At 51.4% G+C, this 139240-nt stretch overlaps 1 protein-coding gene across 1 annotated transcript; it reads left to right on the top strand.

Annotated features, from left to right (window-relative positions):
- The first annotated feature begins 75215 nt into the window (after nucleotides 1-75215).
- Nucleotides 75216-137141, top strand: STUM (stum, mechanosensory transduction mediator homolog). Its single transcript, XM_055323503.1, has 3 exons — nucleotides 75216-75513; nucleotides 125652-125831; nucleotides 130473-137141. The coding sequence occupies exons 1-3, from the start codon at nucleotides 75309-75311 to the stop codon at nucleotides 130505-130507; spliced, it is 420 nt and encodes a 139-aa protein (XP_055179478.1). The 5' UTR covers nucleotides 75216-75308; the 3' UTR covers nucleotides 130508-137141.
- The last annotated feature ends 2099 nt before the right edge of the window (nucleotides 137142-139240 follow it).

Here is a 139240-nt window from a genome sequence, read left to right as displayed (position 1 = left end):
TGGCTGTTCCATTTATTTTTCTCCCATGCTGCCCAACAGGAGCACAGTTAACTTATCCCCATGGAGGGCTAGTGTTCTGGAAAGAGGCGTTCCTTTCTGAGATAAGGCCATGGACAGGGGTGTCAGGAAGCATCAATGAGTGAGCTCTGAGGATTCAGACTCAGGAAGCAAGTCCACCCAAGACAGGCTTGGTCTGCCTGGATCGTACCACCAGTGGGGCAAGGATGGCAAGACCCATTTTAGAACCAGGGACTATGCCCTGGGGACACAACCAAAGGCCCTTCTCTCAAAGCTGCCCAGAACCTAGCATAAACTCATGCACTCTCCCATCTAACCTGAGAACCCTTGAGGACAGAGGCAGTATCTAGCTCTATATCTAGCACAAAAAGAACTCAATAAATGTAAACAAAATGGCAATTTCCCCATTTAGAGCCAACCTCAGGGCAGAATAAAATCACAATAGCCATTGCCTAATACAGTTGAACTTGCTCATCACCTCTGACCCATACTGCTATTGCTAGGCATGCTTAGGGAAATGCCAGCTCGTTGGCGTCAGGAAGACCTTGATGTTACAAAAATATTTACTGCAGGAATGTTCACAACAGCCCCAAATGCAAACAGCCCAAATACCCACAAATGGTAGAATGAATGTATTGTGGTATGCTCACTCAAGTGGAATACTATACAGCAATGTAAATGAATGAATTACAGCCCACACATTAATATATATAAATTGCAAAACACAGTGCTCAGTGAAAAAATTTAAGTCAGAGGATCATTAATTTAGATTAGCTCCATTTATATAAAATTCACAATGAGAGAAATCTAAACAATCTATTGTTTAATTTTTTGGAAAGATTTATTTATTTTAGAGAGTGCGAGTGGGGCAGAGAGAAGGAGAAAGAGAAAATCCTCTCGCTCAGCATGGAGCCCGATGTGGAGCTCAATCCCATGACCCTGAGATCATGACCTGAGCCAAAGGCAGATGCTCAACCAACTGAGCCCCCCAGGCACCCCTAAACAATCTATTGTTTTGGTTTTCTCACATATAATATTACATTAAAGAAAAGCAAGGAAATGATTTACACACATTTTCATAGTAATTATTTCAAGTGAGATGGAAAGAAATACATCTCAGGAGATTTGAAGTCATTGGTATTACTCTATTTCTTAAGTCAGATGATGAGCACATGCCTATTATTATTCCTTTAAAGGTTGTACATAATACGCACATTCACATATTTCATGATGAGAAATTCCAGATAACATACCACCACCAAACAACTTAGGTGGAAGCTCTCCCTAGCACTTGACGTGTCTATCCTCAGAGGAGGGAAACCCGTGGCCCTCGAACAATCTGACTACACAGAATGGATTTGTCCATGGGGGGTTGAAACAGCATCCATTTCAGCACCTGGCTGCTGAATGCTGTCACTCTGATTGAAGGGATCTGTCTGTAGGGTAGGCAAGGACATGGAAGGAAGGATCCTTGGTCCAGGGGGAACTATGTGTCTCCCCATAGGAGCACTTCTTTTGGAGTATCCTTAAAGGGAGAATAAATCAACAATCCCCCAACCCCATCACAGGGGCCAAGGGGCTGTGCTCACCAGGCACTGGGAGTCCGTGAGCAGACAGGCTCCCTGGGGTTCATCATTCACAGGTCCTTGTTAAAAGCCAGGACAACTGTTGCCTCTGCAAGATCACAGAGCTGAGCCTATAACAACTCAGGCACTTCATTTTCTCAGAAAGCAAGGGGGAAGAAAGTTTTATTTATTTTTTTAGTTTCTTTATTTGAGAGAGAGAGAACTTACGAGCAGGGGGAGAGGTAGAGGGAGAAGCAGACTCCCCACTGAGCAGGGAGCCCTATGCAGGACTCAATCCTGGGACCCTGAGATCATGACCTGAGTCAAAGGCAGACACTTCACCGACTGAGCCACCCAGGTGCCCCAGGAGGGAAGCTTTTGACCAGGTCCCTTGCTGATTGTCCATACTGTCTTTCCATTACCCGAGGCACAGCAGTTCCAGAACCCCAGGAAGACCTAGGTGTGAGCCTTGGCCCTGCCTCTTGCCTGCTCTGTCTATAAGCAAGGTCCTGACCTCTCTCCTCTTCCATTCCTTACCCGTGGAATAGATAATAGTAGTAGTACCTCTGAGGGGCTTTGGGGAGTAAGATAAGCATGTTAAGCCCTATCCTGCCCCATAGAAGGAGCTTAGTAAATACTTGAACGAATGGCCTCTGGCCAGCACTGGGCATCCTGAGACAAGCCCGTGCTCTGGGCACTCAAATGGGTGGTGTGTGACTGAAGAGGTGACAAGATGGCCTTTCTACAGGGAGGTGGGCTGACTGGTGCCCAGATAGGGGAGGACCAGGTGTCCACACCCCGACAGACTCACCCCAAGGGCCAGTGTCTGTGCCACAGAACAGAAGGTCTCAGGGGCCAAAGCCGTGAAGCCACAGACGGCCCTGTGCTCCAGGGTCATCCGGGCACTGTGCCTCCTCTGTGCTTTGGCTCCATTTGGGGTCTTGGCATGGGCAAGATTCCGGCATTCCCCGCTGACTTCCCACTGGCTGGTGTCAGGGGTGGAGCAGAGGTGTTGACTGTCCCCGGGGAGGAGTCCCCCCCCCCCAGCTCAGCCCTGAAGCATTGCAGCTGGGTGCCAGGCTGTGATTACAGGCCCAGGCCAGGTCAGGCCAGTATGCTCCCTACGACCAAGATTGTCCCAGGCGGTGCTCTTGAATCCTCTGGTGTGCTGACCTCTTCCCTACAGTTCCTGAGGTCATTTTGTGCACAGGAAGAATGACACCCCAATGAGCACTGAAGACGGTTCTGAAGGAGTGACTCCTTTTTGTGGGCCAGGTACAAGCGGAGGGTGATAGGAAAGCACAGACCCTAGTTTGGCCTCCCTGTTGTCTGGGTGTCCCAGGGGCTTCCCAGTACATGGCACTCCCTCTTCTCTACCCCGGGCTTTAGAAACACGGAAAAATAAAACAAGAGGAAGGACAAATATCTCCTTCCTTATAGGTGGGGACCAGCACAGAGGACAGCACTTTGGGCCAGTGGCGCTGCTGACACGGAGCTGCAGGCAAAGGCAGACTTCGGAGGTGTGTCTGGACCCACCCTGTGGGGGTTGATGGGGACCTCAACTCTGAGGGCCAGGTGAGTACGGGAGAGAAAGGTCACGACTTAGAAAGTCTTTCCTGTGGGCAGTGAGGAAGAATCCTTCCTCCTACGGGGCTGGTGGTGGGTTTGGGGGTGCTTGTGGGTTCCTCTGATGTTTTACGATCCAACCCTCCATTTTTTTTATGTAAGTGTCAGGCAAAGCAAGCTCATTCTTTCCTTCTTTTTTTCTTGCAACGTTGCCTCCATGATATAGTGAAACCTTTCCCAAAGCCCAGCATAACAGACTCTGGGGGTGCCCACAATCCCTTGTGTCCAGCACTCACTGCATGCAGCCTCCCACCCTGTTCCAGCAGCAGGGAATCTGCTCCTTGCCAGAGGTCACCCCCTTCCGTACCCATCCCGCAGCCTGTAACAGGGGCTGGTGGTTGATGTATAAACACCCCAGCTCCCTGTCCAGGATTAGGGGGGATCGTTGTGGAGCTCCCGGGATGTCCCATCAGGGTTCAGCTCCAGCCGCCCTTGGAGGTGACAACCTGTTTGGTGATGGTCCTTCCCCATGTCATGGTTTCCCCACTTACCTTCTGCTCCACGAAGGACACTACTTGCCTCCTTTTGTCAGGTCTGCTTTCAAGGAATACAAGCTAAGGCACTCTGGACAGAGGGACTCCTGTCCTTCTCACTCTGTGAGAAGTGGAACAAGCATGGCAGGGTGTTGGGTTGTGTCCTCATCCTGTGTGTGGCTGTCACAGATGGTTCCAAAGAGCTGTCTCTTTGCAGGTGGGTTTGCCTGGACCGTCCAATTTACCTCATGCGATCCTGGTGTCCACCTGGCTTAGCATTTCCCTGGGAGGGAAGTGACCTGGCTTGGAGATCAGTTCTACAGTTGTGGTTGGACGGGAGAGTGGGGTTTAATAGAATCCCAGGAGGTTAGAGGCCACAGGCCTTTGGATTCCTCTCAGAAAAGCTGCTCCTTACAGATGAGACAGCTGAGGCCTGAACACTAGGTGACCTGCTCATGGCCAGGCAGCTGGCAGCAGACCTGGCCCTGGGAAGCCAAGCGATGCTCTACTAGGCACCACCCTAATCCTCCCTTCCCTTCCCCTAGTCCTCCAGAGGGGCGGCTGTTTCAAATCAGGCTATACATCATCTGTGTGCCATTGACTTTACTGTGGGGGCAAGAGCATCCTTGCTTTTAAAATCTGTGTTCTAGAGGAAGCCTCACAGAACTGGGGGTGTTCAGAGCCTGGAGACAAATTGCCTCACTGTCCACTAGATGGTGTCCAACGCTCACACACGTCCCCGGCACACGCAAAGACAGCCCCGTGTCAACAAGGGAAGAACCTACAAGATCTAATCGTTCAGTGGTGTCTAGTTTTGTTTGCTCGAGAAGGGGTTTGGGAACTGGCAGGAGAGGCGGGAAATGTATCTGTGGATGATCCCTCCGGTCGAGGGTTGAAAGACTGAAGGTGGAGACGTTCCAGGGCTGTCCTGGTAGGAGGTGAGGTGGCCTGGACTGGGGCTGTGGGCCCTGGGGATAGAGGACAGTGGACAGATGGAGGAAAGACAGTCCCCCCGCCTCCCTGGGCAGAATGGGTGTGCCAGCGTCTGAGTTCACTAGTCTCCTTTATAAATTGTGAGCCCCAGGGGGCCAGAGGTGCTGGCTTCTCAGGGTTGCTATGTTTCATGCTACAGACTTCTCGGATAATGCTAAATAAAATAGCTAAGATTTATTGAGTGCTTATGTGAGGCTTCTAAGCACTTGACATGTATTAATTTCCTTTATTCCCCATCACACATCATGGGTGCCTGCCCAGATCAAAATCTCTGGGATAGATGGGCCTGAATCGTTGTATGCTGAAAACCTTATGCAGCGCTCCCCCCACCCCGCCCTCTCGGGAGAGGCTGGAGACACCGGGCAGGCTTGTCCTGGGGCTTCTGGCTGGCAGAGCTGCTGTTCTGGGTCCTCCAGTGGCCGTGGACCATGTCTCTCTCTTCCTCTCAGACCTGCTCATCATTTTGTGCCATGTATCACTCATGCTTCCTTTCTTCCTTTTGGGACACCTCCAGCATACCCCCCCCCCCCATTTTCTCTCCCTGCCCGTTGTCCCTCCTGTGAATTATGCACAACATGGGTCTCTCCCACCAGCATGTGGAGCACACACAAATCTGGACAGCAGATGGTGCAAAAGGCCTGGGCCAAAGGATGCCTAAGCATGTGGCCATGGGAAATGTTCCAGCTTTCTACACCTTCCCCAGCAAAAATGAGAACCCTGAGCCAACAATCATCCATCAGGTACCTGCTGTACACCAGGCACTGTGCTAGTGTCATGTCCTCCCAGGAAAGCCCCTGTGGGTAGAACCTGGGTTGATTAAAGAGCTCTAATTCCTGGGGTCCCTCTGTTCTTCCAGGAACAGCTTCAGGCAGGAGCCATGTCTCCACTTTTCCCTGCAGAAACCAGGGCCTAGCACACAGTGGGTGTTACATGTTTGCTTATTGAATGGATAGAAGGTGTCTTTGTGAACAGGGAGGGTTTGGAGGGGATGGTGGGGGTGCGTGGGGGGATCTTATTAGGGAGAGAGGAAGCAAAGGCAAGAGGCCGAATTGCTTCTCTCCCCACTCCCATTACTTTGGTGGGGGGGGCACCTGAGCAGCAGGAACTCCCTCTGTCTCCAGAAACACTGAGTTTTGCAGAGCCACCTCCTCCTTTAGAGCTGGGTGCACTTGCCCAGGCTCTACACCTCACTCCCTGGTTCTCTGGATATTTACACAGCCTTACAGGGGAGGCGTGTGGTAGGCTTGACCCCCTTTGCGCAGGGGTGCCCCCCTCCTCAAGCAGTTATAGCTGAGCCTGTTGCTCTTCTCTGGGTGAACTTGAGAATCACCGGGGAAGCTTCTCAAAAATGTTGATGCTTTATTTAATTGGCCGTGGTGGGGCTTCCGTGAGAAGTCCTGAGCTGGCCCCACAGGGGAGGAGGCCCCCCTTCCCTGCAGCACATCCCAGAGCCCCCTGGGCGCTGAGTTACACCTCCCAGCAGACTGCTGCGCTGCTGTCTCCTGCCAAAAAAATGAAAGTGTTCAATCATTCAGCCAAGAGCCACACAGACAGACTCTCAGCTCCTGGAAAGGAAGACTGCGGGGGTGGGGGTGGTGAGTGAGCACATGGGGTGGGGTGGCAGGGGTGCAGAGAGAGAGGGAGAGCAAGCTTGCTGGGGCCTCTGAGGCAGAGGGTGAGAGCAAGAGTGCGGGGCTCATACCACAAGGACTGAAGCAGACCCCGCCCTCCCTCCCTAGAGTCCCCTCTTGGGAAGGCTGGGACAGCAGACCCGCCTGAGCTGTGGAGGCCATGGCAGGCAGCCCCAGGGGTGGAGAGGCCTTTCAGTGTGGGACGTGTACTCTCAGCCCCCCTAAAAGTGGGGTGTTTGAATGCCACTTCCCATAGTGGCCCTTCTGGGCCGGGGCCAGAACTTTCCTTCCTGAGGACCAAGGATATGGCCTCCCTGTCCTGAGGACACTGACTATCGGGACTTCCATAGGCAGAGGCTCCTGGGGGCTCTCAACACTCTTATTCATGCGCTGCTAAGTGATAGCCCCAACAGTGGCCCTGGCTGTGGACAAGGATGGGGACGTGATGGGGAGGGCTTGGCTCCTCAGCTGGGGGCCCTCCCACCCTGGCCCTGGTTGGGGTTCAACGCTGCTGTGTGGTTTGTGGCAGAGGTGTGGGGTGTGGGGGTCCATGGGGGGCAAAGGGGCAGCAGGAGGGTGGCAGTGCACGTGTACACTTACCCGGACAGCAAGTGAATATTGGGGCCTTTGTGCAGGAATGGCCAGTGGGCTATAGATGCTATCCTTGTGGTTGCTCCCTTTCTGGGCTCCTGGGGTTGGTGCTGCGTCCGTGGGATGGGCTGGCACTGCTGGAAGGACAAACGGCAGTGTCTGCCGCAGAGGGAGCAGGGCTGCAGGACACAGCTTGGGGTGAGGCCCCGCCACTGGGGCTGTGGCCAGCTGAGCCCATCCCTCACCCAGAGACTGTCAGCAATTTTCAATTAGCCGGAGGCTGGGCAGGCAGCTGGGGCTCCAGGCTCCAGACTCCAGCGTGCTAATGAAGGCGCTGTCCCTGCTGGAGACAGTGCTGGACCAGGATGGGAGGCAAATTAGGTTATCTCTGTAGAGGGACAGCCAGGCTTTGGTTTGGGGCTGTTGGCTTACCTCTGGCAGGGCTGGACATTTCTCTGGGCTTGGAGGGTGAACTCTGCCCAATGTCTTCCTCTGGGCTGGAGAGTGGGGGGGGGGGTTGCAGAGAGGAGCCTCAGGGCCCTGGGTCTTCCTTCTTAGAGGGGCCAGCATGAGCTGCGGACAGAGCTGTGGGGTTTTCTGTCATCTTGGGCTTGCAGCAGAGGGATCACTAGGATCTCAGAACTTGGGGGAGGGGTGTCCCAGTGGGTGGCTGTGCCCACAGTCCCTGTGGATGGGAATGGTCAGCCCTCCCCAGTGATGGAGATGGCCCAGGCCCCATGGTCGGTAGCCTGTCTGAAGGCAGAACCCAGCAGGGACTGGGAAAGTGCCATCTCTCCTGTCAGAACAGCGGCAACACGATCCAGGGCAGGTGCTAGGGAGTCAGCGTGGGAGCCCACACTTTCTTTTCTTCCCAGGCAAAGCCCCCAGGGAGTATCAGCTTTCCTGACTGAGTTGCCCTAGTCCATCAGATGCAAATAGGTTTTCATAAAACCCAAGGAGACATCTGCTGAGAAAAATTAATGACCACTACAATGTTTCTCTGGAGAACTCCATGCGCATTCTGGCCTCCTCTCTCCCCTCTGGCTGCACAGAGGGCTTGGGATGTCCGAGGATACCAATCTTGAGGCGCTCCAGGTGAGCCACAAGGCCAGGGCACAGAGCCAACCCTTTGCCTTTTACCTGGATCCTCAGGAAGCTGGAAACAACCAGGGGTGATGATATGCTGGGGACCTGGCAGAGGGGATGGGCAGGGGCCCATCGTGACCTTTGGCACCCGGCTCACTCCTATGATTTCTCTGCTGTGAGCGGGCGGAGGCTCGACTCTCCCAGGCCTGGCTTCCCGACTCCCAGAAAGTGATAGCTCCCTGACAGTGAAAAAGAAGGAGGCCAACCTATGGAACACACCTGTTCCCTCAAGTGTCATTGGCTCTTTACGATGGGTCCTGGTGCCTTGGACATGGGCATGCGGGCAGCACTCGGAAAGCATGTGGGGAGTCGATGCACGAATGGGTAACTCTTTGGGGCCATACTGCATTCTCTGCAGTTTTACAGGTAAGACCTTGGGGTTTAGGGAGGCCAAACAACGTTCTGGAGGTCCAACAGCAATAATGAGATTTGAGTGCCTGTCAGAACTCCATCTTGCCCTCGACCCACAAGTCTGAAATCACAGTCCACGGCCACCTGCCAGGGCCACTTGCCCCGGGAACCAGAGTTGCTGCTGGGATGGTCTTCTGGTGGTCCAAGGGAAAGGGGTTTGGGAGCCCCGCGTGAGATTTACCATGTGGATTTTCAATAGTTTTGCTCTCCATGGACCAGGGAGGGAGAGAGAGCGAAAAAGCTATATTCACTAAATTCTCTAATTCAGAATCAATTAGGATACTTCCAATGGCTTGAAACAAAAACTTCAACTCAAAATGATCTAAACAATATGATTATTTCATGTAAAAGGAAAATCCACAGCTAACCAGGCTCTAGGGCCAGTTGATCCCAGGGCTGTTTGTGTGATGTGTGGATGGGGCCACTGGGCCTGCATTAGATCCTCCTCTGGAGTGGAATGGGTGTCGAGGAGTCAGCGAAGATGTACCCAGTCCTTCGTGCACACAGGCAGCCCTGCTTCAGGACCTCTCTGGAAACATTCTGGAAGACCCAGTCCTTCCTGCACTGCCACAGACCACTGCTTAGAATGGGCAGCTTGATGGGTCCAGCATATCCACCAGGTGAGCCAGGTGGCAGCCTGGGCAGTAGCCTCAGGGTTCGTGGGGCCAACAGTGGGTGCATTGCTGCAGCACCTCCACAATGCTGGGTAGTCGGCTGAGGTGCCAGCAGGAGGTGGCCTGGAGAGGCCTGCCCCCAGAAAGCAGGAGAGGGAGGAAGAGAGTTAGCAGGCACAGGGCAGCCAGGGCTTGTTCCCTAGTACATCTGACATGTCCCCAGGGAACTGAACGGGTTTCTGCAGGGGGCTGGTGTCTGAGCATCACAGATGGGACAGGAGGAGCTAGCAGAGCTGGGCTTTTCTTGGCAAAGTGATCCACTGGCCCCTGACGTTGGGTATGTATGTGATGCTGGGGGGCTGGGTGGGAGAGCACAGCATGCAGCTCTCTCTCTCAGCTCCCGCTCCTCCCCCAGGGAGGACTTATCACAGCCTGGACACACAGCAGGAGAGGGCTTGGCCAAATCCTTCCCTTTGTGCAGGGCTGGTGGGGGTGGTCATGTAAGGTCCTAGGTGGTACCTTGAGACCGGGAGAATTTTCTCCCCTCTCCATATGCTTTCATTTCATTTAAGCAGTTTCTCAGAAGTAGAATTTCTGAGTAATACAAAACATGTATGTTTAACTTGATAAGAAACTAGCCAACTGCTTTCCAGAGTAGTTGTACTGTTTCACACTCCCAAGGAGGAGAATTCAAATAGCTTCCCATACTCATGGACACTTTGTACGGTCTTCAAAATTATAGCCATTCTAGTGCATAGAGTGGTAACTAATCATAGATTCAGTCTGTATTTCCCTGGTGATTAGTACTTCAAGCATCCTTTTGAGTGCACATGGGCCGTTTGTAACCTTTTGTGAACTGTCTTTTCAAAGCCCTGTCCCATTTTTTTTCCTGTCCCATATTGTTATTTAGTTCGTCTTAAGACTGAATTATGAGGGATATCCCTGGGTGGCTCAGCAGTTTAGCGCCTGCCTTCGGCCCAGGGTGTGATCCTGGAGTCCATCGGGCTCCTTGCATGGAGCCTGCTTCTCTCTCTGCCTCTCTCTGTGTGTCTCTCATGAATAAATAAATTACATCTCTAAAAAAAAAAAAAGACTGAATTATGAGAGTTCTTGATATATTTCTCAGGGAGGATATATTTTACATTTTTGGTTATAAATGAGGTGGAGTGGCTCTTTGCCTGTGTAAGCACCAATAATACTTCCTTTTCTGCAAACATCGCAATCTTTTGTTCACTTTTCCACTGAGCTATGATTTTTCATTCTATTGATTTCCAAGAAGTCGTTATACGTTAGGCGGATTAACCCCTTGTCTGAGATAAGAATTGTAATTACTTCCCCTCATTTGTGGTTTGCCTTTGCCTAGCCTACAGTGTTCTTATTTTTATTTATTTGAATTAGCTGGTCTTTTCTTCTATGGCTCTAGGATTTTGACTCCTAGTGAGAAGGGTCTTTCTCACCCCAAGTTTGTAAAGGAAGTTCACCATGTTTTCTTCTCCCATGTCTTAGCCAGGTTACCCAGAGAATAGCAGAGGGCAAAGCTGGACGTTGCTTTATCAGGTGATGTAGCTCCCCTGCAACAGGAGAGGGTGTGAGAGGAAACAAGGCAGGAAGGCACAGGAGAGATAGCTCATTATTGAGGGGTGCTGGGCGGGGGGAACTCAGTCCATTGAGCATCTGACTTGATTTTGGCTCAGGTCATTATCTCAGGGTCATGAGATCGAGCCCCAAGTTGGGCTCTGTGTTTGGCAGGGAGTCTGCTGGAGATTTTCTCTTTCCCTCTCCGTCTGCCCCTCACCCTCCCTCTAAAATTAATAAAAATAAATCTTAAAAAGAAAAGATAGCCTGTTATCCAGCCAACCATGGACCCACAAGAGATAGAGCAGATTACTTCCCAGTGGGGGCTTCCACCATCAGGCTACAGAGAAGCCCCTTAGGGGAGGAGCGAGAGGCCTCATTCACTGGCTCCTTCTTGTCTGTTGTGTCTCATTGGTCTGGGGGCCCAGGGCCCATTACTGCCCTGGACTTCCGCTCTGGGGGCCAGACCTCTCACAGGCCCAGCCCCAGGTGGAGTTTCATCACAATCTGGAAGTGGTGGGGGGTCAGGCCTGTCTGGTTCTGATCTTGTCGCCATGGAGGCCATGCCAGAGCCTGGCCCCTACCTGGGAATCTGGGACTGGCGCATTCACAGCAGCAGCCGGTGTTCTGCAGGAACATATAACGCAGGCCCGGGGAGATGCCTGAACTTTCTGGTTCCTTCTGTTCTCGTCCACCTCCTTTTTTTTTTTTTTTTTTTTAAAGATTTTATATATTTTTTCATGAGAGACAGAGAGAGAGAGAGAGGCAGAGACAGAGGCAAAGGGAGAAGCAAGCTCCCCTACAAGGAGCCCGATTCAGAACTTGATCCCAGAATCTAGGGATCATAACCTGAGCTGAAGGCAGACACTTGACAACTGAGCCACCTCCTTGTATTTAAACACTTACATATTTAGCCTATTTGGATTTTCTCCTGGCCTATGCTGTTGGGTGGTGCGAGGCCTGACTTAGACTTAATATTTTTTCCAGACAACCACTGAGTGTTCCCAACTCCCTTCACTGCATGGTTCATCTTCTCTCCTGTCCATTGGAGAGTCTTTTGTGTCGTATACAAAATCTCTGTATCTGACAGCCCAGTGCAAAATTTCTTTTCCATCCCTCAGTCCGTTCAAGTTGTTTTAAATACTGAAGTTCTAGGGCAGCCCGGATGGCTCAGTGGTTTAGTGCCACCTTCAGCCCAGGGCGTGATCCCGGGGTCCTGGGATTGAGTCCCACATTGGGCTCCCTGCATGGTTCAGAGTCTAATTATTTATAAATAAATAAAATCTTTAATAAATAAATAAATGAATAAATACTGAAGTTCTACTATATGTATTAATATCTAGTATGTTTCCTGTTCAACATCTTCCTAGTCAACCTTTGTTAATACGTTCTCTTTCCTTTATTTAAGCAGGCTCCACACCCACAGTGGAGCCCAACGCTGGGCCTGAACTCATGACCCTGGGATGGAAACCTGAGCTAAGATCAAGTGTGTGACGCTCATTCGACTGAGCCATCCAGGTGCCCCTCGTTTAATGTTTTTAATAAATGGTGCTTTCCATAATTGGCTTACGTGCACTGTTGAGCCAATTTTGTTTTATACTGTCTGTTCTCCAGTTTTATTCTTCATCATACTGTTTTAAAGGTATTTTGGCAAATAGTCACATGTTATGATTTTGTACTTGAAAGAAACTTTGAAACAGTCTTATTTGGGAAGGGTGAGGCAGGCATCCAGGAGACAGATGAGGCTCTGGGTGCCTTGGGGCTGGCTTTGGACAACTTTTTAGTTTTCGTTTTTTTTTTTTTTTTTTTTTTTTTAGATTTGTTTATTTATTTTTTAGTGAGAGAAAGCACGTGTATACACACATATGAGTGGGGTGGGAGGGGCAGAGGGAGAGAGAACCTCATGCAGACTCCCTGCTAAGCATGGAGCAGGATGCCTGGCAGGCTCAACTTCACGACCCTGAGATCAGGACGCGAGCTGAAACCAAGAGTTGGGTGCCTAATCGACTAAGCCACCCATCCTCTGGATGGCTTATTAGAATAATGTAACTCTTTTCTTTTTAATTTAAATATTTTATTTATTTATTCATGAAAGACACAGAGAAAGAGAGAGGCAGAGACACAGGCAGAGGGAGAAGCAGGCTCCATGCAGGGAGCCTGATGTGGGACTCCATCCCAGGACTCCAGGATCATTCCCTGGGCGGAAGGCAGGTGCTAAACTGCTGAGCCACCCAGGCGTCCCATAGAATAATGTAACTCTTGCTTTCCCCTTCCCCTCCCTCCTACTACCCCAGACAGAGCAGCAGACCCCCAGCTCAGGTCTGGAAAGGTCCCCTCACCCTGCAAGCTTTCTGAATCTGTCATCTGCTGAGCTGCTTGTTGGCTAGAGGGACAGTCTGACCCTGAAGGCCACGCTGTCCTGTGGAAAACTCTCACACTCTCCCTAGCATGACTCATTCATTAACTCACCTTTCCTCCTGTTCTTTTCCTCTTGGGTTTGTGTAGCTGGGAGTAGAAGGAGAGAGCACCAGGGTCCAGTGGTCTCAGGCAGACCCGGTTCAGCCACCACTCCCTGACAAAATCAAAGGTCAAGAGTCGAGTGATGGTGTCACAGGAGAGGAATTCATTTCAGTGAGGCCCACACCGTGTGGACAGCAGCCTAGTGTCTCAAAGACAGTCTCCAAAGTTCTGGAAATACTTCTAGGTTTAAATACAGAAAATGTGGGACAAAGGTCGGTGGGTCCATGCAGGTGGGCGGTGGAAGTCGGTCAATCACTGTCTTGGGATCAGTCAGGAGGCTCAGGGCAGTTCCTATTGTTGGAGGGGGCAGTTTCAATTCCCATCAGGGGATGCATTGCCTGCCGGGTGTTTGCCTGAGTTAAGAGATAAGCTGCAGAGAAGAACATAATAAGTTATAAAGTACAGACCAAGGTCAAAATGGAGGTGGTTGGCGTCCTCTTTTGTTTAGAGAGGCTTTGTGAATGAGAGGAAATGAAGGTTATGAGCTAATTAGGGATTTGGTCTCGAAGGTCCTTGTTCTATACACATTGGTTCAGAGTCTAATGAAAGCTCTGAGAAAGGAGAGGAGCTTATTATGCTCTGCCTTAGGGTACCAAGCAAATATACCTGTCTCCCCACATATTCCTCAAATGAGGGAATGTTTCACCTCAGTTGCCTCTGAAGGCAAGTAATGAAAAACACAACTCCACTCACTGAACAATGAAGACAGCTATCATCCTGCATGCTCACATCCCAGGGTGGGGTAGACATCAGGACGGATAGCATCCAGCGCCTCTGGCTCTGTTCTCTGGGCTGGCTTCATCTTCAGCCTGGTGGGAGATGGGAGCCCCAATTCAGCCTCACGGTCAAACAGAACATTCCACAGGAAGAATGAGAGGCTAATGTCCAGAAGCTGTCTACCTACCTCATTGGCTTAAATTAGGTCACTGTCCCTTTCTGGAACCAACCACTTTGAGGGGGAGACCCTCAGGATGCCCTGAGATTGATCAGACCTACTCTTAATGCTGGTGATAGTTGGATTTCCCATGAAGCACGTGGGTTGTGTGGGGTCAGCATGATGCCTGAACTGCACTGGTGTTCTGTTGGGAGGGTGGGGAATGAGTGTTGGTCGGCAATCAGCAATGCCCATCGGAGAGAGGTGCAGGTCCTTCTTATTGTGGTTATTCTCTTCTATTTATTTATTTAAGAGAGACAGAGATAGTGACAGAGATAGTGAGAGAGTACACAAGCGAGGAGGACAGGGAGAAGCAGACTCCCCGATAAGCAGGGAGCCCGATGGGGGGCTCAATCCCGGCACCCTAGGATGATGACCCAAGCTGAAGACAGAGACTCAATTGACTGAGCCCCCAGGTGCCCCTCCATGGTTACCCTCTTCTGAGTCTTGTTGAAACTGGCCTTGGACGATGAGAACAGGCAAATGCACGGGGCGGGGGAGGAGATGGAGAAGGGAACCGTGGGGGCTCTGTGTGTCCATGGTGCTCTGGCCTGAAGAAATGACCGTCTGACCACTGCGCAAGCACAATCATCTGGTTATTCCAGCTTGGAGAAAATAAGCCACATGACCACCCAACACCATTCATCTTGCTTCACATTTACCTGATGGCTTTCTTAATTCAATTCCTCAAGTAGATTTTCTTACCGAGAAGAGTGATCAGAGTGGACAATGTAAGTTTCTGATCTTCTTGTCAATTGAATCTTAAATGTCATATTTCTCCTTCTAAATTAATAAATAGTCCTTCTGGTTCCTCAAATAATTCCTTTGAAATTTTGGTTAAATCAGTTGGCCAAGGCCTCATGACCCCTAGAGAACTGGGGACATCTGGATCTCCTGAACTGAATAACTAAACTTTACCTACATTAAAATACCTAGGTAAATGTCAGGGCACCTGGGTGGCTCAGTCGGTTGAGCGTCCGACTCTTGGTTTCAGCTCAGGTCATGATCTCGGGGTCGTGGAATTGAGCCACGCACCGGGTTCTGTGTTCACCATAGAGTCTGCCTATCCCTCTCCCTCTGCCCACTCTCCTCCTCTATCTCTAAAATAAATAAAATCTTAAAAATAAAAATAAAATGCCTAGGTAAGTGTAAATGTGGAATATTATCCTGATTGTGGTTGTGAACTATTGGCAGGCTCTGGGCGATCATAACAGAGTGACCACAAGCTGAGTGGACCCATCCTAACAAGGATTTCCTGCTCTCAACCTGACTACACAGACCTGGGTGGCCAAGGTGGCAGTTGATGAGTTAACAGGTAGTAATACTGTCCAGGAAACACTTGGACATTTTCTAGGTACAAGGTGTTTCAAGGAGTGGGGCAGAAGCTGCAGTGACCTAAGTCAGGAACTGTGTCCTATGGCCTGGCCTGCAAGGGAGCAATTTAGCTGCCTTATGAGGGCCACTGAAGGTGCAGAAAAGGTTTTGCTGCTGTGTATCACTTTAATTAGAAAGTCAATGAACACTTATTAATCACTGCCTATGTGAACACCATGAGGAGACCAGAAAAAAACATAGCATGGATACACAATTATCAGAGCCAGGCTGTCTTGTTTTTTTGCTTGTTTGTTTCAAAGATTTTATATATTTGTTCATGAGAGACACAGAGAAAGAGGCAGAGACACAGGCAGAGGGAGAGGCAGGCTCCCTGTGGGGAGCCTGACATGGGACTTGATCCTGGAACCCTAGGATCACAACCTGAGCCAAAGGCAGATGCTCAACCACTGAGCCACCCAGGTGTCCTACCAAGCTGCCCTGTAAAAAAAAATTCTGTTTGTATATAGAACAGGGTTGCTGTCCCTTTAGGCTCAGATTACTTTCTCAGGATCTTCGTTTCCATTGACCTAGCTCACCCTTCTTGTGTCATTTGCACGTAGGCGCTGTGGCTGCTGGCTGCCCTCCCCTGGCATACTCCTGGCTTGGCAACTCCAGACAGAGAAGGATTGTACCCCATGTTTATAAATTAATCTCAGGGAAGCCTACTTTTGGCCCTAATTAGGTCCTGTGTCCCTTTCCAAACAAATTGCTGTGGCCAGAGGATGAGGTACACCAACTGGTCCATTCCAGACCCTCAGCACCAAGAGACACCGGGTTCTGGTAGAGGATGTGCTTTGCCAATATCACCCAAAGCCATTTGGTGTCCCTGTGCCGCTGTTTACAGGGGATGCCAGGCTGGGAGGTGGGAAGCCAGACAGATATGATCACTGCACCCTAGATGTTTACAAGCTCTGTCTTGGGCTGGGAGGAAGCCTGATTAGGGTCAGCTTTCATTCCCAGCTCACTAAGGGGCTTGTTGGGATGGGTGGCTGAAGAAAAACAAAGAGTGTGCTTGGGTGGCTCATTTGGGTAAGCGCCTGCCTTCCACTCAGGTCATGATCTCAGGGTCCTGTGATCGAGCCCCTCGCTGGGTTCCCTGCTCAGCAGGGAGCCTGCTTCTCTCTATCCTTCTGCCCCAACCCTCCCCCCCCACCATGCTCATACTCTCTATCTCTCTCTCAAATAAATAAAATTTCAAACAAACAGACAAAAAGAACTAAGAGAGACAAGACTGCCCTTAGAATTCTGGTTCTGTTCTAAGGGAGACTGAAGCACATTTGCATAGAGTGCCTGAGTCAGTACCAGCCCATGAGGGCTTTTCTGATGAAAGCCACCTCATGCTGACTGCATGAATATATTTGGGTGCCTAATTTGCATGCCCAGAAGACCCACAACCAGAAGGCAGGGTGACAGAGTCAGCAGATACAGTTGTGGAACCTAGGATCTGTGTAAATGTGTTTGCTGTTTTGCATGTAATCCACCGTGTCTGATGCGTATCTTCATACAGAACCTAGTCCCTAGTCTCCCTCCACACCTGCTGGGGGGTGGGTGGAGGGGAGGGCATTGATTTCACAAGGTGACTAAGGAACCATCGCAGATACCACCTAGAAGTTAATGTATGTGTGGCCTGTAATTCTGACTTCAGAGAAGTGTGTTTTATTTTTTTATTTTTTTATTTTTTATTTATTTATGATAGTCACACACAGAGAGAGAGGCAGAGACACAGGCAGAGGGAGAAGCAGGCTCCGTGCACTAGGAGCCTGACATGGGATTGGATCCCGGGTCCCCAGGATCGCGCCCCGGGCCAAAGGCAGGCGCCAAACCGCTGCGCCACCCAGGGATCCCAGAGGAGTGTGTTTTAAATAAAAAGAATTCGTTTAGGCGATTTTATACTGGATCCTTTTTGTCATGTTGAACCAATCCTGTGACAAATGTAAGTCATTGGAAAGGGCTGCCTCTGGTTGGTTTCCACTAGTGACATCAAAGCTGGTGACTAAGGAGGCTTCCTGTAGGTTGACCTATACCTGCCCCCAGCCCCTCAGCTTAGCTGGGCTCCACTCGACACCTGACACACACGTGGGAGCACAGAGGGCAATGTGATCAGCACTCCCAGGAGACAACAAAGGCCCACTCAGGAGGGTCTGGGAGTTCATCCCAGCATTGTGGGTGCCCATGCCCCCTCTCAGGAGGCACAAAGACCAGGGTCTCCCCCAGGTTCTCTTGGGGGCTGAGGGCAAAGCGCCAGCACAACCGCTAACTCTGTTTCTATTTCTTTTTTATTTTTTAAAAAATATTTTATTTATTTATTCATGAGAGACACAGAGAGAGGCAGAGACATAAGCAGGCTCCATGCAGGGAGCCCGATGTGGGACTCGATCCCGGGACTCCAGGATCACACCCTGAGCTGAAGGCAGAGGCTCAGCTGAGCCACCCAGGTATCCCTCTATTTCCCTTTGAAGATGTTCAGCCAGGCTGCTGGCACTTAGACCTGTTCTGTTTGTCCTCCAGACAGCCTTAAAGGAGGGTGGAGGGGCTGTCATTGCAGATCCGAGGCATCCAGGGTGGACCAGGCCTTGCCACCTAATTAGCATGCCTTCCCACCCAACCCTGAGGGAGGGAGAAATCCCATCTGCAGCAGGATCTTGGCTTCTGAGGGCAGTTTTGGAAAAGCAGAAAGCAGCCTCCCAGCCTCCGCCCTGCCCTACTCTGGGCCCCAGGCCCAGCTGATATCTCCTGAGCCCATCAGCAGCACTTCCTGTGCTGGACCCCGTGAGCTGGCACCTGCTAATGGGGGGGGGGGCGGACAGAATGGGGCAGAGGGTGGGCGAACCACACAGGGAAAGCTGAGTTTGCCTGTTGGCTCTGCGGACCTCTTCTGTTTCCAGCACTATTGGACTTCAAGAAGAGGATGACACACTTCAGGATTTGTGGGATTGTCTATTTTTACTTCTTCATCAGCTTTCAGCCTGTAGAGCATTTCACCTGAATGACAGCAATAGTAACTGTGATGCCTGGGGCTTGCCTGCATGAGGTGGCTTTTCCTTTGAGCAGCCTCACATCTATCACGTCATTTGAACAATCCTGCTTATCCTCTCTGAAGCCTGTCCAGGGCATCCCGAGCCAGGACCCCTGCAGCCTGTGGGTAGGGGTGCTGAAGTGTGCCTGGCTCGGGATGCAGGTGCAGGGGGTGCAGGTGGGGGTGCATGCTTCCTGTGACCAGGGTGGGCTCTTCCCTGGAACTCTCTTGACTCCAGCCCGGTGGCAGCTCAACGAATCAAGATGCATCTTTCATCTCATGCCCTGAAACCCTTCAGCGTAAGGTTTGTGCGATCTCTCCTTCACATTCTATAAGATGATGGACCTATTCTGGGGCTGGGAGTCTACTCGCAGGCAAGGCCGGTGTGTGGTGGCCACTGAGACCATGTCAGTGAGGACCTCGAGCTGGTGGGGAGAGAAAGCAAGGGGTCAGGGCAGGGCTTTCCATCTGCCCACCTGCCCACCTACCACCCACCGCACCTGCCTCCACCGCAGACATGGTCAGCACATGGAGACCCACAGAGGAGCACCAAGCTGGAATCCTGACATACCAGGCCCTGGCTCTGTGCCCGTCAGGCTCTTGAGGAAAAGTCAAATAAACAAATTCCATTAGAAGGAGTCAGGGAAATCAGTGGAGAAAATGAGGGATTATTTTATCTTAATTAAATTTTTTTTTTTAATTTATTTGAGGGGTGCCTGGATGGCTCAGTGGTTGAGTGTCTACCTTCAGCTCAGGTCATGATCCCAGGGTCCTAGGATTGAGTCCCGCATCACAATCCCCACAGAGAGCCTGCTTCTGCCTCTGCCTGTGTCTCTGTCTCTCTTTGTGTCTCTCATGAATAAATAAGTAAAATCTTTAAAAAAAAAAGATTTTATTTGTTTTTCAAAAAAGATTTTATTTGAGAGAGAGAGAAAGCACACAAGCAGAGGGAGAGGGAGAAGCAGCGCTCGATCTCAGGACCCTGGGATCATGACCTGAGCCGAAGGCAGACCCTTTACCGACTGAGCCACCCAGGCACCCCTTGAGTGCATTTTTAAAAGCAAGTAAGTGTTGTGGCTAGGGAGTGAATGAGCCAGAAACAGTGACAGGTTCAAATCAGGCTGTCAGGCACATCGAGACGAAAGCATACTTTTCTAGCGACAGGAGGAACAGCAAGATTCGAGGGCGCGTGGGGAAGGAATAGAGGTGATGCTCAGAGCCCATGCAGAAATGTACCAGTCATGCAGATCAGATGAAAATTCGAGTGACCCTGGGGAAAGCCCTAGCTGAGATGAGGTGCTTCTCAGCAGCAGGGCCTGGCCAGGAGGGGAGGGGTGTGGTGGCTAAGGACAGGGGATGGGTGAGCCTGTGTCTGTCCCGGGGGGTGTCGCTGGTCAGTCAAAACAGGGCAGTCTTCTGGGCTGTTTTCCCAGAAATTTTCATTCCTGGATCAGTGAGAGCACTACCTAGGTTCTGTACTAGTTCCACATGTGACAGAGTCACCCCCGCAGGTGGGGGTAGGCAGACCCTGCAGGCAGCAGTCCCACCTGGCACCACCACATCTCTCGTGCCCTGCTTGTCAGGAGTCCAGCCTGCTGCTTCCCGGTGGAACCTCTGGTCCCTCCTCTCTGGTGGCATGGAGAGCACTGAGTCAGCTGTCCCTAGGCCAGCACCTATAAGGGACAGAGACTGGACGTGCCTCCCTGCCCACCTCCCTTCCCCCAGCCATCTGAGCTGTGGGAAAGGCATCAAATACTTGTCGTCCTTGGACAAGCAGTTTCTACATTTCTTTTGTCGAGTTCATGTCCGCAAGGCACTTTCAAAGAATAATAAAGACAGCAATGACAAGTTGTGCTTACAGAGGACTTTTGCTTTCAGGGCACTTCTACTCCTATTATCTTGTGATTCCCTTAATGGAGGACAAGCACTTGAGGGGGAAGGGGATTGATGGCCCCAGGTGTTACGTGGGTACTCCTGGTGCCTTGTCACCTGGTCACCTGCCCCCCCCCACTGGACATAGAGAGTCCAACTGTCAAAGGAAGAAAATGAGATTTAGAGATTAAAGCACTTACCTTACCATAGGTGCTTTTTTCCCCCAGAGACAGATGTAACCTAATCAATACTAATACTAATACACTTGCTCAAGGCAACCCTGCAGTGTCCTCATCCCCAGGGTCTGACTTGGCGCTGGATCACGTCTGAAGGCACACTCACGAGAACAAGGAATGAATGACTGAGGCGTCATTGCACCCAGTACTCTGGTCTTGGAGGGCATTGTGGGGTGTAGTTGCCAGGTGTACTCCCCATGGCTCCTTCCTGCCTCCAGCACCCCATGCTCACCACCCCCCAAGCCCCATGCTCTCCTTCCCACTCCATATTCTTCTGGTCACTTAGGCTTTTGCATTGAATACTTACCGGAAGAGTTCTTCCATTCATAGACAGATTTCTGTCCTGTGTCTCTCTCTCTGCCTACATGGAAAGGAGAATGGGGCAGCCCGGGTGGCTCAGCGGTTTAGTGCCGCCTTGGCCCAGGGCGTGATCCTGGAGACCCAGGATGGAGTCCCACGTCGGGCTCCCTGCATGGCACCTGCTTCTCCTTGGCCTGTGTCTCTGCCTCTCTCTCTCTCTCTCTCTCTCTCATATAAATAAATAAAATATTAAAAAAGAAAAAAAAAAGAAAGGAAAATGTACAAGAAACATCCAAGCTGTTATACCACCGTTGCCACTGGCTGACAGCAAGTCTGCAGGCAGAGCTGCCAGCCACCTGCTGCCCCCTGCCCACCTTGTTCTGGTGTCACCCCCAACACCACTGCAGGGGTCTATCTGCCTCCTTACCGCATATCTCTGTCCCGCCCCAGAGGATTTGTGCTCTGTTTTCCCTGCAGTTTCATCAAATACATACTGTACACCAAACATTCTTTGGTCTTGTATTTGAACTCCTTCCTCTTTTTTTTTTTTAAAGATTTTATTTAGGGATCCCTGGGTGGCGCAGCGGTTTGGCGCCTGCCTTTGGCCCAGGGCGCGATCCTGGAGACCCGGAATCGAATCCCACGTCAGGCTCCCAGTGCATGGAGCCTGCTTCTCCCTCAGCCTGTGTCTCTGCCTCTCTCTCCTCTCTGTATATTCTCATGAATAAATAAATAAAATCTTTAATTTTTATTTATTTATTTATGATAGTCACAGAGAGAGAGAGAGGGGCAGAGACACAGGCAGATGAGGCTGATGGAGGTGATGCTTGTACTCACCGTCCGGACTCCTCACATCTCCTCATTTGCTGAATTGGATAAACGTAGGTGTCCTTATCTTTTTCCTCATTCAGTTGTGGCTGCCCATAGGTCTAGGTGTCTGTATGGACATATTGATGACATCCACTGCCACAGTGGACCATGTAAGACATTTATCCTTTCCTGCCCTTGGTGACCCACCATGGGCACACATACACATCCCTTATTCCTCACCCCCAACAGCTGGCTTCCAAGGCAGGGCCATGGATCCTCTGCCCACCTGGCCCAAGGCCACCATCACAGGGGACATTCCCCTCTCTTTCTGCAGACGGGCTTAGCCTTTGTCCTGTTCTGCTCCCATCTCCCAAGGCGTCCCCAGTTCCTTGATTCCTTTGCTGCACAGGAAGCCTGGGAGGTGGTCTTGAGCCTGACCCTTCAGGGAGGATGAAGGATTTCATCGGCAGTCAGGCCTCTTTCCTGGGACTCCTGTCAATTTCAGCGGGACATTATTTAAACCAGGTGTCTCCCCGTGAAACTTAAGGTCTCCTCACTGCACTCATCACCTGTGTATTTAGGGAGCATCTGTAGTGTGCTGGGCATGGAGCATCTGCAGTGAGAGGGAAGAAGAGGGAAAGGGTGCTCAGGAGGGAAAAGACATCGCTTCTGTTCTTGAGCACTGCCAATCTAGTGGGGCCACAAGACTAACATACAGCAAGAAACACAAATAAGAGGGGCACCGGGGTGGTTCAGTTGGTTGAGCGTCTGCCTTCGGCTCAGGTCATGATCCCTGAGTCCTGGGATTGAGTCCTGCCTTGGGATCCTGGCTCTGGGAGGAGTCTGCTTCTTCCTCTACCCCTTCTCCCAGCTGGTGTGCATGCTCTCTCTCTCTCTCTCTCTCTCAAATAAATAAATTAATAATTAAAAAGTATTAAAAAATCATCATGGGGGTTTCTTATTCTACTAAGCCTTTATTGACACAGATATAAAAATACTATAGTAAATCATTTTCCTAGGAATAAAACGGAAGCATTTGTTGCTCCTGAGACTTGAGACATGGGCATACCCCTTAATTAGCCTCAGCCTGGCGGGTGTGTGGGGGGGTACTTACTGCTGCTCGAGATGTATGGGGGACTTTGCGGGGTGATGCCTGGGGACTGCCTGGGTGAAGCACGACCCCCCTCCTGTAGCAGGAAAACGAGTGCCCAAGGAGGAGGCACCCTCCCAGTATAGGCCCAGGAGTGCTGGGACTGGGGCCTCAGTCCCACGAACAGTCCAAGGCTGTCCGCATTGGCCATGCAAAGCCGGACCAGACCAGCTGGGAGCCAGCACTGCCAGAAAGGAGTAGTTTTCCTTTATCGCCTTCAGTGGGAGCCCAGCAGGGAGAATTTTTGCTGAGAAATGGGTAGTAAGTGATTTTTCTTCTGTGGTAAGAACAAGCTTGCAAAGACTCATTCCAGTGGGCTTCCAGATGCTCGAGTGGCAGCTGCAGAGGGAGCCCTGCCTCGCCTCCCTCCCACTGGCTCTGGCTATTGGGCTTCATCCTCTCCAGTTAACCCCGGCCTCAGAAACATAATACGGGCCCTGGGAGAGCCTTCTGTGGGGGCCCAGCCCTCTGGCCCTGATGCACAACCCCCTGGCTCCGTCCCACCTCAGCTTCGTGTGCTTTCAGGGCAAGCCCTGAGCGGGAGCCTTGTCAGCCAACCTCCACGTAGCTTTCACTTCCCATGCCCTCTGCAAAATGTAACTGCCATGACCCACCAGCACCTTGCACAATTTTGCTCCCATAGCTGACCTATATTTTCACCAAGAATCAGTTGCTTTTAAACCTGGTTATGCTAGTTGAAGTTGTAATTGCATTTTATATATAATTTAATTAACATTATGTAAAGTGATGAAACTTGAGTGCAAAGACTTTTCTTGGAAAATGAACCTAAATGCCTGGGAAGGATTTACCTAAAACAAGTCATACAAAAAAAAAAAAAAAAAAAAAAAAAAAAAAAAAGGAAGAAAGAAAAGAAAGAAAAAAAATCAGAAGTCAGTGGGAGTCTGAAAGATAGGTTGGGGAAACCACATTGAAAAACCAGGGTTCTGGGCAGCCCCCGTGGCGCAGCGGTTTGGTGCCACCTTCAGCCTGGGGCGTGATCCTGGAGACCCTGCATCGAGTCCCACGTCAGGTTCTCTGTATGATGCCTGCTTCTCCCTCTGCCTGTGTCTCTGCTTCTCTCTCTCTCTGTCTCTCTGTCTCTGTCTCTCTCTCTCTCTGTCTCTATGAATTAAAAACAAAAACAAAAACAAAAAATACGAAACAAAACAAAACAGGGTTCTGGGGCACCTGGGTGGTTCAGCTGGTTAAGCTTCGGATTCTTGGTTTTGGTTCAGGTCATGATCTCGAGGTCATGAAATCAAGCCCAGCATCAGGCTCCACACTCAGCAAGGAGTCTGCTGGTGATTCTTCCTTTGCCTCTGCCCCTCCAGCTCATGGTTTCTCCCTCTCAAATAAATAAATCTTAAAAAACAAACAAAAAATGGAGCACCTGGGTGGCTAAGTCAGTTATGTGTCTGTGTTTGGCTCAGGTCATGATCTCAGGGTCCTGGAATCCAGCTCTCTCTTTCTCTCTCTCTTTTTTTTTTTTTGGCTTCCTGCTCAGCGGGGAGTCAGCTTCTCCCTCTGCCTTTCCCCTCCACTTGTGCTCTCTTTCAAATAAATAAATAAAATTTTTAAAAGAAAGAAAAAGAAAAAAGAAACACCAAGGTTCTGAAGGCAGCCAGTCTCCCTTCACTAATGAAATGTGGCAACTGGAAATCTCAAGGATAAATTATAGGAAAGCTTCCCATAAGAAAGAGGACTCAAAGCTCCAGATGGCAAATCTACACACAAAGAAAGGGCTTGACTCCACACTAAAAGGTTGGACGAATATTTCTGTGATTTACATAAAAATTTACATAAAAATAAAATGCTTAGGACACATCATTTTCAGTGGTTTCCCTCTGTTTTGGTGGCACACTCCCAGGTTTGTGTTGGATCAGAGGGGTGGCAACATGGTGTCCACTCCTGATGTGGCCACAACTCAGTGAGAGCGGGGCCCTGGGCAGCCTGTGGAATGGGGTGTTGGTTCCTCATCTGAGAGGAAGGCCAGCCTTGGGTGGGATGTTACAGCTGTGGGGGCCACTCCTCTCTTGAAGCTGGGTTCCTTCCTGGTCACTGGTGCAAAGTCTGCTCCTACTCAGGCATGGGGCAGCATGAAATCAAGGACTGGACATGTTTCTGTGCGCCCCCCCCCCCCGCCTTTCCATAGTGCCAGGCACAGAGTAGGCCCTCAACTAATGCTGGCCCGGGAATGAATACATGAAAGTGTCTCATGACCTCGAGAGGTTACCAGGGTGTCCGAGGTTTTTTTTAAAAAAGACTTTACATTCTTTAGAGCATTTTGCAGCAAAATTGAGAGGCAGAATAGAGTACCCATTTACCTAACCTCCTGGTGTATGGCCTTCCCCATTACCAACATCCCCACCAGACAGGACATTTGCTCAGTTGTGAACCCACATTGACACACTAGAACCACCCAAAGTTCAGTATACATTAGAGATTGCTCCTGGTGTCTCTCATTCTGTAAGTTTGGGGAGGTGCACGATGACATGCATGCATCAGTGTAATATCATACAGAGTATATTTATAGCACTAAAAATCCCCTGTGCTCCCCCATCTGGGTCCCCTCCCCCCACCAGCCACCCCTGATCTTTTGTCTCCACGGCTTTGCCTTTTCCAGAATGTCAGAGACATGGAATCCTGCAGCCTGTGACCTTTTCAGACTGGCTTCTTTCACTTATGCAATATGCATTTCGGGTTCCTCCGGTCTCTTCATGGCTTGATGGCTCCTTTCCTGTCAGCGCTGAATATTAGCCCATTGTCTGAGTGGACCACGGTTTATTTATCCATTCACCCACTGAAGGACGTCTTGGGTAGTTACGCAGAAAGCTGCTATAAATATCCATGTGCAGGTTTTCATGCAGACATAAGTTTTCACTTCCTTTGGGGAAATGCCACAAAGCGCAATTGCTCACATGGTAAGTGTATGTTTAGTTTTATAAGAAACCAGCAAATTGTCTCCCAAAGTGGTTGCACCCATTTGCATTCGCACCAGCAGTGAGACTTCTGGTTGCTCCACATCCTTGCCAGCACTTGAGGTCCTCAGGGTTCCACATTTTGGCCCTTCTAATAGGTGAGCAGTGATGTCTCACTGTTCTTTTAATTTGCATTTCCCTGAGGACACGTGATGAGCAGCTTGTCATGTCTTCTTTGCCATCTGTTTATCTTCTCTGATGAGGCATGGTTACCTGTGTTTTAATGAGTTTGGATCAACATCCCCTGAAGGTAGAGGAAGAAGAGGTGTCCTAAGCCCTCTCCCTGAAGCTGCCTGGAGCCCAATAGCTACAGATTTTTTTAAAAGGGTTTTATTTACCTGAGAGAGGGAAAGTTCGTGCAAATGGAGAGAGGAGCAGAGGGAGGAGATCAAGCAGACTATACAGGGAGCCTGATGCAGAGCTCCATCCCAGGACCCCAAGCTCAGACACTAAACAGACTGAGCCATCCAGGCGTCCTGCTACTGGCGTTTACCTGTTCTGTTTGACTTCTCACCGCGGGCATCCCCCACTCCCTTGATTCAGCATGTAGAGCCTAGGAACTAATTTCGGTATGAAGTGCTAAACAAAAAGGCAGAACAAATATAAGGTATTGGTATATAAAGTACCAATGGAGGGGTACCTGGGGGCTCAGTCAGTGAAGCATCTGCCTTTGGCTCAGGTCGTGATTTCAGGGTCCTGGGATCGAGCCCTCATTGGGCTCCCTGCTCAGGGGAATGTCTGCTTCTCCCTCTGCCCCTCCCCCTGCTCATGCTTTCTCTCTCTCTCCCTCTCTCTCTCTCTCTCTCTCAAATAAATAAAATAAAATCCTTGAGAGCAGTCATTTGCATTATAATATAATATTATATATTATTATGTTATTATATTACTTTACTTCAAAGTAAAGTCAACAGAAGTGGCTTAAAAAGTAATCTCTAGTGCTTTAAAAATGCCATGCAATTTACAGTCAAAAATATTTTCTGGGGGCGCCTGGGTGGCTCAGGCAGTTAGCATCTGCCTTTGGCTCGGGTCATGATTCCAAGGTCCTGGGGTTGAGTCCTATGTTGGGCTTAGCTGGGAGTCTGCCTCTCCCTCTCCCTCTGCTCCTGCTCTCTTTTTCTCTCTCTTAAATAAATAAATTTTCAAAAAATATTTTCTGAACTTAAGATGATTAAGGCCAAGTCTGGTCAGATCAGTGAATGTTTGTGCGTGTACATGCATGTGTGTGTGTGTGTGTCTACATGTGTGTATGTGTGTGTGGGGGTTCCTGCCCAGCTTTTGCTTCCTCTCCTGATGTAAGCTCCCAGACATCAGAGATTCAGCCACCTGCACCTGAGGCTATGTCATCCCCTTGTGAGCCTGGCTTAACTGTAAAATGGACAAAATATGACTACGGTGCAGGCCTGTTGGGAAGATACATGTGTGGTGGTCTGAATAAGGGCCCTCGAAGATGTCAGACCACAAGCCTTGAAACTTGTAATTTTTACTGTGTTTGGGAAAAAGGACCTTTGTAAACATGATTAAGTTAAACGTCTTGGAATGGGGAGATGAGCTCCCTGGAACTCCCCGGCTGGGCCCTAAATGCAACCACGTGCGACCTGGTAAGCGGGAGGCAGACGGAGACGTGGGCACGCAGGGAAGCAGCCCGTGTGGAGCTGGAGGAGGGATGTTGAGGACCGGCAGGACATGGCCAGCAGCCAAGGACTTCTCTCCCCGAGCCTCTGGAGGGAGCGCGGCCCTGCCTGCCTGGAGTTCGCTCCAGGGATACTGATTTTGGATGTCTGGCCTCCAGAACTGGGAAGGAATACGTTTCTGTTGTTCTAACCGCTGGGTTGGTGTAGTTTATTATAGCAGCCCTCCTGGTTTGAATTATCACCCCAACCACTTGCTTTGTGACTTTGGGTGAATTACTTCATCTTAGGCAAAGCTAGTTTTTCATGAGATGAGCCAATGTGAAGTGCTTAGGTAGGGCAGGGCTGCCCACCGGGCGCTGTTGGCACCGGGGCGGGGTCCTTCTTTTGCTTCCTCTCATCAGGCGTGGGGCTGTGCTGTGCATTGTAGGGTGTTCGGCAGCACCCCTGGCCTTTACATCCTCCATATCATAGTACCCTCCACGAGAGTGGTTGTAGGCAAATTATGCCTCGTTGAGAACCTCTGGAATAGAGCCTAGCTCATAGCGCTCAGCAGACAGTAAGTATTGTTATTTGCCGAATGAATGGGTCACTTCGGAAGGAGGTAGAGCATGGTGCTTGAGAGCGTGGGTCAGACTGCCTGGGTCCCCATCCATGTACAGCCATCTCCTGGCTCACATTCGGTGCCTCATGCACCTGTAAAAAGGGGAAATAATATCTAAGCCAAGATTCCATGTTTTCTTCTTCTTCTTCTTCTTCTTCTTCTTCTTCTTCATTTTAAAGATTTTATTTATTTATTCATGAGAGACACAGAAAGAGAGGCAGAGACACAGGCAGAGGGAGGAGAAGCAGGCTCCGTGCAAGTTGCCCGATGCAGAACTTGATTCTGGGAATCAGGGATCAGGCCCTGAGCCAAAGGCAGATGCTCAACCACTGGGCCACCCAGGCTTCCCTATTTTATTATTTTTAATAGGATTTTTGTTTGAGAGAGAGAGAAAGCATGAGGGGGGACAAGGTGCAGAGGGAGAGGGAGAAGCAGATTCCCCACTGAGCAGGGAGCCTGACTCAGGGCTCGATCCCAGGACCCTGAGATCATGACTTGAATGGAAAGCAAACGCTTTACCAACTGAGCCACCCAGGTGCCCTCAAGATTCCATGTTTAATAGTAAGGACAAGACACTAAGGACCCTCTGTGGGGTACTGACCAGGCACTATGCATGTGCTGGGAGCCGATGATTGTGCTGTCTGGGGCTTCAGAACTGCGTAGGAATGCAGACAAGAAAATATGGACAGGAGCCCACGGGGCCGTGACTCAGTGCACTGATGGTACAGCCACAGACACAGCACAGGTTCAGAAATGTTCCCTTTCTTTCTTATTGCAAAAGCAGGCCTGCGTTGGGCAGCCCAGGGTGATAGATGCACCACCAGTCATAAAGCTGTGGTTCACAGCAGAGGAGAAGGGTTGGAGGGAAGCACATGACCTCCTCTAAGAGATGTCCTAGAGGTCCTGCCCTTCTCATGGACCCAGATGTCATCAGGCCACACCAACAGTGAGACACTGTTAATGAGGTGTTTAGCTGAGAGCATTGCTAGAAACACAAACTAATTCTGGACTCTCTTACTAAAAGAAGGGGAATGGATGTTAGGGTAGCATATCTTGTCACAAAGCAGGTGGGTGATACTTCGCAGGGGAATAAAGATCCCACTACTAAATCTGGTGACTTTACAGAAGAATCCTGAAGTTCAAAGCTGCAAGCCAATGAGGTATGTCTAGGTGATCATTTGGAAGGGGAGAAGGAGGAAGAGCAAGTAAGCTTCCCTGTTGCCAAAATAGTCCTCCAACTCATGTTCAGACTCAATTTTCCCATCTAGCCTCAAACCATGACCTGATTAGTATCCCATCCATGCCCCTTCTCCAACACAACCATAACATCACTCATGATTATAACACTAACCCCAATTTTAGTCGTAAATCCACTCCACCATGAACCTAATCTTAACCCTAACCCTAATCCAGCCCTAACTCCAATATGACCCTATGCTAATCCTCCTCTGAGATGAGGCCTGACCTTACACTGATCCTAATCCCTGTTTCAACCACAACACCACCCCACCAGAATTCTTGCCCTTCCTCTAACCTTAATCCTAATTCCAACCTCAGAGAACCTAATCCCAACCCTCACTTTAACCCTTAAACCCAACCACAATTCCAACCTTATATCAGGTCCTCCAGAGAAATGGAACCAACTGAGTGTGTCATATTAAAGTATATTTTAAGGAATTGGCTTATGTGGTTATAGAGGCTGGTTAGTCCAAAACCTGCAGGGCAGGCGGGCCTAGAGATCCAGGAGGAGTCGATGCTGCAGGTCAGGTCTGAAGGCCACATGCTGCAGAATTATCTCTTGCTTAGGGAAGGTCAGTCTTTTGGTCTATGTGGGCTGTACCTCATTAGACGAGGCCCACCCACATTATGGAGAACAATCTGCTTTACTTAAAGTCCCTAATTTAAATGTTAATGTCAAAAACATTTTTAAAAACATTCACAGAAACATTCAGCAGAATGTTTGACCACATACCTGGGCACTGTGGCCCAGCCGGGTTGACACATAGGATTAGCCATTAGCAAACTCAAGGTAAATTACAACCCTAATCCTAATCTCCTCCGAAAAAAGAGCCCATTCTCTCTTCCAAACTGCCTCTGCCTCTGTAGATTGGCTGGTTGACAGGATGCAAGGAGCCCGAGAGGTTGGTGGCATGAGTGTGGACACCACGGGCCTCATGCAGCCAGCCTGCCTTGACACAGAGGGGTTACTGGCCAGCCAGGGGAGTGGATGGCAGGACCACAGAAGGAGTGGGATCTGCTCAGACCCTTGGCACACCAGGTAGTATGAACACTGGTGATGTTTACTGTATAAGGAGAAAGTTCAGAATATGATTTCACAGATTTGGCCTTCATGTCGAGTTTAAGTACAATTGCAGTGAATTACACTGATTTCTATTTCACTGGCTTGGATTTAGTGGATTTTGAATTCATCTTCTAAATGGATGTAAATTATCCACTCTGCTCCCCAAATCCAGCAATTTGTGTGAGAGGACTGTGGTGTTTTCCTTGACGACTGTGATTTCTGGAGGAGGACTTTGTACCAGCTCCTGCCAGCGCTGGCTCCCTGGCATGGGCCCAGCAGAAGATTCAAATGGGAATGAAAGAGCATTAGTGAAATTCACAGGAATGAGGAATACTTCTCAGAGAGTGGAGGAAAAGCAACGGACAGTCCTGCTGCTGGACAGTTCAGCAGGTACTTCAGATACACGTGGGGGGTGGGGTTGACACAGCAGGAGAGCGAGCCAGAGAGCCAGGGTTACCAGGCTTGGGGGCCAGGGACCTGGGGAGGGCAACACACAGATCCCTTGCACTCATCTTCTGCCTCAGTGTGACCACATCAGCTGTCCTTGTTTTATGAGAAAGGGTGACCCTCCAGTGTGAGTCCAGACCCCATGGGAAATGGGGTGCATTCCACCATGGACCTCGCTCTCATCACACCACTGGGGTATTGGAACTGGCGGCTCCCATTGACTCACCAGCACCTGCTACATGTGTGTCTCCAATCCTGCTGTCAAGCTGGTCATCTGAAATCTCTCCAGGTAGAGATTCTCTCCAGGATGTTTCTCCCTGGCAAGCTGGCTGATGAACATTTATCAGCACACCACTGCCCCACCCCCACACCCTACTCTCTCATCCCTTCTTTCTCCCTAATCCATCAGGAGGTCAGAGGCCCAGGGAGCTTGGGTACAAGAATCACTTACAGGTGAGCCCTTGGAGGCACAGAATGGGCTCAGAGGCAGGATAATGGGCAGATTATATGGAGAGCAGGGCTGCACACAGACAATGTCCAACACAGCCCACCATCCCATTTCATCCCCAAAGCCCACTGTGTTTTAAGGATCACATCCCCACTTGCCATATTGCAAAGTTCGTTGTTTACCATCTGTCTCTGTAACCAGAATGGAAGATCCCTGGGAGAAGGGATTGGTTTTCTCCTCTTAAATGCCTCTGGCACTTGGACAGCTAGCAAATGCTCGCTTTCACTGAATCAAAGAGAACTGAGGGGCAACCTGGGTGGCTCAGCAGTTTAGCACCGCCTTCAGCCCGGGGCGTGATCCTGGAGACCAGGGATCAAGTCCCATGTTGGCTCCCTGCAAGGAGCCTGCTTCTCCCTCTGCCTGTGTCTCTGCCTCTCTGTGTGTATCTCTCATGAATAAATAAATGAAATCTTAAAAAAAAAAAAAGAGAGAGAGAGAACTGGGCAGGATGTAAGTGTAAGGTGTAAGAGGAGCTGGAAGCGGCGGGTCACACAGGGGAGGGATTCCACATCATGTGGTATACAGGACACCTGCGGAGACTGGAGGGAAAGGTCCAGCAGATGGCTGGAAACAGGGCAGAGCTGGAGATACAACCTCCTCCTGCTGCAGCGCGTTGAGGATGCTGGGCTGCTGGAGGTCCCGGCAAGACCGTGGAGGGGACAAGTCCTGATGACCACTTTGCAGAGGTGGGGTGTGGAATTTAAGGGAGGAGCATTTCAGGGAGAAGGAGATGAGTGATCCCCAGGAGAACTGGCATGTAGTCAACGCTCGGTCAGGGTTTGTGCAGAATGAGCTCTAAGGGATGCTTGAGGCATGGCCCCCAGACTGTCTGATGGGGAAGAAATGACTTGTGACCAACATGAGTCATTTCTTTCTTTCTTTCTTTCTTTCTTTCTTTCTTTCTTTCGATTTCATTTATTTATTTGAGAGAGGATGAGAGTGAGAGAGATCACAGAGGGAGAAGCAGACTCTCCACCGAGCAGAGACCCTGACGCGGGGCTCGATCCCAGGACCCTAGAATCATGACCCGAGCCACCCAGGCACCCAAATGGGTCCTTTCAATGCAGTGGTGAACAGCCGAATTCCAGTGAGCTGAGGAGTGAATGGACCACTTTGGAAATGAAGTAAGATACTACTGTATAGGTGGAACTTGAAAATATGCTAAGTGAAAGCAGCCAGTCACAAAAGACCATCTACCATCTGAGTGCATTGATACGAGATGTCCAGAACAGGTGGACCTGTGGAGACAGAAAGTGGATTAGTGGTTGCCTGGTGCTGAGGAGGTTGAGAGACACAGGCAGTGACTGCTGGCAGGTGCATGGTTCCTTGTGGGTGTGACGAGAATGTTCTAACATTGGTGGTGGTTGCACAGTTCTCTGAACATACTAAAAGCCATCAAATTGCACACCTTCCATAGGTGAATCATATTGTATGTGAATCATAGTCCAATAAAGCGGTTATATAAACATTTATTAGGAAATATTTCCCTTACAAATACATACCCTATGTTTCCTCTACTCTGAGGCACCATTGATTGCCAGAAGCATCATTATTTTATCTGCCACAGAGAAAGATAGCGCCTACCACATAAATTATGGCACAAGGCTATTTTGTTCTTAGCACGCTGTGAGATGCATCCCAATTTCAGAGAGATTAAATTTTAAAAATGTGTGTCTTAGAATCAATGAAACAAGATACATAGCATACATATGTAGTTGTGGAGGAGGCAGGTGTGGGTGGATCTAGGCAGTGAACTAGACAAGTCTAATAGAATGAGCCCTGGTACTTCCCACAGCACACTTGTGCCCTTTATGCATCCCTCCCCCTGCTGTGACATCATCTTCCTTTATGCACCCTCCTCCCCCTGCTGTGATGTCATCTTCCTTTATGCATCCCTCCCCCTGCTGGGACATCATCTTTTTTTTCTTTTTTAATGTGGTATAATAATACCATCTTTTGCTGTATCTATTTTTAAGATGAATAATTCATAACATAAAATTTACCATTAGACTGTTTTTAAGTGTACAGTTTGGCGACATGAAGCATATTCATACTGTTGTGCAACTGTCACCCCCATCCATCTCCAGAACTTTCTCCTTACCCCAAACTGAAACCAAAGAAGCTGAAATAAATCATAACTCCTCTTTCCTTGCTTCCCCAGTCCCTCGTAACCACTGTTCTACTCTGTCTCTATGAATGTGATCACTCATATGAGTGGAATCACACATTATTTGTCCTTCTGTGACTGGCTTTTTTTCCCACTGAGCAGGATGTCCTCAAGGTTCATCCATGTTGGAGCAGGTGTCAGATTTCATTCCTTTTTAAAGTTGAATAATATTCCACTGTAGATATGTGCCATACACTTTGTCCACTCATCTGTCGATGGGTATGCGTGTTGCTTCCTTTTGGCTATTATGAATCATGCTGCTGTGAAACATAGATGTACAAACACCTGTTGGGGTCCCTGCTTGCTTGCTTTCTCTCTCTCTCTCTTTCTTTTTAAAAGATTTTATTTATTTATTTGCGAGAGACACAGAGAAAGGCAGAGATACAGGCGGAACAAGAAGCAGACTCTCTGTGGGGAGCCCCATGTGGAATTCAATCCCAGGACCTGGGATCATGACCCGAGCCAAAGGCAGATGTTCAATCCCTGAGCCACCCAGCTGTCCCAAGGTCCCTGCTTTCAATTCCTTTATGTACATACCCAGAAGTGAAATTGTGGGATCATATATAATTCCATGTGCAATATTTTGAGGAACTGCTATATGGTTTTCAGTAGTGGCTGCACCATTTTCTCCACATCCAGGGAGGGTCCCAATTTCTCCACATCCAGGCCAACATTAGTTATGTTTTTTAAAGATTTTATTTATTTATATGAGAGAGAGAAAGCATGAGCAGGGAGAAGGCCAAGGGAGAGAGAGAAGCAGACTCCCCAACGAACAGGGAACCCAATGCGGGATTGGATCTCAGGACCCTGAGATCATGACCCGAGCTGAAGGCAGAAGCTTGACCCACGGAGCCGCCCAGGCACCCCTAACACTTGTGATTTTAATAGCCATCCTAGTGAGGGTGACTGCCGTCCTGATTTTGAGCTTTCAATTCTTAGTAGTTTTACTAAACGTATGTACCTCTAAACAACACATTGTTTAATTTTGCAAGTTTTAAACCTTTATTTCAAGAAGTCAGTTATTCGCGGAGCATCTGCTGGGTGCAGGCAGGCAGCAGGTGTCGGGGAGACACGGTGGACGGGATGGGGGAGCCCTGCCCTCGGGGGTGGACAGCCTGCTGGGCAATTCCCAGCAGGGCGCTCCAAATCCGCCGCGTGGTCCGCGGGGACCCATCTCCAGGGGGGCGGGGAGGGCTTCTGAAGTTTGATGGTAAAGAAGCACCGCAGGGAATGGCCCTGCGGAGGGCAAGCAGGCTCTAGAGAAGGCTTTTTGTTTGGGGAAGAGGGACTCGCCCTCAGCCCGGGGAACAGGGGAGAGGGGCGAGGTGCAGATGCCGGGTTCCCGAGGCTGCAGGTGGGGTGGGGTGCGGCTGGCTGAGTCCGGGACCCCTGCCCTTGCGCGGCCGCGGCTCTGGGGGTCGCCTCTGCACCCCCCGCCCCCGCCCAGTGCTCCTCCGCCGCGCAGCCCACCCGGGGAGCCTGGGCAGGACCTCCAGACCCGCGGGGCCCGGGAGCGCGGACGCCAGGGGCGGAGAGAGGGGGCGGGGGCGCCTGCAGCCGCGGTCTCTCACTCCCCCCCCCCCCGCCTCCCCCCCAAGCACGACTGGAGGAGCCGCTCCGCCCACCCCTCAAGCTGCCGCCTGGTCACCCTCCGCCGCGTTCTATTGATAGGCCCCGGGAGCTGGTTCCGCCTCGGCGCCCAACCAGGTGGAGTCTATTAAAAAGCTCCTCCCGCAGACTGCGGGGCTGGAGGGGGGTGGGGGCTGCGGGCAGGAGGGGCTCAGACCCCCCCCTCCCGGGGGCAGACTGCCCATCTCTGACTTCCTCTTCTCCAGGGCCGGTAAAGCCATCAGAAACCACCCAAGTGCCATTCTGATGGAGATGATGATACTGACTTGTGTCTTCCCACCGCTGCCCTTGGCATTGAGAGAAGATCGCCCTTCTCAAAGACAGGAGGCATTCCCCTTGCGAGGAGGGTCTTAAGGAATAAAACACCTACATTAAAACACCGGCAGACTCCTCCAGAGTCCTTCGGGGAGCAATGACCCCAGGGAAGGTTCTAGAAGATGCTGGGAAGCAGCCCCCATCGCTGAGTAGAGTTATGGGCGAAGGAAGTTGAGGGGATGGACCACTGCTCCTCTTGGGAGACGTTTCCTCCCAGTTGCTAAGTGGTGGAGGGACAGACTGCTGGGAGCTGCAGGGGTCACTTTTGTCCCTTTGACCTGGGGGCAGCAGTCAGCAGACTACAGCTGTGGGAGCTCTCTGAGCTTTACAGCTGTGCTTCTCTTCCTCTGTGGTTTGACAGATCTGTTGTACCTACTGCCACCCCATCAAAAACAGCAGCCAACTGTGGTCGTGGTCTAAGGCAGCGGCAGCAGGGGGGGGGGGGGAGTGGGGAGGGAGGCAAACCAGAGCCTCTTGGGGTCCCCATCAGAGGTGAGAGGGGGAGGGCAGTTGAAAGCCTTTTTGCTCAGGTGAGACAGGCCCAGGGTTGCTGAGGCCTCTAATACTCCTTGGTGGGGTCCTGCTGCTCCATCCACCAGGCACAGGGGGCACCTCGTTCCAGCCCCCCTGGCACTCTCTCTGCTGCTCTTCTTGCCAGCTTGGAAGGGCAGTTGGCCCCTTGCAGGTGCAAGGCCTCGGCTGGAGTGCAACACCCCTGGGGTGCTTCGGGATCTGTGCTTGTGGAGGATGAGGGACCCAGGAGGCTCAGAGACTACTATGCCAGGTTCCTAAGCCCCCAGGTGGAAGCGGGATCAGGGTCTCAGCACTTCTACCATGGGCTCTGGGGCAAGGCCTGCAGCCTGAGGGAGGCCCACGGCCTGCTCTCATCAGATCCACACATGTGTTTGGTTTTTTTCCATTGCATTCGTTGCCAGTATGAAAAACCTGGGGGATTTCAGTAAAAGATCCGGAGTCCCAACTTCTTTGACAAACCAGAAGATCTGGCATCATAGTGTCCACTTTCTGGAAGGATGGGAGCCCTGGGGGACTGAGCCACACCTACCCCTCTAGCAATAACCAGAGGTGAGAGCTCTGACCTGTGCCAGGCACACTTGCCAAGAGATTCTTTCACCCCCAGGACCTGCCCCTCCTGGTTGGGGTCTTGGCCTGAAGCCTGCTGGCTTCAGTTTGCAAGCGCTGAGGGAAGGGGGCGGTAGGAGGAGTAGAGGGAGGTAGGAGATGGGAGGGAGAGGAAGAGGGGGGAGGCGGAGGGGAATGGGAGGAGGTGGAGGAGGAGCTGCTGCCTGTTGGGGGAGACCAGCCCCATTGGCCTGTCCCCTAGGCCACTGCCCTGGGCTGATAAACGAGTGCATCTCCCCAGCACCAGCTGCTTCTAGATTCATTTTAATCCCACTTTCACCACTTGGCAACGGCCATCACATCCCCCTCTACCTCCTCTGTACTGCTCTTTGTCACTTCCAAGTGGCAGTGCCTTTGTGCTTCCGGGAGGGCAGAAGAGCTCCCTGACCAGGGCCAGCCCTACTGGCCAAGGATGAAGCAGGGGCAGGATGGGCAGGGAGCTTGCGGGGGCCCTGCTGCTGTCACCTCTGGAAGCTCTCCAGGGAAAGCCTTGATGGGCTCTCAGTTTGCAATGCAGCCTTGATTTCAGGAAGGCATTTGAAAGTGGTCTCAGGCCCTTGAAACGTGGGCCAGCAGATAGCAGTGTTGCGTGGTCATTGATAGTGCTAATGTGCACTAGAAGGAGAACAGAAAATATGCTGTGCTGCCCATTTATAGGATTGAGATTAAGAGCTGTGGCCCCTGGAGACAAGCAGACCCAGGTTTATTTTTATTTATTTATTTATTATTTATTTATTTATTTATTTATTTATTTATTTATTTATTTATTTATTTATTCATACCCAGGTTTATATAGGCTCTGGGCAGCCCGGGTGGCTCAGCGGTTTAGTGCTGCCTTCTGCCCAGGGTGTGGTCCTGGAGACCAGGGATTGAGTCCCACATTGGGCTCCCTGCATGGAGCCTGCTTCTCTCTCTTCCTCTCTTTCTCTGTATCTCCCATGAATAAATAAATAAAAGTCTTAAAAAATTTTAAAAAAATACAGGCTCTGCCACTTATTAGCCTTGTGACCGCAGGTGGACCGCTGGCACTGCCCAGGGGTCTAGTTTCCTCATCTATAAAGTGGGGATAAAGATGATACTGTCTTGTAGGGTTGTTGTGAGGCTTAAATGGCCTAATGCCCAGGAGGGCACTCAGTGCACATCACTGACAGTGACCGGCTTCCTCACGCGGCATTACTATGGGAGAATGGGCACAGAAAGCTAAGCAGGAAGGCCCAGTGGTGTTCTCCAGTTAAGATGCTGTTTATGCCTGCCTCACTCCTACAGACACTACACTCTGTCATCCACTTGGGACAGAGCCAGATGGCAGATGGAGGGTCACAGCGTCTCAGGTCCCCCTGGACACTCAGGGCCCGTGTCAGTGCTTGGCTTTGCAGTTAAGAGGGACGAGTGGAGTGTCTTTCTTCAAAAGAGAATTAGTTGTTCTTTTCCCTTGGAGTCCCGGCCTCCAAGCTCCTGACACATAGCAAATGCTCAGTAAATGTTGATCCATTGAGAAGAAAGAGGCCTGAGTGGGATGGGGGCTGGCAGGCATCTCCAAGCAACTTGGAGGCCTGTTCTAATGGTGGCAAGGCCAAGAGGGCTTCCCCATGCAGCCAGCCTCAGTTCCCAAAGATATCCCATGGCCCTTAGTATAATTATCAAAGTAATATATGTACAGTGTTAAAAAAAATCAAGCGGTAGTAAAAAAGCTTACAATGAAAACAATGGATCCTGTCTTTTCCTGTCCCACTCCCCAGAGGCAGCTCTGAATGTCCATCAAGTGGTCAATGAATGCTGGGTAGTAGCAGCAAAAGGATGAAGAATCTCTTTATGTACCAATATAAAATGATCTTGGGATATGCTAAGTGCAAAAGATAAGGGGTGGATGAGTTTGCACAGGATGCTGCTAGTTACAGAAAAAGAGATGTATGTGTGTCTTAGTGCTCTGGGAAGTCATGGCTGACCATGTCATTTTGGGCAGGGGGCCAAAGGAGTGAGCAGTGAGGACTGTGTGGACCTGTGTTGTATATGCAGACTCGTGTGTGAGGTTCTAAGAGAAACGGATTGTATTTGTGGCCTCCCAGGGAAGAGAGCTGGTTGGCTAGGAAATGGGTGGGAGGGAGTCACTAATACTCTTTATGTATTTTGGATTGCTTATCAAAAAATGAAATTGTAATCGCTTCTTGGTGGCGAATAGAACATAGGGTGGTTCCAATGATCCCAGCCTCCTGGCATTCACACCCTTTGATGTGGCAAAGGCAATGGAGTGTTGCCACCATGTTTATAATTGTAGAAGGCCCCATTGTAGCAAACTGGAGCAAGAGGCTCTCCTTATGGCCTGGACAAAGCCAGTGGCCATGGTGAAGAAATCCACATGGCAAGGAACTGTGGTAGCTTCTGGGGACTTTGTGTAGCCTGCAGGTCTGTCTGATGGCAGTAAAAAGCTGGGGCTCTTAGTCACTCAACCACAAAGATATGCTACTGTGGACAAACTGGATAAGTTTGGGAGAGAATTTTTCCTAGATCGAGCCATTGGATGAGAATGCAGCCCAGACGAGGCTTTGGTTGGAGCCTGATGAGCCTGCAGAGGATCCACGCGAGCCTCCTGACCCAGGGAAACTGCGAGATCATGACCATCTGTGGTTTTCAGCTGCGAAGCTTGTGGTCATTTGTTATGTAGTACTGGGAAACTAATAATACACTCTTTGAGCTATTTCTTCTGGTATTTGCCTTCGTATTTCTAAGTAACACGTTTCTATTGCTTTTCTTGATTAATCAAATTAGGAATTACACCTTCAGATGCTGTATTGGGAGACAAGGATTTGTTCCCTTTCTGCCCTCTCCTCCTATCCTCCTAGGATAGCGGCTTCAGTACTCCTAGTTAATACCAATGGTCAGTGTTTACTCATTATAATGGCACAAGTATGTTTATGGCAGAGCAAGTAGTATGCTGTGATTACATTTCCTTTTTATTTTAGGATTAATAATTATCTTAGTTAAAATTTTACTTAGTTGTCTGTGTACCTTGCCTCATTTGTTTTCCAGTGGCTCCTTCAGTTCTAGCAAATGCCCTGCGATAGTATTTCTGAATGGCGAGACTCACTGAGTGGTGTAAGGATCCCGTTTTCCCCGGTGGTCTGTCTCCTGGAGCAGATTTCCCTCTCACTTCAAACCGTGCTGCACCCTTGCGAGGTCCGCTGCCCAGCTGCTGCTGCTCTGCTCAGCCCCAGCTCTGTTGTCTTCTCAGTCCAGACTTCCTTTCTTGATTTACAGCCTAGTTTTGCTGGAGCACATCCTACAGGAGTTTCTTAAAGTAGGGCACATGGGAGGTCAATTTGTTCGAGTCTATTTATATCTGGAAATTGTCTTTTTCTACCCTCATGCTTATCGATAGTGGCTGAATATAGATTTCCAGGTTGGAGATGCCTACCCCCGCCTCCTCCTGGCTGCATGATGGAATGCTGAAGCCATTGTTTCCTGTCTCCTGGCTTCTAGCACTGCTGGAACTGCTTAAAAGCATAAAGTTGAACAAAAATCAAGAAGCTGCTTTACTGCTTCAGCAAAGCTCAATTTTAAGCTAAGTAAACCTTTTGCAAGCCTTCCATCCTCCCTTCTTAGCCTTTTGTTCGGGGAACCCCATTCGACCCTGAAAACATGATGAAGGAGGCTGGTACCATGTATGTAATTCCCGCCAAAACCAGATCAATCCTGTATTTCCCTATAAACCCCCCAACCCCTCTTCCAGGTGGGCTTGCAGGTCTGAAGGCCCTAGCGGGCTGCAGCTCCTTTGCCCAGCAAAGCAATAAAGCTTGTGCCTCTCTACAGGCAAACTCTTTGTTATGTATTTCAGCTCCTGAGCACAGAGGCTGGTTTTTGATCATGCTGCTGCTGCCAAAGCTGTGCCACCCAGATCCTGCCTCTTGGATGGTGCCCGCTGCAGCTCTCTGCAAGCCTAAGGGTCTTCTACTTATTTTTGGACCCTGAGGTCATGACCTGAGCTGAAGGCAGATGCTTCACTGACTGAGTCACCCAGGGATCCCCTGTTTGTTTGTTTTTTTTTAATTTTATTTATTTATTCATGAGATACACAGAGAGGGAGAGAGAGAGAGGCAGAGACACAGGCAGAGGGAGAAGCAGGCTCCATGCAGGGAGCCTGACATGGGACTCTATCCTGGGACTCCAGGATCACGCCCTGGGCCAAAGGTAGACGCTAAACCACTGAGCCACCCAGGGATCACCCTGTTTTTTTTTTTTTTTACTGTCCAAGAGCTCTGTCTTGTTCTCCATGATTTCCTTTCTCATAAAGAGCAAAGTTTCTCTTCCTTTTCTGAGAATTTCACTAGAATTCTCTATGAAATCGTCTCCTGGCCCCTGCACTGTGCCTGGGATCCAGGGAACCAGACCTGCCTTGGTTTTGGTCTCTTTTTCATGTTGGAATCCTTCCTCAAATGTCTTTTGGTTCTTGACTGTCTGTCTGTCTGTCCATCTTTCAGAGAAGTTCCATGAAGCCGACTGCTCTGAATGCTTGGGCAGTACATGGGGGCTGGTGGGCTTTTACCCTGGAAACTACCAAATGTCAGTCTTCAGGGATCTTTCTCTCTGGGGTAGTAGCCTGTAGCTGCTTGCCTGGGGGTAGGGTGCAGAAGAGAGGAATCAGATGTTCCCCATGATGCCTTAGGACCACAGTCCTGAACCCCACCCCCACCCCTTACTTTCCCTGGGAACCCCAGGTTCAGAGTTGTCATTCTGCTTCTCCAAGGAACAAGTTTTGGGCTTCTGGCCCAGGGTGCAGCTGAGGAGGGAATCTGGGGTCTCACTCGTACTTTCACACAAGCCTCCCTTCTCAGTGCTACACGTGACCACAGCTCTCAGTACCTGTTGCCTTGAGGTCGCGAGTGTCTCAGGTTTTCTGCAGGTGAACCGGTTTGCTTCTCATCTGGAGTCTTCTTTACAGGAGCTTTAGCTTCAAGCTCCTTCTGCCAATTTCCCTCCTCCATCTGCTTTCCATCTTCCTTTAAGCTTTGTTGAAATCTCATCTATAATTATCTCCTCTCATTTTCTCTTAGTCTTTGGGTTTACTTTCAAAGAATGCATTTGCTTTCATCTCAGAGGGGGTTTTTGGAGGACAGGATAAACACCTGTAGTCCTATCTGGGAGGAAGCACACCTCTTGTTCTTTGGGCTGGGGTTCCAGGGCTTCCCCCCATCTTCTAATGGATCTGAGCAGTGGCTGAGCTCAGGGTTGCCACAGCTGCTGCCCTGTCTCACCATCTGAGCCCTCCTGGCACTCCTGATGGTGTCCTATCTTGGGGTTCTCACATCTGGAAGTTGGAACCTATAAGAAATAAAATGCCACCTCTGCTCCCACACAGGGGACATTATGACATTAAGCCAGAAGCCTTTCCCTGTCAGGGGCACTTCTAGGCATTCTTTCATCCCAGGGCAACGACAAGATTGTCGCAGCCTGAGTCAGGGGAGCAAGGGGAAGCAGATGACAGAGGCGGGCTCAGAGCAGGTGATGAGAGGGGTCCTGTCAGCAGGTGGTAGCAAGGCAGCTGGGGCAGGGGGCTGGCAGAGGGAGGTGGAAGTCTCACACAGCAGACATTGGATGCTTAGAGTCAGGCACTTGTGGCAGTGGCCAGGCCGAAAGGCAGTTGACCTTGGGGAGCTTCGTCCCCTGAGAGCAGGGTTTACCTCAATATTTGGGGACTGAGTGTGGGGGAAGGTAGGATTCCCCTGGCACTGCTCAGGTGGGGATACTGAGGCAGATTGTGGTGATCCAATTTTGAGGACTGAGAGGCAGAGGGAGGGACAAAGGGACAAGCCAAGTGTCCTGGAATCTGAGCCAGAGTACCAGTAAGTCAGACATTCGAGCCTCCTACAACAGCCTGCGACAGGACTGATGTTCAAGCAGGGGTCAGAGAGAGACCCTGGAGGTGATGTCAGGTGGACACAGGGACTTGGAGGTGATGGATTTGAGGGGTCTCATTCACCTGCAGGGCTTGGACTCAAATAAATTGTTCCTCTTCTAGGACCTTTCCTGGGGCGGGGCCTGACCTTGACCCCCCACTGGCCCTGTGGCAGAGTGAGCAGGAGGGAGCCTCACTGTGATCTGCTGGCAATGCTGACTATCTGAAGGACCCCGAGTGGAGGAAAGAAGGAGCCTCTGTTGAGCAGCTGCTATGCCGACATTATCTCATTTAATCTTGCCATCAGCCCTCTGAGTGCTGTTGTCACCCCCATTATGCAGAAGAGGAACCAAGGCTCAGAGAGGTTGATTGTGTTGTATGGGATCACACAGCTGGTAGGTGGCAGACTGATAGCCAGCTTAGGTCTGCCTGAATCTTTCCCCAGAAGTGACTCATGCTCCTTCCAGAGACGAGTGGGGTGGGGTCGTGAGCCTCGATTGCCACTCTCCTGTGCCAACACCCGAAGCTGCTGTTGAAATCAACAAAGCTGGGTCAACTGGTGGGTGTGCTTGTCTGATAACCAGCACACCCTGAAACCCTGGTGTGCCAGAGGCAGCTAGGCAGGAGTCCTGTGGCTGCTTCCCCTGCCATTCCCCTCCCCCAGCACTCCTGTAGGAGTGCCTTTTGGAACCCGTAACAGGATTTAATTTGCAAGCCTGTCTTGAGCTTTCCTAAGTCTGCGGAGTTAATTGGGTCTGGGGTATCTGTGACCCGTGATGAAGCATCTCCATTATCTGGAAAGGGCTGGTCCTGCCAGTCCTGGGATATGTGTCCTCGTCCATCTCCAGCTGCTGCCTGGGCCCCCATAGAGGGGTCTGCTCAGAGCTTGAACTCAGAGGAGGATTCGAGAGAGGGGGGGAAAATATGGAGATAGATAGGTTGTGACCTGGGTATACAAATAATATATTAGGCATATGGATGCAGTTGCAAGTACTGCTGGAGACAGGCAGATGGACACAGCCCCCCAGCAAAGGTCCACCCAGAGTCAGCTGCCACTCACTGAGTTCATTCACTCCTCCTACCAACCCTACAAGGCAGGAACTTTTATCCTCATTTTACAGATGAGAAACTAGGGTGACTTGCCAGGGCACATGATGATGGATGAGCAGAGGTGGGGTCCTGATGGGCCCTGGTGCTTGTGTCAAAGCCCAGGGTGGTAAGCTGTGGCCCCCACGGCCCCCAACCTCTTTCTCTTGGCCTCCCTGGGCCTTGCTCAGTCTCCTACGCCAGGAGGGAGGCAGCCTCAAATCCCATTCATCTCTATCCTCTTCAGGGAAGCTCTGGTGGTAGAGATAGAGCCTGGGTTTGATAATCCCTGAGCACCATGGTGGCCCTGAAAGCCTGCCCTGACCCGGCCCACTGCTTGTCCTACCTGTGAAGCTCCCCAATAGGAAGGCTCAGAGAGAAAGGGTGAGGTGGTGGCCAGTGGGCCCTGCTGGACACTGCAGGACATCCAGCCCCTCTAGAGCCTGTTCCAGAGCAGCTCCAGGGCCAGCTCCAGGACAGTTCCAGGGCCAGCTCCAGAGCAGCTCCAGGCTAGCTCCAGGGCCAGCTCCAGGGCCAGCTCTAGGGCCAGTCCCAGAGCAGTTCCAGGGTTAGCTCCAGGCTAGCTCCAGGGCCAGCTCCAGGGCCAGCTCCAAGGCCAGCCCCAGAGCAGCTCCAGGACCAACTCCAGGGCCAGTTCCAGGACCACTCCAGGTCCAGTTCCAGAGCAGCTCCGGGTCAACTCCAGGGCCAGCTCCAGAACAGCTCCAAGGCCAGCTAGGGAAAAACTTCCTGGGCCAGCTCCAGGGCCAGCTCAAGAGAAGCTTCCAGGGCCAGCTCCATAGCCAGCTCCACCTGCATTTCCTTTGATTAAACTTGTTTAATTGTTTCTCTTCAGCCCACGGGAGCTATCTTCCTGTTATTTAATTCCAACTGTAATAAAAAAATCCATGGAACTATACATAAAGGCCGCAGGAAGCTGGAAGCAAGCAGCAGGCCCCGGGAGGGGGTGGTTCACAGGGCTTCACTGTTTCTCATATGCTCCAGGATGTCCTATCAGAATGCAGGGACAGGAGCCATGCTGGGCAGCATGGGTGGGGGTAGAGGGGCTCTGGGGACAGGACCAGGGGCCCAGGCCGTCCTTTCCTTGTCCTCAATCAGAGCCACTTTCCTCAGAGCTTCTCATGGCTCCTGTCCTCATACCCAGTCCTGGAGCCTGCAGGCCATGCACCGGGACCATGCGATGTAGGCCACAGGCACCCTTACAATACACCCATCGTTAGACAGGAATCTCTTGCTCTGAGCCACCTCCCCAACCCCTCACCAAATTGTTCTTACTCTTCCAGCTTCTCTCTTTAAAAATTTTTTTTTAAAAAAATATTTATTCATTCATGAGAGGCACAGAGAGAGGCAGAAGCATAGGCAGAGGGAGAGTCAGGCTCCCTGTGGGGAGCCCAATTTGGGGGTCGATCCCAGGACCCCAGGATCACGCCCTGAGCTGAAGGCAGTTGCTCAACCACTGAGCCACCCAGGTGCCCCTCCGGCTTCTGTCTCTGAGCCTTCTTTCCCTGTTTGGGCTCACTCCACAGACCCATGCTCAGAGACCATCCTCCAGCTTTGAATTCACTTCTGGGCCCACATAGATCCCCTGCCCCTGCTCTGGCCCTGGCCTCTTCTTCCAGGCAGCTTGGCTCACCCAATTCCTGCAGTTGGTTTAGGGATGCCTGGGTCTGGCCCTACCTGGTTTCTGGGGTTTCTGAGGAGAGACAGCTGGCCTGGCCAACTCCCAGCCTTGGAGACATTCCCTCTGCACTGGCAGAAGCTGACCCTCCCAGCTGCACCTCCCCCACAGGGTAGGGTGGGGAGGACTGATTATCCCTGGGCCTGGGGGCTGCTGGAAACGCCCTTTCAGGCCAGCAGTTCCCTGAGAGATCAGGGTCCCCAGGAGAATTTCAAAGTAATGAACAAGGGGTATGCATGGAAGGGTCCCAGCACCAACCAACTGGGCTCCCCTGGAGCAGGGTCCTGGGGGTGGCACACAGGACTGGCCCTTCACCCCTGGGCTGTGGGACCCCGAGAAGCTCCTGGGTGCCAGCAGGGGCTCCTGAGTAGTCAGAGCAACAGGGCCCAGGAGGAAACATCAGGCTAATAACACTTCTCACTGGGGACCCGTGGGATCCATCTGTTAGAAGTCTGGAAAGCACCTGCACAGAATCAGTGCTCGATCAATGGCAACTAATATTATTATAACCAATTTACCACTGACGGTCCAAGCTGAGTCTTTCTGTCTCCAACCTGACCACACATATGCTCACTCCAGTTTGCCCGGAGCCACACAACATGTGAGACCCTGGGGTCTCAGAAGTGAACACGGTGTGCTACATGCCAAGTGCTTGGAGGTGTTTAAGTAAATGAACAAAGTGCTTGCAGATTCCTGCCTCCCTTCCCTATGCCAACCTCTTACCCATCTTGCGTGGAGACATCCCTACTACAGTTGCCCCCTGTCCTGTGTTCTCACACAGAGACCAAGAGGAAGTGGGATCCTCGTCATAGCAGGGCCAGTGTCCACACAAAGGCCAGGGGTGGTTGGCACAGAGAGGAGCTTTGACCCTCCCGAGAGGTAGTCATTCCTTGAGGAGGGGCTTTTCAGCCCTGGGGGGCTGGGTTGGAAACATCAGGGGTCCCCCAGCCTGATCCCAGGGACAGGCTTCTAGGGATCAGGGCAAGGTGGGTCTTGCCTAGAGGAGGTGGTGACAGAGGCTTTCTTCACACTGAGGACAGCCTGCTTGCTTGTGGTTTCTGTCTGAAGGAAAGCCACTCATACTCAAGCTGATAGAGTAGGGCTGTTCTATTTCAAAAATGCGTGTCCTGACCCAGACCACCTGCTCAGTCTTTGCATCTCCCTCCCGAGCCAGTGTTCAATCAGAGATCACGACTCGAGTCTGAACTCCCTGTGAAAACTGATGGTGTCAAATTGATCTTGCCTGAAAGTTCTTACCTTTCGCCCGGCAGCGCTGTCTGCACTTACAAGCCGGAGGTCGTTCATGACAATAGCTGCAGGAAGAGTTCTCCTGCCTCTGAAGTGGAGAGAATTGCTGGATTTCCTAATATTGATCATCTGTAGAACGATTTTGGTCCCTGTTGCCTGAGGCTGCTGCTGTCAGCAGTCACATTCTTTGGAGATGCCCTCATCGTGCCTGCCTGTCCACCTGTGACCTGGGCGCACCGTGCCCTTGGGGTGAGGCACCTGCTGGAAGGCAGACAATGCATCCCAGATGCTCGCAGGGTACATATGTTTCTCACATTAGGCTTGGAAAGAGATGAGGCTGCATTTACTTCTTGTCAAGCACTGAAGCTTAATTGGGCCAGAAATACTCCCTAGTTCCTGCTTCTGGAAGACAGATCTCGGCTGTCACTAAGCATCTGTGGTACCCGGAAGGGACTAGCGGAGCTCTGGGGGCTGGAGGCTTTGAGATTTTTTTTTCTCTTTCGTGCCAAGCATGTGCATGCGTTTGCTTTCCTTTGAATCTCCGTGTCTAAAACTTGGGCCTCGGGGCTGGCACTGTGAGCACGTCCGAGTCCCTGAGTCCTGAGTCCCCGGCACTGGTGCTGCTGTGACCCGCCGGGAAGTGGGCCCCCCAAATCCTGGTACTGGAGCATTAGAACAAAGGGGGCTCTGAGTGGGGAGGCCCTCCTCAAGGAGGGCTTCCAGAAGCAGGTGGGGAGTTCTGGGGAGCTGATCTTGGAGGGAAGGGAGGCAGGCAGGGGGGAGCTGCGGTGCTAAGGGGTGGAGGCAGCACGTTCCCGCATCCCATGTTGGGAGTGTCCCAGGTGTGTGTGCGGCACCCATCGGGGAGATAGGCAACAGGCAGAGGCAGGCTTTGATGATCTCTGGTAGCGAAGATGCTTGGAAGAAAAGCCAAAGAAGGCGGGGGGCGGGGGGGAGACACAGTGGGGATTGGTGGGGGGAAGCAGTCCCTGCAGAGCCAGAGCCAGGGCAGCAGGCGTGAAGGGCACTGCCAGCCCAGTGTAGCGTCTGGAGGACCAGAGGAGGGGGCCTGCGAGGTGTCATGCTAGAGAGGGCCATGTAGGCTGCACAGTTGAGATGGAGCCCGATGGGCAGTGTGGGCCCCTCCGGGGCAGGAAGGGGGTCGCTGGATGTCTGGGCCAAGCCCTCCACCCTGAGAAGGGATCCATTAGCTGATTCCACCAAGCCCTCAAGGGTGCCTAGAAAGGGGACATGACTCACCCAGTGTCACTTGCCCAGAAGAGGGGGCAAGATCCCCATCTCCACATAGATACCTCTGCCTGGGAACCAGGAGGGACAGCCCCTACCTAGAGACAGAGAGAGAGAGAGAGAGAGAGAGAGAGAGAGAAGGTCCTGGGGCCCTGGGGAGGTTCTCAGGGGGGCTTGGCTGCAGGATGAACCCCTGCCCATCTGACCAGAGACACCTTCCCTGGTTCTCTCTCTCCCTTTTCTGTTTGCTCTCCTCCGTTCTAGCCTCTTTTCTTCTCCCAAATCCCCCCTGCATGCCCCTGCCCCACCCGCAGGCAGGGAGCCAGGCTGGGGCGAGTCTGTGGCCTGGGCACGGCCTGGGCACGCCTTCTCCAGGCAGGTGCAGGATTGGCTTCCATTCTTCACTCTCACGGGGCTGTGGGCAAAAGACGGGCTCTGAAGCTGCCAGTGTCTTGAAAGTTCTATTAATGTCTCTGCCAGCTCAAGCCAGGCTGCCCTGGCCTTTCACTGCCTGCTCGAACCATCCTTCAATCCGCAGGGAAGTCTGAAAGCCTCTCCTTAGAGACATTAATTAGCCCCCAATTAACATAAAACAGAAGCTCATCCTGGGCACAGAGCAGAGTGAGCTCCAGCTCTGGAGCATGTACCCCATTTGTCTGCAAAGTAGCCAGGCATTCATGACGAGGCTTCGGTCTCTTAACAAAACAAGAAACAGCTCCAGGGGGACTTTATAGAGGGGTCTTTGAAGGTTCATTTGTTTCCTGGGCCTGTCTCTGGAGAGCTCTCACCACTGAGCACAGGGCCCAGCAACTCTGGCTTCAGCTGGCTTACACAGTGCCTTAACCCCAGCACATGGACAGCCCCCGCACGCAGCAGCTCGTGGCTTTAATTAGCAGCTTTGCAACAAATTAGAGCGCCTTCATGGAGCCGAGATGCCAAGATTTCTCTGAGAGAATCATCCTTAGCGAGTGCAGCAGGGGTTTCTGAGGTGAGGGGTGCTGTCACGGTCACTCCTCTGGCCCTGAGAAGAGGACCTTGCTGGCCAGTTCAGGCAACTGGGGTGTCAGTGGGACTTGGGGGGGGCAGAGAGAAAGCAGGATGTGGTCCCTAAGTGGGCTTTCATTCACACAGCAGGCATCTCACAACACCCACACCGCTGCCTGCGTCTGAGGGGTGAGCACTGCAGAGGCTCTCAGCTGAGGAGGATATCAGCCCTGCACGCAGGTGGCCCAGGGTGACAAAGCCTCGAGGAGAGCTGCACTCTGGCCAGCTCACTGGGTCCTCTTTTTTCCTGTTTTAGCCCCAGCTGCCTGTAGAGTCAAGAGACTGTACCCCGGGGTGCAGAGAGGAGGGAGCAGGAGTGCCCAGAGATCATCTCCATGCTGGGCAGGAGGACTTATCCTTTCCCATCTGCTCTTGCCCTAGGTGCAAGCACATGTGCGTATGTGCGCGCACACACACACACACATATGTGCATACACTCATGCATAAACACACACATGCAGATGAGCATGCATGCATGCACATGCACACAAATGCACACGAGTGTGCACACATTCACACAATGCACATGTACATGCATACATGCACAAGCGCATGAGTGTACATGCATGCACACATAAGCACACACATGCACATGAACATGCATACATGCACACATGCACGCACACATGCATTCTCAGATACAGCCATTGGAAGGGAGGAGTGAGAAAAGAGGAAGACAGGCAGATGGAAGGCCATGTGACAGGACCCTTGTTCCCTGACCATCACTCAAGCTCTAACAACAAAGCCAGCTGTGGGTCCTGACCATTGCTTTTGAAATATGACTAGTTAGCAAGCACTGAGACTCTTCCGTGATGTTCTGCTAACTGCTGGACAAGAGATCGGCTTGTAGGCCATCTGCAGTCTCTCTGGGGGAGAGCCGTTGGTGGAGAACTATATTCAAACTCACCCCTGGCAGGTGCCCGACAAGCATGAGCTACCCAACAAAGAACACTCCTGTGTTGAGAAATAGTTTGTCCATTTGGATTTTCAAATGTTGGCATTTCTTTTAAAACAAGGATTTATTTTCCAATTGAATTCTGAAGAAAGGTTTAGGCTTAGGTAGTTTCCTTGGGCCAGAAGGGCCTGAGTCATTTCCCTACTGTCCTGATACTGCAGGTGTCCTGAGCCCAGAGCCCAAGGGGCTTGGCTGGCCTTCCCGGCCACCACCATTGGGGCACAAGTCACTGATGGTCCAGGATTAGAAGAGAGAAGGGGAAGGGCCTCCTTCAGAATCACCCAGGCTATCCCTCATCCTGCAGCTGCCAGTGTAATTCTCTGCTATTTCATCTCCTACGACGACATTGTCAGCCTCAGGGGCAGATCCGAACTGGCCTCTTATCTCATCTTACAGATGCAGGTGTCCCAACACTTAGACGACCAGCATTGCTGCCCAAACGAGGGGTGCTGATCCACATGTTGATTTTCCTGTCTGCTGGGAGGGCATTTCTCCTTTATTTATTTATTTGTTTTTTTTTTTTAAAGGTTTTATTTATTTGAGAGAGAAAGAAAGCCTGAACAGGGGGAGGGGTAGAAGGAGAGGGAGAAGTAGATTCCCCACTGAGTGCAGAGCCAGATGCAGGGCTCGGTCCCAGGACCCTAAGATCATGATCTGAGGTAAAATCAAGAGTCGAATGCTAGGACACCTGGGTGGCTCGGGGGTTGAGCATCTACCTTCAGCTCAGGATGTGATCCCCGAGTTCCAGGATCGAGTCCTGCTTCTGGCTCCTGCGAGGAGCCTGCTTCTCCCTCTGCTTGTGTCTCTGCCTCTCTTTCTGTGTCTCTCATGAATAAATAAATAAAATCTTAAAAAGAAAAAAAGAGTTGAATGCTTAACTAACTGAGCCATCCAGGCGCCCTGGGCATTTCTACTTTGAAAAAACCTGGGAGTATGTAATGAAGCTCCATGTGCTGAAGCTGTGCAAACAAATTTAAGAGAGCACACAGGCTACTAATGTAATAAGGATGAATGCAGGATGATCGTAATACATCTTCAACAATATAAGCAATATTTTTTTAATAATAAATTTTTTATTGGTGTTCAATTTACCAACATACAGAATAACACCCAGTGCTCATCCCATCAAGTGCCCCCCTCAGTGCCCGTCACCCATTCACCCCCACCCCCCGCCCTCCTCGCCTTCCACCACCCCTAGTTTGTTTCTCAGAGTTAGGAGTCTTTATGTTCTGTCTCCCTTTCTGATATTTCCCACACATTTCTTCTCCCTTCCCTTCTATTCCCTTTCACTATTATTTATATTCCCCAAATGAATGAGAACATACACTGTTTGTCCTTCTCCGATTGACTTACTTCACTCAGCATAATACCCTCCAGTTCCATCCACGTTGAAGCAAATGGTGGGTATTTGTCATTTCTAATGGCTGAGTAATATTCCATTGTATACATAGACCACATCTTCTTTATCCATTCATCTTTCGATGGACACCGAGGCTCCTTCCACAGTTTGGCTATTGTGGACATTGCTGCTATAAACATCGGGGTGCAGGTGTCCTGGCGTTTCATTGCATCTGTATCTTTGGGGTAAATCCCCAGCAGTGCAATTGCTGGGTAGTAGGGCAGGTCTATTTTTAACTCTTTGAGGAACCTCCACACAGTTTTCCAGAGTGGCTGCACCAGTTCACATTCCCACCAACAGTGTAAGAGGGTTCCCTTTTCTCCACATCCTCTCCAACATTTGTGGTTTCCTGCCTTGTTAATTTTCCCCATTCTCAGTGGTGTGAGGTGGTATCTCATTGTGGTTTTGATTTGTATTTCCCTGATGGCAAGTGATGCAGAGCATTTTCTCATGTGCTTGTTGGCCAGGTCTGTGTCTTCCTCTCTGAAATTTCTCTTCATGTCTTTTGCCCATTTCATGATTGGATTGTTTGTTTCTTTGGTGTTGAGTTTAATAAGTTCTTTATAGATCTTGGAAACTAGCCCTTTATCTGATACATCATTTGCAAATATCTTCTCCCATTCTGTAGGTTGTCTTTTAGTTTTGTTGACTGTGTCCTTTGCTGTGCAAAAGCTTCTTATCTTGATGAAGTCCCAATAGTTCATTTTTGCTTTTGTTTCTTTTGCCTTCGTGGATGTATCTTGCAAGAAGCTACTGTGGCTGAGTTCAAAAAGGGTGTTGCCTGTGTTCTCCTCTAGGATTTTGATGGAATCTTGTCTCACATTTAGATCTTTCATCCATTTTGAGTTTATCCTTGTGTATGGTGCAAGAGAGTGGTCTAGTTTCATTCTCCTGCATGTGGATGTCCAATTTTCCCAGCACCATTTATTGAAGAGACTGTCTTCCAGTGGATCGTCTTTCCTGCTTTGTCGAATATTAGTTGACCATAAAGTTGAGGGTCCACTTCTGGGTTCTCTATTTTGTTCCACTGATCTATGTGTCTGTTTTTGTGCCAGTACCACACTGTCTTGATGACCACAGCTTTGTAGTACAACCTGAAATCTGGCATTGTGATGCCCCCAGCTCTGGTTTTCTTTTTAAAATTCCCCTGGCTATTCGGGGTCTTTTCTGATTCCACACAAATCTTAAAATAATTTGTTCTAACTCTCTGAAGAAAGTCCATGGTATTTTGATGGGGATTGCATTAAATGTGTAAATTGCCCTGGGTAACGTTGACATTTTCACACTATTAATTCTGCCAATCCATGAGCATGGAATATTTTTCCATCTCTTTGTGTCTTCCTCAATTTCTTTCAGAAGTGTTCCATAGTTTTTAGGGTATAGATCCTTTACCTCTTTGGTTAGGTTTATTCTTAGGTATCTTACGCTTTTGGGTGCAATTGTAAATGGGATTGACTCCTTAATTTCTCTTTCTTCAGTCTCATTGTTAGTGTATAGAAATGCCACTTATTTCTGGGCATTGATTTTGTATCCTGCCACACTACCAAATTGCTGTATGAGTTCTAGCAATCTTGGGGTGGAGGCTTTTGGGTTTTCTATGTAGAGTATCATGTCATCAATATAAGCAATCTATGTGTGTGTGTGTGTGTGTGTGAGATAGAGAGAGAGAGAGGTTCACATGAGTGGTCAGTCAGTTCAGTGCTTTACCCATCACCCTCTGGGGCACTTAGTCTCCTTCACGGTCCCCTTCCCCCATGCCCTGCCCTCTGGGGTTGGTCGGTTGTGTCCTGGAGGATGTCCAGAGCTGAGCCCTGCCCCTGGGCACCAATGCAGGAGGCTGCCATCTCCATCCTAGATCCAGAATCTGGAAGCTGCCTTGTTCTTTCAGATGATGGAACTTATCGCTGTATCTACATCACCTCTTTTTTCTCATGAGAAAAGTTGAAACATACCTACACACAAAAGAGAGAATAGTAAGGAACCCTTGTGTATCCATCTCCCAACTCATGGCCAATCCTGTTTCCTCTGTTCTGTCCACTTGGCTGCTTGCTCATTTGTTTCCTGGAATATTTTATTTTATTTATTTTAAAGATTTTATTTGTTTATGGAGAGAGAGTGTGCATGAGCGGGGGGGGGGGGAAGGGGAGAAGAAGCAGAGAGAGAATCTCAAGCAGACTCTGCACTGAGCCCAGGGCCCAATACAGGGCTTGATCTCACAACCCTGAGATTATGACCTGAGCCAAAACCAAGAGTCATACACCCAACCGACTGAGCCACCCAGGCGTCCCTGTTTACTGGAGTATTTTTTTTTTTTTTTTTACTGGAGTATTTTAAAGAAATCCTAGATGTCGGGCAGCCCCGGTGGTGGCTCCGTGGTTTAGCACTGCCTTCAGCCCAGGGCCTGATCCTGGAGACCCGGGGTCGAGTCCTACGTCGGGCTCTCTGCATGGAGCCTGCCTCTCCCTCTGCCTGTGTCTCTGCCTCTCTCTGTGACTATCATAAATAAATAAAAATAAAAAAAATTAAAAAAAGATATAACATCATATCATTATCATACTAGCATAAATTAACTTCTGCCATTATATTATGCAATTATCTAAACCAGCTGATTTGTCCAAATCAGCAGCCACCCAAGGTCTGCAGATTCATTCCCTCGTTAAGTGTCCTTGGACCCCTCCACTCTTTTACTTTCCTTACTTAGAGACCCTGGGCTATCTGCCCTGTAGAATGTATTCTGGTTTGGAATGAATGCTTCCTTATGATGTCATTTGACTTGTTCTTCCATGTTTCATACTTTCTCTGAGTGTTACTTGGGCAGAGCTGTATGAAGACTGGGGACAGATCTCCTGGAGGAAGGGGTATGTTGATCAGTGGAGGCATCACACATATAAAAACTTGTGTGCCCAAATGTTACTTGGTCAAATCCCGCATCCCAGCAGGAGGCACAGGGTCCTATTTGTCTCGTCAAGTGGCTTCAGGTTATACCTGCGAGATGGGCTTAGGCAGCTCAGATTCATGATTTCCTTGGAGGTTGCAAAATAATGATTTTTCCATTCTATCATTTCTTCCAATTTGTTATCTGAGGTAACCTTTTATGAAGAAACATTTCTCTCCTTTTTGTCAATTTTCAGAGTAAAGATTTGCCCTAGCAGCCTTGAATTTGACCTGGTAACATTTGGGCAATCAGGTTTTTATATATGTGACACCTCCAATCTACTGCAATTATTGTTTTGTGTTGTTCAGATGGTCTCTGCTCAGGTTGGTAGGTACATATTCTGCCCTCCTGATGTGAACACAGGGCTTCCTTTTTTTCAGGTACAACATGGTACCCCAAGCTCCTCTTGGGCATTTCCTGCCCCAGACCTAGAATTGGCAGTTTCTCCAAGGAACCTGCATTACTCTGGGAGAAAATGGTATTTAGAGAACCTGAGCTAGTTACTGGTGGTGGTTACTGCTGCTGGGTCATCATTACCTGCAGACCTGACAGCACTTGGAGCCCACGGTTTTGTTTGTTTTCAATTAAACTTTTCATTGAAGCAAAGCACCTCTAACAGGAAAGTGAATAAATCACAAACATTAAACTTGATGAATTTTCACATAGAGTGAGAATGTTTCTTTAATCAGTATCCAGATCATGAGATAGATGATGAGCACCTGGAAAGTCCCCTAATCTCCCCTCCCAGGCACTATCTCCTCACAAGGAAGACTATCTGCCTGATTTCTACCATCATAGATTTTGTTTGGTTTTGAAATGTATGCCAATTTAATTCAAATATAATGGTTTTATTCTCATATTTTTTAAAGGAAAAAATTATGAGTTCATAGTGATTATTTCCAATTCAAATGTAAGATTACAGGCTCTTTTACTTAACTTGGTTGAATTTATGCTTTCATTTCTTTTCTCTTTGCTGAAAATCAGCTTGGTTTTTAATGAATTCAACACAATTGCTTGTTTGACTTGTTCCACAATATAACTATAATAGTTTCAAAATAGCTATATGCATGTTGGACTAACAGTAAGATTGCTGAGTACAGTATAAAATTTCTTTGTGGTCTGTTTTGTACTTAGAATATATGCCACCAAGACTGTATAATTGTAATTCCACATTCTAAAGTCATTTGAATCATTATTTTCTTTTTTTTCTTTATTTTATTTTAATTTTATTTTTTTAAAAGATTTTATTTATTTATTTATTCATAGAGATGCAGAGAGAGAGAGAGAGAGGCAGAGACACAGGCAGAGGGAGAAGCAGGCTCCATGCAGAGAGCCTGACATGGGACTCGATCCAGGGTCTCCAGATCACGCCCTGGGCTGCAGGCGGCACTAAACCGCTGCGACACCGGGGCTGCCCCTGAATAATTATTTTCTCTGTGTTATTAAGCTAGTGACTTGATAAGCAGTGAGGTAAATAAATTTCTTTCCTTTTGTTTTCAGTTTTTTAACTTTTTAATTTTCATTTTTAAAAAATATTTTATTTATTTATTTATGAGAGACACAGAGAGAGAGGCAGAGACATAGGCAGAGGGAGGAGCAGGCTCCATGCAGGGAACCTGACGTGGGACTTGATCCCGGGTCTCCAAAAACATGCCCTGGGCCAAAGGCAGGTGCTAAAATGGTTAGCCACCTAGGTGTCCCATCAGTTTTTTTAAATTAAAGAATTTTTTAAAGTAATCTCTACTCCCAGTATGGGGCTTGAAATCACAACCTTGAGATCAAGAGTTGCACATTCCCCCAACTGAGCCAGCCAGGTGCCCCTGTTTTTATTTTTTTTAAAAAATATTTACTTATTTTAGAGAGAGTGTGAGAGAACATGAATGAGAGGGGCAAAGAGAGAATCTCAAGCAGACGTAGGGCTGAATCCCATGACCCTGAGATCACAACCTGAGCCAAAACCAAGAGTCAGATGCTCAACTGTCTATGCCACACAGGTGCCCCACCTGTTTTCAATTCTTAAGACTTGTTTTTTTTTTTTTTTTGCCATTTTTTTCCACTTTTAGTTTTTTATTCAAGCTTCATTAACATACAGTGTTATGTTAGTTTTAGGTATATTGCCATGTTTAGTTTTTGAAATTATGGATTCAAAGTCAAAACTATATAACAGGATATATTCTGAGAAGTCTGGCTTCCATTTCTAGCTCCTGCATCCTGCTCTCTCACCCTGTTTTGGTAACTTTTACTAACACAAGTGATTTTTATTATTTAGTTTATCTGTTCATTAATTAAAAAAAAAACCATAAACAAGTATGTATTCACATTGTCACTCTTCCCAGTATTTCTCTTCCCCTTTGACCTGGGTTGGTTCTGTGGCTGCTTTAACCAATAGAATGAGGGCAAGGGATGCTCTGCCAACTGGCAACTTTCATTTCCTCCTTGGTAAGCTCACCCTTGGGATTTAGGATTCAGCTGCCAAGTGTGAAAGCCCAAGCTAGCCGTGTGGAGACAGAGAGACCCCAGCCTCCCAGCCCTCCCTGCCAAGGCACCAGGCATGTGTGTGAGTCACCTTGGCTGGTCTAGCCCCGCCACCATCTGATGCCAGCAGCACCATAGGTTCATGAGAGAGAATTAATCTTTGTTGATGTGCTGAGCCACTAAGTTTTGGGATGTTTATTATGTTATGCAGCAGTAGATAATCAAAACTTTTTTTTTTAATTGCAGAGGGAAGCATTCTAGTTGCGTGACTCTGCACCTTGCACTGATCACTTAATGTATACTGGAGATCATGGTGTTGCCCATGGGTACTCATCTTTGTGATGACCCAGGCTGCAGATGGATAGGAGAGATTCAGAAAGGCTGAGTGACTTGCCCAGGGCTGCACAGCCAGCATACGATCCGCTAGAGCAGCCATAACAAAACACCTAATGACAGCAATTCACTTCCTCACAGTTCCAGAGGTTGGAAGGCCAAGTCCAGGGAGCCAGCAGGCTTGGTTTCTTCTGAGCCTCTCTCCTTGCCTTACAGACGAATCCCTTCTGACATGGTCTCTCCCCTGTGTCCTGGTGTTCCTGGTGTCTCTCCCTGGGGCCCAGATTCCCTCCTCCTCCAGGGTCCCCATCACATGTGGAGGAGGGCCTACCCTCTTGACCTCATTTGGACTGAATCATCTCTTTAAAGGCCCTGTCTCCAAACCAGTTGTGTCCTGGGATGCTGAGAGTTAGGACTTCAACATGAGACTTCTGGCGGATGCAAGGATTTGCCACTGTCTCCAATCTGCCACATTGGTTTTTGACTCAGCCCTTCCCTTTGTGAGGCTGCTGGAGACGCTGCAGAATACATTTATCATCTCTCAGATACGAATGTGGCAGGGGAGAATTACAGATATTAAAGAGCTGGTTTTGAAAGTATAAGACAGAGAGAGGGGGCCTCCCTCACCCCCACCCCCTACAAGTAGTTCAAGAGAGCGATTTTGGGGGAGAATTCTGCTACCGGGTTAAAGAGTACAGTTCTTTTTTTTTTTAAGGTTTTATTTTTAATTTTTTAATTTTTAATTTATTTACTCATGAGAGACACACAGAGAGAGGCAGCGATATAGGCAGAGGGAAAAGGAGGCTCCATGCAGGGAGCTCGATGTGGAACCCAATCCCAGGACCTTGGGGTCATGTCCTGAGCCAAAGACAGATGCTCAACCACTGAGCCACCCAGGTGCCCCAAGGTGGCAGGAGGCCAGTTCTTTTACTGGGAATGCTTCTGTGTTGATGATGGCCATTTTGTTGAAGCCCTGTTTATTTACTTCTATTTTCTTAATTGGGAAAAATTAAAAGACATCAGGTGAGGCATGATTGTTCCTCCAAATATTTTCTTAAAAGATTTTATTTATTTGAGAGAGAGAGTCAGAGAGCTCACAGAGGGAGAGGAAGAAGCAGACTTCCCACCAAGCAGGGACCCCAGGATCATAAACTGAGCAGAAGGCAGGTACTTAAGTGATTGAGCTGCCCAGGCACCCGTTCCTTCAAGTGTTAATGCCAGCTGTCTCTGAGTAGAAGAACCATGGGTTATTTCTCTCTCTCTCTCTCTCTCTCTTCTTTTAGAGGGCTAGAGAGAGAGAATTCGTGTGTAAGCAGGGGGAAGGGCAGAGAGAGAATCCCAAGCAGACTCCCCACTGAGGGCAGAGCCTGATGCAGGGCTCCATCTCATGACCTTAAGATTATGACCTGAGCCAAATATCAAGAGTCAGATTTTTTTAAAATGTATTTTTTCATGAGAGACACAGAGAGAAGCAGAGACACAGGCAGAGAGAGGAGCAGGCTCCTTGCAGGGACCCCCATACAGGACTCTATTCCAGGACTCCAGGATCATGACCCGAGTCAAAGGCAGACACTCAATCACTGAGCCACCCAGGTGCCCCAAGAGTCAGATGTTTATCAACTAAGCCCCCCAGGTGTCCCAAATTTCTCTCTTTTTAAAACTTTCCTATACTTTCCCATGTTTCTCTCCTCTGTCATTTCCCTCCCTCCTCCCTTCTCTCCTCTCTCCCTTCCTACTTTCTTTTCTTCTCTCCTTCTAGTATGAAAGGAAAGAAAGGGCAAGAGGAAAAAAAGCACAAGCCTTTCTCTCTAGGGGACCAGCCACCTCATGATACGACCCCTCGGACCTCAGGAACCCCTTAGGTCGTGCTGAGTCGCTGTGTGGAGTCCCAAGCGGAGCCTGGCTTGGTTGCCAGCACACGGGGCCTCCCTGGCTTTCCACGAGGGAGCGGGCAGGGGGGATCAGGTGGCCTGTGTGGCTCAGGTTTGTGCTGCTGGAGATGAGAGGAGGGAAGCCAGCAATGCCCTGGGTGCAGGGCGGGAGGCAGCACAGGTGCAGGTATTTTCCTGCTCTTGGACTTCAGGGCCTGGAGGGCTTCCCGGAGCCTCTCACTGGGGCTGCGGGGCTGGGAGGACCGCAGAGCTGCTGGAGGCAGGGCCCTGCCCAGGGAGCTGCCCGAGCCGAGCAGCACCTATCAGCAGGGACACATAGTGCAGAGTGCTTGCACCCGGAGTTGCCAGCTCAGAAGCAAATTGAGAAAGTTCCATGTCAATGATGACCGTAGCGCCTTCACCTAGGAGCCCACAACTTGGGATACCTTTGCTGTACACGAACTTTCTCCTAAGAAACTTGGCAGCCTTCTGCGCTTTGCCTAAACCCACCTGTCACATCCAGCCAGCTCTGGGCTTTCAGGAGCCACCTGCCAGGCCGTGGGGTGCTGGCAAAGTCTCACAGGTGTGTGGGACACCCGTGGATCACTCTGAAGAGTCAAAGAGGGAAGGTGCTGGGAGAATAGAACCAGAAACGTATCCAGGTCTTTTTATTTTTTTCTTTTAACATTTTATTTATTTATTCATGAGAGATGCACAGAGGGAGAAGCAGGCTCCCTGCGAGAAGCCCTATGTGGGACTCTCGTTTGCCGAAGGCAAACGCTCAACTGCTGAGCCCCCCAGGTACTCCCCAGGTCTTTTTAAAGAAACAAGACAGAGGGTACCTAGGTGCCTCAGTGGTTAAGCGTCTGCTCTGGGCTCAGGTCATGATCTCGGGGTCCTGGGATTGAGTCCCGTGTTGGACTCCCTGCTCAGCGCCGAGTCGCTTCTTCCTCTCCCTCTGCCGTCCCCTAACTCATGCGCTCTCTCTTCTCTTGAATAGATAAAATCTAAAAAAAAAAAAAAAAAAAAGACCGATTTTACATTTTGGTGACTATGATGTCGACCCACAAGAAAATGCTACAAAAATAAGTTTTAAGGACTTGATATTTAAATGCTTAGGGAAACAAAGCACTCCTCACCAGCTGTCATCGATTACTTATTAAAAATGAGGGATGCCTGGGTGGCTCAGCAGTTGAAGGTCTGCCTTTGTCTCGGAGCATGATCCTTGGGTCCCGGGATCGAGTCCCATATCAGGCTCCTTACAGGGAGCCTGCTTCTCCCTCTGCTATGTCTCTACCTCTCTCTGTGTCTCTCATGAATAAATAAATAAAATCTTCTTAGAAAATGAGCTTTCAGGGATTTCTGTGCAAAGAGATTAAAGCTGAATGCTAGTACCTTCCTCTGGCGATGCTGACACTAAACCCAAAGACTTTATCAGAAGGAAAATTATGGGCCCATCTCACTCAAGAATATAGACACAAAAACACTAAATAAAATATTGGTAAATAAAACACCAACACAGCATTAAATAATACACTACATGTAAGTTAGGTTTATCCTGGAGGTTTGGGACAGTTCAACACCAGAAAACTGCAGATATAACTTTACCCTAGTAGCAGACTAAAGGGGAAAAGCCATCTAATCAGCTCAGTCGATGCAATAGATTTATTTTTGATAAATTTGAACATGATTCATGCTAAAAATTTTCTAAGGAATACAGGTCAAGTTCTCTGATAACAGGTATCTATAAAACACTAACATAAGATCCTTGTAAGGGGAAAAATAGATGCATTTTCTTTAGATCCAGGAGTGAGACCAGGACCCCTCCTTCACACGGTTTACTATCCTCAAGCATGTGGGCAGTTCTGTAGGACCAGAGAAGAGGAGGGACATGAAGACTGGAAGTAAGGGCACCTGGGTGGCTCAGGGGTTGAGCGTCTGCGTTCCACTCAGGGCGTGATCCCAGGGTCCTGGGATTAAGTCCCACCTTAGGCTCCCTAAGGGGAGCCTGCTTCTCCCTCTGACTATTCTCTGCCTCTCTCTCTCTCTCTCTGTGTGTGTGTGTCTCTCAATGAATAAATAAAATCTTAAAAACAAACAAACCCAAAAAACAAAATAAAACCCTTTCATCAGGGCCAGCAATTTCCAGGCCCCACTGCGCCCTGTTGGCCCAAGAGCTCCAGTGTGATCCCACCTCCCTCTCTGGCTCCTCACCCCGCTCTGTGGACACTCACAGAGTGTCCCCACCACACACTCTGTGGACAGAGGACCACTCCCCGGGCTCTCTCCCCGCTGGGCCCCCACACAGGGGGCTGTATCAGTCGGGGCTGGGTGTAGCCGTACATGACAACACCAACACACAGGTGGTTAATATTTTGTTATTATTTTTTAAAAGATTTTATTTATTTATTCATGAGAGACAGAGAGAGAGAGAGGCAGAGACACAGGCAGAGGGAGAAGCAGGCTCCCAGCCACACAGGTAGTTTAAATGCGACCTTGACCCTCTCACATGTGAAAGCAGCTGGAAGCAGCTGGAAGGAAGGCTCTCCAGGGCTGGTCCTGCTCCACGGCTGCCAGGGACGCAGGCTCCTTTCAGCTTTCTGCCCTGTCGTTCTTGGCAGTTAGCTTCCCTCCTGAGGTTCACTTGGCGGTACAAAATGGCTGCTGGAATTCAGGCCATCGGGTCCATGTTCAAGGCGGGAAAATGGAGGAACCAGGCTGCATCTCTTAGGTGAGACAGGGCTCCTTCTAAGAAACCCTATACACTACCTTGTATATCTCATTATTCGCTGTTAGCCACGAGGGGGGCTGGGAAATGCCGTCTCTTAGCCAAATGCTGCCCACCGGAATAAAATGGTTCTCTAATTTTAAGGATGAAGAGATGGACACATATGAGGCAGGAACAAGTAAACTCTTCCACTCAGTGTCCTTCCTCCCTTTTGGATTGCTCTATTGGCTCATTAGCTCTCCACTCAGACAGAGCTTCCCCTAGGTCCTGCCCTGGCCTGAGACTCACTGGTTGTCATACCACCTGGCACCTGTTGGTTCACCTGTCCCGCTCTCCTCATCAACACTGAGCTCCAGGGAGGTAGGGGCTGTGGGTGCTCCAAGAATGCTTCTGGAGGCTGGGCCAATGTTCTTTCCAGAACATTTCACACTAAATCTCCCTGTTCACGATGCTCTTACAGACCTCCACTGATCTTGCTGTGTTTTCACTTCTGAATCCATTACCACAAAAATGTACCCAAACCTCTTCTTCTTCTTCTTCTTTTTTTTTTTTTTTGAAAGAAACAGCATCTCTTCCCAAACCCCTGGCGATGGTGCATGATTTGAACCCTCACAGTTCTGGGGAACAACCAGAATATCCAAAACAGCATTCACGTATGTCTGGCTGGCAGTTTGTAGGGTAATAAAATAAGAAGTAATTTAGAAGCAGCAAAGAACTTGAACTGAACCATAATTCCATTTGGTGCAGAGAGCCAAGCTGTTCTGGATAATCTGTCAACCGGCCAGGCCTCTCTGACTTGCTTAAGCCAACGGCTCCCACATCCTCCCCATCGCTGACTGGCTTCTTCTGATTCAATTTTAAGTGGCAGGGCTCCCAGTGTCCCCAGTAAAGACGTCGCCTCCCTCCCAGCTGAGCCAGCTGACCTGTTTTCTTTGCAAGTGGCTGACCTGGGTAGAAAATGCTCAGCCGGCCATACGATCCAGAAACTTGCTCCTAGAAAAAGCCTATCAGTGCTTTTCAGTAGTATCTATCACAGCAAAACAACCCACTTTGAAATACAGTGGGTTAAAATAACAATTTATTATTTCTTCTGATTCTGTAGGCCAGCTGGGCCCAGTCAGGTGGTTGCTGGGGTGACTCAAGCACTGCTGTCCCACTGGGGCCCACCTGTGGCTGGCATGGCCATGGTGGCTTTTCATCTCCCCACCCCCTCACACATGGCCTTGTACCATTCAACCCCTACCTTGAGTCCCCAGCATGGCAGCTGGCATTCGAGAAGGGACTTTCTAAGGAGCAAACCCCAGTTTGCGAGGGCTTGTCAGGCCTCATGCCAGCTAGTATCCTAGTGGCCAAAGCAGGTTACATGGCCAGACTGGGAGTCACGAGCCAGGGGAACTTGCAGTCCATGATCCTGGGAGGCATGGGTCCCTGGGCCACCGTGTAGCAGTCTACACCTCTGAGGACAGTGGGGAGCTCGTAGTATAGGCCATAGAGGACTCACTCCTGAGACCCAGAGGCAGGGCCAGTAGGAGATGGAGAGCTTTCATGGGAGCTGCTCAGCAGGCCGATGTCTGCTTTGTAAGATAATGAGTTCCTTGTCTTGGGAAGCATCCAAAGAGAGCCTGGAGTACCTCTTGGTGGGGATGGACTGAGTTGGGGGGGGGGCTGGACCAAATGACCATAAGTTCCTTTGAACCTGGTCTGTTTACTGCCCTTTGGGGCAGGCCAAGCACATCGCCTCCCAGATGGTGGGTCCCTGTGTCAGGGTACTTGCTGGGGGAGTGGGGCGCAGCAGGGATTCTGGCCTGCAGTGGGAAAGAGCTCAGGGGCTGAAGTCATAGGGACTCATCTCTGTGAATTGTGTTCTCATGGATGACAGTCGAGTGAGTAGGTGGCCCTTCTTGTCCTGGCCGACCCTGGGGGACACAGGCAGGAGGGATGCCAGGGTGGCCACCCCTGGGAGTGCCGAGGGAGGGGCAGGGCACCAGGCCAGATCTGATGGGATCTTCCCCTACGGCCCAGCGCGATGCAGGGAGGACACCCTCCTCACTGCAGTTCGGGAGAAAGCTTTCAGGGGAGCAGATCCCACAGACATGGGCTCTTTCCACCTCAAGACAGAAATAGAGGAGGGTCAGCAAGGTGGTCAGGGTCAGGCCTCCTGCCCCAGGCTGTCCCCCTGCCCCATGTGTCACCCTCTGCCCTGGGCCGTCCTCTTGCCCTGGGGCCGCCTCCTGCTCCAGGCTGCCCCCCCACCCCAGGTCATCCCCCTGCCCCAGGTCCTCTCCCCACCCCAGGCAGCCCCCCCACCCCACGCCCCAGGCAGCCTTCCCTCCCTTACGTTTTCTATCGCTATCACAGATGGCCACAAGTTTGAGGACACGAAGCAGCACACGTTATTCTCTCATAGTGTTGGTGGGTCAGGAGCCTGGGCTCCACTGGACTGAGTCCTTTGCTTGGGGTCTCACCAGCTGCAATTCTCGTGTTATCTCCTCTCCTTCTCTCTGGAGCTGTAAGGATTTTCTCTCCTGGCAGCTATGTGACCGAGGGCTCCTGCTTTTTGCTGGCTTTGGCTGGAGGCTGTCTTCAGCTCCCTGCCATGTGGGCCTCCTCGACATGGCCTTGGGCTTCATCAAGCCTACAGGAAGAGCTTCTCACCTTGGGGAGGGCCCTGTCTTCCTGGAAGGACTTTCACCTGATTAGGTCAGGCCCATCCAGGGCAACCTCTCTTTAACTCAGAATCAACTGATTTGGCACCTTAATTACACTGGCAAAATCACTCTAAGGTTGCCATGTTCTATTGGCTAGAATAAGTCACATGTCCCACCCAGGCTCAAAGGAAAGGGTGTGAACAATAGGGGATGGAAATCGTGGAGGCCTTCCAGGCTGCATCCCTCATATCCTCTTTGGGAAACCCCCAGGCTCCAGACCCCTAATTCCTCTCCCTGCATGCTGGGCCCTCTGCTCCCTGCCTTCCTCCACATGCCCAGCTCCTCCAGATTGCTCTTCTCAGCTGGTAATGGGTTTAGATGACCACCTACTTAGTGACTCTATGAGGTCATCTCTTGGAAGGTTCTGGGGGCATGCTTCCCTCCTACCGCCACCCCAGAGGACAACTAGCCTGATAAACCCCCTTCACTCCATGTGTCTCTGCTTTGCAAATGAGATGACAAGCTGGTACCAAGGGAATTGTCCTAGTCTGCTCCATAAAGTTTTTGTGATGACAGTGGTAATATGTACTCAGAAAGGAGAAACTCAGTTTTCTACCTTCCTGTGTATGGAAAAACCGAGTCCTCCCTTCCCTGTTTCTTCCCCGTGTTTCTCCTTTTCTACTCATGCTGAACACATACTTCTGCCACTTCTGGTCTTCGAATGCAACACCAACTGTGTGTCCTATGACATGGCTCAGTACGCTGTCGACCCAGAGATTGCATCATACCCTGCAGGGCTCAGTCCCACAAGATCGCCCCCCATTCCCACGTCCACTTGGGACAGGGACACATTGCAAGTCCAGGCTGTCACCTAGGCTTCTGACCAACCCGTTATAGATCAGAGGTTCCAAGGACCCTCTCATTGCTAGAACAGTTCACAGAACTTGGGAAACATGTTTACCAGTATAGTAAAGGATGTAAAAGATAGAGATGAATAGCCCAATGCAGGGGTACATAGGGTGAGGTCTGGGAGGGTCCCAATCCCAAGAGCTTCTGTCTCGGTGGAGGTGGGGTGTGTCCCCTCCCCTGTGGTCAAGTCGCTCCTCTTAATGGCATTCAAAAGACTCTCCTGTCACCCAGGAAGTTGACAAGGGTTTCAGGAGCCCTGAGTCACAAATGGAGGTCAAAGAACCCTTATTACAGGGTTATAGGAGCCGGGGGCAGATAAATATATATATATTTCCTACGACCTTGCAGTACCATTTATTGAGCACTTACTGTGTGCAGCCATCGTGCTGAGTCCTCTAGAGGAAGTCCTCATGCCGACTTTACAAGCTGGGTACTGTTGTTGTCCTTGTCTTTAAGGTATGGAAACTGAGTCCCTGAGAGTATCTGTCCTTTGCTCCATGTCACATGGTTGGTGAGAGGCAGGAGTAGGATCGTCTTCCATGGAGTGTCAGACATGACACTGCTCACCATGGGCCTGGGTTGCAAATGCGAGTGTCCCTGGTACCCATCCCTAGACTGCAGCTCCCGGGGGCCCTGGAGTGGGGGGGGGGGTTGGGCATCGGGCAGGAGGAGCTGCCCCTGGGGCACAGTCCGAGGGCCTCCTGGGGGGCCATTTGTGGCAGGCAGCCCCAGGGCCCCCCAGAAGCCTGGGAGGTACTGACATAAGATCTGCCTGACTAGGAGGGAAACAAACCAACCCACGCCCAGGAACCGAATGCCAGGAGAGACCAGTCTGTGGTGCCTACCAGAATCACAGAGCTTCATGTCCCCATGTGTCACAGGAGACATGAGACCACACAACTGTGTAGAGTGGCCCTAGCCCTGGCCTGCTGCCCCTCGAGGCACTGGGAGCCCAGCTGAAGGGGTCACTGGCAGGGTCGGGGGCACCAGGCCAAGCTGCCCGGTTTTAGGGCCAGAGGGAGTTCAGTTGAGACACTTGGAGGCGGGTAAGAAGACATAGGGTTTCGTCTCCGCATGACACACGTCTTCAGTGAGGAGAGGAGGTCTGGGGCTGGCAGCCCCTGCCTTCTGGGTGGGCAGCTTTGTGGTTGATTGCTTCTCTTCGTTTCATTTTACAGTTCTTTCTTTCAAAGGATTTATTTATTTATTTATTTATTTATTTATTTATTCATTCATTCATTCATTCATTCATTCATTCATGAGAGACACACAGAGAGGCAGAGACACAGGCAGAGGGAGAAGCAGGTTCCCTGTGGGGAGTGTGATGCGGGACTCGATCCCAGGACTCTGGGACCATGACCCGAGCCGAAGGCAGATGCTCAACCACGGAGCCACCCAGGCGCCCCTACAGTTCCTTCCCTCTGCTCTCCGTCCTCCCTTCCCTTCTATTAACCCCACTCTAGTTAAGTGTTACATCAAGTTCAGGTGTAGACTATAGTGATTTGACAAGTCTACACATCACACCATGCTTTTCACGAGAGGCGTGCACCTTCATCCCCATCATCCATTCCACTCTGATTGCCAGAGGTGAGTGAGTGTAAGGGTGCAGGAGCCACCTCGTGCCCTGGCGTGGATTACCCTTAGGGTGGAAGGCACGCACCCTCTCTGTCTCTTTACTCCCCACTCCCAAACCCAGTTCTCTCCTTTCTTCTCCCTGGCTCCTCTCATCCTCTGGCGACTCATCAGTTCTAGGACACCCACAGCTTCCGAGAAGACAGGAATGGCTTGGGGGACTCTGGGAAGCTGAGTGAGGAAATCGCGGAGACCTATGAATTGATTGGTGCCTGCATGAGTGGGCGAAGTCAATTCACATTGAACGAACACTCAGGGTGTTCAGCCTCTGTTTACAGCCTGGGAGTGGGGGTGTTGCAGGGAAGAGGGTGGGGGTGGGGCAGAAGGCTCCAGAGGTCCAAGCTGGATGGCAAGGGGCCTCACAGGAGAGTAGGGTGAGTGGTCAGGATGCCTGCCTCAACCAGGCAGCCTGCTTCTGGAGAGGGAGAGGGGAAGGAGGCTGATTTTTAGTTTCCAAAGTATCTTCTCATCTGTCCTCCTAGCACAAGTGTCCCTCCCACCCCCCCTCCCCCGGCCCCGCTCTGGTCCCTAACCCACTGCTGTGTCCCTCTGCTGTCTGCGGTCCCTTCCTGTTTGGTTGGGAATAGCCCAGACCAAATGCAGAGTTTCCAGACTAGTTCCGGGCTGGCCAGCTCTCAGAGGGCCTCTGCTGCCCCTGTACCCAAGTGGAGGGTTTATTACCCACGGAGGAGGAAGGGTTCTCCTGAGTGGGAGGATGATGCTCTGCACGAGTCTTGTCCCCCCCCAGAGACCTTCTTCTCTGTGACCTTTAGGGTCCTGACTTCCAGCCTGAGGCCAGATGTCTATTGTGACCCCCACAGCCTTTAGCCTTGGGGACAGGTGGGGAGGAGAACAGCAGGTAGCCAGTCACCTGTGGCCAGAGCCTGGCCAGACAGACCCCAGGGGAAGAAGAGGTCAGGTATTCTGAGGTCACCTCATTTGTCCTGTCACTGTGCTTTATTGCCTGAGTCTTTGGCTGTAATTACGCAAACCTAATCTCCACCAGATGTAATCAGGAGAGCTGATCTATAGATTGATTACAACTTGATGGATTTATTAGGAGCAGCGTGGAACCGGTAAGCGGCAGGCCAAGTGAGGCTGGCCTGCTGTTTGGACATAGGACAGAAGGCCAGCCAGCAGGCTGGTGGAGGGGGAGCTGGAGTGCAGGAGAGAGGGGTGGCAGGAACCCTGGGGATGGGGGGCAGGGGGCCCCAGGGTAGGTAGGAAGGCAGCACAAGTGGACCGTGTGAACACGAGGGAGAGCTCCGGGACCCATGTGGCCCCTCTCGTTACTTCACTCTGCTGAGCCACGACATGTCTGTCTGTGAAGTGGGCACAAGGAATGCCTTGTTCAGGGTGGCCACAAAGGTAAAGGGAGAGCAAATGTGTGGAACAGCTGGATGCAGGGCCCGCTACACAGAAAGGGTGCAGGGGGGCAAGGGATGGAAGGAAGGGGAGAGAACGGCAACACACAGAACAGCTGCAGGAACACAGGGCTGGTGGGCATGGGCTCTTGCTGTCGGAACTGCCGGGGAGAGGCTGCTGTGTGCCCCCCCCCCCATGGGCTCCTCTTCACCCACCAGCAGAAGGGTTCCCAGCCTCCCTCATCACATGGTCTCATGTGACAGTTTATGCCCAGCAGAGACCAGTGGGAGTGATGGAGGCACAGCCCAGGGGTGCCTTGCAAAGGAGGGAGTGTGCTCTCCTTCCCCCTCCCCTGGCTGGTGTGCCATTCCAGCCACGTGGATAGGGGAACACCCCAGGAATGGCAGAGCATCAAGACAGAAGGAAACGGGCTCCCTGATGCAGAGGACACCATGTGAGCATCGCCAGTCCTGGTCACTTAGCAGAACTGAGCTACTTTACTGACCTAGAATTTTATGAAATAGAGAAATAAACCAACATCTTGGTGAGGCAAGTCTGATGCTGCATCTCTCACATGCAGCCCAGTTATTTCTAACTCAGTGCTGTCCACCCAAACTTCCTGAGAGGGTGCAAATGGTCTCCATGTGTGCCATCCAATATGGCAGGCACTGGGCCCATGTGGCCACAGAGCACTTGAATGGTGGCCGGGGCAGCTGGGTAACTGAAGCGTAAATTTACTAGTGAATTTTAATTAATTTAACTTTACATAGACACAGGTGGCTAATGGCTCCCATACTGAGCCACTACATAGTACTAGTACAACATACTAGGACTACAGACTACTACATACTACTAGTATTTTATACTATGACTACTACATTCTACTACTACCACTACCTACTATTACTACTACTATAACACATTACTACATACTACTGCTATATAGTACTAGTAATATTACATATTATGACTATTACATACTACTGCCATGAGGTACTACCACATAGTACTGGTACCACTACATGCTATTACAACATACTACTATTCCCTACTACCACATACTATTACTACATGCTATTAGTAGCTACTACATAGTACTACTATATATCACCATATACTTGTACCATACACTACTACTACATGGTTGTAACATACTTCTACATACTATTACATACTATATCCTACTACATATTGCTACACACTACTAGTATACCTACCACATACTACTATGATGACATACTACCACATGATACTTATATACTACTACATACTACTACACAGTATATACTACTACATACTACTACAATACACTACTATTACATACTACAACAACTACTACATACTACAACTGTTGCTGCTACTATTACATACCACTGCTACTACATACTACTGCTATATACTATTATATACTACGTACTCTTACTACTACTACATATTATTACTACTACCTACTACTGCCACTGCTACTACTACATACCACTACTACCAGGTAGTACGTGTCCCAGGTGTGCTTCATGCTGCTCCATTCCCTCCAAGGACAACCCCTCTGGCCAGTAAGCTGGGTACCGCCCCATATAGGTAGAAGCCTGCTGGGACAGGCCCCCTTTGTCTCTGGTGCAGCTCAGAACTTGGCTCAAGCTTCAGCGTGCAGGGATCCAGGAGTCCTTGGTTCTCCAAGGAGAATGCAAATCTGCCCAATTATTGCAGATTTTAGATCAGAAAGGCTTTTGCTGGCTTTCCTGTTCTCTCTCCTAATAGCATTTCACATTTTTCTTGGTGACCTGGTCTGTAGCTGCAGCCTTACCAACTTTAGAAAAATGTGAAACTGTTTGCATAAGAAGCAGGACTTGCCAAGGTGAACCCCAGCTCTGTCTGTCTTGCAACTCTTGAAGAGACGTCTCCTCCCTGCCCTCGTGGGAGCTCCTCTTAACTAATGTTTTTCTCAGGTCATTGAGGCTCGGAATTCAGGGTGGTAATGATTCTCCCTTCGGTCCTTGAAGACTGGGTAGGGCAAGGAGCAAGGTGGTGTAACAGTGTCCCTGGCGTTCACGTGGGTCCTGGGTCCTCCCCCCACAGAGAGATGCTGTGCCCAAGCTCAGCTTCCTGCAGGATGGGTTAGGTTTGCCACCATCACCTGTCCCTGTGAGGGTGACTTCTTGTGAGCACCAGCTTTTCAAATATCTTTGTAAATGGCTGGTGTCCAAATCTAGACAGCCTGGTCTTATTATTGCTCCACTGCCAACATTACTATCATGCTCACCCTGTTAAATTGACAAAAGGACACCCACCGAGAGGGGTGCCTCTCTTCTAGAACAGGAACCACTCTGAGTCCAGCAGAGCACACTGGCTCCAGTGTGCCTCTTGTTGGGAAGCTGGGACCATGGGTTGTCCCATGCCTTCACTTCTCTTGTTGTCCTTGGCCTTATGAACTTTCTGTCATCACGTTCCTCTGCAAATATTACAGCATTAGGGCTTCAGGAGAACAGTGGGGAGGGCAAACATCTTTTTGGGAAGGAGGATGAGAAGTTCCATTCCTAGAGGGAGCAGAGATATGAACCGCCAGATTGAAAGATCTGAAATAATCCTCCTCTTCTAACTTGTGGTTCTAAGTTCACACTCCTGGTCTTCAGGAATGGGAAGGCTGGGCATGGCCATTTCCATTACACAAATGGGTAAATGGAGGCACAGGGAGATGATGTGCTCTGACCAAGATCACACAGCTGGGTATAGGAGTGGTGTGAGATGGGGCACCTGGGTGGCTCAGTGGTTGGGCCTTTCGCTCAGGTTGTGATCCTGGGGTCCTGGGATTGAGTCCCACATCAGGCTCCCTGCAGGCAGCCTCTGCCTCTGTTTCTGCCTCTTTCTGTGTGTCTCTCACGAATAAATAAATAAAATATTAAAAAAAAAGTGGTGTGAGATGTGGTACCAGCCAGACTGGGCTCTGTGTTTGATTTCACAGGAGTATGTTGCATGTGGGAAAGGCAACCAGAGGATGTGTCAGTGCAAGTTAGCCTGTGGAAGGAAATCCAAACACATAGCTCCTGTAGGTCAAGATCAGTGGCTGAGAAGATTAATTATCCAGAAACCCACTCACTGTCATGCAGAGTAGGCTGCAGTCTCTACGGCTGTTTGTCTAGCATGCATCCCCACACCCCTGTTCTGGCTGTACTTCTACCCAATCCTTGAGGGTGGAGGGGGCTATCAGTTCTAGAATCCCCCTCATCACAGGCCTGGTCAAATTGAGTATCTAGCCACAGTACCCTGGCAACAGTGACTGATCCAAGAGGACCCTTGGAGAGAAAGATGTGTCTTTCTGCTGGGCTTGCCTGGGAAGATGTGAGTCCCAGCTGTTCAGAGGCCATCTTCTTCCTCCCCACATAGGGAGAACCAGTCGACTGAATGAAGCCTCACACGGAGGCCAGCAGAGTGGAGACAGAGCTTGAGAGAGACACAGAAAGAGACAGAGAAGTATTTTTTTTTAAATTATTTATTTATTTATTTATGATAGGCACACAGTGAGAGAGAGAGAGAGGCAGAGACACAGGCAGAGGGAGAAGCAAACTCCATGCACCGAGAGCCCGACGTGGGATTCGATCCCGGGTCTCCAGGATCGCGCCCTGGGCCAAAGGCAGGCGCCAAACCGCTGCGCCACCCAGGGATCCCCGAGACAGAGAAGTATTAACTGATTAGATGACTCACTGACATAATTTGAGCCTTCTTTGGACCTTCCAGCCACATGAGCCCATTATACCAGTTAGGGTTCAACCAAAGAAGCAGAACTAGCAGAATCATATAGATGATAGACAGAGAGGCAGACAGGTAGATATATGGAGGTATGGATTTGTTAATTGTAGGGGCTGGCTAAGCTGGTATCCACAGGGCAGGTGCTCAGGGTGGGAAGATGGCAAGCAGGCTGAAATGCCATGGCAAGGTCAAAGCCAGACATCCATAGGTCACACCGAAGAAAGAAGATCCCAAGAGCAGGGAGCATGCTTGGCTCACTTATAGTTAACTGCTTAGGGGCTCTAACCACACCTGCAGAATTCCTCCACCACAGCACCTATGTTAGCATTTGACTGAGCGCCTTGGGGGAGGTGCACATCTGCCACTGAATGGCCATGGCCTCCCTTCTGTCCTCCAGCCCTTGACAGGGATCATCACCCGTAGCCCACCTGGAACAGAAACAAATGGGAAAGGGGATTCCGGGGACTGAAATTCAGCCTCTCCAAGTGGATACATCCAAAAATCACCATATAAATTCTTTTTTTTAATCTTAAAAGCGAAATTTGTGTTGGCTTTCTTTCTTCTTCTTCCTTTTTTTTTTTTTAAGATTTATTTATTTATTTGGGAGAAAGAGAGTATGAGTGGGAAGGGCAGAGGGAGAGAGAATCTCAAGCAGATTCTGCACTGAGTGTGCAGCCCCATGTGGGACTCGATCTCATGATGCTGAGATTATGATCTGAGCCGAAACCAAGAGTTGGACACCCAGCTGACTGTGCCACGAAGGCGCCCCTGTGTTGGCTATCACTTGGGATGCAAAACCTCCTCACTCAGTTGGCATTTATTGAGTGCTTTCCACATATTCTCTCACTTAATCCTTATGCATACACAAATGGGATAGGTATTATAATTTCAGAGCCTGAGGCTAAGAGAGGTGAAGACATCATTCAAAGACATAGAACTTGAAGAAAACCTGTCTTTCTCCTGCCAATGCCACAATGCCAGTCTTTGCCAAAAGGAGCCATTCCAGTTGCTGTATGAATTTCTTGGAGTGAAATGAGTGAAAATGTGTAAAGTGCTTAGAACGGTGCCTGGAAACAGTTTGGAAGTGGATTTCAGCAAAATTGTTATTTTTTTCAGCTAAAACGAGGTCTAGGGAATAGGCCTGGTTGAGCCAGCTCTCAGAGCTGAGAATTATTCTGGGAAGGAATCCTCACTCCTAGTTGCTCCAGCTGCCACCATTGCTGCCTTCACAGCTGAGCTTCCAGACATTTCCTGACCCACAGAACTTGTGATCATTACAAAAAGGTTGTGTCAAGCCACCAAATTCTGGGGTAGTTTGTTACATAGTAATAGTAACTTACAACACTCATGCCACGCTGCCCCCTGCTGAAAACATTCCAGTGACCCAACACGGCCACCAGGATAAAGTCCAGATTTCTTTGCCCTTCATTGTTGGGCTTCTGGGCAACTCGAGCCAACTCCTATCCCTTCCACACAAGCTCCAGCCCCAGACATAACTGTAATCCCTGGAATGTTCCCTGCTTTCCTAGACTTCCATCCATGCTTTTGTATGTGTTGTTGCTCTGCCTGGATGTCTTTCTGACATCCAGATATTAAGTGAATCATCTGGCAATTTGGGAGATGTAAATCCACTTTCTTCCTTGAAATCCTTTTTTTCCCCTTCTAGGAATAATAGTGTTTGCATGGTCCTAAAATAGTTCAGGTGCTCTGTGAAAGAATATTCAAATAATGTGGGCTATTTCCTGGGCCTCTGAATGAAATATCCTATCCATATGGATTCTGGACCAAGATTGGCTCTAGCCACTGTACAACCACAGTGGGTGGCAGCTCCGCAGACATGCCCTCGTTCGTTCAGCACCTTCAGCTTACGACAGCCAGGACATCTGTCACTGTCCGATTCTATCACTGTGCTCAGTTCATCTACTAGACCCTTGAAGGCAGAGCCTGGGTTTACCTCCTTCCTCTCTCCCTGGAACCTGAGTGGTATTAGGCCTTCAATAAATGCATATTAAATTCTGCTTTGATGTTGCAATCTGAGCCCAGAAAAGGCTCAATGAGTTCTTTTAAGTCACGCAGGTAATCAGTGGCCCAATAGAGACTATAACTTGCTCACTCTGCCTGCCAGGCCTGAGTTAGATATGAGCATGCAGGTACTTGTGTGGCCATGGTATCACCACTACCCCCTGCTGAGCATCTGCTTTTAAATCATTTTATTCAGATACCCGGAAAATCATGTATGATAATCTGAAAGACTTTCAGTATCCTTCCTCTGACTCCTGTGCTGTTTTAGGGTCATACAGTCACTATTATTCCTGGAGAAGGAGGGTCACGGGGAAGGAAGTCGATTTGCCTTCTTCCCATCATTCTGGGATGAATATTTGGGTAATTCTGACTCACTGGACATCGCCCTAAGGTAGGAGGCAGTTGCTTTCATCCAGTCACTTTTTCCATATGGTGTGGAGATGAGGTGAGGGCAGCATTATTAAAAAAAAAAAAAAAAACAACCTAATTCAGGGGTTCCTGGGTGGCTCAGTAGGATGAACCTCCGACCCTTGATCTCAGCTCAGGTCTTGATCTCAGGATCTCGAGTTCCAGCCCGCGCTGGGCTCCAATGCTGGGCAGGAAGCCGACTTAAAAACGTTCCCCCAAAACCCTAATTCAGTGTGGGACCTTTTGCTCCCCCAGCTCGGACTCCATAGGAGAACCCTCTGGCTTCTACCGATTGTCACATTGTCAACACCAGACGGCGCTGTGTCCTCGCTGGCTTCCTAACCACCACGTCGGGCACACAAAAGGCCAGGTTTTCTTCCAGGACGGTTCAGGGGCTGGTCCCCACCATCCCAGCTTCCCGCAGCAGGTGCACTTCTTCCCGCCTTCCGCGTCTGTGTGTGTGCGCGCGCGCGCGTGTGTAGGAGAGGGTCCCATCCTAGGCAGTCTTGAACCTGTTTGAAAAGCCGTGTCTCCTGCTTGCAGCTCTATTGTCGACTGGGACGAAATCCGTTTAACTCCGAGAGAGCTGAAGGCCTGGTGGGCACCAGGCGCCGTGCGACCCCGGCCTCGGGCGGCGCAGCCCTGCGGGCGCCCCCGGGGGAAAGGACTGCGCTCCACCTCGGCGACCGGCCCGCGCAGCGCGCCACCCCCTCGCGGCGTCCCGGGCGGAGGCTGGCGCCCAGCTGACCCGGCCCGGGGGCGTGCGGCCACCCTCCCAGGACCTGCACCGCGCCGGCTCCCCGCGCCTGGCTCCTCCACTTGGCAGCCCCGGCTAGGATCCGTCAGTGGCATTTTGTAGGGGGAGGCGGGGAGGGGGCGGGGAAGGGGCCCGGCGGGGAGGGGCGTCGGGGCGCCGTCGCCGGGTGTCGCGCCGCCCCCTCCGCCCCGCGCCGGGGTGTGGGCGCGGCGCAGCGCGGCGGAGGGCCGGGCGCGTGGGGACGCGGGAGTGCGGGCTGTAGACGAGCCGCTGGCGCCGGAGCTGGGCGCGGAGCCCGGGGCCCGGAGCCGCCGCCACCCGCCCAGCGCGCGCCCCGCCATGGAGCCTTCGCACAAAGACGCCGAGACCGCGGCGGCGGCGGCGGCGGCGGCGGCGGCGGCGGACCCCCGCGCCGCGTCCTCCTCCAGCGGGGTGGTGGTGCAGGTCCGCGAGAAGAAGGGCCCCCTGCGCGCCGCCATCCCCTACATGCCCTTCCCGGTGGCCGTCATCTGCCTCTTCCTCAACACCTTCGTGCCGGGATTGGGTAAGACGCGGCGGCGGCGCCCCCCGCGCCCCGGGGACGCCCTGCGCGGGCGCCGCGCTCCCAGCGCCACCCTCCCTCCCTCCCTCCCCCCCGCGGCAGGTGCCCCGCCGAGGCGCGCGGAGTGGGCTCCCCGACGCGCGCTCCCTTCCTCCCACCTGTGAGCGCCGTGGTCCGGCCCCCGGAGCCGGAACTTTGCGGGGGACCCCGGGCCCGCGGGCGGCGGCACGGACGGCTCCCTCGCCCCCGCGCGGCTCCGCTCCAGGAGCCCCGAAATCCTGCCCCGGTCCCCGGCGCGCCCCCGCCCCCCGCGAGCCCCTTCCTTTGAGGGGCGCGGGCCCAGCAGCGCGAGCGCGGCGGCCACCCAGCTCCCCGGCTGGGGGCTGGGGAAGAGGGGCCCCAGCCGGGCTTCGGGGCTCCCCGCGAGCCGCCCGCCTTCGCGCGGAGCCGACCGTGCGGGGGCGAGTGTCCTCCGCCTCCCTCGGGATGTCCGCGGTCCCGCCCGCCGCCGCCGCAGGGCTCCGGGGGCACCGGGGACCGGCTCACTAGTCGGAATGCCCGGCTCGACCGCTTTCGGCCAGAGGTGACCCCTGAGAAAGTGGGGAGCGCGCCCGTGTAATTCCTTGTGGGCCTCGGGTGCCCGGAGCGCCCTGATGGTCCCCGGCGCCCCACATTTTAAGAGTCCATCGCAGAGGTAGGCGGGCCTAGGGGTATGTAGAGGAGGGAATGGGACGTTTCCCTGACCCTCCCTCTCCTGACCCCACCCCGGTTCTCTGCACGCCCTCCCCCTAACTCCCGGCTGGCCTGCTGGGGACCACTCGCCATTCTTGCCAGGAGGTCAACACCCCCCCAACACACCCCGATTGCGTGCGGGTCTGGAGCGGCAGGCACCCCTGTGCCCTCCCCGGAGAAAGTCTGCCCCTGCGCCAGCCCGTTGCCAGCGCACGGCTCCAAGTTCCCAAGAACAGAGGTCAGCTGGAAGCGGGTTTGTTTTACTTTGGCCTTTCTCACGGCCCCGCGCTGAGCCAGCTCCCCGGGGCCCCTGCCCGGGCCGTGGTAGCGAAGGTCACACCCATCCACGCGGGACGTGTTCACTTTCCCCTTGGTGCTCGCTCGTCCTGGTGCCCTGGACGGCTGCGGTGCCCAGGGCCCTAGATGTGTCTCAGCCAGAAGGTAGGGGGGCGTCAGCGGGGCTCTCCCCTCGTGGCACCTCTGCAGCCTGCCCCCCGGGGGGCCGTGTCACCGGGCCGGCTCTCCAGCTCCCTGCACAGTTAGACACCGGGAGGACCTCCCACCTGCTGGAGTACAAATGCTCTGCCTGGCTGTCTCTCTGGGGAGGTGAAGATCATGAGCAGGGATGTGTCTTCATTCCACTTTTTAAAAGTGGTGAAGTAAATGGCGCCTTGTATGGTCTTTTGGGGAAACAGGTGCCTTGCTGCCCCATAGGAGCGGCTTCCCCAAACCGCTGCTGGGGGAGGGGATTATGCTCCTCCTCCCCCGGCAGACCACCTGCAGAAGGACGCGGCTGCCGGGCTGTGGACCCCTGCAGGCCTTCCTCCCCCTCCCTCCCCTCCTTAGGTTATGCCCCTGCCCTGGGCATCCTGCTCTTTCCTCTTCACACCTCCCTTCCATTAGATCAGAATCCTATAGGATTTTTCTAAGAAACCTATCTGAGAAGCCAGAAGAAAATACAGGGAAAATTAGCAAACTGCAAAACTAATAAAAACAAGTGAGGGTGTATAGATTTCTGAATCTTCAATGACTGTATCCAGGCATTTTTTTTTTTCGTTTCGTTTTGCTGGTCATTGTCACTGGACAGTTTGCTGGGCACACAGGTTCCCCCCCCTCTCCACACTGAAGGAGGGGCTCCTGATCGTGGGTTGTGTTTCTCACCTGGAAGTCAAGGATGCCTGTCACTCTGGGCTATGAGAGGATGAATGAAATTCTAGGAAGCTTAGGGGTTGGGCACAGAGGCAGTGCTCCAGGGATGGTGGGTTCATTCTTCTTGTTCTTGGCTCTTCTGCAGAGCTCAGTACCGCCCCCACCTCTGGGTGCATGGGGGTGCTTTGAGTCCTTGTTGATCTCTTTGCTCCCCTGAACCTGCAGCGGAGCCCAGGGTGACAAAGCAGCCCAGACAAAACTTGTAGGTGATTTTTGTTTTGTTTTGATTTGTCCTCCGTGAATTGTATGAGTGGCCCAGAACCTGGAAATCATCTCCTTGGCCTAGATCTCCTTCTCTAGGTCCTTCTGGCTTATGTGAAGCTCCTGTGAAAACTGAATATTTATGTCTGGCTCTGTCATTTTATGAAATGCAGCTTTTTTTCAATGCATTTGCTCTCATTTATTCAACAAACACTGCAACCACTACATGCCAGGCACTGTGATGTGGTGATGAATAAGTCAGTCGAGGTGTCACACACACTGTTGGGGAAAATTGATGCAAACTTTGTTTGAATTTAATAAATGCTGTCATGGCAGCAAGAACAGTGTTTGAGCACAGTTAATTCTTGCTAGGTGGAAGCAGGGTTTGGAGAAAACCTCCTGGAGGTGTTGCAGGAGGTTAGACCCTGCTTAGGAACTCAACCTCAAGGCCCCAAGCACTTGCTGTCCTCTCTTTACCCCTACTCTTTGGAAACTGATCAGACCCTTGACCCAAAGATCCTTTCTTTGTTCTGAAAACTTTCTTCTCTGCAAGTCTTATCTTCATTTGCATATTGAATGGGACAGTGGGGTGCGGGAGCTGGATGAAGGCATGTTTTTCCTCTGATGCGAATGCCTTGGGTTCATCCAGTAGGAAAAGCCCAATCCTTACAATCCCCAGAGCCTTCTCTGGTGCAACAGGCAGTGCTGCCATGCCACAGAGGGATATTTCATTTCCTGGGAGGGGATGGAAAGAAGCAGCGATTTATGGTCACTCTGACTCCTCATTGGAACAATACAAAACAAATTTTATTCTATTTTTTTTAAAGATTTATTTATTTATTCATGAGAGACACAGACAGAGAGAGAGAGAGGCAGAGACCTAGGCAGAGAGAAGCAGGCTCCATGCAGGGAGCCCGATGCAGGACTCAGTAGAGTCCTGCATCGGGCCCGAATCCCGGGATCACGACCTGAGCCGAAGGCAGGCACCCAACCGCTGAGTCACCCAGGTGTCTCACAAAACAAATTTTAAAAATGGAGGATAGTAGGGGCACCTGGGTGGCTCAGTCGGTTAAGCACCCGGCTCTTGGTTCGGCTTAGGTCAGGACTCAGGGTTGTGAGATCAGCTTCTTTCTCTCTCCCTCTGCCTCTCCCCCTGCTTGCCAGCACACATACATACTCTCTTAAACAAACAAATAAGTAAATCTTTTTTAAAAATGGATGATGGTAAAGAGAATGCCCCCTACCCCATCCTGGTCAGTGAAACACTACTAATAAAGAGCATCGTCAGTAACTTCATAATCCAAAAAATAGGGCATTTATAAGTTTATACATAATTCATATGTGTAATGAAAGTTCATTGTCATGCTCCAGAACAGAGTTTGTCTGTTGGCCACAGGCAAAGTTCTACTTTCATATTTAAAAATTTTCTTTCTCAATTGACTTGGTGAAACAAAAATGTTGATAACTCAGATGGTGACAGGGCAATGGTAGGGAGGAGAGCCTCCCTTGACCGTTAACCATTCCATTAGACTAACGTTGGCCATAAATCTACTGCTGAATATTCATAAATATTTAATCTATCTCTAATATATTGCCTACTCTTTAACGCTCAAGTCTTGCTTCCCTGGTAAGAGCACCATAGACTGGCTCAGCTTCTCTCTGTCTTTCCTCTAGCCCTGAGGCTCAAACTGATATTGAATATTGCCCTATTTTGTGGCATCTGCTGCTGACTTTTTATTATTTTTTTCAGGAGTTTATTTTTTGCCTTTCTAGATGTAAGTTCCTTGAAAACAGCAACCATTTTAAATTTCTCCTTGATATAGCATGCTATATATGAACGAGTATTGACTAGAATCATACTCCTGGAATAGGCATTAAAGATCATCTGGTCCTGTGCCTTTATTTTATATGTAAGTGTGATGGTCCTAAAGATGCAAAGACCAGGGAAGTTTACTTCCTATTTTACCTTTTTTTTTTTCCTATTTTACCTTTTTAAGGAGGTTACTTAAGTATGCATTTCAGTAAAATGAGAGAGTAAACCAAGAGAGAAGATATGAGATCTGGGAAACAATGGATCCAATTTAAGGCAGCCATGAAAATTGAGGATATAATTGTTCAGCAGGCCTGAGAGAGCAATCAGTCTTCTTTAAGTGGGAGGATGAAAGCTCCAGGAAAGAGTTTTCTCAGAATGGTGTGAGAAGGGGACATTCTGTAGAGTTAAGAGTATTATGGGGAACTGCCAGAAATTAAACCTTTGATAAAAAACAGAAGGCAATTAAGGCAATTAGTAACAGCATTAAAGACAAAAAGCTATGCAAGAGTGTTAAGATCCCAAACTGAAGCAACCTGCTCAATTAGATCAGAAGGTCAGCAGACTTCAAAAAAGAAGAACAAAAATATCCCAAACAATTAATGGAATGAGAAAAAATTTGGAGGATATTGGGCATATACAGTGTAGAAAACACATGTTTCTTCCACCAACAATGAAAAAGGAGAGGTAATCAGCAACTTCAGGAAAAACAAAAATTTTTGATGAAAGGCATAGCTCAAATATGAAGTAAATCAAAATGTGGCCTGATATTCAGCAAATGATGGAATATAAAAAGGGCTCTTCTAAGTGCATAGGATCTGTGTCATTGGAACAGTATGCACAATATACACTCTTAGCCTCTTTGTGCAGCAAAGAATATTTGCTTAGTCATAATAATAAAAGTGCTGCTTAGGGGTTTTCAACATTTATTTATTTAAGATTTTATTTATTTATTCACGAGAGACACACAGAAAGAGGCAGAGACATAGGCAGAGGAAGAGGCAGGATTCCTGTGGGGAGCCCCATGTGGGACTCCATCCCAGGATCCCAGGATTTTGACCTGAGTCAAAGGCAGATGCTCAACCACTGAGACTCCGAGGCATCCCGGTTTTCAATTTTTAAAAGCAACCATAGATAAGGCACTGAAGACTGCTTAATAATAGCTATACAGGAAGACGTAAAGTTTTTCCCATCTTGACCATATATAATGAAAACTAAAGCTTGTAGAAGTTGACAGGTGAATTGTGATAGATTTTTGTTCCCAATTATTCACTGTCCTCCCTGAAAAGAGGATGGCACATCCCCACCTGATGCCATATGGCTGGCCATGCTTCCTGTGGGAGGGAAATACTTCCTTCCCTGCCCACTGATACCGGGCTTGGGCACGTGGCTTGCTTTGGCCAATTGAATGTGAATGGTAGTGACATATGCCATGACTGAACAGACACTTTAAGAGGCGTTGTGAGAGGGGCACCTGGATGGCTCAGCGGTTGAGTGTCTACCTTCGCCTTGGGTCCTGATTCCAAGACCTGGGATCGAGTCCCGCATCCGGCTCCCCATAGGGAGCCTGCTTCTCCCTCTGTCTGTGTCTCTGCCTCTCTCTCTCTCTCTCTCTGTCTCTGTCTCTCATGAATAAATAAATAAATATATATTTTTAAAGAGGCATTGTGAGGCTCTGGCATTCCTCTTCTCTTTCTCTCATGAGAATGGCAGGTCTCAGATGGGGACCACTCTTCAGTCTGGCTCCCAGAATAAAAAGGACATCAGAAGCAGGGCACAGATGTCATATGAATGAGAAATAAGCACAACTTGCCGACATTTTGTGGTTGTTAACATTGTTATCATCCTAGCAACAACCTACCAAAACTGACATGGAGAGGGTAGAGTGGAGATGTGAATACCCACCTCGTATAAAGTGAGGGGATCAAAAGATGCTGTCTATAGTTGGTAGACCAAGAAATAAAGGTTACCAAGGTGATCAGTGGTTGAACTGAAATAAGGCTGTGTTGGGACAGTGGGACAATAGTGATACACTTGGATAATACTGGAACAAAAGCAGCAGGAGGATGAGGGCTGATATAAGTAAGCTAATCTTACATATTCTAGGAGAAAGTCAATATTTAATGTGGCTAAAACATGAAGAAGCAATATAAGTATACTCTGAAGATTAGAAAAACATCAGAAGAATTCCCACTCTTTCTGACATCCCCATTGTTTCTTTACCTATTGGTTCATTCCCAGCGGTACATGCACCTGCTGACATTGTCTCCCACCTTTTAAAAATAGCCTCCCTTGATCCTACGTCCCCCTCCCACCACTGCCATTTCTCTGTGCTCTCCTCTCCCTGGAGTTACCTGGTTTGGCAGTCACCAATCTCCTCTCGTTTTCTCTTGAACCAACTGTAGTCACTCTGTCTCCATCACTCACCTGAACTATACTTTTCAGGATCCCCATGTCCAGGTTGCTAAATCCCATGGCCAAGTCTCTGTCTGTTTCTTCTGGAGCACTCAGTAGCATTGGACGCAGTGCCTGCTCCCTCCTTGAAATACTATCTTCCTCTGGCTTCTGGAACATCTCCCTCTCCTGGTGTTCTCTGGACCTCACAGCTTCTTCTCTGTTTTCTTTGGTAGTCTTGGCAGCCTCCACACTAGGTGGTCCCCAGGGCCCTGGGGCTCTTGATCTTGGCCTTCTCTCTGACCTTGCTCCCCCCCCCCACTAGCTCCTTTGATAGTGTCTTCTGGCTTTCAGTGGCATCTTTATAAGGATCACTCCCAAAGCCAGATCTCCAGCTCAGACTTCTCCCTGGACTCCAGAGTCTTATACTCACCTGACTTCCTGACATCTCCACTTGGAAATCACAAGGCATCCGAGACTTAACTAATATAAAACCAAGCTCCCACTGTTGTTCCCCAGACCTGCTTCTCCCTTCTTTTCCCTCCTTACCACAACTGACATCCTTCCAGGAGCTCAGGCCAAAAACCCAGACTCATCTTTGACTTCTTTTTCTTGCACCTCATGCGTAATCTGTCAGGAAATTCCCCTGGCTCTGCTTTGAAAATCTATTCGGTGTCTGACCACTTCTTACTATGCTGCTTCTGCCTTGCTGGACCATGTCCCATCTTCTCCTGAATTATTGCAATTGCCCTATAACTGGTCTGCACATCTTTATTGATGTGCCTAGTGCTCTGCCCTCAACATGGCCACCAGGGCCATCCTTTGAAAACATGAGTAAGTCATATCATGTTATTTTTTAAAAACGATTTAATTTGTTTATTTGAGAGAGAGAGAGAGAGAGAGAGAGAGAGAGAGCGAGAGAGCGCAAGTGCACGAGTGAGCACAAGCCAGGGTGGAGGAGGGGCAGAGGGAGAAGGAGAAGCAGCCTCCCCGCTGAGCAAGGAGCCTGACTGGGGCTGGATCCCAGGACCTTGAGATCATGACCTGAGCCGAAGTCAGATGCTTAACCTGACTGAGCCTCCCAGGTGCCCCAGATCATGTCATTTTTTGAGTTGGAAACCCTCCAATGGCTCCATGTCACCGAGAGCAAAAACTCAAGTTTTTATCGTAACCCACAAGTCCCTGGACCAGAACTTTCCCAAGGAAATATAACCTGAGCTACAGGTATAAGCTAAAATTTTCTAGTGCCTATTTTAGAAAAAATGAAAAGGAACGGGTGAAATGAACTTTTCTAGTATACTTTATTTAAGTCAATATGGCCAATGTATTTATCATCCAAAGCATATCAATAAAAATTATTAATGACACGTCTAATATTCCTCTTTTACATGCTAAGTTTTCAAAATCTGATGTGCACTGAGCACTTACAGCACGTCTCCATTTAGACTAGCCCCATTCCCCGGGCTCGCTGGCCACAGCGGCTTCTGCAGGGGGCAGCAGGGCTCCATAGCATCAGTCACCCTCTGTCCTTGGGACTCATCTCCTGCTCCTCTCCTTCTTGTTCATTCTGTTCCAGCCCCACCGGCCTCTTTGCAATTCCTCAAATATTTAAGAGGCACCTTCTTATCTCAGAGCTTTTTCATTTGTTGTGCTTTCTGCCCAGTGGACTCATCCCACAGATACCTATGTGGCTCCTTCATTCACATACTCAGGGCTCTACTCTAATGTCACAGACTCAGCAAGGCTGCCTGTGTTGGGATGCTGGAGCCCCCGCCACAAGCACCACAGACTGGCAGCTTCAACAGCAGAAATTTATCTTCACACTTGGAGGCTGGGCATCCACATCAAGTGCGGGCAAGGCTGGTTTCTCCTGAGGCCTCTCTGCCTGGCTTGTAGATGGCCACCTTCTCCCTGTCCTCACGCTGTCTTTGCTCTGTGCATGCACACATCTGTGTCCAGTATCCCCTTCTTTTAGAGACACAAGTCGTACTGGCTTAGGGTCCCCCCAAAGACCTCATTTTAACTTAATTGCCTTTTTAAAGATCTTATCTCCCGGGGGCACCAGGTGGCTCCTCAGTCAGTTGAGCATCTGACTGTTGGTTTCTTTGACTCAGGTCGTGATCTCAGGGTCATGGGATCGAGCCCCACATCCAACTTCTTGCTTAGTAGGGAGTCTGCTTCTCCCTCTGCCCCTTCCCCTCTCCCATGCTCCCCCACTCTCTAAAACAACTAAATGAATCTTAAAAAAAAAAAAGGTCTTGTCTCCAAATACAGTCACAATCCAAGGTGCTGGGGGTGAGGACTTCCACCTGTGGGTTTTGAAGGGACACAGTTCAGTCCAAACACCTGCCCAGATGATCTTACTAAAGTTGGCAGCTCTCCTCCTCCCCACGTACCTACCTTTACCTACTTCCTTTTCCTTGAGAGTACTCTTGTTATCAAACATACTATATATTTAGCTTATTTTCTCTATTGTCTGTTTTTTGTTTGGCTGGTTTTGGTCTGTTCTGCTCATTGTGTATCCCTGCACTGTAGAACTGTGCCTCGTTCATGATAGGGGCTCCATAAATAGAAGTGCCTGCCTCTGGGAAGCTGGACTTAGCAGGGAGAGCTCTGAGTATAGGGGACTATTGCTTTTCTCTAAAAGCCCCCTGTTTTTTCCTATTTGATTTTTAAAAAGCTGAATACCTGTCATACTTGCTTTTCTTTCTTTTTAAGTTTAAGTATCAATGCCATGGAAAGAGAAGGGACTTTTATGCATGGCTGATAGGAATGTAAATTGGGACATCTTTTCTGGAAACCAGTTTGGCACTTAGGTATCAAGAGTCTTCAAATGTTCATACCCTTTAAGCAGTAATTCCTCTTGCAGGAACTCACCCTAAGAAAACAATCAAAAACAGAGACAGAAAGTTATACATGAAGATGTGCCATGAAGCATTACTAATAACATTGAAAATTATAAACAAACCTGGGCGCCTGGCTGGCTCGGTGGGCGGAGCATCTGGCTCTCCATCTTGGGGTTGGGAGTTCAAGCACCACGTGGGGCATAGAGATGACTTTATAAAAATAGTATTATACACAAACCCAAACAGCAACAATAGAAGGATGGGAGAATGTTATTTACCCATTGAAATGGTGTTTGCAAAATGTTTCTGATGTTGGGGCAGCAAGCTTTAGGAGAAATGGGAAAAATGTAGGTTGCAATTGTGCCATCCGCAGGCTCTCACATCTTTTTTATTTCCATGATTCTAAGGCAGCTCTTTTCCCTACAGTGTGGATGTTTTTGAGTGTGAATCTGATGTCAGAGAAATGATTTCTCTTTTTTTTCTTTCTTTCCTAAAAAGTTGTTACTAAATTCATGGTGTGTTTTATGATCAATGGAATCTTGAAATCAAGTGCATACCAGGTAGAGCTAGGTAAAAAGACAAGTAGGTAAAACTGGAAGACACTGAGATGTTAACAGGTGAGAATAGCCTGGAGGTTATTTTCTTCTTGATACTTTTATGTATTTCTCAAATTTCCTAAGATGAGATGAAATGTATTACTTTTGTAGTTAGAAAAGCTGAATAAGCATTATCTGGAGTAAACCTCCTTCTCATGGGGTTATGATGGTGTCATGCGGATATGGCAGTGTTTTCACAATGGCCAAGTGCTGGAAATGCCTGGGACTGCCATGTCCACACCCCACTGTGGTGACACTTGCTGACACCACCCGATCGTTTATAATCCAGTGTCTGCAGGGCATGTGTCAGGTGTGGTAATGGGGTTGGAGGTGCCCTGCCACTCTTGGAACCTGAATGACACCTGCTCTGCGAGTCTCCCATGGAATGTGTCCCACTGTGGCTTAGGCCAGGGGTGACTGGTCACATTCAGACCCACTGGGCAAACAGTGCCCCCATTTCTTCTGAGATGTTGCAAGGGACGGGGCTGCTGGAAGGGGTCAGCAAGCAGATGCCACTGAGGAAGTTTGTGTTTCAATCAGGTGTCACCCAAGCATTGAGCAGAGGAGAGTGACTCCGAGTGCCTCCAGCAGCATTTTGCTTGCCAGATGGGCACTGTGCCCTGACTGTGTGCTCAAGCTGAGGACCAGTCAAAGAAGACGAAACCCTGAGCAGGCCCCTTAAACTCTCTGAGTCTCTGCTTCTCCATCCACGGAATGGAACTCATCACTTGTGGCCAGAGGGGGTTATTGTCACCAACTCGCTTTGGCAAAATTTCCTTTTCTCCCAAGGTTATTTCTGGGGCCATCCTCCCAGGGGTCCCCCAGGGTGGGCAGGACACCCGTAAGCGCTTCCTTCTTTGGAGTGTTCTAAACCCTCAGAGCTGAGACCTGGCCACACATCTGACACACTGGAGGTGCCAGTGCACACCCCAAACCCGGGGCTCAACACTGACTCCTATTGGGTGAGAGGCTGTGAGTGCGTGGAGCTGCTGATGAGTGTGAGTATGAGTGTGCGCTTGCATGTGCACACACAAATGCCACCTCAGGCTTTACCTTTACTTCACAGCCTGAGGCACCTGTTGGTGGCACAGAGCTGTGAAACTCCATCCTCTGGGTGGGGTGGATGTGGTCTTACCAGGATGTACATTGCACAGGTGTGTCTTTAACATGGCAGCTTCCCAGTGAGACCCAGGTGCCGGGCCTCAGCACCCCAGGCCAAGCTCTGCTGATCAAGAGCCAAGTTTCTTTTTAAATTTTATTTATTTTGCTTTTTTTTTTTTTAAACCTTTTATTTTTTTTTAATTTTTATTTATTTATGATAGTCACACAGTGAGAGAGAGAGAGGCAGAGACATAGGCAGAGGGAGAAGCAGGCTCCATGCACCGGGAGCCTGACGTGGGATTCGATCCCGGGTCTCCAGGATCGCGCCCTGGGCCAAAGGCAAGCGCCAAACCGCTGCGCCACCCAGGGATCCCTTGCTTTTTTTTTAATAAAAAGATTTTATTTATTTGTTCATGAGAGACACAGAGAGAGGCAGAGACCTAGGCAGAGGGAGAAGCAGGGACCCTGATGTGGGACTCGATCCCAGGACCCTGAGACCACTACCTGAGTCAAAGACAGATGCTCAACCACTGAGCCACCCAGGTCCTCCAGGAGAAATGGTCTGGGGACAGTATTTTCTTCTTCAAATGACCAAGCACAGGGATTTCTTGTGCATTGATTGAAATTCATGGGAGAGGGGCTTTTCTTGCATGGAATGGCTGCAAGACCAGGGCTGTCCTGGAACCTGGAATGTGGGGTGGGACTGGCCTGGGTTCTCTGGTGCAGCCAGCCACCCCATGGGCTTTGGCCGTTCACTGAGAAGCTTGACTTCAATGCCAAGAATAATTTGGTGTTGGTGAAGAACACCCTGCCCTAAAACCTCGACCAAGGAAATGGCCCAGAATTCCCAGGGCCAGGCAGCTCTAGGGCTGTTCCACTGCCTTCATTTACCCAGGATGGTCCTCGTCTGCCCCCAACTCCCTGACTCACGGTGTCACCTCGCCGATGCCTGCCGAGGCCCTCCTGTCCCCTCAGTGCTGGAGTGTAGGGAGCACATAATTGCCACGTATCGAATTAAATGTGTGCTTGGGCCTTACAAAGACCTGATGAGGAACAGCCTGCCAGAGACCATTAACCTCTGCCACCAGGGCCTTCTCGTCGCTGCCAGCTCTTCCTCCCTCATGACACCCTAGGGAGATGGCTTCATAGGCACCTTGTTCTCTTGTGCCTCACTTTCCTGCGTGTGGTCGCAGGTACTGCATCTTCCGTGGAGGGAAGGTCTGTGGCAGCCCCTCGCGGAGCAAGTCTTTCCCCAACAGCATTTGCTCACTTCCTAAGTCTGTGTATCGCGGGATCCCTGGGTGGCGCAGCGGTTTAGCGCCTGCCTTTGGCCCAGGGCACGATCCCGGAGATCCGGGATCGAATCCCACGTCGGGCTCCCGGTGCATGGAGCCTGCTTCTCCCTCTGCCTGTGTCTCTGCCTCTCTCTCTCTGTGTGTGACTATCATAAATAAAAAAAAAAAAAAAAAAGCTCCTAAGTCTGTGTATCGCATTTCAGTGATTGGTGCACTATTTCAGGTTTTTCAGTGTTGTACGTGCTATAGCAGCCTGTGATCAGTGATTGTGACTCGTTAAAAGCTCACACGGTTAGCATTTTGTAGCAACAAAGTCTAAATTAAGCTATGTACTCTTAAAATTTTATTTATTTTTTTAAGTTTTTAAAAAAGATTTATTTATTTATTTGAGAGAGAGGAGTGACAGAGAGAGAGAATGCACAAGCAGGGAGAGAAGCAGACTCCTAGGTGAGCAGAGAGCCTGATGCAGGGCTTGATCCAGAACCCTGGGCTCATGACCTGAGTTGAAGGCTGAGCCACCCGGGCGCTCCTGTATTTACTTTTTTTTAGACCTAATGCTGTTGCATACCGAATAGGCTGCAGTAGACTGTGGACATAACGTTCATGTGCCCTGGAAGCTGAACAGTGCATTTGACTTGTTTGGTGGTGACCCTTGCTTTGTTGCAGAGGTCTGGTGCCCAACCTGCCGTATCTCTGAGGTCCATCCACACACACCATAATAGTCACTCTTTCAGAGTGTCCAGTTCCATGGGTTTTAGCAAATTCATCGTCTTTTGAGCCTTCCCCTGCCCCATCTTCCAATCTTACTCCCTGACCACATTCTTTTAGAACGTAGGACGTGGAATTAGAACGTAGGACGTGGAATGTGACAACACATTAATACAGGTGCCTCCAAGGAAGCTTCTGGCCTCGCTGCCTGAGGTCGGCTGGTGCAGGAAGCCACGTCTGGGTGGGCCAGGCGCATGTCGGTGCAGCGGCTGGGCACATGCAGGCAGGCAGCTGGAGGCTCCTGAGACCAAGAAGCATCTCGAAGCCAGGAAGGAAAACCTCAAGGAAAACATGGCAGCATGACACCGGTGCAGAAGCCAGGGCCTTTCCCAGGTGGAGAGAGACCCTCCCCATGGGTACAGGTGGGCTCTGGCCGCGCCTGGGCCTGTGAGAAGTTGTCCCCTTGGGCCTGGCTGCAGAGGGAGCACCGCCGGCCCCTCGATGGTTGCAGGCACTCCCAGGTCACAGGGCAGTGTGGCCGGCATGATGTTACTGTGACAGCAGGGTCTGTGTTCTCGGATTACAGCTCTGCTCCCATCTCAGCTCTGACCACGTCCTCTTCTGCTCTGAAACCTTCTGAGCTCCCCGTTGTCCATGGGCTCAGTTCATACCCCACAGTGGGCCCACGGGGCCCCGTGACCTGGACCCACTCTCCCTCCCTGGTTTCTTTAGTCTAGCTGTCAAGCCCACCTCATATGGCCTCCTGAGCCCTCTGTGTGGTGAGCTCCTCCTTCTGGGACTGTCAGGCCACTTAGGATGTTCCTCTTGCTCCCCCTGACATCCTGGTTTTTCTGTTGTCTTAATCTTTTATAAGTATATTTTAAGTTTGATTTAAGTCATCTCTGCATCCCACGTAGGGCATGAACTCATGACCCCGTGACTGAGAGTCACACGCTCCTCTGAGGGAGCTGACCAGGCGCCCCTCACTCTATCCCTGGTCTCCAGGATCATGCCCTGGGCTGAAGGTGGCGCTAAACCGCTGAGCCACCTCGCTGAGCCACCCGGGCTGCCCCTATTGTCTTAATCTTAGGAGAGAATCATTTCCTTGAGGGTGGGGACTTTGCTTCACTTACCTTCTGCCTCCCTGGGTGCCTAGTGCCCCTGTTGCATGCAAGCTGAACTATATGCATACTGATTTCTGGTTGTGAAGGCAGAGTGGAGAGCGGGTCCTTCTTCCTTTAACCCAGTGAACCCAAACCCAAGGGACACAGGCTTTCATGTCACTTCTTGGCCTTCCCAGCACAGAAGGAAGTAGGGGATAAGGTTCTCAGGGCTGGAGGCAGGATATAGGGATGCTGCACCAGTGCATGTGGGTCTGTCTCTGAGTAGTCCTTGGTGTCCTGGCCACTCAGGGGAGGGATATGGGGCAGAAGACCGATGTTGGCTGCCCCTTCGCTGAGACAGAGTGCCTCTATGTGGGAAAGTCACTGGGACAGTCACGAGGTTACTGAGAAGAGCAGGGCCATCATCCATCCTTCCAAGTGGTATGGTATAGCTAACGGCTGAGAAGTGGGGGACAGGGACAGTGGAGATGATCAACTTCAGTAAACCGTTTTAAGAAAGATTGGTTTGGGCAATAGCTATCAAATTAAATCTAGGGGGAAATTCTTGTGGGGAGCAGGATATTTGCATTGTCTTAAAGTGGCTCCACAGAATGCTTATAACTTGCAAGGGGAAAAATCATACAGCATCCTGACGGTGAACAGAATCACATCGCCTAGACCTTAGAAATATGACGTCAGATGAAAGAAGCCAGTCACAAAAGACCACACTCCGTATGATTGCATTTATATGGACTGTCTAGAATGGGCAGGTGCATAGAGGTGGAAGGTAGGGCAGCCAAGGAGTGTGGCTGGGAGCACATGGGGAGGGACTGCTAATGCATATGGGGATTCTTCCAAGGTGGCAAAAATGTCCTAAAACCGGTTGTGCATGGTTGCACACCAAATTATCAAATGGGTGAATGTTTTGCTATGTGAATTATATCTCAATGAAGCATTAAAAGGTTAGCATCACCAAAGTGGGACAGCCAGACATCGCCTGCCTCCTGGTGGGATCTCCTGGGAGGGACAGGACATCACTTGTGCAGTATCCCAGCTCGGAGTGCATGACCAGAACCTACTGAGGAAATAACCAGAGAAGCCCAAACTGATGGGCATTCTACAAAATACCTAGCCGATATTCTTCAAAAACATCATTGTCATGAAAGATTAAAGAAGCCTAAAAAACCTTGAGAACTAAATGCAAAGCATAATCTTGGATTGGATCCCATACTGGAGGGAAAAAGAAGACCCAGAAAGATGCTATGAGACAATTGGCAAAATTGGAATATGGGCTGTCGATTAGATAAATACCGTATCCATGTTAGGATTTCCTGAAATTGGTAACTGTGCTATGAATATGGAAGAACAGACACTTTGTCATTAGAAACACACTAAAGTGTTTTAGGATGAAGAGCCACAATGTAATGCAGCCTATTTACAAATGGCTCAGGAAAAAGGAATAATAATATGGAGAGAAAGAGAATGACAAAACAAATTAGCCAAATATTAAGAATTGGGTAAAGGGTAGACAGGAATTCCCCTTATTATTTGTGAAACTTCTCTGCAAGTTTGGGAGTATTTAAAAATAAAAGTCACAAAATTATATATTAAAAAGCCTACAGTTCAGACGTAGCAATTGCAGCAAATTCCCAAGTACTGTACCCTAAGTAAGTTGTGTCTTACCATGTACAGCCTGCCAGTTCTGGCTGACTCAGGGGCCCTCTGGGCTTGCAGGGACAAAGTCATGTGCAGGTGGCATTGGCATGAAGGGGCCAGACTCCGAGAAGAGGTTCCCCCAGGGAAACTCTTACCATGTAAACCCCAAGGTCACGCAGAAGTTTACTGTAGCTCTTGGGGAGTATGTGCTCTTCCTCTGCCCCATCAACACAGGCTCAAGTGTGACAGAAATGAGTTTCCCCGGAGGCTGGGAGATAGAAGGAGCACACAGCGGGCTTCCCTTGCGGTGGCTGGTTGGGACTAATCCCATTGCTTATGGGGCCGACCAGCAATCTGAATACTGTAGCCAGAGCTGGAGCAGATCCCAATGCCACAGATCTATTTTGGAGAAGTCTTTCTTTTCTTGGTTATTCCCGCTTGACATCTCCCTGTGGAGTCTGAGAATCATTCATGGACCTCAAAGAAACCAGTCTCAAAGCAACAGCCACTGGACACGTCACGCCATCACGCCAGGAGAGCGTGGGAGAGCTTCCCCTTCACCTTGGCTGCTCTGAGGGGTCCTGTGGTTGAACACACAAGTGGAATCTTTCCAGGAATCACTCTGTGGCCTGACTCAGAGGTGGAAAAATAAACAGCAAAAACACAACCATTGTAGGTCCCAATAACTGGGGTTCTCAGAGGTTCAAAGGGGAAAGGGTACCGTGGAGGACATACCAAAGATCGAAGGTGGGTGAGGCCTGCTTTGGTTGGTCTTGGGTCTCAGTACCTGGGGGTGGACTCTGAGTCCGATAAATACTGAGAAGAGGGGACTCGGTGCGTGGGAATGGATCTGAACTGAAGGGAAGCAGAGACAGCCATGGCTTTGGCAAGATACCCGATAGTTTGTGCCCACTCTTGGATGGGACTGTTGTGTGTTCTGGCTTCCCTGCTAGCTCTCCCTTGAGCCCAATGCAGCTGATGCTGTGGGATGTTCTTGATCTCCCTGCGTGGGCTCCCCTGAGGGTTCAAGGGCCAGTCCTTCCCTGTGTAGGTTCTCACACATGCTTGGGGACTGACCAAAGCACTCCTTGAAGGCAGACCGGGGGAAGGTCTCCCCAGTGCTGTTTGCATCCCATCATTTCACATTCTGTTCAGGGTTCCCCACACACCAGCCCCAGCCATCAGGGAACTGGCACCAGCTCCAGTTGTGATTCTTAACCATTAACACGGACTGGAGGTAAGAGGTAGGACAATGTGCAGAATGTGCTTTGAAATCCAGCAACTACCCTTTGGGATTATCTGGTCTACCCATCATTTTTGGCTTCCCCATGTATCATGTGGGTTAGCCTTGTCTCTTTGATGATACCTTTTCTGTGTGTCTTCCCCTAGTGATGGTCCAGTGCAGAGCTCACAGCAGGATCCCGGCATACATGCTGACCCACGGTGAGCTGGGAGGAGAGCATGGCCTCTGCTGCGCTGAGAGCCCATATCCTGGCTTCTCCTTCCAGCTCTGCCGTGAGGGTACCTGTGGCCTGATGAAGCTCACCACCCCTGTCTAGGCTTATTAGTCCTGCCTCTTTCTTTGTGGCGAGATAGTCAAAGTATCAGATCAGGGCCACAGGCATTCTGTACCTTTACCTAAGTCAGGAGGTGAGAGGAGGCTCTGCTCTGGTCATTTGCTCTGCTGGTTCTGGCTGATTTCATGCTTTCGTATTCTGGAGGAGTGAGCCTTGCCCTTACACAGGTGGGCAGGAGAGGAGGCTTTCACCACCTGTCTCCTTCACCCTGCATCTCTTCCCTGGCCTGCTCTGGGCCCCAGGGTGCTGATCTCTACCGCCTGTCTCACTTTCTCTAGGTGTGTTGGGCAATGGGAGGCCCTGGCAGGGGATGGACAAAATGGGGAGAGAGGTCTGGGGTTGGCTCCTCCAGCTTCCTGCCTGGGATCATGGTTTCTGCCTTCCAGCCTTTTATGGAATCACACAATACCCCCTTCTGTCTCCCTGGGCTTTAGGAGCCCAGCCTGGGAATGGCCTTCTGCTGCCACGGGTCCCCAGCATTTCACTCTCCCCATGGGCTCCCCCTGCCCCACTCAGATCTGTGTGAAAGCAACAGCCCCTTCAATAAGAGCCTGGCCCAAGCCCAGTTCCTGCTGGGACCACTAGTGCAGAGCCAGTTGTTGCAAGCTCCCCCTTCCCTGGGCTGGGGGACCCTGACCTGCCAGCTTGGCATCACAACAGCCCCCCACCTCCTGTTTTCCTACAGAAGTTGGTTCTAACACAGTCTTCCGCCTGGAAACTCTGGAACAGCCAGTACTCGGAGCCAGAGCTTCCTGCTGGCTGAGGAGAGTGGGCGTCCAGCTCCCAAATGGCTCTCATGCTCGTGAGATGCCACGTTCCCAAGTGGGCCGGGGGCAGGGCTGAGCGTGACTCCCCGGCTTCCCAACCAGGGGTCCTCTTCTGTGTGTTCTTTATGGTTTTCATGTTCTTGCTTTGCAACCAGCTTCGATCTGGCTCCTCCGGGTGGATCTGGGCCTGGTGCTTGGTTCATGCAGCTCTGGCCTGACCTTTTCTCGAGGGAAGTCAGGCTCTGGAAGCTCCGCCATCCCGGGAACACCCTTGCCTCCTCTGCCTGGGGCCCTCCGCTTCTCTTGCCTTTCCCTCTAGACTGCCACCCACTCCACCTCCCTCCTGCCCCCCTCCCCACCAGCCCCAGTCTGCAGACATCCAACTTCTAAGAACTCCTTCCTATCCATCAGTGACACTTATGGTTACTTCTCCATCGTCATGCTCACTTTGGAAGACACACCGTCTGGCACCATTCGCACCCGTTGCAGCCCCTCTGCTTTAGTTCCTCAGATAACAAGAAGGTGCTACAAGCAGTCACCACCTCTGCCCAGTGTACTGATCACTCCCTGAGACCCAGCATTTTGCTTTGCGCCCCAGCCCCATTCCCTTCTGCTCCCCACCTCGCCCCTTTGGAGCCTGGGACCCGCTAAAGAATGTAGTCCTCATTGCATGGTTTGATTTTTCTTCCTCCTAGCCCAGAAAGAACCCCCAGTGTTTGAGTTGTTAAGCTCCCGAGTGATTCCTCCTTATGAGAAGAGTCATCAAAACGCACCCATTACGTTTTAAGTCTTCACAAAAGACACCAAAGACCAGCGCACCGTGTTCTTGCAAGGAGCCCCTTTGCCAGCCATACCAATTGCATTTTTAAAAAGCAGAGAGGTTTTAGTTGGGTTCATCTGACTCCGGCTTCCTCTCCCTCCTGTGTGATTTGTGTGCAGGCTTCTAAGGAGCAGGTTTTATAATAGAGATTCAGTCAGGCTAAATCACAGCAGCAGAACCTTATGCAATTGCTAAAAACCTATGAGTTAAAAATGGAAATAGTCTTGCAGAGTGGGGAAGGTAATAATATCAGTGATGTGAAAATAGAAAGTAAAAAATTAGTATTTCAGCAATGCAGGTCTCTTACCCACATTTTTCTGCACCAGGAGATCTTGGTGTCATTATTCCAGAATAAATACAAAGTGCGAGCTCTCACTAGGAAAATAAAAGTTTGTTTTCACAGATTCAGCCCTCCGTCCCCAGTGAATCCAAGGTTAGGAGCCCTTTTTACCGACTTCTGGCCCTCGTGCCACAAAAACACATTTTGTGTTTGTTAGAATCTGTATGTTCACTAATGCTCATAAAGGAACAGATTTTAGATTTTTATAAGTGGGTTTTGTTAATTTGCTATTTTAAAAATACTTGTGAGACCTTTACAGTTGCCATGGTGATATAATTTCCATAAACATGATTTTTTGTGGGGATTTTTGCACATTGAAGGCTGAGGTTGATACGCAGAGTTGCGGGGGGAGTAGGTGGTGAATTTGGCAGCCACCCCATTGCTGCCTCCCTCAAATGCTGCAAATTCCAGGGACCCATATCAGCAGAGACCTGGACCCCTAACCCTGACACCTGACACCCGAGGCTTCTGGGGAGTGGGCCTGGTCAGGGGAGAAGGCAGCCAGCCAACCGAGTGGTGAGTCGTGGGCACCTGCTTGGCTGATCAGGGTGACCTATACTCTCTTGCCAAACCTTGGCTTCACAGAGCTTTGGAGGACCTGTACTTTGAGCTGCCCGAGGGGTGGTAGAGAGCCTAAAGAGACTCTTTCCCTTTGCATCAGATTCATCCAAAAAAAATTCCATTTTAATTCACAATACTGCTAAAATGCTGAACATTTGCAATGGAAAATAATATGAAGGAAAGATGTAAAAAATATTAGCTGTTAAACAAGACAAGAAGACCTTGAACAAGAAAGCATTTTATAGTCCTCTAGAATGCCAGTTGTCAAGAAAAAGTAGGTTTAATGTTTAATTAGAAGAAGAGTTAGATGGTCCCAGTGGCACCAAACTTTTTATCAATGATGCTAGACATTTGCTTTGGCTCACGGAGAAGCTTCACCATTACGCTTCATTTCCCAGAGAATGGAATATATCAGAAACATCAAGGGAGAGGCAGAGCAAATGAGAGAGGAATTTTTAATAACTAAGAATGTTTGGGGAAAGAAATGGCCAGGAAAAGAAGTTGCAGGTGGAAGTGTGTCAGCCTGAGATGGTTGCACAGAGACTCTGCAGTGTCGGGCCGGGCACTTGATGCCAGGCGCTGTGTAACGGAGTGGAGGGATTTGAATCATACAGAATCATGAATCATGAGGAATAATGAATTACTAGAAAGCCATTGCGTTGACTGTTTTTATTTATGTAGTACCAGAAATGTGAACAGGGCCACCCAGAGGAGAACGTGCCAGACTCCCCGGGTGGTGGAGTACCAATCTCTATCTCTTGAAAGCCAAACCCCGGTGTCTGGGAGAGGTTGCAGGTGCACGTGTCAGCCAGCACACCTGTGCCCGGAATGTGCACTGAGCAAGGGTGCGCTCAGAAGTTTGCTAGGAAGGTGCAGAGCACCGGCTGCGTGATGCACAGCCTTGTCCTCACAAGGTGGAAGAGGCCAGTGGACTGACCAGTCTGCAGAGTCTGTGGCCACGGGGGCTGCTGCTGCTGACTTCGGGTTTGTCGAGTGTGTCTTCTGAAGAGGACGAAGATGAGCTAGAAGCGCGTGCTGCCATTCTGTGCCTCTGGAGGAGGGAGGCTTGGGGCAGGGCTCGCTCTGGGGGGCTGGGCTGAGCCCCACTGGGGCTGCCAGGCAGTAAGCTGGCACCTCTGCTGCAGGGCTTCCCCGCCTGGGCTGCGGGGACACGCCTGGCTGGCTGGCAGCACCAGCTGGGGTGATGTGCAGGAGGACAGCGATGCCTTCCAGGGCTGCTCTGAGGGCGTCCCGGGCACTGTTGTTTGCTGTGAAATTGCCTGGAGGAGTGTGGCATGGTGCACTGCTGCAGAGTGGCTCCCTGTCCCAGCCGGAGCTGGGATCAGGACCCACACAGGGCCTGCCGCACGGCTCTAGCCTCCTCTTGTAACACATAGTTAATGTACAGGTTTTTTTTTTTTTTTTTTTTTTTTTTTTTTTTAAGTCTCAGTAGCAGGCAGCTTGGCTCTGGGCCAGGGCTGGCAGGTGGTGAGGAGCAGAGGGAAGGCTCCAGCAGAGGCAAAAATGCAGCATCCCAGGATGGATGGGGGTGAGGTGTGTGTGGCGGTCACATCCCTCTGCATTGGGTGGGCCCTGGGCTGAGGCAAGGTGCAGGGAGCAGTGGGGAGCTTTGCCCTCGGTGCATGGCCTTTCGAGATGTTCTGTGATGCTCCAGGATGCAGGGAGGCCTGGCCCTCCCTCCCCTGTCCAGGAATGGCAAGGTTTCATCCTTTGGGAGGAAACAGCAAACAGAAGTAGCACTCAGAGGAGAGGAGTTGGGAGAGAGAGGTTCCCTGGGGGCCCTTGAGCAGAAGGGCATTTGATGATGGGGAGCCAAAGATCCAGAATTTTTGTGAGTGCTTCCCTGAATCCTGGTGACCCCTTGCTGGGTAAAACTTGTTTACTTTGCTGAGGGAACCCCTCCCAGGTCCCAATCTACCATGGGATAGCTGTGTAACCTTGGGCATGTTACTTACCCTCTCTGTGCCTTGGTTTCTTTATCTGCAAAATGGGGGCAATAACAGGACCCGGCTCACAGTTCTCTTTTGAAGACTAAATGGATTGTTACACATAAACTGCTTGAAATAGTGCTTGGAGCATAGTGAGGATTACATGTCTTTTCCAGGCTCCAAAGGATTGATTTTTGTCTTTCCCCCTCCCCCTGTGGCCACCGTTCTACTCTCTGTCACTGTGAGCTTGGCATTCTTTTAGCTCCATGTGTGAGATCACACAGCGTGCATCTTTCTGATTCTGGCTTATTTCACTTATCCTCAAGCCCTCAGGTTTCATTCACGTTGTTGCAAATGGCAGCATTTCATTCTGATTTTGAGGCGGAATCATATTACACTGTGTATGTACCACTTTTTCTTTTCTTTTCTTTTCTTTTCTTTTCTTTTCTTTCTTTTCTTTTCTTTTCTTTTCTTTTCTTTTCTTTTCTTTTCTTTTCTTTTTCTTTTCTGTTTTTTGAAAGATTTTGTTTATTTATTCATGGGAGACACACAGAGAGAGGCAGAGACATAGGAAGAGGGAGAAGCAGGCTTCCTGTGAGGAGCCTGATGCCGGATTTGATCCCAGGACCCCAGGATCACGACGTGAGCCCATGGCAGACACCCAGCCTACTCAGCCACCCAGGCATCCCTGTATCTCATTTCCTTTGTCTATCGACAGACATTTAGCTTGGCTATCAGGGTGCATTGAACGTGGGGGTGCAGCTCTCCCCGAGGCAGTGACCTTACTCCCTTTGGGTAAATACCCAGAGGTGGAATTGCTGGATCACATGGTGGTTCCGTTTTTTGAAGAACCTCCACGCTGTTTCCCACAGTGGCTGCACCTGTTGGCATTCCCGCCGACAGCACACCAGAGTCCCTTTCCCTCCCCGTTCGAGGAACCTGTTATCTCTGCTCTTTGTGCTGATTGCTGTTCTGACAGCTGTGAGGCGAGAGCTCCTTGTGGCTTTGATTCACATTTCCCTGGTGATCTGTGATGTCCCTGTACCTGTTGGCCGCTTGTATTTCTTTGGAGAAATGTCCGTTCAGGTCCTCTGGCCATGCATTAATTATTTTCTTCTCCAGCTAGATATCATTCTCGTCTTGGAACGTGTGTTGGGGTGGGGCTGCTGTGAGAGGACAGATGCTGTGAGAACCAGCTGGGCCACTAGACTGTGGGCCAGTGGAGACAGGACCATCCGCCCTCCACCCTGCTCCCCCGAGGGCACCGTGTACTGTCTGGCTCACAGCTGGTGCTCAGACATTTCAAAACAGAATAACTAGCCAGGGACATGGCCCATGGGAAGTCCTGTGACCCTCACAATGCATCAGGATCTCCCAGGAAATTCCAACTCCCTCCCTCCCCGGAAGAGTCTGATTTAGTGTTAGTAGGAGTCGGGCGGGACCAGGGAACTTGCATTTTTTTTTACAAAAGCACTCCCTTTGAGAAACACTCACTCCTGGGAAGCCTTGGTCCTTGGCTCCCTAAAATGCCCCAGTAGGTAGCCCAGCTGGGGGAGGAGGAGGAGGAAACCAGGAGTGCTGCTTGTTAGGCCTGCCTGCACGTCCTCTGGGCCTCCAGGGAGGGCAGGGTGGGGTCCCACACCCAAGGCCTTGGTCCACACTATCTGGTGGAAATACCACAGAAGCCCAGGGCCTTCCAGGGAGAGAAGCTGTGGTCGGATTTGGTCTAAAGCATGTTTAACTTGGAACTGCTCTGCAAGGACTGGTGAGCCCACTGGTTCCTAGAAATACTGAAAGGACAGGACAGCCTAGGACAGGGCTGTGGCTTGCTGGTCCCCTGGGCTGTGTCCACTTATCAGGACCCCTCTCACCCCCTCTGCCTGAGTGGGGGCCTCCTGGAGGCCCCCCCTTCACAAGCACCCTGCCCGGAGTCTGCAGGCAGCTGTGGCCAGCATGGTGCCCTCCTTTCTGCCCAAAGCCCTTACCCTGAGCTCTGAGAGTGGCTCCTCTGGGTAATTAGAGCAGTTTATTGGGTTTTCCTTGAGGCTCTGAATGAGACCTTTGGAGAACAGCTGCTGATTTAACCTAAGTGGCCCAAGAACAAGCAGAATGGAGCTGAGTGTGGAGGAATGTGCTTTTATGGAGCTGTGTGTTTAAAGATACATCTGGGATTTGTTTCTTAGCAACGGGGCTCATCCAGAGCACGCTGGCAGTGTCAGAACATCTAGTGATGCCCACAAGCACCATATAAAATACAATAAAAATCTGGAGAGGAGGAGAGAAGATCTAAGCAGAGTGCCTCCAGTAGGAGAAAAAAGCTCAGAACTCCTGAGCTGATGTCATAGCCACAGGTGTAGATCAGAGATCAGATGTGGACCAGAATGGTCTTGGGGGTGGGTGGAAGTCCCTAACCCACTTGCTAGGCTGCCTAGCAGCCTTTCTCTGGGGCTCCCTTTCTCTGACCAGCATCTCCCGGGGGCCTTTCTCTGGTTACGCCTCCTTCCTCCCTGGCACCCGGAGCCTCCAAATGGCCTTCTAGAGTTGAACGGGAGGAGTGCCAGGTTTGAGTGCAGAGGAGATACTAGACCCAAATCCAGATATTAGGCACCTGGGTGGCTCAGTCGGTTAAACATCTGACTTTTGATTTCAGCTCAGGTCATGATCTCAGGATTGTAGAATCGAGCCCCATATCTGGCTGCCTGCGCAGTGCAGAGTTGGCTTCTCCCTCCGCCTCTGGCCCCTCCACACTGGCGCTTGCTCTGTCAAATAAAGAAATAGAATCCTAAAAAAATAAAATAAAATAAAATTAAATTAAAAAACCAAACCCAAATCCAAAGGTTCCAGACCTTGTTTTGGAGCCATTGGATCCTTTAGCTGTCTGGCTATCTGGTAAAGACTTGGACCCCTTCTCAGAGCTGTGAGTTTCTTAAAAATACATTTTAAGTGCTTTTAATACAGAGAATCACAAAGAAAACTGAAGTTACGGAAAAGTAATTATCAAAATTATCCTCAATAATTATTTTTTAAAAAACCCAAATTTGTATAGCGAAACACCATGCTTCTATATTAATTTATTAAACAGGAAGATCCAGCCATGGGTCGAATTGTGCTGTCACTTTTAAATAGTGATTAGTGTCAATGATATTTTGAGAAATCTCCCCAGCTGGGCCAGCGTACGGAAATATCTGTGATTTCTGTTGATGATTATTGTTGCTGTTGTCTGCATCTCTAATGAAAGGAAATGCTAGAATTGAGTTAGAGGTTAGTGTAAATACAGAGGCGATGCTCTTCCGTCCCAGCTCATGGATCCCCAGAGGGTTGGGGACCATGGGTTTATCCTCTAGATCCTCTCCCCACAGCTGCGTCCCCGAGGCCTGTTAACAAAGTTGCTTAAAAACCTGCCTTGTGGGAGGACGACCCCCTGGGTGGCTCATGTGGTGAAGCACCCAATTCTTGTTCTCTGGTCTTGACCGTGAGTCCAAGCCCCATGTTGGGCGTGGAGCCTATTTTAAAAAACCAAAAAACCCAACCCAAAGAATCCGCATTGTCAGAGCTGCCCCTCGGGCATGGACAGACAGATGGGCAGAACAGAGAGGCAGGGAGATGCTGGTGAAGAAGCATAGCCAATAAAGAGCTACTCCAGGGCATGGGCATGTTGGGGCTGCAGTGGGGACCGGGCAGCTCCCTCACCCAAGAGGCCCACACAGTCACCTTCCTCCACAGAGGGACATTCACAGCAAAGCACAGATGTCCAGGGTCAAGGTCACTGGAATGTCCTTTGATCTTGGAAATATGAGAGCCATGAACCATGAGTTTCTTGGGGAACATGAACGAGGGCCTTTTTTTTCTTTTTCTTTTTTTTCTTTTTCTTTTTCTTTTTCTTTTTCTTTTTCTTTTTCTTTTTCTTTTTCTTTTTCTGATGTCAACTATGTTCACTTAGCATACAGCAGGTGTTTTATGAGGTGCCTTGGATGCAGCGGGCTCTTGACGGGGTCCCCAGTGTCATGTTTGTGAAACTGGGCTTCAGTGGCAGCCGGGAGACCCGACGTGGGGGAGGTTATAACTGTCCAGTGGAGCCACTGTGGCCGAGTGCCAGGGGAGACAGGAGGCAGAGCTGGCCAGGGAGCGACGGAGCAGCAGCGAGAGGCCCCCGCAGAGGCTGTGCATGCGGTGCAAGGGTACAGGGGGTGCTTCCAGAGGGCGGGGACAAGCACCCTGGGGTCCCCACAGTCCCTGGGTCTGCCGCAGGGCAGGGTTCATGCTGGCCAGGCACTCTGGCTGCCCTGCCCCAGGCACAGCCACCCCCAGGCTGCTGGGACAGCCTCTGAGCCTTAGATGTCACCCAGGTGCTTCCGTCCCATGGCTGAGCAGGAGGGCCACGGGGCCCATGGGGTCGCTTCTGCCCAAATGGCATTCTTCTGTTTCGCACGACCAGGGTCACAAAAACTTAGAGCTGGAAGGGCTCTTGGGGAACGTGCCAACCATGTGTCTCATTTTGCAGACATGGATCCCAGGGCTTGGAGGCAAGAGGGGTTGTCCCAGGTCACAGGGCAGCATCAGAGCCAGGGTGAGAACCAGCAGTGGGAGGTGGCCACACCTTCCCTCTCTGGCCCCCCACCCAGCACCCTGGGGGAGGCAGGCTGGAGGCCGTGCCTGGGCCCTGGGCCTGTTGAGGGTTATGCCGTTTGGCTTGTGCACAACCAGCTGAGTCAGTTTAGCAACCAGAACTGTTATCTGGGCAGTTCTGATACTGCTGGTCATGAGGCCTGCACAGGTTGGTTACTGAATGCCGCAGCTTTCCCAGAGCGGGGCACCAGCCCGCCATCCCTGGCTCTGCCCCTTCTAACCTTGGGCAGGTCCATTAAGCTTGTTGTATCTCTGAACCTGATGGTAATAGTACTGACTTCCCAGGCTTGTCGTCGTAGCATGAGAGTTAATACACATAGTGCTCTTGGAACAGATGGTGGTGGGTGACCATCTTTCCGTTAGAAGATCAGGAAACCAGGTCAGTGGGCTTAAACAGAAGAGAGAAGGTATTGCTCCACTGACTGTTGGATTTCAGGCCTGGCTGGATCCAGGCACTCAGGGAATGTCCTTGGGCTCAGTTTCCCTTCCCAACTCTTGATCTTACTTCCATTGCCCTATATTGTTTGAATTTGAGGTGGGCTCTTTCTACTTGGTGGCTTCTAGGTTCTCCGTGGTGACTCTGTCTTTTAAATTAGCAATTCCAATGAACTCTAGTGAATTCCAAAGGGGGCTTTCTTCCCAGTTGGTCCAGTGAACTGACCTGGCTTGAGTCATGTGCCCATCTCTGAGCCAGTCAATGTGGCCTGGGGACCAGAGTGCTTGGATTGACCAGGCCTGTGGTGTACACCCACCTTAGGAGTTGAGGGCCAAGCTTGGTCCTGCTCAGATTTCATGGCTGGAGAGTGAGGGGCAGATGGACCCCATAGGAAGCTACAGGTGTTTCCAGAGTAAACTGAGTGAAGTAGGCAAAAATGAAAAATGACAGGTGACCAGACAAGGCAAGGGTCATGGTGACCTCACAGAAATGCACATTTCGGGGAGCCAAGGTTAGGGAGCATCCTGGTGCCAGGAAGGGGACATGGTGACTGCACCTGGCCTGCAGCCCTGCAAAATGGATGTGGTGTTGGGAGAGATTGTCCTTGACACAGACCCAAGGCGGCATTGAGGAGTTTCCCTGGCGGGGGGGGGGGTGTGTGTTACTCACATTGCCTAATAGACTGTGTCCCATGAGTCTGGTTCCCGTCCTCTAGTCTTTGCCCTGTGTGAACAGTGGGAGCCTTTCTGAGGGTGAAGGGATGGGCCCTTGTGGAATTTCTTATTGAGAAATCTAACCGTCCCTGGGGCTGGATCGGGCCTGTGGCAGTGATAGGATTCTGGAACCCCAGAGTGGGTGGGAGTCAGGCTCTGGCGGTGAGTGAGCCAGAGAAATGGAGCGGGGCATAGGGCTGGGGATCAGGGCCTGGGGCTGGGGGCCTCACAAGCCCCCAGGGGATGTTTTGCCCCGTACTCGCTGGTGACAAGTGGATAGAGTGCCCATCCCTCGCCAGTTATGAGACAGGCAAAATTCCCCCTATCAGGATGAAGGGCACAGAGTCTGGGTCACTGCCTGGGCTCCCATTGCAGGAGCTCTGTGTGTATTAACTCACTTGCTCATCACATCTGGCTAATTGCCATGGACTGAATTTTGTCCCCCCTGCAAATTCATATGTGGAGGCCTTAACCTTCAATGTCTGTATTTGGAGATAGGGCTTTGAGGAGGTAAAGTCAAATGAAGTCCTAAGTATGGGGCTCTGATATGATGTGACTAGTGTCCTTATAAGAAGAGACACTAGGGTGCTTGGATGGACAGTCGTTTGTTGAGGGTCCACCTCTTGGTTTCAGCTCAGGTCATGATCTCAGGGTCGTGAGATCAAGCCCCACATCGGGCTCCATGATCAGTGTAGAGTCTCCTTGGGTTTCTCTCTCTCCCTCTGCTCCTGCCCCCACCCCCGCCCCCACCCCATGTGCTCTCTCTCTCTCAAATAAATAAATAAATAAATAAATAAATAAATAAATAAATCTAAAAAAAAAAAAATAAGCGGAGACACCAGAGAGCTTGCTCTCTTCTGCTCTGCCAGATGAGAACACAGGTGTCTATAAGCCAAGGTGAAAGCTCTCACCAGAAACCACATTGGCTGGCGCCCTGATTGTGGGCTACCAGCTTCCAGAACTATGAGCTGTGAATGCCTGTCGTTTAGGCTGCCCCATCTGGGTACTTGGTTCTGGCAACCCAAGCAGACACCTGTGCAGCAGGTACTGGTGATGTCAGCCCCGTCATCGTGCGGAAGGAGAGCCGGAGACGGTAAGCCCCTGTGATCCACCTGCTTGGGGTTAGAGCCCGGTAGACAGGGACAGCCTGGCAGTGGCAGCCACCCATCTGGCTGCTGCCTCACCAACTCCCTTGCAGGCGGCATCCACCTCAAGGGGTTTGTAAGGAGTACAGAGCAAGCTTGCAGTGCCAGTGAGCACTGGGGCCCAATCACCATCACCACCACCCCTGGGGGGCAGAGAGCTCCTGGAAAGACAGACTGGCCTGGCCTGGCTCTCCAGGTGGGGTGGTTGGGTGGGTGATGTGAGAGGCAGGCAGGACACAGGTGAGCTGGTCCCCAAAGCCAGTGGCTAGCCCCGGCTGGTGTCTGGCACTGGGGAGCTCAGTGGGAGTGGTGGCACTCAGTGGGAGTGGCCAGGTGACAGCAGGGGCGGGGTACAGGGGAAATGGATACATGGGCCAGCCTCTGCCTACACGGTGGCCATGGGGGGAAATGTGAGGGTGCTCCTGGGAGTCCAGCAGAAGACAAGACCTCCCTGTGCCATCTCCAGGAGGAAGAAATAAATGGTCATTCCCACGGGAACCGTGTACCTTTACCAGCCACCTGTTCTCAGCCCCCCATTAGTCGGATTGGAGCCCACAGAAGCTAGTTCTCACTGCAGGAATATCAAAGGGAACCACACTCTGAACACAAATTCAACCTGTCACATTGCAGTCTTCTTGCCCTAATAGGAAATGTCTGCTGGTGAGCTTCTCCCCAGAGCCTGCCTTGGCATCTGGCCCAGGGCCGAGTCTTGCCCGCCCCAGCTCCAGAATGTACTGCCCAGGGTTGCAAAGCCCCAGATAAGTCTTCCTCCACCTAATGAGCCCTGCTCTGAGAAATCCGTCCACTGTCGCAGCAGCCCCGTCTGGCCCTGTAATTCTCTCCTTGGCTCAGCAATCAGACGATCACCAGGAGGAGCATTGCTCTCCCAGTGGCTCACTAGCAGGTGGATGGATGGCTCGTCCATACGGCAGGGCTCAGAAGGACCTCATTAGAGGGGGTGATGTACAGTCTCCTGGAGTTGCTGGCCGGGGTAGCTGCAGAGCAGAGTTAGAGGGACAGTGCTGGAACAGTGTGTCCTGGGGTCCCCAGTCCAGGCGCTCCTGGGTGGCCCGGAGCCCTGATTTGGTGGGCACACCCCACATCCCTGTGCATCGGTCCTCTCTAATTAGTTTGGCATGCTAGTCAAGGGAAGGAAAAGGGATTCTGTCCCAAATCCAGAAGCCTTGCGAGAATGGAGTTCAGTCCTGATGGGATCGTACACGAGGGAGGCTGCGTTGGATGCGTGCATCCTGGGCACAGACCTGCCTCTCCCTAAGGTTCCTGGTAACTGGTGAGTTAGCAGACGTCCCAAGGGCACTCTTCCTACTGTGCTAAAGTATATGTAGCATAAAATTACCATTGTCGACATTTTTCAGCGTACAGCTCCGTGGCATTGAGCATGTTCATGGCGTTGAGGAGGGTGACTCGGAGCATCTGGTTGCCTGGGAGGGGTCCCCTGAGGTAGGAAGGGAGAGGGAAACCGCTGGCTTTGTGAGCCCGGCTCTGGTTTTGTGTCACTTCCAACCCAAGGTACCCTAAGAGACACCACCTGTAGGTAGTGATACTGGATCCTTCCATTGCTTGTCTTGGGAAACAATGCATAAAATCAGGGGCAACTCACCACTCACAATAATAACATAAACCTGCCATTAATTGTAAATACAGATGACGAGGAGTATGTTACCATGTTTGGTTTGTGAGCCAGTTATGCTGAATGCACACTCTCCCACCCCAGGACCTCAGTGGGTAGAGCTAGCACTACCCCCGGCAGTGCTGTGTGAGTCCCAGTGACCCTGTCCCTTGGCATCTGTGTTTTCAAGCCCCGTGGAGGTGGCCTGGGGCATGTCAGTGGGGGACATGCCGAGTGGGAAGTGCAGGGAAGGCCTGACTCCGTGCCAAGCTCCCCTTTCCAGATGAGGTTGGAGGGGGTGGGACTGAAGGCTGCAACTGCTCCCCAGCCTCCAAACCTCCTGGGTGCCCATCCCCAGGCGGAGCACAAGGAAAAGAACATATGAGAGCAGAACTGCCTCTGAACACTGTCACCTTTGAAGGGGTGACTCAGAAGTGGAATCCGTTCTCATTTACGAGATGCACATTTATGGAGACACTTGTCCTGAGTCTCCGCAGTTCCAGTGGGGCGGCTGCTGCTCAGAACAAGCTGAGCACCCCCCGGGGAGCTGCTGTCATGTTCAGCACCGCAGTCTTTTGAAAATTCTAAATTGTTCCAAAAATGCACCCAAGAAGGGTGAAATTCATTTCTGGAAATGGCCAGAGATGTTTGCAGCCAAGCAAGGTGAATACAGTGGCAGTCAGGCCAAGGGACTGTCAAGGGATTTCTGTCAAGGGGGAACCCCACGAGGCACCCCCAACTCTGCAACCTGACCTGGGTCCCGGGGCCACTGCACAGGGTTCGAGTTCCACCTGAACGAGTGTGAACAGTCAGCTGCTCAGAGAGGGAATGCACCTGCTCTGGGGCTAAGGGCAGGGATTCCCCATATCTTCTGTCTTTTCTGGCATCTCTCTGCAGGGGTTGTGATTTGGTGCCAATCCCCTCGGGGACCTTTCCCCAGATGTGTGCTCCAGTTTGTGTGTGATGGTCGGGGATGTACAGTCCTTGTGCTGCTTAGTAGCCTTCCCCGCAGGGCTTTGGTGTCTTGCTGTCAGGCTGTCTGTCCCCTGAAGGCTTCTGTCCCTTTCCTGTCTCCTTCCCAGACCCTGCCAGGCCCGTGGGAGGGGGAGGAAGCTATTTGCTGAACTGTGCCACCACCAGAGAAGCGGGGTCATTCAGAAGGCAAAGTGGTACCCAGCCCAAGCATCCCGTGCGCTGAATTCTGTGAGGTGCCAGTCATAATAACACCAGTAAGAACCGTCCCAGGGGGAGGGGACAGGGGGAGGGTGCTCAGAGAGAGGGCGTGATGGCCAAGGTCCTAAGTGATAGGAGCCTGACGAGGGCTGGAAGCCAGGACAGCAGCTCCATGTTCCTTTACCACGTGGCGCTGAGGTCAGAGGGCATGTAGGCAGCCTGCTTGTCTTGGGGGGTACCTCAGCCCGTCCCTCACTGCAGGGACCAAGCAGGGCAGATCAGTCTCCTCCGCCTGAATAACCATGGGCTTCTCAGCTAGGATGGGCCGTGAGGGCACCACTTTCCTGTGCATGCCACCTGTTGTGGGTGGTGGTGGTGGTGTGGGTGGTGGTGCGGGAGCCCAGTGGTGGAGACGTCCCTACAAAGTAAGCCAAGTGCCCAGGCTCACCCTCAGGGAGCACATGGTCCACCCAGTGCCAGCCACGTGACACCTGAGAAGAGGACAGGAGGGCAGCTTGTCCAGTCCTGTAGAAGCACAGAACTCCAGGCCCCAGCTGATGCCTCAGTGGAGATCTGTTCATTCAGGAAGCCTCACTAAAGGCCTGCCATGTGCCAGGCCGGAAAGGGGGTTAATGCAAACCCAGCTTCAGTGAAGGACAAGCTAACACACACACTTCTACAGCGCTCATGGGGTGCCCACTGCTGTTCTAAGCACCTGCCTGTCCTGTAATGTCCAGAACAACACAGAGAGGTGGAGATTATTGCTCTCATTCTCAAGTGAGCAAACCAAGGTATAAGGAGGTTAAGTGACTTGTTCAAAGTCACACAGGACACTGATAAGTGGTTAGGTCGGGGCTCAAATCCAAGCAGGCCATGTTGAGAGTCGGTGTTCTTATTTCGGGGCTGTGCCACCCCAAGGGGCTCATAGCTAGTGCAGAGGACCAGGTGTACCTTCTCAGAACTGCCATCTACCTGGGAACTGTCTTCACTATAGTCATACGAAGGGATTCTAGGAAGTTCAGATTCATTAGGTGTTTAAGCGTCTTTGATGTGCCATTTCTTCTTGTAGGCAACTCGGAAGGCCTCAGAGATGAACAGACAAGTCTTGTGCCATGGTGAGAGGAGATCTGCACATAAATAGCACGAAGGGGTGATCTGAGCTGTGGGGCCAGGGTGGAGCGTGGGCTGCTTGCAAACCGCCTGGGCTCTGGGCTCTGAGCTGGAGCGCTCGGTGGCTTGTGCAGTGGGAGGGAGCATAAGCAGAGAGGCTGGGGAGCACGGGGAGCCAGCCAGTGGGCGGGGAGAAGAATAGGACACTAGCAAAGGCAGCTGGGAAGAGGTGGCTGGGGTAGGAAGTGGGGTGCTTGGGGAGGAGCTGGTGTTGCTGGCCTGCCATCCTACCACCCCACCACCCTGCTAAGCGAGCTCCTTCCCCAGCTGGCCTGGCTTGGTCTCTCGGGTCTCTGGGAGGCTATGGTGACTCAGGCAGAGCCATTACCTGGACTTCCTTAGTGGCACAGCATGTGCTCCCTCCAAAGCTGCCAGGATTTCTCTGGGATTCCACTGAACTCCTCCTGTTTTCCATTTCTAATTGCTGCCCACCCAGTTCCTGTGTTCTCCCACCCTACTCACATGTCTTCCCAATCGGCATCACCGCCTCCTGCCCCTCCCCGTGCAGCCTCGTTGGCTCTCCTTTTGGAAGCTGTGGTCCTAGGGGCCTTGCTCCAGTGGAAGTCAAGTCTAAAACGCCTGGATCTGGGGACAGAAGGCCTCGATCAGGACAAAGCTGGTTGCAATTCTGGATCCTTTCCTGATCTAAGTTTCCTGTTAAAAAGTAGGTTTATCAGATCCATTCTGTTCTTTGCCTCTGTAGGAAACCAGCAAGTGAGTCTTGAAGTGCTGCCCCAGAGGTGGGCTCTTTGGAAGGGACAACCCATGGGAAACCAGAACATGTTTGTTCGGCTCTTCTGTTCTGGAAAGGCATTCTGCAGTCGTAGGGTAGGGGTGCCAGCAGAAGCCCGGTGGTGGCTTCTCCTTCCCCTGTCCTGGGGGCCACTAGGTTTGGAAAAACGGGCACAGCTGGTGCCTCAGTTGACTTTGCTCCCCAAAACTTAGTGGCTTAAACAACGGCCACTGGTTTAGTCCACATTCTGTGGGTTGCATTTGGGCTGGGCTCAAGAGGCTCTAAGCTTAATTGATCTCAGCCAGGGTGGCTGGATGTCTGGGCCTCATCCTCCAGTGGGCTCCCTGGACCCATCCTATGGAGGCTGGACAGATCTCGAGAGCAAGTGGAGGCCCACGCAGCCCTTGTGGCCTCCACTCAGAACCGGCACAATGCCACTTATACCACATGATGTCGGCCTGTGAAAATCACAAGTCCAGAGAGTGGGGAAGCAGAGACTGCCTTGTGATAGAAGGAGTTGCTGGGTCACATTTTGAAGGACGTAGGTACAGGGGGATTTCTCCAGAATTGGGGCCACTCCAGCATTCTAGTGCATTCTAGTTGGGGAATGCACCCTCTGTCCTAGGTCTTATCTGTTTAAAGAGGAGGCAGCCCTGGGTTGTGGGGGGAAGTGGGCAGGGTCACTTCGGTGGAATGTCCCTCTCTCCCGAGGGCTTGGTGCAGCATGGACTCGTACCCCTGATCCTGCTGCTGCTGCTACCTTGCCGTTGGGTGGTAGAAAGGCCCTTCTTGGGGACCATCGAGGGATAGCCCAAAGGACGGCCTAAAGCAGTTCCTTATTTCTCCTCCTTGGTGGCTTGTGAGTCTGATCCTTAGGGAGCTCTCCTCTCCTCCCTCACGCTTTGTGGTCGGCTGCAGTCCTTCTCTGCGCCGCAGCCAGCCTGTCATCCCTCCAGGGAAGAGGGGCTGGAGGGGTGGCAAGAAGACATCCAGTCCTGTGTCCAGGAGTTGCAGGAGTCAGAGTGGCCCAGCCTCCCCATCCCAGGCCGTGGCCTCCAGTTGTGTGGGTCAAAGGCCATGTCCTGTGTGGCCCCACAGCCCCGTGTCAGTATTATCCAGTCCTTCTAGTAGCATTGGTCCCCTCCCTGCAAGTGTGGCAGTCCCCATGGCGTGAGTGCTTGGAGAAGGCCATCCTGAGCCCGCTCCCTTGAGCTGTTGCAGGATGCTGTCTCTGGCCTGGGAGTGCTACCCTGCACTGCTTGGCTCCAAGAAGGAGCAGGTGCATCTGCCAGGCATGCGAGGAGTCCCCAGCCCAGCAGGGCGCAGCTGAGCATGAGCTCCATGGGCCTCCTTCCGCTTCCCTTCTTCCTCCTTGCTCCTCTGGGAGGCTGGGGCGCCAGTGCAGCCCAGCCGCCTGTTTCTACTGCCGTCATGCAGCCACCTGGATGATGCACAGTGTGACTCCTTGGGGTCCCTTGGGACTGGAGTCCTTTCCTGGTTTCTGAACAAGAACCCCTAGCATCCCCCCGCTGTGCCACCTCCAGCAGGTCAGCTCAGACCATCTATTCAGCTGAGAGCCTGGCTCTTTCTGCTTCACTGGGAATGACGCTCTCTGATCTGGGGCTGCATCCCAGATGCCTTCCTGGAAGTTCGGGGGCTTTTTGGCACAGCGCCGGCACTGTCACACAGCCACATTTATTTTCTGTGTCTAGTGTCTGTTTGCCTTCTATCTTGTAGTTTGCTTGACTGCTACGTGGCCTTCTCCATAGCCACTGAGATGCTGTTTGCTGGACGGCCTTGCAGACTTGGTGCTTGACGCCCCAGGCCTTGGGCTTCATGCAGCTGGCAGAGTGAACTTTGCAGTTGTAAGGTTTCTTTAGGAGGTGGAGTGAAAAGTATCACCACTGGCCACAAATCACGATGACAGACTAGGATCTTCCAGCTCATCGCTATGTTCCCAGCGCATCACTCCTTGTTTCAGGGCTCTGCTCAGGTATTACCTCCTGGGGAAGACTTTCCTGATCACCTGCCCCCATGGGACAGGGCTGCGGCCCCCTTCATTCACCTACAAATCCCGCCCCCCCCAGGGCCACTCTGTATTCTCAGTGCTTCACACACACGACTTCGGTCCTCATGCCCACCCTGTGAGGCAGGCTGTTATCATTATCCTCGTTGTACAGATGGGGAAACTGAGGTTTGAACACATCATGTTTCCAGTCAAGGTTTCATGGCATATTTGTGGTTCAGCTGGGATTCGGGCCCTTGGCATTCTGACTCTGGGGCCCAGCTTTGTGGGCAGCATCCCGCCTCTGCCCATCTCCGAGGACCGACTACGTGGCCTTGTGTTCCGTGGCTTACTTGTCCTCACTACCCTGGGAGATCTTTGAGGGCCGGATGCTGCCTTTTTGTTGGGCACACATGGATTTAGCCCAGTTCTTGGCACCCAGCAGGTGCTTCATAAATGGTACGTGAAGAAACCAAACTGACAAAATGATTGGAGATGATTGTAAGGAAGAGGCAGCTCTGTGCCTGGGAATGTGGGTGTCCAGGCCTGGGGACCCTGACTGCAAATGTTCCTCTGCTGTCTGCAGTGCACCTGGGAGGCTCAGGACCTGGGAGGCTTAGGAAGCCTCTGCTGCTGTGGGCTCAGGGGCAAGATGCAGGGCTGCACTGTCCTCCTGATGCCGCAGGTGTGTGGCACAACTCAGGGCGCCTGGGGACAGCTCGATCCTACCCTCCTGGGGCTGTCACTCTAGGCTGTGAGCCTCCCTGGTGCCTGGCACGCCTGGCCTCATGCACACTTGGCACTGGAGGCCCAGGTCATTCAAGACTTGAATGGATAAGGACATGGTGACTCTCAGAGCTGAGGATGCAGTAGACATGTTATGAATGACAGATGTGACTAGGAGGCCTGAACGATTGACTGAGGCTCAGCCATGAGCCTGTGGATAAAGGACGCCTGCAGGGGCATCTGGGTGGCTCAGTGGTTGAATGTCTGCCTTCGGCCCAGGTCATGATCCCAGGGTCCTGGAATGGAGTCCCGCATCAGATTCCTTGCAGACTCTGCAGAGCCTGCTTCTCCTTCTGCCTGTGTCTCTGCCTCTCTCATTGTCTCTCATGAATAAATAAATAAATAATCTTTAAAAAAAACATTTAAAAGATGCCCACAAAGGCCAGGGGATCCCTGCTCACAGAGTCACCCATGGGCTCTTCATGTGGTGGGTTCTCCCTGCATGGCTCTCGAGGCTCCCAGCAGCTGTGATCTTGGGCCGAGCCCCTCTCTGTTTCCAATCTCAGTGTCTGCCCATCCATGGAAATTTCATCTCATCAGGCTGCAGATTCTGAGCAGACGGGAGCGTGTCATCCTCTCCCACGCCTGTCCTTCCCTGCCCTTGCCCACCTGACTGACCAGCCATAACCCCGGCCCTGCTGGAAGGTGGGGAGGACAAACCTGGCCCCCAAGGGCCTCAGCCCTGTAGACCTTCCAGTGCGCCCCCTCCCCACTTCCCCCAGCTTACCCTCTGGCATTCATGCCCAGAACCCATCGTGACCCAGCTTGGAGCTGGGGAACCTGGAGTCATGCATTTACATTTCTACTCGGGCTCCACATCCTGGGGGAGATCAGGGGGCCTCCCTGGGCCCCCTGAGAGAGACCTGAGGCGTCCTGTTCTGCTCTGCATGGACTTGGGGGTGTAGGCCATGGTGGAAGGCAGGGGAGCTTTGCAAACTAGTGCAGGGAGGCTGATGCAACACGCAGCACTGTTAAAATTAATTATCGGCTCCTGTCAACCTAGCCTCCAGCAGGATCGTCAGCCTGGTGTCGCAGTGAAGGCACAGTGGACACAGGGAGTTGGTCTCTGGTTCTCTGTCCTCCAGAAGGACAACAGATTTATTTGTAGCAGTAGAGGGGGCTCCCTGCCCGACCACCTTTATGCCACGAGGCCTTTTCAGGTGGGGAATGCAAGGCCCACCCCATGGCTGTGGTGGCCACCGAGTGTCACCTGTAACCCCCCATCCACCTGAAGGCTTCTGCTGCCACTGTTCCCCGAGCCCTCCACATTTGCTGTGGCCCCAGGAAGAATTGGAGTGTGTACCCCGAGCTGGTGCTTTCTTCCCCCCATTTGGGACTGGAGGGACTGGGCATGGGGCAGCAGCCGAGGTCGAATGCCAGGAGGTTTGTTTGGAATGTCCTCCACCTCTTCCCTGTGGAGGGACCACAAGGCCCTCCTTTGGTTTTCTTCTTTGATACCTGTGCTCAGAAATATTTAAGTCCTAATAAGTGCACTTCCTCATCTGTAAGTGATCAAAGATGGATAGAGGGGTCAGTAGGAGCTGCTGACCGCAGGGGGCAGTCTGGTCACTGCCGGGAGATGATGTGCTTCTAGTGTGTGATGGGCCCGAGTGACCTCACTGGGGGGTTTGTGTGCTGTCGGGATGTGGAAGACTGTCCACAGACCCTTTTACCACTGGTCCAGCATAGACTGGTCGAAGGCATGGGCAGATTCATTTCCAGGAACTTTGAGTGTGGTCAGGATGACTAGAGTCCCAGAACTGTCTGTGTTTTGCTCTGTGCTCCTCTGTCTCTGGCTTTTATAGAGTCTCCGCTTTGCGAGTTCCCTGCCAGGCAGGGCATGAGGCTCAGGGCAGTGCTGGGTCCACAGAATGCTTCCAGCCCCAGGACACAGCCGTCCCCACTGCCCTCCGCAGCCTTGAACCCTGGGCAACCATCCTTCACCCTCCATGATTCGCACCGGCCCGCTCCACCTGCTCTGGCACCCCGCCCTCTCCTGCTTTGTCCCTCTCTTCCTTCAGTCTCGTCACTCTGCTCTACCCACGCAGCTGAAGCCTGCAGACCAGTGCGCCTTCCCATGTGAACACAAGTGGCAGATCCGCCCATCCTGCCCCTTCCCTAGAACAGCATGGAGGGGTGTGTGTGTGCAGGATGGAAGGATGCGCCAAGCCCTGCAGAGGCCAAGGCCTCCTCTTCTGCCGCCCGCTGCGGCTCACCAAGGGCCTGTGTATGTCCACGCTGCCCTGAACTTCCTTCTAGAATCCTTTGTGAGCTTATCGTCCTTCCCTTTCTGCCTCCAGGTGGGAATAACTGATGTGATGAAGAACTGGATGCCCAGACATGCTGCATTCGGGTCTTGGAGGCTGGGGCCCAGGATGGTGTTTTAAAACCATCTCTGGGGGATCCCTGGGTGGCGCAGCGGTTTGGCGCCTGCCTTTGGCCCAGGGTGCGATCCTGGAGACCCGGGATCGAATCCCACGTCAGGCTTCCGGTGCATGGAGCCTGCTTCTCCCTCTGCCTGTGTCTCTGCCTCTCTCTCTCTCTCTCTCTGTGACCATCATAAATTCTTATGCCCCCTGAGGTCTAAGAGGCAAAACTGCTTGGAGTGTGACCCCAAGTGTGACCTTCCATTTGTCTCGTTCTCTCCTGGACTAGATAGCAGGTAGCCGTGGGACCTCTGTCCTAGGGAGTGGCATATCCTCCCAGATCGGCTGTAAAGTCTGGGCCAAGCTGTCCTATACATCTCCTGAGAGTTCTGCCCAAAAGAGGGCTGTGCACAGCGAGCCCTTCCTGGAGGGTGACAGGGAACATGCACGTGGCCAGCGGCGCCTCTGAATGCAGAGCCAGCTGCAGATGGCATCTGGGATCACCTTCCCTGAGACCTCCTCTCCAGCCCAGCACCTCCCACAGCTCCCACATGAATTGTGGCGGCCAGAGAGGGCTGTGGTTGCAAAGCCCTGGGGCATCTTTGCTCTAAGTCTCTGTGTGTTTGGGGTCCTCGTCAGGCCTTCCTCCCTTGGGGTCACAGTAGGACCTGTGTGCGAGGCTCACGTCCAGGCCAGCATTCACCGTCTGGTCACAGGCTGATTTGGGTGGCAGTTCACTAGTATCATTCCCCTTCTGTGCCAGGTGGTGGTGGCCTGGCCTCCCCCCCACCCCCTGCCCCCGGGAAGAGTTCCCTGTCCTGCCTGTGCAGCGGAGAGTAATTTCCCCAGGTCGGCCCTGCGTTGTGGGGACACTGTTGGGCAGTGGGAATGACTGGAATCGTGTGCAGGTTTCCTGCGAGGGTGTGCAACTTTCGGGTTCTGTGTCTCAGAGGCCGATCTCTCTTTGCCTCAGAGAAGGCTTGTGAAACTGGATTGTACATCAGGGTCAGGTGAGGTGGGTTTTATTTTTTTAAACAGCTAATTCCCAGGTTCATCGCTATGCCTCTGCTGGTCTGGAGGTGGGGCCCTAGAGCTGCATTGTTAGAGATCCCAGTTCACGCTGAGAAGCAGACTGGTTTGGAAAACTGCAGTAGGTCCCCTCCCCTCCTCCCCTCTTCCCTCCTCCCCTCCTCCCCTCTTCCCTCCTCCCCTCCTCCCCTCTTCCCTCCTCCCCTCCTCCCCTCCTCCTCCCCTCTCCTCCTCCCTTCATCTTATCAGGAGGCTTCACACCCACCTGCACCAGCCCAGTTAGGGCTTCAGCCTCTCCTGCCGCGCAGTGACTTCCCAATGGATAAACTGGCTTATGTTTCTAGAATATACTTTTTTTTTTTTTTAAATTCATGAGAGACACACACAGAGGCAGAGACATAGGCAGAGGGAGAAGCAGGCTCCCTTTGGAGAGCCCGATGCGGGACTTGATCCCAGGACCCCTGGATCATGCCCTGACCCAAAGATGGACACTCAACCACTGAGTCACCCAGGTGCCCCTTGAATATCCTTTTTGAAAGAGTGGTCGGTCCTCTCTCTTATCCTGGAATCCACACCTCATTCTCTCCCAGGCCTCTGATGTCCTGCTCCTACCTTGGCTTGCTCTCAAGACCCCGAGCCGAGGGCTCCTCTCCAGCCCCCATGTGGCCATGCTCCCACCCAGTACCTGTCACTGGCCCTCTCTGCTGCAGGGGCCTGTCCCTGGCTCATCTTCCCTGAGTCGGCCTCCTGTTTCTGAGATCCCCAAGCCTTATCCCTCTGTCCTGCTCCCCCAGCTTTATGCCCTCATCCCTCCCACCTTCCCTGTCCTTGCTCATCTGGGGGTCTTGATGTCTCCCTGGCTTTTGCCTTGACCTTCTGTCCTTGCCTTCTACAGCCTCCCGGAGAGCTCATGCACAGGTATGGTTTTGGGCTGCCTGTTCAGGCTCTCTTGGACAATGCCCCCCAGTTTTCCACAGCATAGTGTGGAAAACCAGAAGCCCAGACCTGTCTGGACCTTCTTCCTCTTCCTTTCATGTCATGCAGCTGGTCACCCGGTCCTGAGGACATGACGACATGCTCTTCCTCCTTGGGCTCCTTCCCAGCTTGTCCCTTCTGCCACTCCTTGTGTCTCTCCTCTGGCCTGTCACGGAGATCTTGGCGATGTCTCTCCTCCCAGCCTCCTGCCTCAGCCCTTCACCCCACCCCGTCCTCCCTTTGGGGTCACAGTGTTTGTTCTAAAATTAAAACCCGAGGGGTGCCTGGGTGACTCAGCCGGTTGAGCGTCTGCCTTCGGCTCAGGTCATGATCCCAGGGTCCTGGGATTGTGTCTCATGTTGGGCTCTCTGCTCAGCAGGAGGTCTGCTTCTCCCTCTCCATCTGCTCTTCCCCTGGTTTGTGCTCTCTCTCTTGCTCTGTCTCTGTCTCAAACAAAGAAATAAAATCTTTAAAAAAATAATAAAATTAAAACCCAAATGTATAATTCCCTGTTGATTGCCATTGCCTGGGGAGGGTAGCCCAACCCCATAGCAAGGCCCTTGGCCCACCTTGGCCCCATTCTTTTAATTTATGAAGGTATCCTATTTATTTATTTATTTATTTATTTATTTATTTATTTATTTATTTATTTATTTAGGGATAGGGGCAGAGGGAGAGTGAAAGAGAATCCTGAGCAGGGTCTACACCCAGCACGGAGCCTGATACAGGGCTCCATCTCATGATCCTGAGATTGTGACCTGAGCTGGAATTAAGATTGGATGCTAAAAAAAAAAAAAAGATTGGATGCTTAATGAGCATCCAAGCACCCCAACTTATTATATTTTTTGACAGAGTATGAGCCAGCCTTGTTTTCATCGCTCCCCTCTCTGTACCCTGTGCCACCCTCTGAGCTCCTAGAGGGACATGCTGGGTTGTATCTGGAATGCTCTTCCTTTCCTTCTTCCCTGGACCATCTCCATCAGCTTCCAGACCTCTCCCCACAATCATTTACTTGCCTGTGAAGTCTTCCCTGATACAACCGAACAGAATTTGTCACTGTTCCCTTTGTGACCTGGTGTGTCAACCAGAGGGGGGGCTCCCCCCGCCTGGCTGGGCTCTAGCTCCGGACTCTGGAATGCTCACTGGCATGAGGTTGGCACTCAGAGGGATAAATTAGAACTAACACATTGCCGTTGGGTAGGGCTCTTTATTTAGCGGGTAAGACTCATTTAAAACAATTAACACCTCTTCATATGAAAATGTGCTAAAATCATTCTTTAAACTTACTGCTGGAAAGATTAAAATGATGTTTTTATATTATAAATCCATTCACTTAATCCTTTCTATAGCACTTTTAACTTTATATGGCCAAAGGGACCTATTACCATCATTTCCTAATTAGTAAAATTATTGATCCTAATTAATAATTGATGAATAATTTATCCAAATGAAAGCAACTGCTGGTAACATATGTGCATATAAATGTTGTACAAATCAGTAAGTGTACGCGGTGCTTGTGTTTCTATGTATATCCCAGAGTAATCCTGAACATGTCCATGTGGGTGAAAGGAGTGACCAGGAGTCCCCCCCACACCTCATACACATAAATTTGCCTTCTCTTTCTTTCTAAGATTTTATTTATTTGAGAGAGAGAATGTGAGTGGGAGGCAGAGGGAGAAAAGAATCTGAAGTAGACTTTGTGTTGAGCTCAGAGCCTGACGCTGGGCTCAATCCCAAGACCTCGAGATCACAACCTGAGCCAAAACCAAGAGTCGGATGCTCAACTGATTGAGCCACCCATGTGCCCTGAGTTTGCCTCCTCTTTCAGACGAAATGTGGGCCAACCCGTCTCCTCCCTGCAGAGCCTGGGTCTTTGCTGGTGTTGCCTTTTGTACAACTCTGAGTTCTGCAGAGCAGCGGATTCATTGGGCCGTCCTCTCCCCGTGGCAGGCAGGCAGATGCATGTAGAGGCCCAGGGGCCTCTCATCAGTTTGGTGATTCTGGTGAGCTTCCATCTTTTGACAAGAGGTGGACCAGATGGCTTCTAACTCAGAACTTCTGAGCTCAAGGACAGAGTTTTGTTATGCTCAAAATATCCATACATGTAGCAGGCCAAGCCATAGCAAATTTCTTTTCTTCAGCTGAGGATCAACCCACAGAAATGGCCATTTCTTGTGGTTCAGCCCAGCGGAAGGAGGCAGGAAGGCTGAGGTTTGGCCACAGGTCAGGGCACCGTCTGCTCCAGGACCTCCCATCAGGGATTCTGGCTGGGGCAGGAGGGTGGTGGAGGGCTTCAAGGATATTTTGAAAATCAGGAAGGATGAGGTTTCTTTACTTATGTTTTTCATTTTTTTAATTGTACATATGCATAACAAGAAATTTGCCATCCTCACCATTTTAAAAAAAGATTTTATTTATTTGACAGAGCATAAGCAGGGGCAGCAGGCAGAGGGAGAGGGAGAAGCAGGCTCCCTATTGAGCAGGGAGCCTGACTCGAGGCTTTATCCCAGGATTCCGGGATCATGACCTGAGAGGAAGGCAGACATTTAACCAAGTGAGCACCCCCCAGGGCCCCATCCTAACCATTGTTAAGCATATAGTTTAGTGGCATGAAGTCTATTCACTCTGTTTTGCAACCAACCCCATCATCCATCTCCAGATGGATATCTTTTTTTTTTTTTTGTCTTGCAAGACTAAAACTCTGTCCCATGAAACACTAAGCCCCCATTCCCTCTGCCCCCAGCCCTTGGCCACCACCATCCTCTTCTGTCCCTATGAATTTGACCCCTCTGGGTGCCTCACGTGAATAAAATCACGTAGTATTTGTCCCTTCTTGATTGACTTATTTCACTCAGCACGATGTCCTCAAGGTTCATCCATGTTATAGCAGGTGTCAAGATTTCCTTTCTTTTTAAGGATGAATAATCCAGTGTATGTGTACACCACCTTTTGTTTATCCACTCATCAACCTCTCAACCCTTGGGGTGCTCCCATGCTTCAGTCCTTGTGAACAATGCCTCTGTGAACACGGGGGTGCAGATACTGCTTTGCGACTCTGCTTTCAATTCTCTTGGGTACAGATCCAGAAGTGAAATAGCTGGACTATCTGGTATTTCTATTTTTACTTCTTTGAGGGGCCTCCATATGTTCTCCACAGCAGCTGTACTAATTTTCCTTATATTTTAATGTAAAGATGCAACATTCTGGCTAAACAGAGCTCAGCCTTCTAAACTTGACAGATCTGGGTCTAAATCAAGGCTGCACTGCGTGGCTGGATCATTCAACCTTTCTGAGACTTGCCCGGCCCCACCCGCCCCATCTGTAGACTGGGAGTGTTAATAATTAGCTCTGAGCTGTAAGGATTAGAGGTAAGGTAGGCAGAGGGAGGGTACACGGTGTCGCACACTGTAGGTGTGGGGGGAATGGCATCTGTGTTATTTTTACTTAATATTTCCCCCACCTGCTCTTGCTCAGCTCTGCCATCGTGCCACTTCTCTAGTGTTCTCCTTTTTTTAATGATGTCAGCATGTGTTTATCTCATTTCCCACCATGCACAGTATGCCAGCAGAGGTTAAGGACTGAGGCACACTTCCCGCGGGGCCCTAAGTCCCCTGTTTCCTTCTGTGTCCACTCCCAAGCCCTGAGTCCATGTCCCATCCCTCTGCAGCTCTGCTTGTCCATCTCAGATACTGCCTACTCACCCAGCACCCTGCCGACACATGATCGTTTTCCATCACTGCTTCCGTTGTATCGCTCTCCTGCTTCGCTCTCCTGCTCAAAACCCTGCCAGAGCTCCATTGCCCCCAGCTTAGGGGCATGCACCTTCTCTGGGCATGCAGCACCCTTGGCCAGGACCCAGCAGCTGGCCACCCCTGGCCACGTCACGGGCCCTGCCCCCACAACACCCTGTCCTGCTCCTGCCTGGGGGAGGAGGCTGGGTTCAAGTGCCATTTCCATCATCCCCCCCTCTGCAGACCGGGGCATTACCCTCGCTCCCTTCCTCCTCCATCAGGTGGGGATAAGGAGCTTCCTCACTCATCTGGGGGAGTCCAAGGGCATGGACCGAGTCAGGTGTCTGGATGGGCTGCAGAGAGACCTAAGTGCTGCAACCAGCTACATCTCCTAGGAAGGAGGATCCAGCAGCTGTCTGTGTCCCCGACCAGCTGTCCATGGGTGAGAGAATAATCACCTCCAGGTCCCGAGTCTCCTGGCTGGCTCTGTGCCGGGAACACGGAGGGGCCGGTTCCTTGTTTGATCCGTACAGCTCACACTTGAGTGGGCATTTGCGAGGAGGGAGAAACTTGCTTAGAAATGAAGATTTGCCCCCCACCCCCACCCCCAGATCTAAATTTGGATCGTAGGTGGGACTCAGGCATCTGCATCGTTTCCCGCTATCCTGAGAAATAACTGACATCCCTCACGGTGTAAGTCTGAGGCGTACAGCGCGGTGGGTTGATTTATAGTCGTTGTGAAACCATCACCGCGGCGGGTCCTGCTCACACCCAGCTTCTCGTGCAGACACAGGACAAAGAGAGAAAAAACTTTCATCCTGGCGGTGAGAACTCAGGATCGACTCTTAACTTCCGTGTGCGCCCCACAGCAGTGTCCGCTACGTGACCCCCCAGTGCCTGCGACCCTCGCACCTGGGGTTTGCACCTCCTGACCCCCTCCCTCCGCCCCCGCCCCCGCCTCTGGTAACCACATGTCTCATCTCTTTTCCTGAGTTCACTTTTAGTTTTTGTTTTAGATTCCAGGTATCCGTGAGATCCTGTAGTATTTGTCGCTCTCTGTCGGGCTTACTTCACTTAGTGTAATGAAGGCTTTATGTTTGCACGGGTGGTAGGATTTCCTCGTTTTTTAATGGCTGAATAATATTCCATTGTACACATTCGTACCACAATGTCTTTCTCCATTCATCCATCCGTAGACACTGGTTGCTTCCGTGTCTTGGCTGCTGTGAGTAATGCTGCAGTGAACATGGGGTGCAGATACCTTTTTGAATTAGTGTGTTTATTTTTTAAACATATATATTCCCCAAATTGGAATGCTGGGCCATATGGTCATTCTATTTTTCATTTTTGAGGAACCTCCATACTGTTTTCCACAGTGGCTGTGCCCATTTACAATCCCACCAACAGTGCAAGAGGGTTCCCCTTCCTCTGCATCCTCGTCCACACCTGTTATTTCCTATGTCGTTAATTTTAGCCATTCTGACAGGTGTGAGGTGGGATCTCACTGATACTGAGTGATGATGAGCATCTTTTCATGTCTGTTGGCCATCTGGATGTCTTCGCTGGAGAAGCATCTATTCTGGTCCTTTGCCCATTTTTAATTGAGACGTTTTTCTGCTACAGAGTTGTATGAGTTCTTTCTGTATTTTGGAGATAAACCCCTTATCAAATATAAGGATTGCACATATTTTCACCCATCCCACAGGTTGTCTTTTCACTTTGTGGATGGTCTCCTTTGCTGTGCAGAAGTTTTTAGTTTGATGTTGGTCCACTTATTTATTTTTTTACTTTGATGCTTGAGCTTTAGGTATCACATGCAAGAAACCGTCACCAAGACCCACGTTGGGGAGCTTTGTGTCTGTTTCCTTCCAGTAGTTTCTTGGTTTCAGGTCCTACATTTAAGTCTTTGATCCCTTTCAAGTTAATTTTTGTCAGTGGTGTGAGGTAGGGGTCCAGCTTCATTCTTCTCCATGTGAATATCCAGTTATCCCAGCGCCGTTGATTGAAAAGATTGTCTTCTCTCCATTGAGTGTTCTTGGCTCTCTTGTCAAAGATTAGTTGACCATATATGCCTGGGTTTATTTCTGGGCTCTCAGTTCTGTTCCATTGGTCTGTTTTTATGCCAGTACTATATTGGTTTGCTTACTATTGCTCTACAGTATATCTTTTTTAAAAAAATTATTTATTTGAGAGGGAGCAAGAGAGAGAGAGCAAGTGTGCACACAAGCAAGGGGCAAAGGCAGAAGGAGAAAAAGACTCCCTGCTGAACAGGGAGCCCGATGCAGGGCTTGATCCCAGGACCCTGAGATCATGACCTGAGCCGAAGGCAGACGCTTCACTGATGGACACCCCCAGACACCCCTCTATAGTCTAGTTTGGCATCAGGAAGTGTGATGCTTCCCACTTTATTCTTTCACTGACTTCCCAGGTGTGGTTATCAGTTTCACTTTGAAGATGGGGAAAGCCACAGGTCAGGCTCTCTGTCCAGGTGCTGCTGTAAGCAGGGCTATAGGATGGCCTGGTGAAGTTTCTGGTCGGGCGGGCCAAATACTGGCTGTATTTGGCAAAAGCAGAATTAGCTTCCCTGCCTGGCACAGTGGGAGAAGCAGCTCTAATGCCAGGAAAGCTTTTTGCTTGTTGTTTTCACTCAGGCCAACCCATGCCCCCAATGCCCTGGATGAACAGGTACAGTGGCTTTGCTCTGTTGGCTTTGCCTGCCATTTCCCCAGCCGGAGCAGTCAAATACAGCTTCCTGGTGTGCTCGCAGGCTCTTCAGGTCCAATGGGGCTGAGAGCCATAGCAGCTAGGGCCATGTCTCATCCCTTGAGGGCTGCCCCTGTGTCTCATGCCTTATCTGGGTGGGGGTAGGGGGGCTCCTCTCACTTTCCCAGACTCTCCATTTGGGAGGGTCTGGGAGCTACCCCCAGCCTTGGCCATGAATTAATCCTCCTGCCTATGCAGAGTGGGGAAGCCCTCTACGATGGGCAATGGCTTTGTCCTGGGGGTGATTTGCTTGCCGCCTGTCTCTTGGCTGGAGGGTTAGAGGGCCACATGGCTTCCATGTGTTCCTTCCGGCCCTCGGGTTACATGTGGTAGGTAGACCCTCTCCACTGTTGCAATGATGACTTGGGCTGTGCTGGTGTGAACTCCATGTGCCAAGGTCTCTGCTGGTTGTCGTAGATCCATGCTGGATGCTCCCACCCGCATCACAGTCAGATTCCGGTGCTCCGGCCCCACAGATTTGCCTGCCATCCCTGTACAGCTAGATCAGAGTAGGGGCCCCCAGAAGTGACCTGCAATGCTCAGGGGAGACCTCTAGGTGGGCAGGGTGGGATCCTCTAGTGGTGTTTTGCTCATGCAGAGTCGTTGGCTATTATTGTTGTGAAGCAGAATGATATCAGCAAGGATATCTGTGTCATCATCCCAGTGACATCATTCCCTCCAGGCGTCTATAGTTTTAACAAATACTGCAGGTGACAAAGCAGGAGGTCTGAGGATGCAGTTAACACTGGTTACATTTCTTTGGATCCCTACATTCCACCTACTATGCACAGGCCAGAAAGTGTATGGGATGCTACCTGGGGTCTAAGAGGGACCATCAGGGGCCCTCAAGAGGCAGAAACACCCAATTGGTGGTGATTGTAAAGAGGAGGAGGATGGGCAGGATTGGGATTGGGAATCAGCACATAGACCTGAGGGATCAGCCTTGGATCTGGGGCACATGGGTGTAGAGCCAGGGAAAGGCCACCTTGGGAGCCAGTGGGAGCCACCAGGGTTGGGCAGGGAAGGGCCAGGATCCAGAGTGCAGAGAGGAAGAAATATGGATGCCAAGGCAGCTTCCTTGAGGAGCAGGAGCTCCAGAGGAAGAGGAAGAGGGGGAGTATGAGGATGGTTACTGGTCTGTTGACTGGTTTTGCAAATGTCCTGCTCTCTTGTCTGCACTTGCTGTGAGGCAGAGACAGCCAGCAAGAACATGGTCTCAGATGGCTGTGGGGTCAGTCCCTGCCTATGACCATGACCTTGCACAGGATACTTGATTCTTGAATGTGTGCACTTATTTTTAGGGATTTTTTTAGTCTCTTTTTTTGCATTTTAAAGTTTTTATTTAAATTCAGTTAACATAGAATGTATTATTGGTTTCAGAGGTAGAGATCAGTGCTTCATTAATCTTATATAACACCCAGTGCTCATCACATCATGTGACCTCCTTCATGTCCATCCCCCAGTGACCCCATCCCCCCACTCCCCTCTTCTCCAGTGACCCTCAGTCTGTTTCCTAGGATTAAGAGTCTCTTAGGGTTTGTCTCCCTCTCTGATTTCGTCTTGTTTTTTTTTTCCTCTCTTCTAAGTCTCTGTTTTGTTTCTTAAATTCCACACATGAGAAGATTTCATTTTTTTGATGGCTGAGTAATACTCCATTGTATAAATGTACCACATCTGTATCTATCCGTCTGTCGATGGACATCTGGGCTCTTTCCATAGTTTGGCTGTTGTGAACATTGCTGCTATAAAGATTGGGCTGCAGGTGCCCTTTGGATCACTACATTTGTAACTTTAGGGTAAATACCCAGTAGTGTGCATGTACTTTAAAATGTAGGTTTTGTTATTATTTAGATATGGAGAGGCCAACAGACCAGGAAATGACAGTCATTGAAAGGATAGTTAGTCACACTTCCTAAAAGGAGGGGTCACGCCATGCTGCAGGGGTCCACATGAGGAGGTGCCAGAGATGGTCAGGAGACAGAGGTCACAAGGGGCAAACATGGGCCTTCACTGTAGTTTGCAGGGAAGGAACACACAAGGTAGGGTCAGCAGGCTAAGGGCTGGCCAGTTTGAACAATTTCAGGGGGCTGTCCTGAATCTGGTTCTGAGCAATCAGGGTGGGCGTCTCGCAGCCTGGAGTGTGAGGGCCCATAAAGGAGCTGGTTGAGGTGTGGGCTCTGGACTCGGGGGTCGAGTACCAGGTCTAGGAATCAGCTAGCCCTGAGGGGCTGTCTCTCCAGGGGCAGCAAGACTCCAGGTGTTGAAGCACAAGGGACATCTGGTTAATGCAGTGTGTTAGACAGTGTGGGAGGCAGAATCATGCTCCCCCAAAGATGTCCACATACTGACCCCCCCAGAACCTGTGTGGATGTTACTTTATACAGTCAAGGGGAGGGTCTGCAGATGTGATGTGTGATGCGAGGTTTTCCTGGATTATCTGGTGAGCCCAATGCAAAGGGTCCCTAGCAGAGGAAGGCAGGAGGCCGGCTGCCCTGCAGGGTGCCGCAGGCTCAGAGCCTGTGTTGGAGAAGAGCCTGACTCTGGGGAAATGTCATTAAGGGCAGCGCTGTCACTTGCAGGGATCTGAGAAGTCATGCCAGGGAAGGGAGCTGGACACACACACTATGTTGCTTTGGGCTCTAACCCCACCCCGCCCCCCGCTGCAGGTCTGGAGGTTCTGGGGGAACACCATCAGACGAGCGTCTCTGAAGGATTGGCACTGGCCTGTGCTCTCTCCACTCTGCAGGCACCTGGGGCCTGAGCTCCCAACCCTTTGCAATTAGTGTGTGTGCTGGGGGTCACTTCCTAATTTACCTCTGTGGGTGGCTCCTGTGTCACCCCAGTGATGCTGACTCTTCTGAACTGCTAGGCCCTTTATAGCCTTTGCCACACAAGATCAATACCTTTTCCACCGGGCTGTTCAGTGTCCTTGCAGGTGGCTGCACTGTGGCTCCCACATGGGACGGACAGCTTGTGATGGTCCCAGGACTGTGCCGGGCCTCCTGCAGCTGGTACATCGGCCCCTCCAGCACGGGGAAGAGAGGCGGGCCGGGTCTGAGTGGAAAGGTGCTGGACACCGGGTCGCCCCTCTCCTAGCTGCCAGGGGGCGGGCGGCTGGGCCCCAGGCCGGCTGGAAGCATGCATGTGACTGTACCCCCAGTGCCCTCAGGAGGTTGTCCATCCCGCCTCTCACAGGGACGTTTGTCTCGGCCTTTGCCGTGCTGTGCGGAGCCCGTACCGACCTCCCGGACAGGCATGTGTGCTGTGTCTTCTGGCTGAACATCGCAGCGGCCCTCATCCAGACCCTCACGGCCATCGTCATGGTGGGCTGGATCATGAGCATCTTTTGGGGCATGGACATGGTCATCCTTGCCAGTGAGTAGCCACCTGTACTGTGCCTTCTGGGTCAGGGGCTGGACCAGGGCTGGAGGAGTGTCAGGAGCCTAATGGTCTGGGTGATTGTGATCCTTCCCGCAGGATGTTGGTGCTTTGTGGCGAGGTCTACTCCTCCCCGGAGACTGGGCACTCAAAGGGGCTCCCCTGTGTCCTCGTCACTAGAGTCTGCAGCCGCCTGGCAGAGGGGACCCTCCTTCCCCCTCTCCTGCACTCCCAGCCCAATGCCTGCAGGGAGTCCCAAGTGCAGACCCATAGAAACCTCACCCAGAGGATGTGAACAAGACAGGACAGAGCTTCTGTTCAGCTTGGACGCGTGGGGCATCCTATTTGTCAAAGGAACAGCCCCTGACCGCCCTGGGTAGCTGGGGTGTGGCCCACATGAGGTGATGACCCTGTGCCTAGCGGCCCCGTCTCCATCATGCAATTTTCAGAAAGAAGGAAAGTGTATGTGGCCTCTCCACCCACAGGAAACCCTGTAGCTGAGGCTGTTGTTCTGTTTTGTTTTTATAGCCAGACAGCACGGTTTTCTCCTTCCTTTGATCTAAGCTTTGTTCATTGTTGAGGGGACCTTTGCCAATCACTTAGCACTTTATGATTCAGACACAAAACTGTTTTGTGAAAGTGTTAATGGAACCAAGTTAAGTTTACCAAAACGACTTACCATCTATGAAGCAACCCAGAAAGACAGCGCACGTGCCTGGAAGCAGCCCCGCGAGTGGCCAGGCACCCCGTGTGCGTCCCCTGCATTTTCACACGTCTGTCTATGGCACAGGGCCCCTGTCCACGGGGCCCTTGCCCAGGAGAATCTGAATCCTCTCAGGCACCACGTTGCCTCTCTTCACGCCCCAGGCGCCTCCTGGTGTCCTAGCAGCAAAACCATTCATAGGCGGGACTGTCAATGTTAGAGAGAAGGACAGCAGAGACAGGAGAGGAATGATCTAGGATCACCTGTAGCAGACTGTGCTTTCAGGATCCTCAGAAGATGCAGGGCACACACAGATGCCAGGGCCAGGCGAGGCCTCGGGTCGGTGACCAGGCAAGCCACTCGGCCAGAGAAAATGCAAGCCCTGGAGCCTGAGTGAGATCCAGCAGAGCCAGTGGATTGGACAGAGTGGCTGCCTGGATGCAGGTCTTCAGCAGCAGAGGTCAGGGAAGGAGTGGGTGGATGTTGTGTCGGGACATCCCAGAGTCAGGGCAAACCAGGCAGGCCCTGGGAGGCAGGGGCAGCCAGAGAAACAGGAGGGGAACACCAGCCCTGGCTGGCAGCTGGGGGTGGGCTGGCCCCATAGCGGGCTAGGCTGCACGGGCTGCTCTCAGGGCTGCGCTGCCCTGTCAGGACATCGAGGCACACGGACCCCGGGAAGGGAGTAGGCTGAGAAGGCAGCGAGTAAGGCAGGCCCTTTATGGGAGCCTCTCCCTGTGCACTTGAGCAAGGCCTGCAGAGCACTGCAGACAGGCAGGGAGTCATGCATGCTGGTCACTTCCCTAGGGGCCTGTGGCACGGCCTCTGCAGGCTTCTGACTCTTTCCCGGCCGGAACCTGGGAGGCCTGCTCTGGGAAGCATCCTCAGCTGCAGTTGCAAGGCCTGACTCCTTCGACTTCTTCTTCCCATATCACCCCATTGTCTGGCCAGGCACTTGGACATGTTAGGAAGGGAACTTTCTGCTAAAGTGGAACACACCCACATCTTAATAAAAGTGAGTTGGCGCCTAATCTATAGAGCTTTCTGGTTATTTTTATGTTGGTTACCCTTAAAACCCAGGAACCACAGCGTCTGTGTCTTAGAGATAACTGAAAGGGCCCCCCAGTCAGGTCCTAGATGAGGGACTGTGGACCCCAAGAAGCAAGATGGGGACCTGGTGACTTCTCTTTCCATCACCCCAGACGGTGGGCTCAGCCAGAAACCCCTATCTTATGGCTGGTGCGTCTGGTATAATCAGGCTGCAGGATACCCACATTCCCACCCTGCTCCAGGGCCCCAGGCCTTTGCTGTGGCCAGTACACTTCTTGGACGTCTGCACACAGGCTCCAGGGATGCTGTTTTTTGTGCCCGACTCTTCAGACTTGGCTGCACAAGAAAACCCACCACATTTCACTGCGGCCCACCAACCCCTTATGCCTGCCAGACTCAGCCACCCATCTCCCCAGATGCCTTCCCGCTTTTCCAGAAAGGAAACTCACCCTGGAAGGATATGGAATTGCCACCCTTGAGATGGGGCTGCAGGCTTGGATGGCTCTGAGCAACAGTGCAGCGTCCATGTCCCAGGATGCCCACCCTGAAGGGAGGTCCTGTGAATGACTCGTCTGTCCTAATTGATAGTTGAATAGGGCCACTCCAGGCTTTTCCTGCAGAAATGAAGGAAACCTCTCAGTGGAAACAGTGCAGGATGACTTTTTTTTTAAGATTTTATTTTTATTTATTTTTTATTGACTTATTTATTATTATTATTTTTTATTTATGAAAGACAGAGAGAGAGAGGCAGAGACATAAGCAGAGGGAGAAGCAGGCTCCCTGCAGGGACCCTGATGCAGGACTCGATCCCAGGACCCCAGGATCATGACCTGAGCTGAAGACAGATGTTCAAGCACTGAGCGAGCCACCCAGGCATCCTTTATTTTTATTTTTTTGAGAGAGGAGACAGAGAGAGAATGAGCGCAGGAAGGAGGTGGGGCAGAGGGAGAGGGAGAAGCAGACTCCCTGTTAAGCAGGGAGCCCACCCTGGGGCTCAGTCCCAGGACCCTGAGATCACAACCCGAGCCGAAGGCAGACACTTAACTGACTAAGCCACCCAGACGCCCCGAGGATGACTTCCATACAGGAGTGTCCGGGGGGTCATCTATACACACACTATCAAGAAAACCCCCCAAGAGGACAAGAAGGGATCTAGGTAGAAGTTAAAGCCAGGGACTTTACAAGCTGCTCTGATAATAACAAGCCAACGAGAGTCAGTCCTGCTGGAGGGTGGAGAGATACGTGGTCTTCCTCTGCTGTCCTCTCCCTGCTGCCACGCCCACGGCAGACACCGCTAACCTCATCGTGACACCTTCTGCTCATCCATCCACGTGTTCTCCGCACGGGGCTCGGGTGCCACCGCCTGTGGATTGAGATGTCTGTACAACAAAACCTATTTGCCCCGTGGCCTGGCCTCGGTTTGTCCCAAGGCATTAGGCTCTGCGAACGTGGCTCCTGTCCCTATGCGGGATGACCATGCGGCTCCAGCAGAGCCCAGCTGGGGCCAGGAGGGAGCACCTCACATCCCGAGTGTGTCCTGCAGTCGTCCCTCTGCAGGTGGACCCGGCAACCCAGAGCGAGGGGCAGGAGGTGGCCCCCAAGGGAGCTTCTAGGTGGAGCTGCAGGCTGTGCACCTGGGGAGGGGAGGGGAGGGCCGGGGCCGCACCCCTGCAGCCCTGTACCCACCTGCCGGCCCCTGGACCACGGGCACAGCACGCACATGGCCGGCCACTGTTTAGACTTCAGCCAGGCCCTCTGGCCTCTGTTTTCACCCTGTTTTCTCTTTTTCTTTTCCTCCTCTCCCTCCTGCCGCCTCACATCCCTGTGTTGTCCCAGTTTCCCAAGGTGAGTCTGCTGATGGGCGCTGCCTGCCACCCCCCCTTGCTCCCCTCCTCGTGCCCCTGAACCCCTCCCCCACTCTCACCCCAGCCAGCTGCCAGACTTTTATCTTCTTTCTGATTTTTATCTATTTTCTTTATTGTGTGCTGCGGTATATTCTGTGGTGTTTTCTTTTTGCGTCTTTGTTTGCATTTCTAGCTTTTGATTTTGGAAAATGTTGTAGAGCGGACAAAAGTTGAGGGCCTAGCGTCCTAAGCCCCTCAGGCCTCCCCCCGTTTTCAGGAACTCATGGTCACTGTCCTGTTATCTGTGACATCTTATCTCTTTCCTGCATTCCCCCCACTCTATTTAGGCTTAAAATTGGTGAATAATTTGGTAAATAATGAGAGAAAACAACCATCCAGTCCACAGAAGCTCCTCTGGGGGCCCAGAAGCCAGCTCATGGTAGGGTTGTGGGGGGCATCTCACAAATTCCAACCTCATAATTTCATCTCTAAATATTTCACGGCTAAATTTCCCCACCGGTCTCATGACGATCAACAGTGTTTTAAAGGCTCGGCACCTTCACTCCTGTTTGTCTGTGTCCCAGATGTCCGGCTGGTGGAACACGCACACGGTGACAGTCTTTGGTGTTCCACCTTCTTGTTTTTCTTTCTGTCCTCCTCTCTGTCCATATGTCCCAGATGCCTGGCGCTTGGGGAGGAAGGCTGGCTCAGCACTTTCTCCCAAGACTTGCCTCGGGAAGTCATGCCAGGCCGGGTTTTTGGGCAGTGGCTTCAGGGATGTGCATTCAGGGGCACGTTGATCATTTTGCCACCCCCACCCCAATGCCCTCCTGTCCTCTATCCCTGCTAAACCCAAAGTCCCGCAGTTCTCTCGGGACTGTAAAGTCCATGCCCTTGCAAACAGGTGGACCCTGAGTATAGCAGTCATTCACACCTCAGTGTGAATAAGATCTCATGACCATATGGCAGTTCACAGGCACTTCCTGGAAGCAATCCTAAAGGAAGCAGGCTTCTAAATATCTCTCCTCTGCTTCTTCCTCACAGGCTACAAGGAGCAGGGCATCCCACAGCAGCTGTGAGCACGAAGGAGCCACCGAGAATTCCAGGGTGATCCCATGAGGGCTGCACCAGGCAGCAGTGGGCACCAGGACCTTTACATATTCTCTTCTGCCATTTCCTGGGTTTGGAGTGGAAAGGGGGGATTTAAAAAACATTATTTATTTTGAAAACGCATCTGCTTTTCTTGGCAGGCTGTGAGGCTGCCAGCCCCTCCCCCTGTTCCAGAAAGACACAGGCACCCCGTGTATCTCAGGTGGGGTGGGGAGTGGGGGCCAGATTACTGGCAGCGAGGCTGGAATGCGTGGCTCGCCCCTGCCCTGCACAGCTCCCTGCCCACTGCCAGGGTGCACTGGGACTTCCAGGCCAGGCAGCAGGGGTCACCGAGGGTCAGGATGTGGCCGAGCCTTCCTCTGGGTCCCAGCCCCTGTCTGAATGTTTGCACTGTGGTCTCCCCGGGGGCCGAGCCAGGGCAGGAGTGAGGATGCACACACTCCAGCCCAGTGCTTGCCCTCAGCCATCCCAGGACTGCCTGGGGATGGGTGCCCGAAAGTCTCTCCTGGCCCTGCACTCCCGTGGCAGCCAACCCTTCACCCACCCCCTTCTCGCCACTGAAATCTCTGGGCCTGGGTGTGTTTTGACCTTTGTTTCCCTAGAAAGCTGCCAGTGACTCCATCCATGGGTGAAACTGCTAAAATGGCCAGGTGTCCATACACAGAATCCCCAGCACAGGTGTGAGCAAGCACGGGTCAGCAGCCTTTCACGTTATACTTAACACCACTCCTGGTCCACAGCCCTTCTCCTGAAATCCTTGGGGCTGGATGGGTCTCTGAAATCAGAAAACTTGGATTTGAGAAAGAATAAGAGCCATTTATTGTGCATTTCCTAACACCCCAGCATTCTAAAGCAGCTCCCCACCATCAAGCACGTGACTGTTCTTGCAAAGAATCCTGTGAAAAGTCAGACGATTTGGGTTCAATAAAAACCATACATAGTCTCACCTTGCTTGGTTCAGGACCGATTTTGGCATAAGTTATAGAAGAAAACTGAGCAGCCAAGAGCTTTTGGGGATTTAGAATTGGGAAAAAAAAAAAAAAAAAGATTGTACGGGGTGGATTTCTTGCTGCTCTCTTGCAGACGAGACCCTGGGACTCTGCTGGTGTTACACAGAGATTCTTCCCGTTGGGAAGGGTCTGTTGGGGCCCCCAGGGCACCTGTACACCTGGTTGTTAGGGAGCCGGACCCCAGGGCGGGGGAAGGAGCTCACAGGAGGTGTTGGGGCCACTGGGGGTCGGGTACTGATCTGAAATGAAGAGACAGGTGATCCAAAGTCACAGTGACAAGCTGAGCCTCTCCATGTCTGTTTTCATTTGCTTTCTGACGTGGTAATTGCTGAACAGTAGGACTGGCCTGAAGCTGTCTGCACCCCCACTGGACTCCCCAGAGGGCTTCTAACTGTCGGAGACTCAGAGTGCCGCCAGGGCTGGAACAGGGACTGGTCTGGTCTTTTCCCTGTGGCTGGATGGGCGTGCCTGGGGAGCCTGCGTGTGGGCAGGCCCCTGACCCCCCGAGAGCTGCTTTGGGGCACCTGAGTCTCCATTCTCAACCCTTAGCCGGGGGCAGCTGCCCGCTTACCTCACCCACTGGGCTTTCTGATTACAGTCCTGCCAGGGAAGCACCTCGGGCTTGCTGTGTTGCTGTGGATTGGGCAGCTCTCTGCTTCCATGGAAAACAAATCCCCTGCAGCCAGTACCCCCCAGCCCCCAGCTCCGACTCAGAGGCGGGCTCTCTGTACCCCACCTGATCCTGCCCCACCATCCGCCTGCCCAGGCCCAGGCTCCACTTTCTGAGCACCTGGCTCTGTCTTTCTTCCTGCCTCCCTCTCTGGCTGACCCCAGCCAGGTTTCTGCTGTTTCTTTGTGTTTGGAATCCTGTGCATTTTCAAGGCGGGGGATCAGATTTGGTTTGATCCAGAAAGCCAGAAGCTTTTGGTGTGTGAAGACGGCGCCGTCTGGGCCAAGAAGACAGCAGGTGGCTGCTGGCTGCTCCCCAGGAGGCTGCGTCAGACGAGGGAGCCTCTGTAGCCAGGTTAGAGGAGCTCTGGCTGAGGGACGTGACAGGTCCAGCCACCCTCTCACGGCCCCTCACCCCAAACCCTCGGAGGGTGGCAGAGTGGGGCCCCCGCTCTGGGAGCATAGGATCCTTCTTTCCTGCCTCAGGCTGGGGTGGCTGCTGAGAGGTAGAGAAGAAAGAACGATTTATGTTGCATGTTTAGTGGCAATCAGATATAGGTGCAGTTTTCTTGAGTGACAGGTGTCACCAAGAGCCCTGGCGTGGGATGGCTAATACAGGGGCTCGTGGGCCCCCAAGGCTACTTCAGCTCCTGCAGCTCCCCTCAGCTACCAGCTGCTTCCAAACTTGAGAGGATGTCAGCCTCCAGAGGAAACCCTTCCCGGGTAGCTGAGGGGTGTGAGGAATGGGGGGACCCCCATCCTCTGCACACCCAGTCAGTGAGGATTGCCATGCGGGGGAGCAGCTCCAGATAGCGACTCTCTACATGAGCCTGTGGGCTTAGAGTCACCGTTTTAGATGTGGGGCAGTGGCCAGTGTTTCACAAGAAGGACAAGCTGGCCACACAGGCTGTTGGAAGGCCAGAGTTCACTTATTAAACACCAGCCAGCTGAAAAGTGGGATTCTCATGCCAGCAAGTGCTTGGTTGACACACAGCTTGTTGGTGACAGAACTGGGCTTGCCCTGGTGGCCCAGCATGTGGGCAATAGCCCAGAGGTCACAGGGCACACTTGAGGTGGGGGCCTTTCATTGCTCAGACTGTTGTAGGGTACTCCCCAGCTAAGGTATTTGGGGCAGGGATCGCAGGCATGCAGGGAACATCACTCCCCGTGAGATACACCCAGGACGTCATGGTGGCACTGGGACCAGAGTGGTGGCTCTCTGGAGCAAGAAGGAGGCCTGGGTGGCCCGGGAGCATCCTGTGCATAGCAGAGACTGTTTGGCTCTGAGTCCGGCTGGGAAGCCCAGGGCCCCTGTGGGGGCAGCGGGAGGCAGAGGGCTCCGCGCCCCAGTCCCTGCACCCCTCCTGCCTGGCCCCGGAGCCAGTCCCTGGCTGCACATGAGGGGAGGCTGGAAGGGACCTGAACCAAGATGCCTTCCCTCTGCTGCCCCAGCACCGTGCGTCAGCCTAGATAATGTTGGGCCCTTGCCAGGCAGAGCGTGGCGCATTTGACCTCTGAGGCCTCTTGCCCGAAGCCTGGCAGGGGTGCTGTCAGGATGCTGAGTTCCCAGATGTCAGGACCGAGGCGCCCAGAGAGCAAGGCCCGAGCCCAGACATGCAGCTCAGGGCGGCACAGCTGACTCACGGCCGGCATCGGAGCACTGCCGCAGAAGGGAAGGGGGTTGTGGGGCGCCGGGAGGCCTGGACGCCTGGACGCCTGGCCCCTGTGGATGCAGCAGATGACAGGGAAAGCTTCCTCGGCAAGGACTGGGAGCCTCCACAACGCGCCATCCTGGGCCACCCTCCAACCCACACCCCGGAGTGGCGACCAGGGCTGGAGCTAGCAGAGGAGTTGCCTGGGGCCTGCCACGGAGGATGGGGTCCCTCACGGCCACCGCCCAGGGGCTCCAGGCACTCTGACCCCCCACCCCCCTGAGCCATGGCTGCGACTGCAGCCTCATGCAGATGCCACTAGGGCGGAGGAGCAGTGGGGAGGATGCGCACAGAAGGGAGAGGAAACCACACAGTTGGAATTTCCCCGGGGAAGGGGCCAGGGCCCCAGACCTCAGAAGAGCCAAATGCCAAGCCCTGAGGCCTGCACCAGGTGGGGCCGAGTGCCCAGGCCCAGGAGAACGCCTTCCCAGGGCCTGAGACTCTCCAGGAGTAAGCAAGGGGTCCACTGAGGTGGTCCTTCTGTGCCAGTTCAGCTCTTGAAAAAAAAATCTGCAGGGTGTTCTCCTGGGAACCCCCAACCCTGCTCAGATGGGGTGAGTTTGCAAGGGTGGCTTTGGGGTTGGCTGGACAGGGGCTGCTGGGCCTGGGGCTGAGCCAGGGTGGGGCCTCCTGAGGCTTTTGTGCCCCTGGGTGTTTCTATGCTGTGAGAGATGCTGGCTGCCTCTGCATCATGTCAGCTGCTCAGGAATGTATCATTTAAGAGTGCGTCCCCTCCCTGCTGGTGGCCTCCGGTTTACTGTAGTATCCCGCCTTTTGCCAGTTGGCTTGAGGCTCTCGGCAGAGGCACTGGAGTTGGAAGAACACGAGTTGGAGGAGCACATTTAGAGCACCCCCTGCTGCGCTGACCTTCCCTGGAGACCATGACCTTGCATGCAAGGGAGCAGGGGCGGGGCGCGGGTGGCAGGGGCTGCTGCTGACCATCGGCTGCCATATGCTCCTGACCAATCTGCCCGGGGCTTGAGCCTCGGTTCCTTCTTCTCAACAGTCTTGCTGAGCTGCCCGCAGGCAGTTCTTGCAAGTGGGGCTCCCTGTGCTGTATCTGTGTGTCCAGCAAGCACTCAATGGGTACGGATGCGGCCTGGGGGGGCTCCTGGAGAGCAGTGTCCAGGCCACCTGCATGGGGGGAACATCAAGGTGAGCGGAGGCAGGGCAGCGATCACCCCGTGGAGGCCGCTGTGTGAGGCCAGAAGGCCAGGAGGCCATGCTGCAGGAAGGGAGGCAGGGTCAGCCTGAGGTTGGGGGTGGGGGGCGATGGTCCAGGTTCCACTTTTATCACTTGGTGGGCTCTGAGAGCTTCAGGATGTCCACGGATCATAGAGGCATGCCAGCCATGTGGGACTCACGAATCTGCCCTAATCCCTGTGGCCATGGTGAGGAGCCCCAAGCCACAAACACTGGGGCGACTTGTATCCTCAGTGCTGTTTGGCTCTCTTCTTGTCTCATGCCTCAGTTTGACCATCTGTAGGTTAGGAACAAGGAGGGTCTGGGCAGCCAATGCTATTCCCGTTTCTGTCAGAGCAAAGGCCTTGGGAGACAAGCCCGGGGCCCGGCAGAGGCAGAGGCCCCCTCCTGCACAGGCCCCATGGACACAGAACTGGCAGCTCTGGTGTCGGGACTCTTTCCAGTGATCCAGACACAGGGGCGTGCCGTTCCACGCTTCCCTCCTGATCCTGTCACGGCGGGAAGGCCGATGGCAGGGCCATCCTCATATGTGTCCCAAGTTTCCAGTGCATGTTGTCTCTCTGGATTTAGTCCTCAGTCCCTCTCACTGCCTGCCTGGATTTGCCAAAATGCCAGCCACCCCCCCGTCCAGGCCACTGTCACCCAGGTGGGCAGAAGCAGACATATGCACTCTCTCTTACACACATGCACACGCACACATGCATGCTCACAGCCCCTTTGGCTGCTGGGTGAGGGCAGGACTCAGGATTGGGACCTTAACCCCCACAGAGGGGCCCCTCACACTGCCCAGGAGCCATTCCTCCAGTGTGGGCCCTGGCGGGCGGCACTTGCCCTCGTCACTCACCCAGGGCCCAGATGCACACAGTTCCCTTTATCCAAAGGACCTCTGGGCCAGGCACCCTTCTTCCCAGGGCCCATGGCTCAGCAGTGCCAGCCACCAATCCACCCAGCTTGGCCTTCTGTGGCAGGGATAACATGGGATGTGGGTCTTCCCAGAGAGGAGGGGACCCTGATCCCTTTCTGGGCTCTTCTGGGGCTGCAGACAGTCCACCCCACAACCCTCCACCCTGCCCTGGATGGGAAGCAGTGAGGAGAGAAAGGGGCAGAGGTCATGCCCCCTGCCCTCTGCTTTCTAGGTTAGCACCTGGCCTGGTGACCCAACCAGGGAGTGGGTGGCAGGGGCCTCAGTGGCCTGGGCACCCCGTGGGAACACTTGACTTGGCTGGCCCTTTGCACAGGCTAAAGTACATGCTGTTGTACTTGGTGCCAAAAATTTTAAAACAACATACGTACAAATAGCACTGGTTCATGCCTATTAGCTGCCTTTGTATTTGGATGAGTGCTGTGCTGTGCTTTGTGCTTTGTAGCTTTGATACAGGATCAACTTTGTTTTGGTCTCTCTTCCTCCTGTTAAAGGAATCTCTGTCCATTTCTGTTCTGTGGTGAGACCCACTCCTGACCTCCCAGGGCTTCCTCGTCTTACTTCTGCTCAGACCCCGGGGGCCTCCCCGCACCTCCAGCCTCTTTCCCTGGGATCCCAGGCAGCCAAGGGAGTCTCCAGCCCATCCTAGTGACTGGAGCCTTCCTTGGTTCCACAAGAGGAAGAAACCTTACTGCTGGGGACCTAGGGAAGCTTCCAGACTTGCAGCTGGGGGCCCAGGCCGGCCTGCAGCTTAGCCTTCCCGATGCCCTCAGGACCAAGCCTGGGTCCCCACATTCCCTCGAGGCGCCAAGCAGGGTCCGGACCTCCCCAGTGCCCTGCCTGTTTTGGAAGTCCCAGCTCGAGCACCATTGCTATACCTGGAATGGGAAACACCGCGCATGACAACAGACCCCTGTGTACATATCTCCATGTACATATTTATACATTCTGATTATAAATATACAAAGCATGGCATCTCTTTGGCATTCCAAGTTTTTTTTTTTGTTTGGTTTTTTTACTTTTGGAAATATGGCTTTAGAAACTTTCTTCCTTTTCCTCTTTTCTATGTAATAAACACTCATGTGACCTTTCTAGTGGCTTCTCAAACCCTTGTGTGCTCTCGTTTTTCCAGCTGGTAGGCCACTGTCTTGAGGCCTGTCTCTGTGACATCCTCGCAGCCCGCAGGCTGTCCTTCCCCAGGGCAGGCCCGGCGCCCCTTCAGATTCTCGTCCCCCCCACCTGTTTTCCTGGGGTGCTGGTACAGCTCACCCCCAAAGGCCCCCATCTTTGGCAATCAGATCCCTTGCAGGGAGGATTTTGCCCACCAAGTTGGGCATTGGGCCCCCATGGGTTTTCCCAGGAACATGGTGCAGATGGGACTCATTTCCTGCTCAGCCGTAGACTGGCTATGGAGGGAACCATCTGGAAGTGTTAGGACAAGGTGAGGAGGACATATAATGAGCCACTGGTTGAGCTGACTTGAGCTGGGAGGGGAGAAGGAGCACTGACATATGCACTCTCTCTTACACACACACACACACACACACACACACACACACGCATGCACACATACATGCTCACAGCCCCTTTGCGAATCCCAGCTGGCATTTCCTAACGGGGTGGAGGCCCAAAGAGCTTATAGAATCTGTGGATGAAGACAGTATAGAGATTAGATGAACAAATGGGAATTCAGAAAGCTCCTGACAGGCAGATGTGATCCAACAAGAAGAAATCTATGGGCCGAATCTAACGGCCCAATGAAAGAGCTGCCCTGGGCTGTCAGCACCCCACTCTTCCCTCATGCTGGTAAGTCAAGTGCACCAGGAGCCACAGGTGGAGTTCTAGAAGCCTCATGTGCAGAACTGCAGTCAGCGCCCTGCAGTGGCCATGGAAGGTGGGTCTCCAGGTGTCACCTGGTCCACCCCCCTGCGACAGGCCCCACCTCTTACTGTTTCCTCACAGCAGCCTGAGACCCCTGAGACCGCTGGGTGGGTCCCTTTACACCCCTTACACAGGATGCTCCAGCCTGGCTTGTGGGAGACACTGTCTTCTCAAGGGCCCAGATGCCTTAGAGGGCTTCTGGCCACAAGTGGGTCCATTTCAAAGTCCAGCCTGTCCTGGAGACTCCAGGCTCAACCGGGGTGACCCTCCAGGGCCCCAGACACGCCAGTGCCTCAGGCTGACTGGAATCTGCTAAAACCAAGCCTCCAGGTCCAAGGTGACTGGATGAGCTGAGGCACATCCCAGGATCTTTTTTTGATGCAAATGCTCACTGTGCTCAGATAGTGCTGGGATGCTTTCTGCCAAGAATGCTTTCCGCAGGTTGTGCAGCTTCAGAGGGGTCCCTGGCGGGGGGGAGTTGGGCTATGTGAAGGCACCTACGCCCCCAAATCCTCCGCACCCCCAGCCCCTGGGCTCTGGGCCAGGTTCGTGCTTGCCTGTCTCCTCCTGTGGGGGGCAGGGGGTGCTAGGAGGAAGGAGGAGAAGGATGGCGTGACCCCGACCCATTCTCCCCTGCCAAAGTGAAGGATGGCTGCCTACCAGGTCACTGAGGCCTTCTCACACAGTGACATAAGCTAGGAATTACTGAAAAGAGGGGGACCCCACAGAAAGAGGAGACAGAGCCAGTGGCTGGCCATGTGAAAGGGGTATGCTTCCAGGGCTCAGGGGCAGCAAGATACCCTGGGCCCAGGAAACTCGGATACCTGGAGACACGTGACAGACCAGCAGGCCTGAACATCCCCTGGCAGAGGGCCTCCTCCTCCTGCTGACGGCATTCAGGGCCCCAGAAGGGCTCTGGCTCTGAGGCCAGTCATCAGACAAGGAGGGGCCTGTGCTCAGAGCTGGAGCCTGCAGCTGTCTTTCCAATCAGAGCTGTGTGTATTTTCATTTCCACCCAAAATAGCTATGTTAAAAAAACAAAACAAAACAAAACAAAACACAAAACCCCCCTGAACTCTAGAAAGCAAAGAAACTTTTAAAATGTCATTAGTGGAGGAGAGAAGCACTTTGCCAGCTTTTAGAGGCTATCCACGTGAGGTTCCAGGCCAGGAGGGGAGCCCAGAAGTCAGGGGATGGAGGACTCCCCTCTGCTGTTGGCTTTTGGGGAAACCTGAAACACAGTCAGGATCTTTTGAAGAGGCTGAAGTGGGGATGAATGGGTGTTATCACCAAGAAACCCGTGTT

The sequence above is a fragment of the Nyctereutes procyonoides genome, unplaced genomic scaffold, assembly GCF_905146905.1.
Source record: "Nyctereutes procyonoides isolate TBG_1078 unplaced genomic scaffold, NYPRO_anot_genome, whole genome shotgun sequence".
Taxonomy (NCBI): Eukaryota; Metazoa; Chordata; class Mammalia; order Carnivora; family Canidae; genus Nyctereutes; species Nyctereutes procyonoides.
The sequence above is the reverse complement of the archived record's forward strand: the minus strand, read 5'-3'. Positions and strand labels throughout refer to the sequence as shown.

Excerpts from the sequence above, each read along its gene's own strand:
- STUM (XM_055323503.1), top strand. The coding sequence starts at position 75,309 with ATGGAGCCTTCGCACAAAGACGCCGAGACCGCGGCGGCGGCGGCGGCG. Across the intron at positions 75,514-125,651 it reads CACCTTCGTGCCGGGATTGG|GGACGTTTGTCTCGGCCTTT; the intron begins GTAAGACGCGGC and ends CGCCTCTCACAG. Across the intron at positions 125,832-130,472 it reads GGACATGGTCATCCTTGCCA|GCTACAAGGAGCAGGGCATC; the intron begins GTGAGTAGCCAC and ends TCTTCCTCACAG.